This window comes from Wolffia australiana, chromosome 13 (genome assembly GCF_029677425.1).
Source record: "Wolffia australiana isolate 7733 chromosome 13, ASM2967742v1".
Lineage (NCBI taxonomy): Eukaryota > Viridiplantae > Streptophyta > Magnoliopsida > Alismatales > Araceae > Wolffia > Wolffia australiana.
Genome location: NC_135847.1, coordinates 6,754,864 through 6,899,042, shown reverse-complemented (window position 1 = coordinate 6,899,042; position 144,179 = coordinate 6,754,864). Strand labels below are relative to the sequence as shown.

The 144,179-nt window shown below is 40.7% G+C and overlaps 2 protein-coding genes and 4 long non-coding RNA genes across 17 annotated transcripts; 4 read left to right on the top strand and 2 right to left on the bottom strand.

Annotated features, from left to right (window-relative positions):
• The first annotated feature begins 26,630 nt into the window (after positions 1–26,630).
• On the top strand, positions 26,631–31,527 carry LOC144710821 (centromere protein X). Of its 10 annotated transcripts, none has more exons than XR_013583427.1 (8): positions 26,631–26,751; positions 26,924–26,955; positions 28,157–28,245; positions 28,334–28,417; positions 28,833–28,872; positions 29,331–29,510; positions 30,641–30,725; positions 30,821–31,527. XR_013583427.1 is itself a non-coding variant. In XM_078584625.1 (8 exons), the coding sequence occupies exons 3-7, from the start codon at positions 28,222–28,224 to the stop codon at positions 29,507–29,509; spliced, it is 306 nt and encodes a 101-aa protein (XP_078440751.1). In that variant the 5' UTR covers positions 26,631–26,751; positions 26,924–26,955; positions 28,157–28,221; the 3' UTR covers position 29,510; positions 30,641–31,527. The 10 variants fall into 10 exon arrangements, 9 of the variants coding, with proteins under 9 accessions (XP_078440751.1, XP_078440752.1, XP_078440753.1 ...); XM_078584625.1 differs by adding an exon at positions 29,277–29,330 and having other exon boundaries at positions 29,406–29,510; positions 30,641–31,527; XM_078584626.1 differs by lacking the exons at positions 30,641–30,725; positions 30,821–31,527 and adding exons at positions 29,277–29,330; positions 29,617–30,633 and having other exon boundaries at positions 29,406–29,510.
• A 1,377-nt stretch (positions 31,528–32,904) lies between these two features.
• Positions 32,905–38,721, top strand: LOC144710820 (protein-L-isoaspartate O-methyltransferase-like). Of its 2 annotated transcripts, none has more exons than XM_078584617.1 (4): positions 32,905–33,324; positions 35,671–35,941; positions 37,088–37,252; positions 38,277–38,721. In XM_078584617.1, exons 1-4 carry the CDS (start codon positions 33,085–33,087, stop codon positions 38,525–38,527), a joined length of 927 nt encoding a protein of 308 aa, XP_078440743.1. In that variant the 5' UTR covers positions 32,905–33,084; the 3' UTR covers positions 38,528–38,721. The 2 variants fall into 2 exon arrangements, with proteins under 2 accessions (XP_078440743.1, XP_078440744.1); XM_078584618.1 differs by lacking the exon at positions 32,905–33,324 and adding an exon at positions 34,008–34,084.
• A 26,763-nt stretch (positions 38,722–65,484) lies between these two features.
• On the bottom strand, positions 65,485–71,654 carry LOC144711093 (uncharacterized). Of its 2 annotated transcripts, XR_013583453.1 has the most exons (3): positions 70,739–71,512; positions 70,365–70,442; positions 65,485–65,534 (listed from the first exon to the last, which is right to left on the bottom strand). It is a non-coding gene; the product is annotated as an uncharacterized LOC144711093 (long non-coding RNA). The 2 variants fall into 2 exon arrangements; XR_013583452.1 differs by lacking the exon at positions 65,485–65,534 and having other exon boundaries at positions 70,281–70,442; positions 70,739–71,654.
• A 5,651-nt stretch (positions 71,655–77,305) lies between these two features.
• LOC144711196 (uncharacterized) lies at positions 77,306–78,476 on the top strand. Its single transcript, XR_013583492.1, has 2 exons — positions 77,306–77,774; positions 78,042–78,476. It is a non-coding gene; the product is annotated as an uncharacterized LOC144711196 (long non-coding RNA).
• Positions 78,477–85,330: 6,854 nt separating this feature from the next.
• Positions 85,331–89,770, top strand: LOC144711188 (uncharacterized). Its single transcript, XR_013583490.1, has 3 exons — positions 85,331–85,858; positions 85,991–86,601; positions 89,537–89,770. It is a non-coding gene; the product is annotated as an uncharacterized LOC144711188 (long non-coding RNA).
• Positions 89,771–115,217: 25,447 nt separating this feature from the next.
• LOC144711228 (uncharacterized) lies at positions 115,218–119,501 on the bottom strand. The gene is made up of 3 exons (XR_013583505.1): positions 119,214–119,501; positions 115,990–116,272; positions 115,218–115,599 (listed from the first exon to the last, which is right to left on the bottom strand). It is a non-coding gene; the product is annotated as an uncharacterized LOC144711228 (long non-coding RNA).
• Positions 119,502–144,179: the final 24,678 nt, after the last annotated feature.

The window sequence follows — 144,179 nt, the reverse complement described above, 5'->3', positions numbered from 1 at the left end:
CAGCAGAAAGCGCCCTCCCCTCGGGTTGACTATGCTGACTACTAGGCTAGTTTGAGACAACTACGCTGACCGCGTGGTTGGTCCCTGCTACACCGACTCCGCCCACTTGTGGATGTCAGGTTGGTGACTGACCAAGATCCAATGCACTCATGCTGTTGAGCCACCAAGTGCACCCTCGTCAGGGTTGACCTGCTGCCACCGTTCAAGGTCCATATGCACACACTCCCTCACTCATGGATGTGTTGACTGCACAAAATTGTAGTTGTCACATTAAGTTTGACTCTGCACACGCACGCTAGCTGCTCGGTCCGATTCTTCCTTGGCCGACCAAATCTACAGCCAGCTGACACGCCCGCCTCGACAGCGCTACTGCCACCCTCAGCCGTTGTCGCCGCCGCCGCCACATTGCATCGCCAGTCTTCCACCTCTTCCCCTCCCGCTCTCTCTCTCTCTCTTCCCCAGCCTCACAACCACCCCCACATGCGGCGCGCTGACCGCCTGCCCGCGTCGTGTGCGCGGCCACCCGCAAGCGCCGTGCACCGACCGCCTGTCCGCGCTGTGCATGCAGCCGCCTGCACACGCCGCATGCCGTCCGCCTGCCCGCACCGTGCACGCGGCCGCCCACGGACGCCCCCCGCCGACCACCTGCCCGCGCCGCGTACGCGGCCACCAGCACACGCCGCGTGCCGATCGCCTGTCTGCGCCGCGCACGCGGCCGCCCGCACATGCCGCACGCCAGCCACCAACGTCGTCGAGGCCGTCCAACGGTTCGTTGTCGATGCCATCCAACGCTTCGAGCCGCGCACGCTATGCGCGCTCAGGGTGCGCTCCCTGCACTCCGTGCACTCCGCACACTCTGCGCGCTCCACACTCTCAGCGCCCGCGCGTGTTGCTTTGCGCGCTACGTGCGCTCCGCGCACCCTACGCGTGCTTCACGCGCACGGGTATTCGCCCATGCCTGACTGTTCGACAACGACATCTACTCTCCACCAGGGCCGTTCAACGCCTGGAACGCCTAGAATCTTCCTCGTCTAGTGGGCCGCTCAACGCCCGGATTCGCCCAGCCTCGTCACGCTCGGAATTTCCCGCATCCTCTTCATGCACTACGGTGCCAAGGTATGCTTGAACTCTTTGGTGCCGAAAGTGTTCTCCATCTAGTGTTTTCTCGAGAAGTTTCCACCGCCGTCAGAATTAGATTTGGTTTGGATTTCCACTTCTTCTCTCTCTTTCTCGAGTGTTTCTTCGCGATGCGAATTCAGGTATTGATTTCAGTGCTTAGGCATCGTCGCGGTGGGGAAGACAATACTCCCGCCCTCGATAAGGGTCGTAGCTGCACCACCAGATTTTCATCGGTTGTAAAGTCCGAATCCGACCGTGTGATTTCTGTGGCTGTTTTATCCCTCGTCCTCCCTCTACCCCTAGTTTGGCCCGTCAACCCAATCGTCCATTCCTTCGTCGTCCACTCCCTAGTCGATCACTCCGTAGTCGTCCTACGTCAGATGATACCCACGAGACGACTAGGAACATGGGTATGAGGCCGACCTTTATGGCCGCCGAGACAACCAAGTTCGACACTATGACCGTGGGTACGAGGCTGACCGACCAGGCTGCCGAGATGACCACGTATGGCACTATGACCGTGGGTATGAGGCCGATCTTTCGGCCCGTCGAGATGGCCGCGTATGGCCCTTCGATTGGGGGTACGAGTCTGACCTACCGGCCCGCTGAGACGACTACGTCCGGCCTCATGACCGCCGGTACGAGGAACCCGACAAGGTTCCCCAAAACATGCCACGTGCGATGCAAGGCGTCCACACATTGTACGACGCTCATCCCTGACGTTGGGATGATGACGACCGCTAACTGATCCCACCTCGACAACACGCCTGCCTGCGTCACAAAGGCTACCCAGCGCCTGAGCGATGCCTAAATGACTATGAGCGCCAACAAGAGGAGCGTCACGCCTGGATCCAAAAGAGTGTTCGAGCCGACATTGCCATCTTTGAAGGGTCGAGTAAGCCAAAGGAGTTCATCAACTTGGAGTCCAACATGAACTCCTATTTTCGATGGTACCGCATGGATGATGATTTGTGCATCAAATATGTGGAGACGAGACTTAGTCAGGCCAAGATCTTTGGGGAGAACGAGCGAGTCACCGCCGAGTGAAGAGGATGGCCCATCACATTGTGGGCTGAGATGGCACAAAAGTTAAGGAGCAATTACGTGCCTCGATAATATCAGATGACACTATTCCTCATGTGGCTCGACCTTAGGCAAGGTCAACTTTGGGTGACGGAGTAAATTGAGGCCTTCAAGGAGTGCCGGATGTAGTGTCGATTTGTGGAGGACCCGCAAATCGTTATCGGTTTGTTTTCCCACAGGCTACGGTCGACCCTACGCAGCGAGGTGCTTAAATGCAACCCTATCAAGGTCGACGAAGCCTATCACATTGTGGAGAACATGGAGCATCTGAGCGACGAGGTTACCACCCACAGTACTCACATCGCTCCCTGAGTCATGCCCGCTTGAACTACCTTTTCCGTGACTTCTTGGGCTTCCCAGAACATCAGAGGGCAAGGAAGCACCCTCGTCACCTTAGTGGGGTCTGCCCCAGCTACTCCGGCTGTCACGAACGACACCCCATCCCGAAGTGCAACCGTAAACCAAGCACACATAACGTACTTTAAGTGACAAGGGAAAGGGCACAGAATCAGCCAATGCCCATCATCGGCACTCTTGATCGATGCAGGAGATGTTGATCCAGACTAGTTGGGTGATATGGAGCACCCACATGATGACCACTACCGTGTCGATGAGGAGTTTGCGCAAGAATATGAAGAACCCGATGGACAAGTCAGATACCTACGGATCACGGAGCCTCTTGTGACCTCATCACGCGTTCTATGACCCACTAGCCAACCGCTAACCAACATTGCCGTTGATCCACCCGACACTAGTGGAACGCGGCCACCACCCCTAGCTGCCCCACAACCTCAGCCTGCACTTGCATTGCAAAAACTCGAGCCGATGGTAGATGCAACCCTTCGCACCTCGATTTTCTCTACCTACATCAAGATAAACGACAAGGTGTGAAAGTTGATCATGGATAGTGGGAGTTGTATTAATGTCATCTCCAATACGATGGTCTCCCGATTAGGGTTGACGGCCATACTGCATCTGACTCCCTATGACATGTCGTGGATCGATGCTTCGTTCCTACCACTCAAGCGTCAATGCTGTGTCCCATTAAAGGTGAGCGCCTACAATGAGAGCGTCTTGTGCGACATTTTTCCTATGGAAATATAAAGCATCATCCTAGGTCATCCCTGGCTATATGACCATGATGTCACTCTAGCCGGAAAGATGAATACGTGTTTGTTCATGCTAGCCTACACCATGAAGCTGGCGAACAAGTCGGTCCTGACCAACCCCGTAGGATTAGTAGTCATTCGAGGCCCCTTGTTCCTTCGAAATTTGGGTTGCGAGAATGATGAGACATCGATGTGCCTCGCCGTCACCGTCAACATTCCTGTAGACGCACCCAAAGCCCCCCGACTGCCCAAGGTCGAAGCCCTTGTATCTGAATTCAGTGATGTTTCCCGTATGAGTTACCTGACAAACTACCACCAATGCATAACATCCAGCACATACCCCATTCAGGAGAGCCTAGTGCAACATTGCTGAACCTGCCCCATTACCGTATGGAGCTGTAGAAGTATGAGGAATTTCTACGACAAGTCCAGGAGGTCCTTGCAAATGGCATCATTCAGGAGAGCCTCAGTCCATGTGCGATCCTCGCATTCCTCGCCCCGAAGAAAGATGGCATGTGGCGTATGTGCTGCAATAGCCGTGTCATAAAAAAAAAAGCATTCAAATACCATTTTCCTATCCCCCGCACACAGGACCTCTTCGACATTATGGCAGGATCCACTATCTTCTTGAAGATAGATCTTCGTAGTGGGTACCATCAGGTTTGTGTTTGTCTCGGGGACGAGTGAAAGACCACCTTTAAGATAAATGATGGGTTATATGAGTGGAGTGTTACACCCTTCAGCCTCTCCAATGCACCGAGCACCTTCTAGCGGCTCATAAATGAGGTACTCTGTGCATTCATAGGGAAGTTTGTCGTCATCTACTTCGATGGCATTCTCATACATAGCCACACGCGAGACGAGCATCTTGGTCACCTTCAATAGGTTTGCACAGTCCTTAGGCGCGAACAGTTATACACTCATTCGAAGACCTATAGCATGCGTACCTCGGAAGTCGTCTTCCTCAGCTTCATCGTATCTGCCCATGGCATTGCCGCAGACCCAAAAAAGGTCAGAGCCATTACGTCGTGGCCTCAACTCGCTCAAGTCCATGACATACGCAGCTTCATCGAACTTGCCACCTTCTACCAGAATTTTATACAAAACTTTAGTTCTATCATGGCCCCCATCACCGACTGCCTCAAGGTGGAGCAGTTCATGTGGACATTGGAAGTAGATCGAGCTTTCCAGCTTCTGAAGCTCATGATGACCCAATCGCCCATCCTTCACCTACCTGACTTTGGGAAGGTCATCAAAGTTACCTGCGATGCTTCCGGTGTCAAAATCGGGGCTGTACTTATCTAGGAAGGGCACCCCATAGATGTCTTCAGCGAAAAGCTGAATGCCGCACGACTCCATTACTCGACCTATGATAAGGAGTTCTACGTGATCCTCCAGGCGCTAAAGCACTAGCGACACTATCTCCTCATGAAGGAGTTCGTACTCTTCTCAGATCACGAGGCACTCAAATACCTCCACTCCCAACAGAAATTGAGCAATCATCACGCAAGATGGATCGAGTATCTGCATGTTTTCACTTTTGTCATCAAGCACAAGAAGGGAAAGGACAATGTTGTCATTGACGCACTCAAGCGGCGAGCACACGTGCTAAAGGTGAGGAGGGTAAAGATCCTCGGGTTTGAGACCATTCGAAAGGATACGCCAGCTGCCCCGATTTGGGGCCCGTCGTCAAGAAGATCCTGTGAGGACCGTCGCGAGAGCTATGGGACTACCTCATCACCAAGGCCACTCTGTGACTTCCTTACGTGGGAATGTCACGTCAGAGGACTTAGCAGCCACTTCAGCCATGATAAGGCCATCGTTGTTGTAGAATATCATTTCTACGGGCCGAGTTGGAAGTGCGACGTTGGCAACATTGTCACCCATTGTTGTGTATGTGCCTTGGCCAAGCAGGTCAAGAAGAGCGCGGGGTTATACACCCCGTTACCGCTGCCCAAGCATCTATGGGACGATGTCAGCATGGACTTCATCCTAGGGTTACCTCGGACCACACGACGACACGACTCCATTATGGTTGTTGTTGATAGGTTTTCGTAGATGGCGCACTTCATGCCTTGCACAAAGACATCCAACGCCACGCAGGTCGCACATCTATTCTTCTGAGAGATTGTGCGCCTACATGACTTCCCACTTTGATCATCTTCGATCAAGATGTCCGCTTTGTGAGTTATTTCTTGAAGGCCTTGTGAAGTCTCCTTGGAATGAAACTTAAATTCTTGACGGCTTACCACTCTCAGACCAATGATCAAACGGAGGTGGTCAATCAAAGCTTAGGTAACCTACTCTGATCCCTAGTCGGCGAACACCTTGTGACATTGGATTTGATAATCCTCTACTCCTAGTTTGCTTACAACTCCTCGGTGAACCAAACCACTGGGTTGAGTCCCTTTGAGATCGCCTATGGCCAGGCTCATCGACGACCACTCGACTTAACACCCGTAGATCCTCATGTTAGACTATCCGAGGACGGCCTTGCAATTGCTCAGCATGTCTCTTCATTGCATACGCATATTCATGATAGAATCAGTAGTAAAAATGCATTGTACAAGCAGGCTGCTGACTTGCATCGCCAACCCCAAGTGTTTGATGTGGGAGACCGAGTGATGGTGAGACTCAAGCTGGAGGGATACTCTCCCGGGTTGGTTACTAAGCTACACACTCGTATCGCTGGCTCGTTCTTGATCCTCTAAAGAGTGGGCAACAATGCCTATGTCGTTGAAATCCCTCCTACGTTGGGATCAGCACCACGTTTAACATGGCAGACCTAGCTTCGTACCGAGCCCCTTCTTCCCCCTTTGACTCGATCTTTCTAGACCACTTTAGTGTGAGTGAGTTTGGCGTGACCACTCCCCTGATAATTTTGCCCGATTGGCATGACTATGTCAATTGTATAATGCAAGAGGTAATTAACTATGTAGGGGACGAGGTATAACGAAGGTTCTTGGTTCGTTGGCATGGATGTACAAGTGTGGTAGACACGTGGATTTGGGAGGCCGAGCTACGATGCCTCTGGCAGGATGTTCTTCAGAGGCTGTCATTTGCTTCCCCAAACTTGTTGGAACCGAGTTCCTCCAACCCCAAGAGAATTGATGGAGCGCGATGCCCCAAGTCCCCCAAAACAACTTTGGAGACATCGTCAGCATCATCAATGCCTTCGCCTGTTCACATTCAGCCCAACCAACACAGCAAGGCGACCATGAAGACGCCCGGGTTCAAATATCTTGGGTGAAAGCACATTTTTGATCGTCCGGTTTCAGTTTTGTTCCATTCATGTGTTTGTTCATCGCGTTGTATCGTCGCATGTCACGTCGTCTTCCTGTCCATGATCATCGAGTTGTGTTCACGTGTGTCATGCATCGTTTTGTACGTTGCACCATCATCTATTCCATGTCTTCCTTTACTTCTTTGAATTCCCCATATGCCATATGTTGTCTTTTATTCTATCTATATGGAACCCCCCCCTTAATTGACCTCCCTAGGGTCCATCTTGACTCCCCTATATAATGGAAGAAGAGTCTCCCTAGGAAGTGGAAGACGTTTTTTATCATATTGCATCGTTGTTCAGAATTTAGGTCTTGCCCACAAGAAGAAGAAGAGGGAGGTGAAGAGAGAGTGGGTTGGGGAAGAAAGAAAGCAACCAAAGAGGTTAAGAGGTTGGATTGCCTCCCCTCCCGTTGCTCCTCGGCAACCTGTCCAGATTTGCCGCCGGTGAATTAGGACTCATGCCCCCCGATCCCGACAACTAGCCGTGCCGTCGATCCTTGAGAAATCCTGACCGCGATCGCACTCGGTGATGCTTTGTCATGCAAAAGGTGAAGACCGCATCCACGCCCTGGTCAACCCATGGGAATATGCTGATTCAACTACCAACCATGGTTCACAAAATTCAGCACAGGGGTCCCCGCTGAAGGTTTCTCCTTGACGGATATTTCCCTTACAGGTCAGCCCCCATAGCTGACCTTGTGGGACGAGGCTTCTGCCATAAAAATGCGCCACGATGGTAAGAGCCCTCCCCTCGGGTTGACTGCGCTGCCTACTGGCTAGTTCAGGATAACTACTGACCGCGTGGTTCGCCCCTGCTACACCGACTCCGCCACTCATGGATGTCAGGTTGGTGACCGACCAGGATCCAATGCACTCACATTGTTGAGCCACCAAGTGCGCCCTCGTCAGGGTTGACCTGCTGCCATTGCTCAAGGTCCCTCGGCACACACTCCCTCACTCAAAAATGCATTGACTGCATGAAACTACCGCAGTCACATTAAGTTTGACTCTACGCACGCACGCCAGCTGATCGGTCTAATTCCTCCTTCGCCGACAGAATCTGCAGCCTATTGACACGCGCACCTCAACAGCGCTACCGCCTCACTAAGCCGGCGCTCAATTCACCAGATTTGGTCGTGCCCCGCTGAGTTGTGGCCTTTGCTTGCACCGTCCTGCTTACACACTCTTGAGGCGCTCCTCCTCTCTTCGTCTCCAATCTCCGCCAACTATTCCTATGCCCTACAGCCAATCGACCATGCTAATCCCCCTCCAGCTTATCTCTGCCTGCCACCCGCACCACCTACTACACTCGACAAAAATGTTGACAATGATCATCTCACCAATGAGGTACATCATCCTTTTGCTCGCTTTTCATATTAACTTTTGTAGTATACTTTCTATTGCACTCCACCACACTCGTTCTATAGATAGTTGAGAGAATATTGAGGAAACTAAAAAATTTTGAGTGTCTTTACCGGTACGGGTCGAGCTCATCCGTTACGTGCGAGCCCTACGCAGTAACTCCATTTGGCGTCGTAGCCACGATTGTCTCTCCGACGAGGATCAGGATACCACCATCACTGTCACCCGACATCCCCGTTGGAGCTTGGAATCCAGTGAATTTCCGCAAGTGTTGGCCTGCACGTATCTCTACGTAGGACACATCATCTCGCAATTACATCCCCATATGAACTTTACCCGTCGGACAACCTCTCTGATGACATTCAACAACTGTACTTAGGTGTCCGACTGTCGTTTCAGTATCAATCGGACGACATCCTAGACAACGTCCTGGATCACTAATTGCTTCAATAGAAACCCTCAAGAGGAAATTCTATACAATACCAGCTAAATGTTTTATATCCAAGGTATGTAAGTTTCGAATGTCCAATTAGGGACCAAATAAAGCTTCCCAAAATTATAAAATAAGTTTTGGCTAATTAGATTAAATTTTTTGTCTTCATTGAGAATAAATGTAATCCATGTGCATATACATAAAGAGTGGTGGGAGCACAACTACTTTCAGAATGCTTTATGTAGAGGATATTGTACTAATTCTGAATTATAGAAGATTGCTACCCACATAAATGAATGGGTTTCAATGGTCTTCTCCATTGAGGAATTTGGGAAAAGCAACCTACATACTAGGAATTTGGATATGTTAAGATATTTTAGAAAGTTTATTGAAATTCTCCAAATCTATGTACATATAAACCATCACCAAAATGTATTTTGGGTGGAAAACTCAAAGATAGACCAAATATTTTTGAAAATCATTGTGAATGATATAGGACTACTATGCTCCATCAAGGAATGAGTTTCAGTGATCTATTCTACGAAGGAATGTGGAAAAAACTCTAAGAGGTCTACCTTTCATCAGACATGAAGTTCATATCTATAAAGAGCATCTAGTCGTCCTAAAGATAGACCAAAGATGAAAATAATCCAATATGCACTTGGTCATCAAACCCATTACAGACATAATGATATGTAAAAGGCTTATACGGAATTTTACATTGGCTGACTATGTAGCATATCCATAGACGAAGCCACAAGCTCAGCATATTTGATCATCAATAAAAAGCCATATTAGCTCTCTAAGAGCAATTGCTTTCTGCTTAAGAGGACTTAAATATATATGGCATGCAAGCCAATCACATATTTCGTGTATTGTTTGATATTCATTGATACACTATGTTCATAATTAATTCCATGAATGTATATGATGCTTTAGTGAATTATGGCAATATCATAATTTCAGTGATCATTCATCTTTAAACATGTATTCTAAAAATTCATACTTGAAGGATACTCAAGAAGGACATCAAAATATCTAAAAAAGGATAACAATGTTAAGTCCTACTCATGTAATGAATATGGATGATGTCATACTCATTAGAGTGGATATAAGCAAGGATTTATAATGGGTGATCTTGAGAAGAGTTCACTAAGTTGTTTCGTATGAATCCCTTAATGCCATTATACCTAGAGTCAATCAGGTACATTCACGTCACGATTATGTAAGTATTCCTCAGACTTGAGACAACAAGGATGCCTTTTGGATGGATAGTTGTGTTTTAACAATGACCTACAAGTCTCTAATCATGACATTCCAAAACATCCCATCTCGAATGCATCACCAAGCAATGAAAGATGATTGTGTGGTCAAGATGGGAACTTCAGTACCCATGGAAGACAATGCACTTAAATCCCTAGCCACCATTAAAAAAAAATCACATAAAGTGTTCTCGAATGATAATCATTTTTATCTTCTAGGGAACAACAAGAAACTTGGCACCTCGCAGACTAGTGACATAACCAACTGATTGGGTTTAATTCATCTTTTAATAGTTAATCTATATGTGGTATACATAATTAATAAGGCTGGTCAAGAAAGGTTATTGGGCCATTCAACTATTTAACCATACTAATAAATGGGCCTTGAGGGCCACACACAAGATTTTGGAAGTTGGTGAATAAACTGAATGTTCTTGGAGTTTACATAAATTTCCTAGAGATAGAAACTTTTGTGAAATTTTATTTAGGGAATTTGGAAAAATTTAAACATGGAATATTAATAGAGGGGCCACCCTCATCTGATACTAATGCAATTCTGTTTGAGTGCCCTCCTCTTTCTTCTATTCTTCTTACGAGGTGTTACATTCAGCAAGACAAAATAGAGAGAATATTTGATTTTTGGAAGCACAGCTATAGGGAGAGAAGAGACGATTTTGTGGATAGGCCTCACAGATTGAATCCATTAAAAGTTAATGTCATTAGTTTTTTTTTTACATTTATGGTTTTTAGATCTGTCTTGAATTTAATTCCCTTCTATGCCATCAATCTCATATTGAGTTGATGTAGGCATAAAGAGGCCAACACCTAGATGGACCGAAATAAAGAAAGGATCAAATGAAGGAAGTAGAAGATAGGTAGATTAAAAAATGTTTCTCTATAGGATTGAGAAAATTCACCTTTTATATACCTAGATCCATAGTCTTTAAATATCCAAGGTAACAATGTAAGATACCAAAGCATATACCCTATTAATTTTGCCTAAACACTTCTTTGGTATCCTACCAACATTGACCTATTGTTAACGCACTTTATCTCACCATACCTCTACTTGTTAGAATTTCATATGTATAATATCTGAGTACAGTTCTTCACTATAATGTAGCTCAAATTGAGATTTTTGACATTCACATTCTATATTATCAAGTCATCAAACACAGAAGCCCAACTAGTTTTTGATATTTCCTTCCTATTTGTACTTACAACTTGAGGTTGAAATATATCTTTGTATAAAATTTTATTTTAAAATGTAAATATGAAAAATAACAGAAAAAAATTTGCTGGGATGCATGACAAAATTGTTTGTATCTATTTAAAATATGTGCATATCAGTATTTTTATATTTAGTTATTTTAGATAACGTATGGGAATGTCTAGCATTTATAAAATTTATATATTATCTAGGTTGATTTTATCATGAATTAGTAGTCTCATGTTATCAAACTTTGGCAAATCACCATTTCGTGTTTTACTTTAATTTTAAAATTGAAATTTTATAGACTTATTAACAAATTCTTATGAAAGCAATGTCTAAGTAAATTTGTAGATTACCCTTCATACTAGTGGATATGTAAAAATATTTCATATATAAAAGTAAAGGTGTAGATCAAATTTTGTAAAGTTGAGAACCTTAGTGGTTTGTTTGTGATTGTAGGAGAAATCATATTCTAAGCCCTAGAAAAATCATATACAGACTTTTTCCTATTTAAATCTCCCAGAGTCTAAACTATACATATTGTGATAGTATTTTGTACACATCAGTTAATTCGTACCAAATAAGGTACCATCTAAGCTCTAAAATGGAAAATATCATCATTCATAGTTAGAGGCACAAAAAATGAACACTTTGGAGTGCCAACCAGTCTGTGCTCAAACGACCATAATTTTCCACATGCAATTGTCATAACTCATTTTGTAAACATGAATCGTTCTGTTATGGATGGTAATACATTGTTTTCTGATCTGTGCACTGAATGATATCACAATCTGAACACTGAGTTATAAAAATACTCATATATTGGATTTAATGTTGTAATGTGATATTATTTCTACATTGATTTAACATCCAAAAATATTTTTCTTATTCCGAGATCTGATATTATTCTTCACAAATATTTTTTTATTACATGGTTCATGGTGAATACTGAACTGATAAATGTTATTTGGATTCCAAATAATTATATTCATTGGATTGACTAAAATAATCATTAGGATCTTAGGAAGTATTTATGTTCCTTGATTTAGTTAAGATTGTAGAATAGTAATATGATTAAGACTGGCTACATGTGCAGAAAAATGACATGAATTTCAGATAAATTGTGAGACCATAAATGAAGAAAGTTCAAGAATAGAATCTATATTGATTTCTCCCTTCTATAAACAAGGTAACATATTATGATATAGATGAGAACGCCTATGAGGGCTAAGGAAGTAGGTGAAAATCACTTGTCACACTGAGACCTGAAATTTAGAGGTGAAGGCAGAACTGATAGTGAAGAATGGATGAGTCAATGTCAAATCTATATCCGTGAAGATGAGATGAGTCAGAACAGGAGATGAGAAATTCAGGAAATGTGAGATGGAGTAATGAACATATGGTCAACTTTATTTGGGCACCAAGGGTAAGTGAAAATCCTTCTTTTCAGCGATGAGGCCGGAGGTACCTATTTTTTTAATTTAGGTGGTTGGTAAGTAAATATTGTACAAAAATACCAAGATACAACAATTGAGAGATGAGTTACTCCTCAAACATTGACCAAAAATTTATGTCACATCCTTATCATCTACCTCCTTACTCGGATCAGAGCACAGATAATACTTAAAACAAAACATAATCATATTATTCTTGCATAAAAATTCTCCTTCCCATCTATGTATTTGTTTAAAGTGCAAATAGAAAGTATCATGCATGAGATTGATTCATGTACTATTCTTAATTACGCATTATAGTTTTATAATAATATCTTTATAGAATTCTCTACCATGTATTCCTGAATAAGTAATTTATAAAGTTTCAAATGTCTATTTTAAAGGAAATATTTTGTTTATTTCAGGATTTTTTTGGGGTTAATATTTAGTTAAAAAGGGTTAGGTAGTCAACTCTATAGGCTTGTAGATCACGAGTTGGCCACAGGGTTGCAAGAGGGACCTAAGTGATGGCAGATAAGGTTAAAAAACTTTAGCTCAATTCAATTACTTCAATTTATTTTTATTGGATTCCTATTGATTGTAGGGTATGTGACCACAAGTTAGCGTATTGTGCCAGTCTCCGTTACTCAGGAGCAAGGGTACCACCATTTATTGAGAATTATATAAAGTCAGAAATGCAGCACAAATTGGTTCAGTTCATTGAGAAACCAGGTTATCTAGTGATAATCATTCATTCCATAATCACTTTCAATCTACTGTTTACCTTTGGAATCAACTATATAGAAGGTTTCACTCACAAATTTTACATTTTTGTCATTTGTAGCTCTTACCCTCTCAAAACATTTCACTCAACACTGGTCAAAATATTTAGTCACCTATTTTGATATGCTTTTTCAACTTGATTCACTGCACAAATGGTCAATACATCCTTCCATGTCAACTCTAAAATAATAAAATGAATAAAATTTAGTCAATCTCCTTGTGGATCAATCCCATGTCAACTTTGAGAAAAATACATCACCTATTCAATGAATTAAAAATTAATTTTTATTTTATTTAAAATTTAATAAAATAAATTAAAATTTTAAAATCCTCTATGTACGTTATATTAATATATTCATCGTTAATACATGCTAGTTTGAAAAGGTCTATCACTAAATACATTTTCCTTAATAATTGAACAAGTAAAATTCATGTATGAAATAATGCTTATTTTAGGTCTTATATAAATTTCCTAAAAATAATTAATTGATATGTTGTAAGAATGAGCAGCCATACAATAATTCAACATATCTTCATTTTAAATTAACTAATGAACCCTTTTTGGGTTTTCTTTATAATTCCATGATAATCTTGACCTGAAAAGCTAAAAAAAATGAATAATTAACTCCTCTCTTAGTATTACTTTGTTAAAGGAAAACAAATAAAATAATAAATATATGTAGAAGAATACAAACAAAGGAGTAAACTGCCTCTAAAGAAGATGCTCATGATAAAGGTCATTTCTATAGAGGAAGTGATGGAAATATATGTGGCCACAAGCCAATCACACATCCACATCTCGTTCCATGTTCATTGATACACCATATTCATTATAGTGCACGTATGATGCTTCTAATGGGATCATAATACAGAGATCCGTAGTCTTTAAGCATGTGTTCTATACATTCCTATTCAAAGGATACCAAAAATGACATCGAAGTATACGGATAGAATAGCACTATCTAGCCTCACTCATATGATGAGTATGGCTGGTCCTATACCCGTTAGTGCGGAGACACTATGAATATATAGTGGGTGCTCTTTAGTAGAAAGCATTCACTGAATTGATCCATTCAAATCCCTAAATGGTATTGTACTGAACTGTCAATCAGGTCGATTCACAGCATGGTTGTGTAAGTTGTCCTTAGACCTAAGACACCAAAGACGTCTTGTGGATGGCTAGTTGTATTTTGACTATGGCCAATGAGTCTCTAATCATGGGATTCTAAACAGTCTTAGTTTGGGTACATCAAGAAGTTCACGAAGATGATTGAGTGGTCAAGATGGGATCGTCCACCCTCGTTATAAGAGGTGGACTGCTCAAAAAAGATGATGCAATGAAGTCCATAGCCAAGACAGTGAAATATCAGAGAAGAGTTCTCTAATGATTTCTGAATGCATCAGTACTAACTCGGATGACCGATTAGGGTCTAACAGTTAACCATATTATAAGTCGTCCAAGGAGCGTCAAGTGGATGAGGGACTATACGTACTAGTTAACCGCTGACCAAGATGTTCCATGAGTGAGTCGATACACACTCCTTTGTATCTTCTAGAGCACGAGGTGTAGCTTGACACCCCATGTGTTAGAGAATCAACCTATCGATTGGGTTAAATCTATTTTACATTAAATAATCTATATGATGATACAACTAGTTAATTTGGAAGGCCATTAACGGCTATTGGGCCACTAGAGTAATTAACTAGACTGATACATAGGCCTAGAGGGTCACACGCAAATGGTCTTTTGGACATCGAAAGTTATACTTAAGTTTTGGGGGGTTTTATGAAAAAATATCCACTTAGTATAAATAGGGGATGGCCTTAAAAAAAATTCACCCAAGCCAGAATTGTTCGGGGGCCTTTCCCCTTCTTCTCCCTTCTCTTCACACCCCCTCTCCATGCCCGATGCAATCGGAACAGTGTAATGACGACTATGGAGGTAGAACGGGGCTCGTCAACAAGGAGGAGGAGATTCAACGTGTCGAGGATCGTGTGGATACATCTAGAGCTTGCCCATTTCGAGTAGCTCAAATCGGCTCACTACGGGATCCAATAAATCATGGATGTGATCCATGTAAAGGTACTTCATTGTATGATTTTATCGACGTCGTTGTGGTTCTGTTCAAGTCTTCTGCTATGAATCATTTTGATTTTTTCATCTGGATCTAGGCCTCTAGAACCCAACAGCCAGATCCATTCAAGTCTAAGACACCATGCATTAATCAAATGATACATAGTATGCACCTATTAAGTTACCTACACTTCTATTTCATGTTTGAGTTCATTGAAATAAATATATATTAATTATTATTGGTATGTGTTTTTTAATAAATAAGTGCTTGCAGGTATACAATGACTAATGAGATTATGATAAGATCATAATATAGCGATCATTTTTCTCTTGCCATGTTCGAAGAATATTCCTATTCAAAAGATACTCAAGATGGAAAAAAGTACCCTTATAAATAGAACTTTTTAATCCTACTCATATGATATGTTGATCTTTTGACAAAAAATGTAGAAACACTATGGAAGGATGTAGGGTTCTCTTTCAGGAAAGATTTCAGTGAATTCATCTGTATTAATCCCTTAATTGTAGTATGCCTAACTTTCATTCAGTATGTCAATGTTGTGTAAATGATCCGAAGACATGAAAAAATAATGAAATGTTGTGGATGTATGGATATGTTTTGACTACGACTTTAGTTTTGTTTAAATAAAACATGAAGTCCACACAAAGTTCGAGATAAAATGATTTGTCTTTGGAATAAGAGGATATTGACTTAAAGAAGAAAACACACTAAATCCCTTGCAGGGGTACTAAAGATATTGGAGAAGATGCTTTCCAATAATCTTTATTACACTTAAGTACTAAATGAAATGATGTATTTGTTCAGGTGATTAACCATACACTTAGTCATCAGGGATTATGGCATGGATAAAGGATTATTGATGGGGGCCCATTTTGTCGACGACACCAAGGGACACCAGCAACCACTTCAAGCCACTCGTGTTGATATCTGTGACCAGACTTTCAAGTACACGGTCTAACGACGGATTACGATCATTTATTTCATTGTATTTTCATGTCTTTTATATTCACTACAAATTGTGGATGGACCCTTCGTGTTTGGGCCTCATCCATTATGTGTTGTTTTCCTTAGTATTCGTTAAGGGAAGACCTCTCATCACGAGATGGTTTCTTCCCGTTCGGCTCAATTGGGCATATCCCCTACACTATATAAAGGGAGTTATGCCCAAGGAAAGTGTTTGGAGTTGATTTGAAAGTTGATTTTCTTCAATTGGCTCCTCCCCTCCTCCTTTTGGAGTTTTTATTGTTTTCTAGTCTATCGTAGATCGTGGGATTGCCCGCCATGATGTCCTGCCCACGTCGAGAGTCACACTGGAGGAACCATCATCGCCGTACCCTTGTAGCTGTTTCTTGGAGCTTGCATCAAGAACATGAGTTCTTGATCTGTTATTGTTAAAGAATTGCCAAGACCCCATTCTCTCGAGCTGTTCTTGGATCCGCCATCACCATCATTGCCGCCATCGTCTAGGCTGCCGTCACCGATACCGAACGCCGCCGTGACGCCTGTGCGCCCAAGTGCGCTCGCGCTGCTGCTGCCCTCTTTCTCTTGTGCGCCCGTGTGTACCGGCGCTGCCGCCAGCCTTCACCGTGCCCTGAGCACCCCGCACATCATGACGCCCTCGCTCGCATGCGCATCCTTGCTCAGCAATGTCGCTGAGATTTGACGATCTCACGCTCAAGTAGGTGTCCGCTTGCGCAGCTCTGCCCGCTTGTACTTGTCGCACCAGCATGCAGACCGCGCACATCACTGTGCCCATGCGCCATGTGCCAGCCCGCGTCCCATGCATGCCACCCGCCACACCTGCGACGCACGCTGCCTGCTAGCGCCCACGCGTGCACGCCGTGTCCGCCCTCACCCATGTGCTTCTGCCCCATGCTAGCACGCCACACATAGATCCCCGACTGGAAACCCTTCCATCCTTGCAAGGAAGATCTACTTTACATCCGATCATAACGATTACGTCCGTACGCCATCAGCCATGGATCAGTTCTGTCAACCACATTACTGCGAGTCTCCATGAATTCAATACAATACAAAGGTCTAGAGGTTCACACACATACGATCTATATAATTTGGGAATATACTCCAATTCTTAGAGATTTTATGAAAAATATGAGTGTAAAGTAAAGCACCCATTTTAAGTTGCTCAAGCAAACCAAGCTTCAACATCCCCTAGTGACTTTGAATCCATCTCCAAAACATCTCCCTTACTAGTGTGACTATAAAATGAAAATATTAGAAATATTTCAAGAGGTGTTAAAGAGATTCAAGGAGAATCCAATATTCAAGATATCACGAGGATATATCAAGAGACCAGAAACTTAAATGGCTTGAACAAACTCGTCCAATGAATCAACCTGAATTGGTATCTATTCTAATAAGTTGGAGTGATCGTCCATGATTTTATAGTTTCAATACAGTTTAATTTTTACATATTTCAGCTTCATAGTCATTTCAGATGGGAAAAGAAGACCAGGAAACCCTACCAATATTTCTGAAAATAATACCTTATTTTAGATTAAAATTTGTTCTGTATCTTTCTTTAGAGACTTTATATTATTCCTTAGTGATATTTAGAAATCTAAGTGTATCAACACCTCCTCATATTCTGCTTGATAAGCTACATCAGCAATCGAGGATGGACCTTTTCATCATTCTTGTGACACTAGAAGGGGAGGAATTGATTTGACATAATCTATTAGTTGAGCTGAACTTCATGTTCTAGGCTGCACAAAAGAGTTCATCAAGTCTTTGGTGTAACAGTTTCTGGCATCAGATACCATGTACATTTAATCCCTCATTGTTTTTCCAATCCTATGACTTAGGGTAAGATTAATTGTGAAACCTTAATCAATCATCCCAATCAGTATTGATACATTCAAGAACTCATCTTATGATGTTTCTACTTGATTTTTGCCTTTTTATGTCTACACACCAATTATATACATTTTTACTATAAAATGAGAAAATCCTAACTCATTTTCCTAAGCCTTATTTTTCTACATTTTTTTTTAAAGACTAACAACACTTGTCTCCTAAGAGCAATGTGGAGTTTCTCAGATCTTTTAGGATTTTAAACTGATATACATGACTTAGGTCAATTAAACAGTAATTTATATATGCAAATATGATAAAAAATAAAAGTGTATGGAATGACCTGGATCTTATGAGGAAAAGAAGCCAAGACCTAGACCCAAAAAGAGGCCGTATACAAAATAACATCATTTTTGGAGCCCATTAATTCCTTTTACATCTGGGTCAATAAAAAGAATAAATTCTGAACTAACCCCACCCTGAATTCAAATTCGGAGACTCTATTTCCTAATTTCACAATTAAGTATTTAGATCGATGTAAAAAAACATATAATCTTGACCTTAAAATCCGTGGAATAAAATTCAATGTCTAGGAGAGATACTGTTTTTATTTCAAATATATTTTCCTCTCTTGTTGTATTTCAAATAATCTTTGAATTATGCTCCTGACATTCTGTTTTTTTCGTTGGGTGCATCATTCTTACTGATTCCATTCATGTTCTTCAAGCATGTGTGAGAGAGTTCGAGTTGTTCAATATTCTAATGAATATTATGTGTCCATCACGCCAATCATACCACCATGTTTAGTTAGGTTCATTGAAAGAAATATTTATCCATTACTATTCCTGTGTGATGTTTATAACAAATTCTATGAGTACAGAAAACACCTAGTGAATTATGATGAGATCATAACACATTTATCACTGGTCAATAAACAAATGTTCTAAATATTCATACTCAATGGAGAGTCAATATGGAAATCCAAATATCTGGATCGAAGAACATTATCTGATGCTACTTATACAATAAGTACTGTTGATCCTATGGCCATTTATGTGGACACATTAAGGACACATTGCAGGTGGTCATTGGAGAAAAAATCATTAAATTGATCCATATGAATCCCTGAATGGTATTATACCTAAAAGTCAATGAGGTTGATTCATCTCACAAATGTATAAATGATCCATTGAGCTGAGACACCAAGGACATCCCATGGATTAATGACTATGTTTTGACTATGGCTTACAAGTTTCTAATCATAGGATTCAAATAAGTTTTAGCTCAAATGCAAAAACAAATACTCATAGGAGATTGAGTGGTCAAGACATGATTGTCTGCCCTCAATATAAAAAGAGATTGAATCAAGGAAGACGATGGTGATAAATCCTTTAGAAGGTGATATCTACGGAACCCCATCACACATCAGTACTAACCAAGTGACAGATTAAGGTTTGACGATTAACCACACCCTTAGTATGAGAATTTGCATGAGGTGTAGAGCACAGGAGACAAGGATTATAAATCCATCATAACTAATGAAAGATAATGCTTAATAAGAGGGTACAAACACTACTCTATATCTTCTAGAATACGAGGTGTAGTTTGGCACCCCATGGGCTATAAACTTAACCTATCGATTGGGTTAAATCAATCAAATATATAAGTTGTCATTATACCAGACACACCAAAGATATTATTTGAGAACACACATCAAGAGGTCACCGGAAGTTATTTAAAATTTCTTCCAATATTTAAATTTCCTCTCAATTTCTCTCTAGAAAATTGATTCAATAAATAAGATACCTTAGCTATAAAGAATTCCATATTCACAAACTACATCAAAAAATTCACATGTAGTAAAATTTAGAATGGTTTTTTCTTTGTTGCATGCCATGATCCTCTATAGTGCTCAATCGCCACCCCAGTTAACACATATGTGGAATCCAAACATTGAAGTACTGGCCAATAGTAGTTTAGTTCATTTTCATGTAAAATATATATAAATCAGTAATAAATGATAAATATTCTATTTATTTGGAATTATATTTACTATTATTCTAATTTTAAACTATATTCTAATCCAAAAAATCTAAAAATCCTGAAATATATTTTAAGTGTTTGTGTTATTAATTCCCCCTGTGGATTCGAACACAAGATTGTACTAAATAAATTGTTACCTAAATCAAAGGCTTAAAAGGATGGTTCCAAACTCGAACACTGTTTTATCATGTGCCCAAAGACTTCATTGCATCATATTCCTTGAGCTATCTCTTCATGAATAGATGATGGAATATCTATCTTCACTGCAGAATCATCTTCATGGAGTTTTTACTACATCCAAGAAAAGAATAATAGAAATTTAGTGTTTAGGGACTCACAGGCTATTGTCAAAACACATCCTACCATCTGCAAGATATCTATGATGTCTCCAGTATAATGACAACTTATAAAACGATTGACATTAACTGTAAAACTATTAAAGATTTCATATGAACCAATTAAGTGAATTCTTTCACTAAAAGAGTAGTCACTATCTCCCTTAGTGTCTCCACACAAGTAGTTATTAGGATCAATCATCCACAACATATCACCATGAGTAGATAGTGTTATTCTCCTCAAATATTTCTAAATCACTCTAGAATATGATACACATATAATTATTTATGATACATATTTCAAGATAATTTATCACCATATTGTGATCTCATTGTTATTCGCTTATCATTGCATGTTCTTGGAATTCATTATAAACATCACACATACATAAAAATTAATATACTTTATATTAAAATAAATTGAATGAGATGGAGAATGCGCGATTAGATTGCATGGAAGTTATAAATTCATTAGGTTTTTGACCTGTGGATGAAACCATTACCACATACAAATTTTTCTTTAATATAAAGTAGGAGGAGCTATTCATTTGCATAAAACTCACATTGTTTCTGGTTCTTTCTCAAACGTATGGATTTGACAACTTTAAGACCTTCTCTCTAATTTATTGTATAGACTCCATCCAAATTATACATTTATCTATACATAAATCTAAAGTAAACATTATACTAAATCAGGTTGAGATATCTAATGTTTTGATACATTGGAATCTGTCTCAGTAGGTGTTTATTGATTCACCACTAATTTATGTTTCCCAAAATATTTCCTCAATTGGGCATGTCCAATAGAACCCTCGTGCTTATTTTTCCAAGCTCAACTATATCAATTAATTAAAATGGATTTACACAAATTTTTATATGTAAAACACAGCATCAAAGGCCCATTAATTTCTTTTAGGCGTTATTTCTATGATGCCATCATTTGATGCAAGAAAGTTATATATCTTTATTTGATCACTTTGATTATTTATCTTATAAAATGAATAATTTTTATCCAAATGAGAAAAGATAAAAAAAATTAGCATAAACGCTTGCCCAAATTTTTTTGATTTTTAATTAAATTTAATTATTCAATAGATTACTTTATTAAAAAATAAAAAATCATAAACTTGGGAATTGGTTTATAATTCACATACTAGTGTTTCATTTAGTTTGAGCTAAATATTTTCTTGATTTAATTCTTTTCATTAATATTGTACATGTTCATTGTTGATAATATAAGTTTAGGGCACATTGATAATATTTTCGAGTATATCACAGAAGTGGTTAAAGACTATTTCGAGTATAATCACATTGATAATATTTATTTTATCTCAGATATTCACGCATCAATAATGTCATGGTGTGGAATTTAAACAAACCTTTGAACCACATAACATTGATTAAGAACCAGATTAAATTATAACATTAATTAGAGACATACAACTGAATTTTATGTAATCACATATTTCTTATTACAATGGAGTCAATTGTAATGTATTTTATGCAAATTCACATGCTAAAATGTAAACACAATCATTTAAGCTTTATTAATCTGACTGTATTAACTGTTAACTTAGAGTGCATAAAAAATGACTTTAATTAAATAATGTTATATTTAAATTTAAGAATAGTTTTAAAATATAATGTCAATGATTTTAGAAATAGTTTTAAAATAACTTTTAGAAATCATATCAATAATTTAGAGTAAACAGCTGAATACCAAATTTTGGATCTTATATTAGTTTCAGGTACACCTATAATTTGTGCATGATTCTTGGAACTTAACTGAGTTTTTTAATAAAACTGTTAAATTTGGTATTCAGCTGTTTATTCTAAATGATTGATATGATTTTGAAAAGTTATTTTATACGTTCAAGAATTTTCTTGGTGGCGCACACGACCATGCCCCATCATCAGCCATGACACCACCACCGCAGGAGCAGATGAAACGTTTCATGACATGTCACCATTGTCAATCTCGGACCGGGGATCAAAGTTTCATTTATTATTATTAGACTTGATTTCTTAAAGTCTTTTGTTATTTTCCCTTTCCTCCAAGGCCTATAAATAGGCCAATTCTGTAATGGATTATTGGTGATTTTTTGGAATTGAAAATTTTTCTTCTGAGAATTTCCCTAGTTTCATCTCTGCCGCCATCGCTGAGAGGAGGCTGTTCTCCCTACACCCTGTGCTGATCGTGAAACTTCCTCCACATCTGCGTGCTGACAAACCACCAGCATGTCCTTAGCAATCCAACGTTGTTCGCTTTACTGTCATGCACAACGGTATGTCCACACAGCCACCGCGCGCAATCGCTTGCCCATGCTGTCGTCACGTGCAGCCGCTGGCCCACGTGGTCGCCATGTGCATTCGCCCATCCACTGAGCTGTCGTGCGCAGATAGTGACCTGCGCAGCCACCGCTCGTCGTCCCTACCATTTAGGTTTCATGACGCTGCCCCGAACCCCGCAAGGGGGGTGACTGCCCCCTTGACCCCTCGCCAGCTGACCGTGCAGCTGGATATGCGTCCACCCTATCTAAATGAACATCATCTGCTCTCGCCATCGAACACTACGACAACTTCCTGCATCACCCCATTGCACTATGTCAGTGCTTAAGGTCCACTCTTCCCCTCTTTGGCAATCTGAATTATTTCCTCCAGTGTTTTCTCGTATGTTTTTCAACCACTGTCAGACTAAGTAGATAGGTTAGTGGAAGAGGTTTGCGTCTTCTCATAATCGACCGTTTGGGATATTGGATTTGGAGCTTTGTTTTCACTGCGTTGCTTGTAATACAGTCCTCCCACCCTCGACTGACGAAAGGGGCTACACCAGCATCATTTTCTCCATATTTAAATTTTTAAAATCGATCATGTTGATTTGTGGTCTGTTTTTTCCATCCTTAGTTTACCTGAGTCTATCCTACCCACGTCATTCTCACTCGTCCTGCATCATGTCAGAGTCAAAAATGAGATTTATAGGTGATTGACATTGGATCTTACAACATGGCATTAAATATTGCATAATATAATTAATATTCAAGGTATAACAAATATTGATAACTTAGTTATTTATTTATGCACATAAATGTTTTGTCAAACGAGATTTAAATATCATGGATACAAAAATGAACACACACTTACTCTATTTATCTATCCCAGGTGACACACCCAATAGATCTAAGCAGAAATGTATATTTTTTCTCATTTTAGCTGTTTTATTCTCTGAATTATCTATTGAATTTCATGAATTTAAATAATTTCAGGTTACAACTTTTTAGATATATTCTTCTAGTATTGTCTTTGTGCCTTTTGAAACTTTGGCTAATTAGCATTTTTGTGCTTTATGTTACTTTGAAAATGCTGGGAAGGCTGGAAGTTTGTCTAAGACTGAATAGTTTTTGATAGAAATGGAATCATTGTTATCGTCCAAGTGGGCTGATAAACCTAAAAATGATGTGTAAATACGTCGTTGATTGGGCTTTTAGATTTATGTAATAAAATTTATAAATACCCTTAATCACTATATACTGTGTATAGATCAAGCAAGGATTTGACCATAGGGAGGCAACAAGCAAGAATTTTTATTCAATTTTAAATAAATTAATTCAAGAATGAATTAATTTTGTAATTAATAAACCTTAATTATATTTAATTATGTCTTTAATTAATCAAAATTCAGTAAAAACTTAATTTTGATTTTTAATATATTCATTCAAAACACTGAAGATAGGATAATTTTAATTATAATATCAGATTAATTCTGATTACTAATTTCCCAATTATTATAAAATTTTATGACGATTTTTGTGAACTAAAATTGGGAATTAATAATCAAGAAGGGGGTTCTGAGATTGGACTTCAAGATGGACAAATTTTTTGATGAAATTTTATATTTAGGTTTTTTATATATTGAATTAAATTTCCAAGCAATAAATTTTGAAATCTAGAGAGAGAAAATAGACAAATTAACCTAGAGAGAGAAAATGAAGAATTCGGGGAAAAACTGAAATCCAACCCTACTTTAAAAATCTAAAAATGCAGAAATGTTCCAAATCTATTTAAAACTAAAGATTAAAATTGAGATCTCGAATCGAAATCAAATTGTAATGCTAATTTCATTCAAAACAACTTCTAGGGCATGTACATTTCGCCCATGCCAAGGCGTTTTAGAATCTCTCAAGAAGAAGTTCAAAATACAAATCAGAAACTTACAATTTTGAATGAAGAATCAAGATCTATCAACTTCCAAAGCAACTCCTGTGTCCTTCCTGGCCAAATCCTTGGGGAGAGCTTCAAAAAGTAATTTTTGCCTTTTTCCAGACCTCTATTGAAAGATCCAACCGTATGGATTGTAGAGGGGTAAAAGAAAAACATTCCCTCAATATTTCAGGTCAATCGGACGTCTAAATCTCAAGATATCATCGTTTTACTGAGGACTAATCTAGGTTGTTGGATTATTTAAAGAAAATAGATTTTTCTGATTGGATGATGCCTTTTTTCCTTGTTTTTGCCGCCCTCAGATCACATCCTGACACGTTTTTTTGTGCTTCAAAAGGGCATAATTATTGTGAAATGATTGCCTCGTTTGAATGGACAACAAAGCACCCTGTCGCCCTTTTAAAAAAAAAAAACAGAAAAGACAAAAGTTAGGTGAGCTTAACAAATTTTTTTAATACACGCATCGTCGATTTCCGCAGGCATTTAATGCATGCGGCAAATCGACGCCACATGTATTAAATAATGAACATCTTTCTATAGATATAAATGCATGTGTGGCGGTTACCGCGTGCAAAAAATGCACACGGCTAACCGACTACGTACGAGGTATCTATTTTAATAAATGCACGCAAAGATCAACTCAGCGTGCATTTATTGCACGGAAAAAACATACCTTTTCTTCTTGCCCTCTGCGCCATTACTTAAAAAAAAATCATTAGCTCATTATGGCATCGCGCATTGCGATGCCATAATGAGCAAATAATGCTCTCTCTCTCTTATTAGTATTAAAAAAATATACATCCACTTATTCGCCCAAATTTTGGGCAAATGATGTTGATGCCACGTGATATAAATATTAATATATTATAAAATGCCAAATAAATAAAATATGTATTATTTAAGTTCGTAAAATCATTTCTTGGCTAAATATTAGTCAGAAAATTGTAAAAAAATATGGAAAAATTCCATAAAAATTAGGAAAGCCATTACCAACTTTTAGCCAAGTATTTTAAGCCTTTAAAAAATAATTATTCAATGCAAAGAGGTCAAATACCATGTAAAAAATACTAAAAATTCAAAACAATAATAAAATCAAGGTGAAAGTTATTTATCTCCATTTATGTATGATAACACGAAAATATGGCCATTAAAACACATAAATATAATGTAATATTCATCGATTAAACATGATAATTTGCAATTTATCATGGGCATCTTGCTTGATGGAATTTCCTCCATGAAACGCGACAAGTGGGCCTTTTGTTCTCCTCCAAGTGGGTCTTTTGTTCACAAAACTATTCCACTATTTTAAGTTGAGATATACTTTATATGTAAACCCACTCCTTCCTTTTATTTGATCTACATCTACCCATTTCAATAATAAATATTGAGTTTCAATAATAAATATTTTAGCTTTTAGTTTTTATTGTGTTTCAACTATCTCATCCATTTCTAATTCGATCCGTTTGCCTCTTACTCTCTCACCCGCACTTATTATCTCTTTTCTCCACATCCTCTTCCCTTCTCTATCTCCTTTCATTCTCTTACTCTATCCTCATCTATCTATTTACCCTTAAGACTCTTTCCCTCTCCCTCCCCCTCTAATAAAAACCAGCTTGAGAAATGTAATTAACTTTCAAATGAAAACCAAGTGTATGGGGATCCATTGAGAGGTACATTTATGTTTTTAAGATTGACCTAATACTTGCAAGGCATTATTCCTTGTACAGAAATTCATGTCAAGATTTTGTTCCACAAGCAAAACTGTATGTTCATCTTGTACTAGTAACTTGGAGATCTTAATTTTTGTTCAAAACCAGGCATTAACTAGAATATGACTTGACTAAACTTTAGGTCTAAGTCCAGGTTTTTACCAAAATTGACCAAGATCTTTCCTACTCATGATCATCACAGAAAGAGCCACTTTGAAACATGGTGCATAAAATAGATTTCTAATTATTATGCACCTATCCTGAATGAGAAAGTTTCAGGCGTTTGACCCTTTTAATAAAATAAATGAATATGAACATGGGCAGAACCGATAAATTTCCCTTTCTCGGCCGCCAGAATTCATTCTTGTTCTACGACCGGCCATCTTCATCATCATCATCATCATCATCATCATCATCATCATGCCTAATTATTGCCTCGCATCTTCTTAAGGTAGCAATGGGCCTTCTTTGATTTATTTTATCTTTTGTTATTTTATACTTCGCGGGGCGTTAGCTCCATTTCTGTCATCTGTTGAGGCGATATTCACGCTCGCCGATATGGGTTCTTTCAATTATGATGCTTGATCAAGGTTTGTTTCTCGATTGATCTCTGTCACTTGCAGAAAATGTGAAGTTCATCAGACATTTCTAAAAGGTATTGCTTATAAGGATATTCTGGTTCTTTTACAATGTCCAAACATTGTTCTTACAACTAGCTTCCGTGAGTTTTGAAATTTGAATTCGATAAGAGTAAAATTTTCAAACATTTCTTCTTCTTCTTCTTCTTCTTCAGCCTGTTAATCTATCCTAGATTAAAGGTTGCTTCTTTCATTGTTTTCTGTTCTTTTTTCATCCAACCGGCCAACCTTTAACCTTATTTTGGGCTTTTGGCTTATTTTCGAACTCAGGGATGGGCGAAGTTTATCTTTTTCTCTGTCATACAAATCAGCTAATGCTCCGATCATGTCGGAATCCTTGTCTCTCACCTGTGTTGAGTTGGGGTTTCGCATCAGTGTTGACTGTGACTGTGGATGATGACAATATCGGTTGATGATGAATCATCATCGACATTGTCACCGTCGTCAATCGGTTGTTGATGAATCATTTTTCCCATCGCCTTCCTGTTTCAAAGAGCTGGCATTTTCAATGGGCATCGTTATGCATTGTTTCCAGACTAATATGTAATATTGAATCATGTTGTTATCATTATCATTGTCATGATCATTCATTGTTTGATGACTAATAGTCATTATCATCATCATTGTCATTTTTCCCATCGCCTTCCTGTTTCAAAGAGCTGACATTTACAATGGGCATCGTTATGCATTGTTTCCAAACTAATATGAAATATTGAATCATGTTGTTATCATTATCATTGTCATGATCATTGGTTGATGGCTAATAGTCGTTATCATCATCATTCTCATAGCCACTGTCATCATCCATCAGTCGATGATGAAGCACCATTGTCATCACCTTCCAGTTTCAAAGAGCTGTTGTTATTATCGTCATCATCATCCATTGTATCTGAGATTAGATGGAGCATTGAACCATGTCCTTGTCAGCATCATCACCTTCAACCTTTGTCTAATCCACAAAATGGATGATGATTTATCGGCGACGATGACAAAAATTAAGGATTATGATGACGATGTCGAATTTGTCATTGTATGGAAACCCTACTGCTTAACTGTCTCCGTGTATCATGAAATTTGTTTTTTGCCTGCCATTTGACGGATTAGGTGGAATAGCTCTGCCAATTTTCTGGAAATGCCTCATTTTTTTGTGATGTTATTTGTGGGATAAGTGACATGATTACATGCCCATGTTCGACTCATAATCTCTTAAACTGACAGGATAAATCCCCACAATTTAAAGCTATCCATTGGCAAGAGATCTCTCTCCTGGTCTATGTATTAAAATGGATGAGCTCTCTTTAGATCCTGTTAGTCTCTTCATTCTCTCCATCGTTTTCTTCTTTCTTTTAACCTTTGTAATCCTGCTTTTGGTTCTCATTCTATTCCTTGCTTCAGGAATTGATCCTCTCCATTTTCAAATTAGTTTGGAGCAAGAAATCAGCTGGCAGTACTGAGACAGTAGTGATCAATAATGATGAGGTATAATTTATCACCTCTCAACGATTTTTATTTGAAATAATATCCAACTTTTAGTTTAAAAACGCTCGGCAGCATAAGCCACCAAGTATGCGATATTCAGTGCGCAAAATATGTTGATCTGAATGCTGATTAGAGGACATAAACTATTTTCTGATGCGAGTTTAAACATCAAATTAATTTCCGACTTTATAATTCAACAACAACGAGTAATATTCCATAATCATTTGGCACGACTTTGTTTAGTAGATATCATTTTTTGGATTTTATTCCTCCACTATGGACTTGGTGAATAATTTTTGAAGTGACTTATACATCTTTTATCTAATTTTTTCTTTCAAAAAGGACATTTATTTCTTGCCATTTCTAGTGATGTTATTTATTACGAATTTGAATAAAGCCTTCATGTTTCTGACAGTTGGTGGCTGGAACATCAAAGAAAATCCGACAACTTACAGGTACTCCTGCTTCAAATAAAACCCCTGCTGAATCAAAATTTAGCCCACGAACTTAGTATTGAATAAAATGACTGTAGAGTGGCCTTTGGTAGCTGTAAGAGAAATTTCAAACCTCATTTTTCACGAGGATGAAGAGCTGAGATTTCTTCAGTTGATCAAAACTCCCGTCTCTGTTCAACTACCAAAATCTAAATCCTGAGTCTCTCTAGTAAGAATCATATCAAAATCTATCTTGATTAGTTGTCAATAAGATTTTAGATCCCTGTTTGAGGACCCTAGCCAGATGAGAAGACACAAATTATCCCTTGATACAGTCAGGATATGTATCGCTATCTTTCGCCTTTGTTCAGTTGCTGTTACAATGCACAAATTTTCATTGGACGAGATTATTTGGGTCTATGCAGCAAATCCAAATGCTCTGAAAGTAAGCAGTGAACTCATCCGTCTGTTCATCACAGGTTCTCCAGCATCCACTCTTATTTGGTCGACTTTTATTTCCATGTATTCGACTGAAGAGGATGTTCTGGTGACAGAGGCCATTCAGAGGGCAGCAGTGATCGCAGAAGCTGAAGGCTCTGCCAGAATCGAACCAACACATTTCGAGAGAGTGCTTCCCCAACTATTGCTAGATTTTTGAGGTAAATTCATCATTTCATCGATTTCTTTATCATATCATCATTATACTATTCATTGGTTATTATATTTTAAAAAAAACTATTTATTGGTTATTAAAACATCTGTCAGGATTTGGTAACAAGAGACATGAGAGAAGGATCAAGAGGTAGAGAGTTATGCCTGGTGTCGGATAAAAAGTCTTGCTCTAATCGATCTGATTAACAGGTGATCAGATCTTGAATTAGGGTTGTATGATTATTCTAAAATTATAGGTCAGTTTGCAATCGAGCATTCTTAATCAGTGGACTATCAATCAATATCGGTCCGTTGGACAGATAGGAATAATAAAAAAAAATAATGACAACAAACTCTCACCCTTTAACTTTCTCACACAAAGTGACGCACACACATACACAGACACCCACAAACTGATCTGCACACACGTGTCTGCCCACCCGAGTATGCGCACACATGCACACACAAGCTCACACGTGCACACACATGCTCACACATGCATGTGTGCTCACAGGCACGCAGATGTGCACACACACACGTAACCACATGCACACGTGGTCACACACAGACATTGACTTCACCACCACAATACACTGCAGATTTTGATTTGATGGAGGATCCGTCAGTGTTACTGCAGCACAACACTGCTGCACCAAAGCTTGTGATACGACCCCCGTTGTATCGAGGTCTCTTTCGTCATCCAACCCTATAATTCCTTTAAATAGGACAGCCTCCCTTGAGGAGGGCAGCCAAGAAGTATCAAGAAATGTGTCTGGGTCCCCGGGAATGTCCATCCTGCCATTATCTTCCCTCCAGCAACATCTACTCCATCAAACCTCCTTCAAGGCGATGTCTACTCCGTCTGCCTCATGTCGCCTAAGTCCACCTGGCATTCTCTGTCCTGGCGCCAACGACCAGCCCGGCATCTTCTCCCTTCCCTTTCCGTCCTCTCCCTGATACAAACTTGGTATCAGCAAGTTCCCTCAACTGGAGCAATTTAAGTTCTTGGAGCAATTAGCCCTCTTGATCAGATTCGATTGATGGGTTGATCATAATCAGGATGGTCTAATCGATCAGATCTGACCACCCAGATCTCGCCTGGTACTGTCTGATCAATCAAGAATTTTGATCATAACAGGTCCAATCTGATTCACGACCGCTAGTGGAGAGATAAAGGAAGGAGCTAGAAAAGGGAGACCAAGATCAACTACTAGATTTGTGGGGTAAGTTCATCTCCAAATTTCGATTCACAACCCCTAATCTTTGTCAAGTCATCATCTTATTTTGTCATTGTTGTTAAATATGCCCCATAATTCAGGATCTTACAGGAAATATGAATGAAAGTTCAGTAATTAAAGAGATAAGTAGTGGTCAAGAAAGGTGGGATCAAAATCAAGAAGGGAGTATTCAGGAAGATGGCAAGAGCTCAGAGAAGATGACATGCTTCACTTCGTCATTAAACCCACTATAGGCATTTTCGTCCTTTACTCCCTTTCCTGTCTTTCCCTTAAATGGTGTGGCCCTCCTCGTTGGAGAGCAGAGAAGATCATTTGGTTATTTTCGCTCCCTCGACGATGTCCTGCCCATCGTGAGTCGTGACACTAGCAGGGATGTCCACTCTGCATTAGCGCAACCCCTCTTCGGCGATGTCCACTCTGCCAAAACCCTCCCTCAGCAACATCCATCTTGCTGATCTGCCTCTTATTCTCGTTTCCGGATACGAACGACATCAGTTTGTGTCAGAAGTACAAGAATCATAATCAACTACAGAAAGGAAAGATACAATATGATCTCTCCCTAGGCATCACTAATTCTACGCTGGTCTTCGGATCATCACAATCTTGAGAGCGAGAAATTCCCCCTTTCTAGATCTCGGTCATGTTTATAGAAATGAAGGAAATAAAGGGCTATAAAGCGTGTTTTCATTCTTCTGAGACTTGTAATTTGTGTTAAATCTGACCATTTTCTTCATGTTTGCTGAGATGAACATGAAGAGAGAGGGCCGAGTTAGTGATGTTTATAAAACCCATTTGATAATTTTTATTTAATCGAATAACTTATCAAATTTACATTTAAATCATCCTAAAGTTGTTCCTAAAGATCCACTGACTGTTCTGGGTCACCTCATCTTCATGTGAGCAAGAGAGGGCCCCTTACCACCCACACCATGTCTTTCATGTGAGCAAGAGAGAAACGTCATCCATCCCCTATCATCCCATCCCACGTCATCGTTCCTGGCCCACAAATGTTATCTGTCTTCCATGTGAGCATGTGATAAACATCATCTATCCCTTCCATGATCGTTCTGTCCCACCCACGTCATCCATCATGTGAGGGAGAGAAGCGTCATCCTTCACATCCACACTCGTCCCATCCCATCAACGTCACCACGTCATCCATCCAGTCCACTATCATCATCTTCCACCCACGTCATCCATCCAGTCCACTATTGTCCTGCCCCACCCACTTCATCGGTCTTCCATGGGAGCGAGATATGAGCGTCATCCGTCTCATCCATGTCATCACGTCATCCATCTTCCATGTGAGCGAGATATGAGCGTCCTCCGTCTCATCCATGTCATCACGTCATCCATCTTTCATGTGAGTGAGAGAAGTGTCATCCATGCAGTCCACTATCGTCCAGTTCCATCCATGGCACCACGTCATCCATATTCAACGGTTGCAAGAGATAAACGTCATCCCCCAGTTTACTGTTGTCCCGTCCCATCCATGGCGCCACCTCACCCATCTTTTATGAAAGAGGGAGAGAGTCGTCATCCGTCCAGGCCTTGATAGTCCCGTCCCGTCCATGGCGCCACTTCATCCGTATTCGACGTTGGCAAGAGATAAACGTCATCCTCCCAGTCCATTGTCATCCCGTCCTCACCATTCTTCAATGAGAGCGGAAGAGAATCGTCATCCGTCCAGCCCATGATCGTCCCGTCCCATCAACGGCACCACGTCATCCGTATTTGACGTGGCATGGGATAAACGTCACCCCAGTCCACTGTCATCCCGTCCCGTCCATGGTGCCACCTCACCCATCTTTTATGATAGCGGGAGAGAGTCGTCATCTGTCCAGCCCATTATCTTCCCGTCCCGTCCACGGCGCCACCTCACCCATCGTTTATGAGGGCGGGGAGAGTCGTCATCCGTCCAGCCCATTATCTTCGCGTCCCGTCGACGGCACTACGTCACCCGTATTCAACGTGGGCGGTGGCGAGAGATCAACGTCATCCTGTGTCCACAGTCGCCCCTTCCCATCCGTCCCATATGAGCAGAAGATGATCGTCTTCCGTCCGTCCATTATCGTCCCGTCACATCTCGTCATCCTCCACCGACCCGGAAGCGGTGGGCCCCACAAAGATGGGTGCAAGACTTATCTGAATAGAGGTTCGGTTCGTTCTTGGAGACGTTCGAAGCTCGTCGTCGTTCTTCCACCTGTCGAGCGATCTTCAATCACAGCGAGACGAGTTCTAGAGAGAGATAGAGAGTTCTCACTTGATAGATTTTTCTACAGAGAGAGAGAGAGAGAGAGATAGAGATAGAGATAGAGATTAAGAGTTAGAGAGAGAGAGAGAGATGTCTTGTGCTCTCTGCTTGTGTGCGCCGCCGAGTGTCGTGAGAAGACGCGTTCTTCTTCTGGTTGCGGGCAGCATCTCGTTTTCTGCCGCTTTCTCGTCTAACTCTTTGCTGGGTTTTGGCGCCGTTGCTCCGGGCTGTCCTCCTTCTTCTTCTTCTTCTTTGTCTTCCGGTGGTGGGGTTGTTGTTGGGTGCAGTCAGTGGCGCTGGCCTGAGCTTGGTCCTTTCAGGAAGATGGAGGTGGGTCTCTTCCGTTTTATCTCTTTTTCTCTCTCTATGATCGTTGTGTTTGTTTCTCTGTCTTCGTTATATTTGTCCTTTCTTGACTTCTCTCTCTGTTATTCTTGGTCTTTTCAAGAAGATGGAGGTGGGTCTCTTCCGTTTTCTCTTTCTCTCTCTATATGATCGTTGTGTTTGTTCTCTGTCATCGTTATATTTGTACTTTCTTTACTTCTCTCTCTGTTACTCTTAGTCCTTTCCAGAAGATGGAGGTGGGTCTCTTCCGTTTTATCTCTTTCTCTCTCTATATGATCGTTGTGTTTGTTTCTCTGTCATCGGTATATTTGTACTTTCTTTACATCTCTCTCTGTTACTCTTAGTCTTTTCAAGAAGATGGAGGTGGGTCTCGTCCGTTTCTCTTTTTTTTTCTCTCTCTATGATCGTTGTGTTTGTTTCTCTATCATCGGTGTATTTGTCCTTTCTTTACTTCTCTCTCTGTCTCTCTTAGTCTTTTCAGGAAGATGGAGGTGGGTCTCTTCCCTTTTATCGCTTTCTATCTCTTTATGATCGTTGTGTTTGTTTCTCTATCATCGGGGTATTTGTCCTTTCTTTACTTCTCTCTCTGTCTCTCTTAGTCTTTTCAGGAAGATGGAGGTGGGTCTCTTCCCTTTTATCTCTTTCTCTCTCACTATGATCGCCGTGTTTGTTTCTCTATCTTCGTTATATTTGTCCTTTCGTTACTTCTCTCTCTGTCTCTCTTAATCCTTTCAGGAAGATGGAGGTGGGTCTTTTCCGTTTCTCTTTTTTTTTTTTCTCTCTCTCTCTCTCTATGATCGTTGTGTTTGTTTCTCTATCATCGGTATATTTGTCCTTTCTTTTCTTCTCTCTCTAAAGGAAGACGGAGGTGGGTCTCTTCCGTTTTATCTCTCTCTTTCTCTCTCTGTCTCTCAGTTTTTTTCGTTACCTCTCTCTCCCCCTGCAAATTTTTTCATTACCATCGCTATATTTTTCCTTCCTTTACATATTTCTCTGTCTCTCCTTTGATTCTCTATCCTCGCTAAATTCAACCCTTTCTTTCTTTTCCTCTGTCTCTCTCTCTCTCCTTTGTTTCTTTATCCTCATTTTATTCCTTTTTTTCTTTCTTTTCCTCTCTCTCTCTTCTTTGTTTTCATATCCTAAACGCGCTATATTCGTCCCTTTTTTTTCTATGCTCCTCTCTCTCTTCTTTGTTTCTGTATCCTCTCTATATTCTTTACTTTCTTTTTTATCCACTCTCTCTTCTCTTTGTTTCTCTATCTTCTTTATTTACTCCCTTTCTTATTCTCTCTCTTTCTCTTTGTTTCTCTATCCTCTCTCTCTCTCTTTGTTTCTCTATTCTCGCTATATAACTCCTTTTCTTTCAATACCCCTCTGTCTCCCTTGCTGCCCTTCTCTCTCTCTTTCTCTCTCCCCCTCTCATTGTCCACTTATATTTCTATCTTTTCTTCGTCTCTTTTTCTTTGATTTATTTGTTTATTCTTTTTTTCTTCAAAAACAATTTTGGTTTATTATATCTTTTTTTTATTTCTTCTCATTTCTTTCGGCTTTTCCATTTAAACTTAGCACGGAGGCGTGCTTTCAGTTTTCTATCAATTCGTTTTATCTTCTCATTTCTTGTACCATCTCAAGTTTTTAGCATTTGTGGAGAAAGTTTTCTTTCGGAGTTTGTTCGCAGAGGCAACAAAATTGAGTTTAAGTTGTGCAAGGTTGCGATAAGTGCAGGCTGTCTGATTTTCCTTTTGTTCACATTAATGTCAATCTCAACCCTGCACTCCAAAATTTATAAGCCTGGATTAAGTTTTTAAGACGAACAATGGTAATGTGATGGAACTGGACAATGCAATGCTTTGGTATTTTTTGGAAATTTGAAAGAAAATACAAGATGTTGTGGAAAGCTTCGAATTTTTCCTGTAATAGTTTATGGCGTCAAATTTATTTCTATGAAACATAAATATTCCTTGAACTTACATAAACTCATTATAAATATATTGAAGCGAAGAATATATTGTGGGATGCTTCTCAATTGTTTCTGTGAGGGAGACTTCATGGTTGAAATTTATTTAATTTATTTTGTATAATCTTGACAAAACAAGGAGTATATTGTGGAAAGCTTCACGACTGTATATGACAGAGACTTAATGGGTTGATCTATTGTATTTGCTTATCTTAATTCTTAAGTAATTAGTATTAAATTTTTAAAAAATGATAATACATATGGCAAAAAATGTTTCTCTGTGTTCCAAATTCTCCTTCAAGTTTCGTAAATTTGTATCTAACATGTATTGTTTGCTGTCCTTGAGACTGAATTTTTTATATGAATTTTATCAGCAACTGAGGGCTAGAGGATCAATCTCGAAGAACAAGGGGCTGATTGCACATCTGCAACAGTATGGGATAATCAAGTCGACGGAGGTTGCTGAGGTTATGGAAACTGTTGACAGAGGTTTGTTTGTACCAGATGGAACTGCTGCCTACATCGATACTCCGATGCCCATTGGGTATAATGCCACCATATCGGCGCCTCACATGCATGCCATGTGTCTGGAGCTGCTAAAACACCATTTGCAGCCTGGAATGAGAGCTCTGGATATCGGTTCAGGTTCATTGACTGCTCTTTTAATATGGTCTTGTTTTTTCTCTGAGATTATGTAATAAACCTGGGCATGCTCATTATTTTACATTCAATCAGCCTGTACAGACACCGTTCACCTGATCAGGGTTCCCTTGTCCCTTATTATGGTTATTTGTCATTCTCGCCAGTCGTCCGTGATGAAGATGATGAAATCTTCGTCATCATCGGCACCCTATCAGGGAACAACGTCGTGGACGACGAGGACGATGAAGAGTGGAGAAGGATGAATCGTCAAGCTCATTGTTACTTCTCTGCAATTGGGATGATGGTAATAAGATCATCAACGCTATTGTCAATCGAGACATGGACAATGGAGAGGATGATGATGATGGAATTACAAATCTGCTCCTCCATTATCCTTGTCATTGGTCCATGTCAGGATAATGACGGGAAAGATGAAGCAATCATCTTCTCTGTCAATTGTTCTTAAACAGGATAACGAGGATGAAATCATCATTGCCACAGGCCCTTGTGACAATGATGATGACTCTGGTGATTTTGTGGAAAAAATTCATCATCTTCCGTCAATTCCTCCCAATATAGATAAACTTAAAGTGCAAGTTATATCCTCTCTAGCCTGCTTATATGCTTGAATTCTCTTGTCCAAGTCGTGATTTCTCTTTTCTGCATACAAGTTTGCTTCTATTTATCAAAAGCAGAATAGGAAATTCTGTTAGATATATTGCTTAATCTAACTTTCGATTCAATCTCCCGATTAATAACTGGCAAACTTTATCTTCCATTGTTATCTACGGTGAGAAAATTTGAAAAAGTTGCTGGTTTTTTATTGTGGGCCAGATTTTTTGTGTTGGAGAACATATCTATACTACGTTCTTTATAAATGTGCACTTTTTTGGTTTATTTTATCAATGCACTTTCATTTATTGTAATTATCTGATAGATCAAGAATCTTGAACTCCGCTAATGATTATATCCATTTTACAAAATTTTAAGACGGCCCACTTGCCAATCCGTCCCTTGTCAATGCAGATTTCTCTTGCAATTTTATCCAAGTTATATTGCTAGGGAGAATAATTTCGATCATATAAGAATCTCCATTCCTCAGAAACCGATTGAATCATCCTTCATGCCATTTGGGGCAAAAATGTGCAGGAACTGGCTACTTGACCGCATGTTTTGCACTCATGGTTGGACCACAAGGCCGTTCTGTGGGCGTTGAGCACATCCCCAAACTTGTGACTTCTTCGATCGAGAATGTCAAAAGAAGTGCCGCTGCAGATCTCATGAAATCAGGCTGCCTTTCCTTACATGCTGCTGGTATATTCCTGCCCTGAATTCCTCATTTGCCATCGACACTTAATTTGGTGATATAACTTTCGTTTGTTCTCCAGTCAAGTGTGAGAGAAAAATATATTTGAAGTATAGTTCATTGTTATCTAAGTTTCCCTGCGAAAAATTTCCCTGCAAAGAAGATGCGCAATTACTGATGTGCAACTTAGAGTCTTCGTTATCTAAGTTGTGTTTGCCATCCGTGATGATGATGAGAGGACAGTGATGCAGTCACCATAGTTACTTGTCACTAGTCTGCGACCAGGATGTGGAGGATGATAACGACGGAGGCCCGAATCTCTTCCATCTTCTGATTCAAAGCTTCTAGTCTTTGGTCAATATGACAAGATGACAATGAATCATCATCATCATCCTCATCAAACAGTCTGAGAACGTTTGTAAAAGATGACCTTTGTCATCATCCTTACCACTTTTCTAAAACATCATCATTCTTACAGCTGGATCACTTGTGCGCAACAATGATGATGATGGGTTTGTAAGGGTTATGATCTCAATGAGGATCATGATTTAGGGATGATGACGACGATGCCAGCCATGGATGGTGAACGCTAACTTGAAGCACTTCATACCACCACGGGTGCACAAATTTTAAGTTTGCTTCGATAACATGGCCCAGTAAAAACTTCATTTATTTCTTTCTTTAAAAAAACTTCATGTAGTCGTGCAAACTTGCACGAGTATATTGGATTGGGTCCCATAGAGCTATTAAGCGCGTAGTAGTAAAATGAGCTTTGAAAGTTTTCTGCATAGAAAGAATCAAACCTTATGCCATTGGAATGCTGTGCATTAATGGAATTCGGTCTGGTAGATATCTCTTTGGTGTATAGCAGGAAAGGGCTTTGAAACTTTTCATTGTAGAAGGACCATAACTTTCACTTGTTTCTGTAAAATAGCTGAGATTCGGTCTGTTTTGCATACAGTAAAGGGAAGTAGGTAAGTAGGTAGTAAGGGGTCCTGAAAAGTTTCTAAGGATTCGAAATTTCTTTGGCAGATGGGCGCCTTGGATGGCCGGATGAGGGGCCTTATGATGCGATCCACGTCGGTGCTGCAGCTGGGCTCCTGCCTGAGCCGCTGATCCAGCAGCTGAAGCCTGGGGGCAGAATGGTAATTCCTGTTGGCAATATCTTTCAGGAGTTGAAGGTGGTGAACAAAAACATGGATGGCTCCATCAGTACCCGCGACGAGACCTCAGTTCGCTATGTGCCTTTGACATCCAAAGAGGAGCAGTTGGAAGGCTTTTGATGGCTTCGGTTTAAGTACTGCCGCTACTACTAGTACGGCTGCTAGCTGTGTATGATCTCTTCCTTGTTTTCTCTTGTTCATAAAGCTTGCGTCCTTTGTATATAAAGTTTCATCCAGCTGCAGCCGTAGCAAGAATAAGATGGACACACTTGTACATACTTGGGGTTTCTTTTGAGTGTTTTTTTGCCATGTGATATCAGAGATTGTGAGGACTTGGGAGGTACAACTTTTGGCCAAGTAAAAAATTAGAGGCCTCATTGTCTTAGTAAAATAAAGTGATAATTGATGATCTAGATAGGGAGGGCATGACTTGGGTGAATTTTTTGGTCGCACCAAAACCCTTGTGCGATGCAAAATTTTGCATGGCACATTGGACAAATGTGCACAAATGATTGAGAGAGAAAAAAGAGTGTGAGATATACATATAGAAATGCAACAAAAAAATGAGGGGAGAGAGGAGAGAGAGTGGCATAGAGAGAGGGAGTGAAGAGTGAGAGTGAGAAGAGAGAAAAAGAGAGGAGCAATAGAGAGAGAGAGAGAGTGATGTCAGACGTCGTCAGGGACATCGTCTGGTCAATACCGAGTATGATGGCTTGGTATCGATAATAGATGGTGGTATTGAACATCGATGGTGTTGTTGTGAGACGGATAAACACTAACGGGTCGATGTGACTACGATGCACTCAGTGAGTACCCTACATGTCGTACGTGTAGTTTTTGACTCGAGGGAGGCATCGAGCTCCAAGATTGGCGGCGGATTCTGCACCTGGGCGCACGACAATGATCAAGAATCCCATAGGTTGGCTCGAGGAGGAATCTACCCGATCATCTAGGGGGGGGGGGTGATTTCACGTCGCCAGATATGCAGGGAGGCTGAAATTTCAGTCCACGGCAAACATATTTTCCGGACCAGAAGATATCGTCGATTTTTCCTGGGTGGAAGGGGGGGGATTCAATCAAATTGGTCGTCCGCTCAGAAAAAAGGCGACGGCGGCTTCGGATCTACCAGGAAAGGAAGATATGGGTCCTCCTCGCCTGCCCAATTCCCTCCCTGTCTTCTCCTCTACACTCTCTTCTTCCTTCCTCTATGATCTTCTCTTGAGCGAGGAAGGGAGACCAGAACGAAACGACGCCTATTCTTCTCTTTGTTCTTACTGGTCTGAAGAACTAGGGCACCCCCCTCTTCCCTTGTAAAGGGGGAAGAGGTCAAATGGGCCGCCTTAAGTGGGTCAATAGGGGGAATGAAATTAGGTCCATTAGGGGCCATTATAGAACAGGCCCCCATTACACATAGAAGGGGAAAATTAAAAATTAAAAGAAAAAGGGGAAAGGACTAGAGGCCCCTTCCCATGGCGATGAAAGTGCAGGCAAGGGACGCGTCACGGTGCGACGAAAACTGGACGAGTATGAAGAAAACACAAAATATGACTAAAAGAAAAATGATGAAATCAAACTATGATAATCGAGCAGTTTCACTGGGCTGTTGACAGTAGTGGCGGGCGGCGCGGACGACGTCGTCGATGATTCTTGATGGTGTGCGCCATTAAAGAGAGTTGAGATAGAGAGAGATGGATAAGTTGATGTAAAAAATATGTGGTCGGCAAACCAATCTCACATTTAATATCTTGTTCCATGTTCATTATTAAAACATATTAACTGTAGTGCACATGTGATACTTATAATTTGTTCATGAATATATAATCACATATGTTGCATTATGATGAGATAATAATACAGAGATCAAAAGTCTTTAAGCATGTGTTCTTATTGTTATTATTTAGAGGATACTCGAGAAGGTTATCAAAGTATTCGGATAGAAAATCACTATCTAGCATCACTCATATTATGAGTAGGGCTAGTCCCAGATCCATTACAATGGTTACAATAAGTATAGATAATGGGTGTTGTTTAACAAAAATATTTCACCGATTGGATCTGTATTAATCCCTAAGTGATTTTATAATAAAATATCCATCAGGTTAATTGACATCACGGTTGTGTAAGTGGTCCTTGGATGTGAAACATCAAAGACATTTGATCATAGATTCTAAATAGCCTTAGATTCAATGCATAAAGAATTTCACAAATATGATTGAGTGGTTCAGATAGGATCGTCTACCCTCACATATAAGAGAAGAAAACTATATGAAAATGATGCGATGAAGTCCTTAGCCAAGGTAGTAAAATATCAGAGAATAGTTCTACGATAATTTCGAATACATCAGTACTGACTCAGATGACCCAATAGGATTTAATAGTTGACCATACGCTAAGTTATCCTAGGAACGTCAAGTTGATGGATGACTATATATTCATGGTAACTGATGACGAATATGCTCCTTAAGTGACTCGATACACACTCCTTTGTATCTTCTAGAGTATGAGGTATAGCTTGCCACCCCACAGGTTGGATACTCAACTTATTGATTGGGTTAAATTGATAAGATATTAATTTATCAAAATGATGACATAATTAATTAATTTGGAAGGCCAACAAAAGTTATTAGACAACTGGAGTCGTTAACTAGACTGATACACAAGCCTAGAGGGTCATGAAGAAATGGTATTTTGGACATCTAAATATAGACTTAAGTTTTTGGAAATTTTTATGAAAAATACCCACTTAGTATAAATAGGGGAATGCCATAAATGAAATTCACCCATGTCAGGCTTGTTTGGGGACCTTCCTCTTCTTCTCCCTTCTCCTTAGACAAAATTCCCTTCTCTCCAATTCCAATGTGATCATTACATCCTAACAATGGCGACGGAGGTTGGACAGAGCTCACCAAGGAGCATGAGGAAATTTGAGGTGCCGAGGATTGCGTGGACACATCTAGAGGTTGCACACATGAACAACTTCACACAACTCACATCAAGATTAAATGAAGCACGGATGCAATTTGTGAGAAGGTTATTCGTTTCATGTCTTCTGTGAATTTTTCTGCGTCTTCATCTAGATCTAGGCCCTAGAACCCAACACGAGCAAGAGATGATAAAAAGAGGGTCGATAGAGAAGAGCCATAGAAATAGAAATAGATGAATGAGACTACACGATGAATATAAAGCTATTGGGAGAAGATATAGATACATAGAGAGTGAGGGAGAGAGAGATAGAGGAACATAGAGGCAGAGAGATAGAGAGATAGGGAGACAGCGAGACATAGAGTCACTGATAAATAAAGACAGATAGACATAGAGATAGAGAGACATAGAGACATAGAGACATAGAGACATAGAGTCAGAGAGACATAAAGGCAGAGAGACCTAGAGATAGAGAGACAGAGACACATAGAGTCAACGAGACATAAAGATAGAGAGATAGAGAGTCATAGAGTCATAGAGTTACAGAGTCAGAGAGTTAGAGAGACAGAGAGACAAAAAAACAAAGAGACAGAGAGAGAGGAGCAATAGAGTAAAGAGCAATAAAGAGAGAGATGTAATGAAAGCTATTGAGAGAAGAAGAGAGAAATAGAGCAAGACAGATATAGAGAGAGATAGAGATGGAGAGGGAGATAGAGAGAGAATATTGAGAGAGGGAAAGAAAGCTATTGGGAGAAGAAATGGAGAGAGGAGCAAGAGAGAAGGAGAAAGCTTTTGGGAGAAGAGAGAGAGAGAGCACAAGAGAGAGAGAGGAGTGAGAGTGGGAAAAAAGATTATTGGGAGAAGAGAGAGAGGGAGAGGAAGAAAACTATATGGATAAGTGAGAGGGAGAAAACTTTAGGAAGACGAGAGAGGCAGAGAAGTGAGGGAGAGGGAGAAAGCTATTGGGAGAACAGAGGGATAGAGGAGCAAGAGAGAGAGAGAGGAGTGAAGAGAGGGAGAAAGCTTTAGAGAGAAGTGAGAGAGAGGGAGCACGAGAGAGAGAGGAGTGAAGAGAGGGAGAAAGCTTTAGGGAGAAGAGAGAGAGTACCAGAGACAGGAGTGAAGAGAGGGATACAAATATAGGGAGGCGAGAGAGAGGAATGCGAGCGGGAAAAAAAGCTTTTTGGGAGAAGATATAGAGGGAGAGGGAGAAAACAATAAGGATAATAGAGAGGTAGAAAGCTATAGCAAGAAGAGAGAGATAAGTGAGAGACAGGGAGAAAGCTAGAGGGAGAAGAGAGATAAAGATAAGCAAGAGAGGAGAAAGCTATTGGATGAAAACAGAGGAGAGGGAGAGAGAGACAAAGAGAGAAAGATAGAGAGAGAGCCAGGGGGAGAAGAGCAAATGAGATAGAGAGTCAGGCAGAGAAGAGCAAGAGAGAAAGATAAAAATAATCAATCTAGAGAGCAAGGAGGAGAAAAGTGAGTGAATGAAGAATGACTGATAGAAAGAGTGGGAGAGGAGAAAGTGAATTAAATAGAAGAGAGCGAGACATCATGCAAAAAAGACAAAAAATGATTGCCAGAGAGAGGGAGAGGAAGTAGGGAGAGAGTGAGCAAGACAAGAATGATTGAGAGAGAGAGAGGGAGAGAAGTGTGAGTTCAAAGGAGAGATTGACATTTCAAAGGAAGAGATCGAATTGTATACTTTTTAAAAAAGATGGATAGGACCTCACATTCTCACTGCACGTCTCTCTGTGGTGTGTAGTAAAATTTCTGGTGACTGCCAGATATGTAGTTTGAAACTCAGACCAGACTGCACATCACACCAAAATTGCATTGGTCGCAGGAAAGGGCCTTTCCTAGAGCTGGCATAGAATCTATGAACGGAAGAAAGAAAGGCATGCAAGTGGATCCACCAGGCAGCCCAGTCCACTAATGAAGCTACTTAAACCCTCTTCTGTGCCCCATCTGGGCAGAACCCAAGTTGTAGGTCACCCAAACCATATCTCTGTCTATGGTTCGACATTTAGGACCGAAGACCGTGATAAGCCTAAAATTGGTTAGTCAAATTTGAGTAATAGTGTCATTAGGATTAGGTGTATGCAATAATTTTATAATGTTTCCCTTAATCAAAATTAGAAAGAATAGGATGTCAAAGGGGTCGACCCACACGGAGGCACTTTCTCAAGGAATTTTCATTATATTTTTTTGTTTGAATTAATTTTGAGAATGAACTATGTACTTAGTGAGCCCTTTTATGATTAATTTGGTTTTATAACTACTGAAAGATATTTAGATTCTTTCTATTGGTATTTAAGTTTTCGGTCAGAGTACTGGAGAGATTAATTTTCTGACCCATATATCAAAGAGTTTTTATGTTTTTAATTGAGTTATTAAGGAAAACAATCGGATTCAAAATTGGACTTCAAGATGGACGGATTTTCGATTGAAACTTTAGATTTAGGAAGAATAGATAAGGAATTAAATTGTGCCACAATCGATTTCCAAATCTAGAGAGAGAAAATAGGTGATATAACCGAAAGAGAGAAGGTGGAGGAAAGTTGGGGAAAGAGAGTTGTAGGTGAAATTTGAGTTTGATCTATGGGTCTAAGCTATCAGATGAGATGCGAAACAGTTTAGAAATGAAGATATACACTCAGATATCGACTTATAACAAAATGCAATGTTAATCACAATTTAAATAACCTCCCAGGGCATGCACATTGCCCATGCCTTGGCATTTTGAAAACGTTCAAGAATATTTTCAAAACGTGAAGAAGAAACTTTCAATTTCAATCCCCGAATCAAGAAATGTCGACTTCAAAAGAAGCTCCTATGTCCTTGCTGGTCAAAACTAGTTGGGAGGGCTTCCTCGGTGATTTTCCCATTTCTCCTGGCCTCTATTTAATAGTCTAACCGCTGGGATCTTGATATTGAAAAGACAAACCTACCCTCAAAATTTAGGCTACAATCGGACGGTTGGATCACATGATATTGTCAATTTAATCTCACTTAATCTCAGCCTTCAGATTCATTTTTAACTCTCCTCCACGCCGGCCCCACCCAGGTGAGAATGGCACCGTTTGATTTGCTAGGTACTTTTTTCTTGTTATCTCCACCATCAGATCACGTGCCGCCACGTTTGTGCACACTATAAACAACACAATCAATGCCCCTTAATGAGACAGAGAGAATATACCTTTTAAGTGACTGAGGGTGGTGCCACGTTGCCCGATCTGCGTCCGTGCTGCCTTGATTTTAGTTATTTAATGCGTGCTCATTACGAATTCTCACGTGCATTTATTGCAGAAAAGACAGAAAATTCTCATCAAGCCACCCGCACCACGTATTCTCAAAAAAAATTGTTTGGATAATTATGGCATCGCAAATCACAATACCATATTTATCTGATGATGAATGATTGGCTGCTCCAATCATTCGCCCAACATTGGGCGAGCTGTTATTCTACGTGGCGGGTGTAGTAAAATCCCTAAAATGTATTATTAAATGCCAAATAAAATCAAGAGATGTATTCTATTAACTCAAAAAAATATTTCTTTGCTGAATACTGGTCAGAAAATTATAATAAAAATATGGGAAAATTCTAGAAGAATTAGCAAATGCCTTAACAGCTATTAGCCAAGTATTTTATGCCCTACAAAAATTAATCTTTCAATACACTAAGGTCAGGATGTCATGTAAAAATAGTTAAAAAATACAAACAAATCATAAGAACATAGTGCAAGCTATTTATGTCCATATAATTATGATTTCATGCAAATATGGACATTAGAGAACATATATTTATGTAATATGCATCAATTTTGTAAGCTAACTTGCAAGTATTCAGACCGGTTTGACCAGACCAAACTGGGACCATAGGTCCTCCATTTGAGGGAGGACCGAAATTGGAAGTATATTACTTGATAGCGTTTCAAGATTTTTCATAAAATTCTAGAAATATGAAATCCAACTTGATGGAGAAGTTCCTATTGAGCTCAATGTAGATGCCATATATTTGACTTTTGTGGGCTCCAACTTAATGTAGAGGATATTTAACATTACTATGAACATAAATTTTCTACTTTGATTTTGACATTGACTTGTCAACCTTACCAGACCGGGACCAGTCCAGAGCAGACAGGGACTGGATAAGAACATACTGGGACTGGACCGAAGTTTAGGTAAGGTATAGGTCTTTGGTAAAAGCCTGGACTGCCCAGGGACCATCAAAACCTATTTCCCTCAGTTGTAATTCTCTCTGTTTTGATCTACGGGTTGATCTGGTTTTTCTTAAGAGCAATGACTTGTCGTTGACAATCCTTCATCATTTGATATCTGTTCTAGTCCTCTCAACCTTGGGAGCCTAATACCAACATGTATCCACATAGACTTCCCAAGAGATACTCCAATGAAATAGAGCAGAAGATAGTCTTGGATTTAGAACAAAAATAGAACAAGAAGTAGAGAATTAAGATGAAGATTGAAAGAGGAACGAAGATCCTGTCCCCCTTTCCGGCCTCCAAAGACTCCCATTCCCAGACCTTAGCTGAAGCTGCCCTTTGTATAACAGAATCTTGAAAGATGTCTCTTCCCCGCCTCTTATCTGATTCAGTTATTTATAGGATCTCCCGACTTATTTGGCTCTCTTATTAGTACAACGCCGACATATATTAGAAAGCAACTTATATGAACCTATCTTTATCTTTCCCTCTATCATTGCACTCTATTCTTTTAAGACGGGCACAGTTTGAATCAAGAAGATTTCTAATTTTTAATTGAAATGTTATCAATAACCTCCAATCAGGGGCATTCAAAAAGGTTATGATCTCTCCAGGTTAAGCACTACCTGATGTGTCTGCTCTACATCAGTTTCCTTTTTTCTTTTTTGCATAAAGATTTCCTTCTTTGTAAAAATTTTTTAATCTAACAACAGTCACGACAAGAATCAGATGGAGAAAATTGTATATGCTTTGGGTTTCTTTAGGGCTACAAACTGTGAACCCTGACCAATACCATCTCAGATAAAAAATTTGGAGGAATACCTTTTGGAAAAGTATTAAATGTCAAGCCTCACTGTCTTTGTCAAATTGCGTGACTAGATTTATTAGGCATAGCAAGAAAGATATGGATAAACGTGTATACACATGGGCTTCTGCTTTTTTTAGATGTTTTGGGCTTTTAAGACCATACACTTAGAAATCTAACCAAATACAGGTAAAAAACTTAGGAGGCATAAATTCTGGCTATATATGGCATAAACAAGCTGATGGCGAGGACGCCAACACTTTAGCATCGAACGCGTCACCACGGTCAACCGGAGTCAACACACCCGCTATGGACCACGGTCAACCGGAGTCAACCGAAGTCAACATGCCACAACCGTCGACAAGCACGTCTCCACCCACGCACATCCCTACGCGCGTCATGACACGATGCCAGAGGCAGATCCACAACTGCCCTTTGGCGTGACACGGCGCACGTCTTTATTTTCTCGTCTTTATTTTCTCGTCATTTTCTCTTTCCTCCAAGGCCTATATATAGGCCATTGTTTTCAAGAAACATTAGGCAATCATAATTCAAGAATCGAGTTTTTGTTTAACTCTTCTTGGAGGATTGCCCAGCCTCCCCTATCTTCCACCTTCCAAACCCTAGTCGCCGTCGCCGCCGCCGCTGGTGCCACTGCCGCCACTGCCGCGGCCTTGCGACGTCGGCCTCCCCTCTCCTCTCTCTTTCTCTTCTCTATCTCTTTCTCTCCAAGGGGGCCACCCAGACTGCCTGCGCGCCACCCGCTACCTGGTGCCGCCCCGCGCTGCCCGCACGCCGCCTGCGCGCCGCCTGCGCGCCGCGCGCCGCCCGTGCCGCCATCGCGCTTCGCGCCGCCGTGCCGCCTGCGCCGCCGCGCGCCGCGCCGCCCGCGCGTTGCCTGCGCGCCGTCTGCGCGCCGCTCGCGCATTGTCCACGCGCCGCCCTCGCCTGCCCTGACAGCCTTCGCCAGGGCCGCCCGAGACCGCACTCCGGCTGCCCCTGTCCGGACGTCGTCAGCGCTTCAAGCCGCGCGCGCTGCGCGCGCTCAGGTGCGCTCCACCGTGCTCCGCGCACTCCGCGCGCGCGCCGGCGCTCTGCGAGCCTCGTCCTCATCTTGTGGGCTGCTGAACGCCCGGATTCACCCAGCCTCGTCACGTTTAGAATTGCCCGCAACCTCTTCACGCACTGCGGTGCTGAGGTACGCCTGAACTCTTTGGTGTTGACGTGTTCTCCGTCCAGTGTTTTCTCGAGAAGTTTCCACCGCCGTCGGAATCTGAATTGGCTTCGATTCTCTGCTTCTTCAACCTACCTCTCAAGATTTCCTCGCGATGCGAATTCGACGTATTGATTTCGGTGCTTAGGCATCGTCGCGGTGGGGGAAGACAGTACTCCCACCCTCGATAAGGGTCGGAGCTGCACCACCAGATTTTGATCGGTTTTAAAGTCCGGATCCGACCGTGAATTTCTGTGGATTGTTTTATCCCTCACGCCTATCCTACCCCTAGTCTTGTCGTCCCGCCCTTCCTCGCCTACCCCGTAGTCGTCCTACGTCAAATTGGTATCAGAGCCTAACCTGTTAGCCTAGTCGTTTCCGCCATCGTAGACGTCTACATTCATCATCATCTATCAGTTCCTTGCATGCATTTGCGTTCCGGCAAACGAGTCGCCGCTCCGATGACAGACCAACCCCAAGACGGTCGTGAGGTGTCTGTCCCTATCCACGAGTTGTCGTCATCCGTACCACCGACCTCTTCTCGAGGAGACATCGATCGTGTATTAGATGTTGTCAAGAACGGTTTTCGTGATGTCAATACACGAATTACCAATATGGACAATCGTCTAACTAGTTCGATCGATGCGGTGAGCGAACGGACTTATCAACTCGAAAATAGAGGTTTGGATCGACATCGCCGTGATCGCGAGAACCACTTTCCCCCAGATCCTAGATCTCGAGATCGTGATAGGAATCATCGCGACATTGATGATCCTATACGACCCAAAGATAGATCCGGAAGCCGAAATCAGAATCGTCTCGAGCGAGACGATCCGATTCCTCTGGATATTCGTACTCCGGTTCATGATAGAAATCGTCGCGACGATTACTCTCCGCCCGAACCTAGGATCCCAGGTTAGGATCGGAATCGTCCTCCACGGAACGATCCCTATCCACCTGTGGATAGAGCCCCGGTGAATGATGCAAATCGCCCACTACGGGACGACTACCGTCCACCGGAGGAGAGGATCCCGGAGCGCGATAGGAATCATCCCCCTCGGAATGATCCTTATCCGCCCGATGATAGATATCATGGATGGAACGGGAATCATCCAGACAGGAACGATCCTTTTCCACCTGAGGATGTGGTTCCCCATCGCGATCACCGCCGTGTGGATCACGACAACCAATGGCAGCAGATTCAGCGTAGCGTCAAAGTCGATGTTCCATACTACGAGGGATCTAGGGACCCTAAAGAGTATCTTGATTGGGAGTCTAAATTGAATAGTTATTTCAAGTGGTACAATATGCTAGAGTGGCAGAAGGTCCAGTACGCCGAGATGAGATTAGGTGGACAAGCCAAGATCTTTTGGGAAAATCTTGAATTTTCGATTTATAACCGTCGTGAGGCACCCATAGATACTTGGCCCCAAATGAAGGACAAACTACGTGAAAAATACGTCCCACTTGCCTATCTTGACAACCTTCTTGACCAATGGCACAAACTGCAGCAGGGTAGGCGCCCCGTCTCCGAGTATATCACTCAATTTGAGGAATTCTATATGAGGTGTCGAGTTGAAGAGAATCCTCGAGTCGTTATTTCTCGTTTTAGGACTGGTCTTAACCCTTATCTAGAGACGGAATTGCTTGTCCGTAAGGCCACGACTCTCGAGCAGGCCTATCAGATTGTAGAGGACCTAGAACTTTGTCAGAACTTATACCATACTCCCGTGTACAATCGCCCTGCTCTTACGGATTGGTCGCACTTATCTAACCCTTCTTATTCCAATCGTGCGACCAGCGTAATCCTCCCTTAGCTCTCCCGGCACCACCACCACCCGTTCCTACCCCTACTTGTACTCCCACCGAACATCGTCCACCCGCTCCGAATCAGTCATCAACTACGCTGAATACTCGTCCCTCACCCTCCCTAGAGTCCACCGCTAGGTCTCCTCCTCAACCCAATTCTGCACAACTCGGTCCTTCCGGCTTGACTTGTTTTAAATGCCAAGGTCGAGGTCATAGAGCTTCCCAATGCCCTTCACGAGCCTTGCACATAGGACAGGAGCCCCTCGATAGTGACCCTACCTTTGATGAGCCACCTATAGATGAGGAGGAGTTTAGAGTTGAGAGCTATGTTGTCGATGAATTTGTGCATGATGACAGATTAGTGAGTTTTATTGGTATCACAGACTGTCCCCCGTCTCTTCCTCGTCACGACCCATCTACGTCAGTTAGGGGCATTATCCGTTGCAACCTTATTCAGCCTACCACCGATAATTCTGCATTGAGGACATCCATATTTTACACATATTTTAAAATTGGTGATAAGATGTGTAAAACGATCGTAGATAGTGGTAGCTGTATTAACGTCGTCTCCGATGTTATGACATCACGTTTGGGATTACCTTTGATTGATCACCCTCACCCCTATTTCGTGTCTTGGATCGATGCTACCTCCATCCCTGTGAAGAACCAATGCCGTCTCCCCTTGAAGGTTCAATCCTAGGAAGAGGAGATATTATGTGATGTACTACTACCCATGAAGGTGGGCAGCATTATCCTCGGCCGCCCTTGGTTGTATGATAATGATGTACACCTCTATGGTCGGAGCAATACCTGTTCTTTTATCCATCAGGGCAAGAAAATCACGTGGCATCCCTACACTCATTGTCCGCAGAGAGCCTAACCGAAATCTCCATCCGTAGGCTTATGTGTTGTTACTGGATCCCAATTTCAGAAAGAACTCGATAGTGAAATGACTATGTGCTTGGCCATGATACCCGATCATTCATCCGAGGATTCTTCCACCCCACCCCCCGAGATTTCTCAGCTACTAGAGGAATTCGCTAGTGTTTTCCCCAATGATTTGCCCAATGACCTACCTCCGAAGCGTGATATCCAGCACGCTATTGATTTCATTCCGGGGTCATCATTACCCAACCTCCCTCACTATCGGATGGACCCTACGCAGTACAAGGAATTACAGCGCCAAGTCCAAGAACTCTTGGACAAGGGGTTCATCCAAGAGAGCCTTAGCCCGTGTGCCGTTCCTGCACTGCTCGCTCCCAAGAAGGATGGGAGTTGGCGTATGTGCATTGATAGTAGAGCTATAAATAAGATCACGGTCAAGTATAGGTTTCCTATTCCCCGCATCGACGATATGTTTGATATGATGGCAAGTTTGACAGTTTTCTCCAAAATTGATCTTAAGAGCGGTTATCACCAAGTTCATATCCGACCCGGAGACGAATGGAAAACCGCCTTTAAGATCAAGGACGGACTATATGAGTGGAAGGTCTTGCCCTTTGGATTATCAAATGCATGCCCATGATGTTCGTAGTTTTCACGGCCTAGCAACTTTCTATCGACTATTCATATCCAACTTTAGCACCATCATGGCACCCTTGACTGAATGTGATGGCGCGTCACCACCGGTCGTCATCGAGCCAGCAGCAGAGGAGCAGCAGGACGTCCCCGACTCAGCACCCGAGGAGCCGGCACTACCCAGCTCACCACCGAGACGAGTCCAGCCACCACGACGAGCCGCCGCAGCAACACGGGATCCCGCATTCTGTTACTCGGCATGACGCGGACGCCGACCACCGGAGCACACCGTTACAGTCAGTTACTTTATCTTATAGTTTTTCCCTTTATTCGTATTATCGTGTAGCGGGGGAAGGGCCCATATGAGGAACCCTTTTCCCCCCCCTTTTTATGTTGGGCCTGACAAGCCCGTTTCCTATTTTTCTTGCTTATTTTCCTTCCTTTTCTTTTGTGTTATTGGACTTAAGGAAGGGCCCATCTTCACCCATATATAAGGGGAAGAGGTGGGCGCTTCCCTCACCCTTTGACCTAATTTTGAAGAATTGCACTTTGAGAAAGAAGGGTCAGGCCGTGGAGAAGAAGAGAAGAAAGAAGAAGAAGAGAAGAAGAAGAAGAAGGAGGAAGAAGAGGAGGAGGAAGGAGAGAAAGAGAGGGGAGAAGAGAGTGGTCCTGCAGACCGCCGCCGCTTTCGCTCACGCTGCAGCCGGTGCCGGGTTCCACGCCGCCGCCGCTCTCACTGCGCCGCTGCACCCGCTCGCCGCGCGCCGCCGCGCGGGCTGCGCGTGCTGCGCCGCCGCCGCGCGCGCCGCCAGCTCGGCCACCCCCGAGGCCACTGGGTCTCCCGACCACCGTTATCCGGCGTCTCCCCACGCCCTGGTGAGTCGCCGCTGCTCCGAGCCCCTCCGGCCGCCGTTCCAGCTCGCCGCGTGCCACCGCGCCACCTGCGCGCGCTGCCGCGCAGCCGCGCCGCCGCGCGCGCCGCCTGCTCGGCCGCCCTAGAGGGTTTTGGGCCACCCCGGCCACCGTTGGTTGGCGTCTCTCGACGCTCTGGTGAGCCTCGGCTGCTCCGTGTTCCTCCGACCGCCGTCCAGCCTACCCGAGCCACCGCAACTGCGGTCGGTCCCCACGGTCGGTTCTGGCCCCGCTCCTCCCAGCCACCAAAGCGGTTCTAGGAGCGTCTCCCTACTCGGCCAGGACCCGCCCCAGCCGTCCCTCGACCGACCTCCGGCGCCGGCCCGTTGTCATCTCCGGCTGCGCAGTCGTATAGCGTCCTTCCGGTACAGCACGTTGGTGCTACACCGCCGGCCCTCCCTGCCCAGTGCTCTCGAGATCGGACGCACAACAGCCCGCCGGCCCCTTCCGTGGATTCTCCAACGTGAATCACTCGACGCCGCGCGTCGAAGGTACCCTGCTACGCTAGCTTCTTCACGTCATTTATTTCCTTCAGTATTCTTTCGTATTGCCTCCACCGCGCTCGGGTTAGATAGGTGAGCGTGAGACAGGTTGAGAAAACGACGAAAGCAAAATGAGCGTCTTACCCGTCCGGTACGAGTCGGGACGTCCCGACGCGTGTGAGCATCCTGGTGGGAGTTATCCCATTCGACGGCGTGCGCGCCCCCGACCCACCTCGGACGACTTGGAAGACCGGTCCAGCCCCACTTGGCGACTCTGTCCCTGCTCCGGGTTGGCATTTCATCGCTAGTCGGCGCATTGCACGTACCATATTAGGGTCATCATTCTCGTTATCGTCACATATTCATATCTGATCTCGCATATCCATCGGTTGACGTCGCGGACGTGAACCGATTAGTTAGTGTTACGACACCGAGTTCCTACCCTCGGTGACAGTCGGACGCCGTTGAGACGACGTCCGGCATCAGAATGCCTTAAGGGAAATTATTTTGAATGGACGGTAGAAGCTCGGAAATGTTTTGAGGAGATCAAACTTAGAATGACTCAGGCCCGTATTCTTCGCTTACCTGATTTTGATAAAGTATTCGAGGTTGCCTGTGATGCTTCAGGGTTAGGAATAGGAGGAGTTCTGAGTCAAGAAAATCCTCTATTGCCTTCTTTAGTGAGAAATTGAATGACGCTAAGCTCAAATATTCTACCTACGACAAAGAATTTTATGCGATCGTCCAATCTTTACGTCATTGGCGTCATTTCCTGCTCTCTAAGGAATTTGTCCTCTACTCAGATCATGAAGCCTTGAAATATCTCCATTCCCAGCAGAAATTAAACTCTAGGCATATTAAATGGGTCGAATTCATTCAGTCTTATACCTTTGTCCTTAAACACAAGAGAGGAGTTGAGAACCGAGTCGCCGATGCTTTGAGTAGAAGGGTCCACTTGTTGAATGTTATGAAAGTTGAGGTTATCGGATTTGATCAGATGAAGGACCTATATCCAGATTGCCTGGATTTTGCTCCCATTCTTCAAAGCTTAGGCAAATATCCAAATCCTGATAATCAAAATTATATCGTGGAGAATGGATTCTTATTTTACGATCGTCGCCTATGCATCCCACGTTCATCTCTTAGGGATTTCCTCGTATGGGAAACACATGCCGGAGGCCTTAGTGGTCATTTTGGGAGAGATAAAACCATAGCTATGGTTGAGCATCGATTCTTTTGGCCCTCCCTAAAGCGAGACGTAGCAAGTATAGTTTCTCAATGTCGTGTATGTGCTCTCGCTAAGCAGGTAAAGCAGAACACCGGCCTCTACACCCCACTACCAGTCCCTCAAAAACCCTGGGAGGATGTGAGCATCGACTTTGTGCTAGGGCTTCCGAGGACGAACAAACGCCATGATTCCATCATGGTGGTTGTAGATCGTTTTTCGAAGATGGCTCATTTCATCCCTTGCTTTAAAACTTCGGATGCGTCTCATGTCGCCCAATTATTTTTCAATGAAGTAGTGCATCTCTACGGTCTTCCAAAAAGCATAGTGTCGGATAGAGATGTCCGATTCACTAGCTACTTTTGGAAGACCCTTTGGCATCTTTTGGGGACAAAGCTTAAGTTTTCCACGGCTTTTCACCCCCAAACTGATGGACAGACCGAGGTCGTAAATAGGAGCCTCAGCAACCTATTACGGTCATTGGTGGGAGACAACCTCAAGTCTTGGGATTCTGTCATTCCGCGTGCTGAATTTGCTTACAACGCGTCAGTCAACCGTACTACCGGTATGAGTCCATTTGAGATTGTGCGTGGTAATCTCCCTCGTACCCCTACCGACCTTATACCTATGTTGCCGCATGCTAGAGTCTCAGATGACGGTCGTGAATTTGCGCATCATATTAGAAGTCTGCATGAGGAAATCCGTTCACGCATTATAAATAGTAATGCCTCATATAAACAATCCGCAGATTTGCCCCGTCGTTTTCGTGAATTTAAAGAAGGTGAAATGGTGATGGTGCGGATTAGGCCGGAAAGATTTTCTTCCAAACGGGCTACTAAGCTTCATGCTTGTAGTGCCGGGCGGTTTCCGATCCTCAAACGAGTTGGGGAAAATGCCTATGCCGTTGACATACCCTCCTCGTGGGGAATAAGCACTACTTTCAATATCTCGGATTTAGTCGCGTTTAAAGCACCACCTCCTTCGTCTAATAGCCACGTTCTACCCTCGGACTTGCTGGTGAGCGAGTTTGACTTGTCCACTCCCCCATCACTACCCTCTGACTGGCATGAAATCATCGAGGAAATACTGGACGAAGTAATCACCTTCACCAAAGGTGGAACGGTGCGGAAGTTTCTTGTTCGTTGGCAGGGCAAGGCATCGATGGACGACACGTGGATTACGAAGGAAGACCTGGGTCGCCTGCGCCCTGACCTGCTGACCCCACTAGAGCTTTCAGATGTCTACTCAACGGAGTCGAGTTCTCCGCACCCCGGGGGAATTGATGGCGAGGACGCCAACACTTCAGCATCGAACGCGTCACCACGGTCAACCGGAGTCAACACGCCCGCTATGGACCACGGTCAACCGGAGTCAACCGAAGTCAACATGCCACAACCGTCGACAAGCACGTCTCCACCCACGCACGTCCCTACGCGCGTCATGACACGACGCCAGAGGCAGATCCACAACTGCCCTTTGGCGTGACACGGCGCACGTCTTTATTTTCTCGTCATTTTCTCTTTCCTCCAAGGCCTATATATAGGCCATTGTTTTCAAGAAACATTAGGCAATCATAATTCAAGAATCGAGTTTTTGTTTAACTCTTCTTGGAGGATTGCCCAGCCTCCCCTATCTTCCACCTTCCAAACCCTAGTCGCCGTCGCCGCCGCCGCCGCCGCTGGTGCCACTGCCGCCACTGCCGCCACTACCGCGGCCTTGCGACGTCGGCCTCCCCTCTCCTCTCTCTCTCTCTTCTCTCTCTCTTTCTCTCCAAGGGGGCCACCCAGACTGCCTGCGCGCCACCCGCCGCCTGCGGCGCCGCGCGCGCCGCCGTGCCGCCCGAAGCCGCCGCGATGCCGCCATCGCGCGCTCGCGCTGCCTGCGCTCTGCCCGCGCACCATCTGCGCACCGCCCGCGCGCAGTGCGCGCGCCACCCTCGCCTGCCCTGACAGCCTTTGCCAGGGCCGCCCTAGACCGCACTCCGGCTGCCCCTGTCCGGACGCCGTCGGCGCTTCAAGCCGCGGCTCGGGTGCGCTCCGCCGCGCTCCGCGCACTCTACGCGCGCGCCGGTGCTCCACGCGCTTCGCGCTCAGCGGCCGCGCGCGCTGCTTTGCGCGCTCTGTGCGCTCTACGCACCCTTCGCGCGCTTCGCGCGCACGGGTGTTCGCCCACGCTTGACGTTGCGCCCAGGACAACCGCACTTAACCAGGGCCGTTCAACGCCCGGAACGTCCAGCCTCATCCTCGTCCAGTGGGCCATTCAACGCCCAGATTCGCCCAGCCTCGTCACGTTCAGAATTGCCCGCAACCTCTTCACCCACTTCGGTGCTGAGGTACGCCTGAACTCTTTGGTGTCGACATGTTCTCCGTCAAGTGTTTTCTCGAGAAGTTTCCACGGCCGTCGGAATCTGAATTGGTTTCGATTCTCTACTTCTTCAACCTACCTCTCGAGATTTCCTCGAGACGCGAATTCGACGTATTGATTTCGGTGCTTAGGCATGGTCGCGGTGGGGGAAGACAGTACTCCCGCCCTCGATAAGGGTCAGAGCTGCACCACCAGATTTTGATCGGTTTTAAAGTCCGGATCCGACCGTGAATTTCTGTGGATTTTTTTATCCCTCACGCCTATCCTACCCCTAGTCTTGTCGTCCCGCCCTTCCTCGCCTACCCCGTAGTCGTCCTACGTCACAAGCCATGCAACCTTAGTATTGTATGAAGATGAAGGACTGAGAGGGGGCAGAGGAGCAGGGATTGGAGGAGAAATTCCCATGTATGTTAACAGTGTTAATATCTACATCTTTTATTGTAGCCAATTGAGAAGGACGCTGATGGAGTGCATTTAAAGAGGCTACAACCGGCATTGCCTTCAGGTGCCACTTCACCAATGAAAACACCATGCTGCTGCTGTGTGACATGACATGGTTGAGTTGTGTCCCAAGGGCGCTGATAGGTGCTCGGGGCTCAAGGTGAAAATGATGCTTAAAGAAGGAAGCCAATAGCCACACACAGCTCAATCTGAAATGATGCTTTAACACTGCCACTCAAAACTATGGTGGGGGACACATTGATTTTGGAACAAAGCCAATAAAAATGTTGCATGGACAGAGGTTCACTTAAAATTTCGGGAAGCTGATCACATGTAAAAATAAAGGAACCATGAAAAGAGCCAGCGGTGACAAATGAAAAGATATGTGACAAATGACAAATGAAAAGAGCCAATAAAAACAAATGAAAAGAAATTTTAATATGTTTAGTATAAGCATGAAGCTCAAGATTTTTAGAAAGATATGTGGCACCTAAATTATCACACCACAGAATAGTAGTACCTGGGTGAAGTTGTAGTTTGGTAAGTAGGGATTCAATGCAAATAGGTTCAGTAGTGTCATGAGCCACAGATCTGTATTCCATCTTTGCATTGGATAGCAAGAATAAGGGTTGTTTCTTCAAAGACCAAGCAACAAAGTTTGGCCCAACAAAGATGAGATAGCCATGCATAGACTGATAAGTCCAAATTTAGGGGTTTTATGTCGTTGTTTTGATTCAGACTTTAGCAAAAATATTAATGAACACTTACCATTTAAATACTCTATAATTAATATAGGGAAAGTAAGGGGTCGATCCACAGAGCAGCAGAAATTTGATTTCAAATTTTTTTCTCAAGCTTGGGTTGAAGACAATGATTTTAAAAGTGAAAAATAAAATTTCTGGGATTTTTCTAGATTTTTAGGTAATTTATATATTTTCCTATGATTCAAGTTAAAGCCACAAACAAAGAAAAACACAAAAAATAATACTTTTACACTAATTTTCCTATCTTTTCTTACCAAAATAAATCCAAACTAAACATTTTTAGAATTTAATTTACATCAAAAACCACTAGACATATTAAAAAGGAGAGTTAGAGATTTGTTAAGAAATTTTTTAGATGTTAAAATGACTGTAAATTGATTAATATGAATTTTCTAGGGTTTCCCTAATTTTTTAGTGCAGAATAGTTTTTTTCTATTTTTCTGATTTTATGGATTTTTTAATAATATTGAAATACTGAAAATATATTACTTACCTGCTCTGAAGATCGCAGCGGCAACGGAGCGGCGGCGGCAAAGGGGCAGCGGCGACGGCGGCGGTGGCGAGAGCGGTAGTGGCGGTGGCGGTGGCGGCGGCGGCAGCAGCGGCGGAGCAGTGGCGGTGGCCGTGGCGGTGGCGGTGGCAGTGGCTGACTAGTTGGGCCAGCGAGCCTGGTGTGGTCCGTATAGGGCTGGCCTTAATGGGTTAGCCCACTAAGGCTCAGCCCAGTTTGGCTAAGCGGGGACTTAGCCAAATGGGCTTAAAGCCTATTGGGCTTAACCAAATGGTTAGGACTTAGCCGATTTGGCAAAGTCCTGCACAAGGCTACCCTATGCCCTGAGGTCGTGTGTGCTGCCCGTGTGCAGATTGGTGGACAGAGGGCTGTCCCTGCTGCACAAGCACCGCACAGCACCCCACAACAGCGCACGGTTGCGGCTAGAAGAGGAAAAAATTGATTTTTGAAATGATAAGAAGTGATGTTTAAATACAACTTTTGTTGGGATTCGAAGTGGGGTGATAAGCCTAAAAATGCACGTAAATATGTCGTTGATTTGGCGTTTAGACTTAAACAATAAAATTTATAATTTCCCTTAATCGCTAAATATAGAATATAGAGCAAGCAAGGGGTCGAACCACAGGGAGGCAACAAATAAGAATTTTTATCCAATTTCAATGAATTAATTCAAAAATGAATGAATTTTGCAATTAATAAATTTTAATTATGCTTAATAATGTTTTTAATTAATCAAAATCAAGTAAGACTTAATTTTGATTTTAAATATTTCGTTCAGAAAGCTCAAGATAGGAATATTTCAATTTTAAGATCAGATTAATTCAGATTATTAATTTCCCAATTATCATAAAATTTTAAGACAATTTTTATGAATTAAAATTGGGAATCAAGTAATCAAGAAAGGGATTTTTAAATTGGACTTCAAGATGGATGAATTTTTGAATCAAATTTTATTTTTAGGTTTTTTATTTATTAAATTAAATTCCTAAACAATAAAAATTAAAATCTAGAGTGAGAAACTAGACAAATTGATCTAGAGAGAGAAAGTGAAGAATTTGGGGAAAAGATGAAATCCGACTCTAAATTAAAAATCTAATGAAGCAGAAATGTTCTAAATTGATGTAGAAAGATAGAAATAAAAAATTCTAAATGGTATTTTAGGATATGCATGAAGGTCTAGAGAGAGAGAAAGAACAAATTCTAGAGAGGAAAGGGCCGAAATGAGGAGATAGAGAGAGAAAATGAAGAGAGAGTGTAGCAGGAGTTTGAGATAGAATTTGAAGGTGCAATGTAGAACGTTTTTTATGAAAATTGTAGGAAGTAACTAGGGATATATATGGTGGTCTAGAGAGAGAAAAAACCTATTCTAGAGAGAGAAAGTAGAGAAAATGAGTGTTTTGAGTGGGAAAATGATGGATTTAAAGGGTAAATGGATGGGAAACGATGGAGAAAGTAGAAATCTAAGATCCTAAAGCCTCAATGCAAGTTTACTGAGCCCTAAATGCTTACTCTCATCTATGGATCCTTATATTTTTCCAGGATCAGGCATTTTTCAGTGCAAACAAGAGATGGGATTAAGAGAAAACTTCAATGAACTTACATTAACCAGATTGAACAACCTGGATTCTGAAAAATGCCTTGTCGTGCTGGCCAGACACTTGCTAAAACACATCCAGAATGAGGGGAAATGAGGGAGAAAAAAGTTTATTTGTACATTGGGAGAATTACTAAAATACCATTTTGGGTATTTTCTATTATCTTTTCCGGCCATTTTGCCTCTTTTTCTCCATTGGTTGGGAGCTTTGCCTTGTAATCTTTAGCATCTTTCTTTATAAGGCTTTTGAGAGCCCAATGAACAGGTCAGGTAGTGGCGCATCTTCCTCAGATTTCTCTTTTGAAGGTCCACAACTCCACTTGATACTTTCAAGCCTCTTTGTAGAATCACTAAGCTCACATAAATTCTCAAACTCTTTAAGAATTAGCATCTTCTCATTCCTGTAAATTTCTGCACATGTGAAACTATGGAATACTCATCAGTACTATAATTGCTTAACTTCAAAGAAGTCAAGGAGTTTATACAAAAATAACCATAGTGTGCAAAAAGTATAATTTATAGCTAGCGCATAAATATTTAGTTAATTATAGTGATAACATGATAAATTCTAAATTAATAATACCAAAAGCATCTAAAATCTATGAAAATATACATGCTTTTATCATGTTATCATAGACCATCAATCAGATGACTCACCAACCCAATCAAAGTCACTGAAAACATTTATGAACATGTCTAGAGACTGTGAAAATTAAAAAGGATGATATTGGGTACCTTTAACTTTAAGGTACTGTACCAAGTGCTTAACAGCAGCACAACGAGTGGATTGAGGCATGCCTCATTGAACAGAAAATATTGCAAACTCCAGACAATAAGACGGAAAAGAGTGGAATCAGGTTTCTCCAAGTTTTGAGGAGGAGAAACTGCAAATAGACTACATGGTGTGCTGGTGGGTTTGCAGTTAACCTTCTTAAATTCTTGCAGAATACAAGATAGATATTTTGATTGAGAAATTTCAATACCTTATCTAGCATTAAGAATCTGAATCCCAAGGAAATATTTTTTAGTGCCTAGATGTTACAAGGCCAAAGCATTCTTTATGGCTTGAATTGTTCCTGAAACATCACAAGCATGAGAGCCAAGAACAAAAATATCATCAACATAGGAAAGTAAGAATACATGAGATTGTAAAGTGTTATTTTTTGAACCTTGAAATCCTAAGTGGAAAGAATATGTGAATAGTTTTTGATACCAAATAAGAAGAACTTTGGGAAGGCCATTAAAGAATTTTTTAAGTAAACACGCATGTTTAGGGAACAAAGGATTCTCTAAACCCAGAGGCGGATACATATAAATATATAGTTTCAGTAAGATGTGTATGAGGGAAATAAATAGAAATATCTAACTGTTAAATGTGCCTGTTATATAAAAAAGCAATATATAATAGAAGTATGACAGTGGTTACCTTGACCAGTGGACTAAATGTATCATGATAGCCAACACTAAGTGCTTGAATAACGCCTTGAGCAACAAGTCTGACCTTGAAATGCTCAAGCGAGACATCAACATTGAGTTTATGCATAAATACCCATTTGGAGCACACAGTATTGGCCTCTTCTGGATGTTATGTGAGTACCCTTTTTCCATTGTGAAGAAGAGCATCAATTTCTTCAGCCATGGCTTTTTTCCAAGCCAGAATACATAGATCCTGAAAGATAGTTTCAGTTTCAGTGAGAGAAGATATGTTCTGTGACTCATGTACCTCAGTATTAAGTGCATCAGCAGAGAGGAGGAGAGTTATTCATCGAGGATTTAATGTAGGGATATTTAAAGCATCATACAAACTGCGAGGTCTTAAAGGAGATGTAGAAGAATCTAGAACTTCATGAGAGGGAGACATAGCAGTATTATGTTGAGAAATGAGTGGCATTGCAGAACGTGGAGACAGTCATTACAAGGAAGAAGGTATATTGTCATGAGACGAGGAGGTAGAATCCCTTGTTGACGAGGGACTTTAGGAACATGATATCGAACATACTTTAATAGGAGGATACCCAGGTGAGGATGATCCTAATAATCCATCAGGAGATGGAGATGGGAGGTGATAATTGAGAAGGTAAAGTTGATTTCATCAAAGATCACATCCCTAGAGATATTGAGTCAATAAGTGGATAAACATAGACGATGATAACCTTTATGGAAATAAATATCTCCAATAAAAACACTACCTTTATTATTAAAATTAGATGGGAAGCAAAGGAAACCAAAAACCTTAAGAAAGTGATAATCTGATGGTTCAGAATATAGAATCTTGAAATGTGAAATATTACTAAGAACATAAACAAATAATGTCGTCAAGGAGGTATTTTGCTGTTGGCACTGCATCATACCAAAGCTTCATCGTCACTCATGTTTGATACAACATCTGTAAAGTTATGTAAAAAAATGGTGGTGCTTCCATTCAGCTGTCCTATTTTGCTCTGGTGTGTGTGGGCAAGAGACATGATTTTTAACAGCACAGGTTTGTAAGTGTTTATGAAAAGGTTGATCCTCCCCTCCCCAGTCAGATTAAAAAATCTTGATTTTGGTTGTGGATTGTCATTCCACTAGTTGTTGGAAGGAAAGAAAGGTGGACAGAACATGACTCTTGGCCTTGAGAGGACAAAGCCAAGTGTACTTCCTGTATTCATCAATATACATGACAAAATAAGTGAAGCCAAATTATGACCTAACAGTAACCGGCCCAAATAGATCAGAGTGAATAATTTGGAGCAATTTTACTAACGCCTTTTAGAATCAAAAGGAAACTTATGAGTCTTAGCCAAATAACAAGCTGGAAAAACAAAATATTTAAAATTTGAGATGCCACAGATTAGATGACTAGTATTCACCCAAAAATGCCCTAACTTGTCCTGGTTGAATGTAATAGAGGCTGTTACGGACTGTTCCTGTGAGCCGGGTCTCCCTCGTTGTTTGATCCTTTATAAAAAAATACCCTACATGGTTAAAATGGTGAAAGTTAATGAAAACATCCTAAATGTTTGGTCATAGGTTATAAAGAACTATTTATCTTCTCTTTGTGATCATTCTACATCATCAACTATGACTAAGAAATTTTAAGCTGGAGAAAATCTAGTATGATTTAAAGGTTGTGATTTAGTACAAAATTTATTTCTGTTTCTAAGGATTTGGATTTTCGTTTTCTCATTCAGTTTTTATCAGGTTTCTTATGTGTTTTTCAATTAGTCATTTTCTTGATAATCTTTACTCTATCTCTCTCCCACCGTAGTCTATGATCATTCTGGTTTCTTTTTGGTACAAATCCCTTATTCAATACAGTATAAAATAAAAGGTTGTTCTAACAAATTTTGGGTGATTAGTGTAATTAGTCATTTTTAAAATACAACCTACTTTTGATATAGCTAGCGTCACTTTTCAAATGGTAATGTAGATGATTTACATGGGTATGTGATACCATGATAAGTGTATATTTTTCATACGTTTTATATGATTTTATTCTCTTAAATATTGAGTTTTTTGTGTCATAAATATTAAAAATATTCATTTATCAGTTTAATTTTTTATAATGGATACTTTTGAGTGACCCTGCTTGGTTTCTTTCATTTTAATGAGTTTAATTACTGATGACTACTTTATAGTTTTTTGTTAATAAATACATGAATACAAAAAAAGACAACTATCAATAAGATGAAACACTTTTTTAAGCTATTTTGTTGTACAAATTGGTTGAAAATGTCAGCCAAGATGCTGAGTATTAAAGGAACTATTTGAGGACAATGAACCATGATCTTGTTGGGTTTGGTGCCTTGGTTAGTCCATGGAAATACGTTTCCATGGATGCGGAAGGCACGCCTACTTCCTTCCAAGTAGGTAGCTCCGAGACTGCTTCAGTCGCCACTTACTACGAAACCTCCTGCGGTGGGGCATGGCATCATATAAGAGACTTTACCCAAGAAATGGGTACATAAAATGGATAGATAGAAACATGGGAATAGATCTGATATGAATACGGCCTACCCATTTAATTTTTTTTCCTTTCTCAAATTTCATACCTATACACAATTTCAAGTTTTGATTGATATTTGCAGAGTTGATCATCCCTCTCAAAAGTGTGTCAATCGATTCATAATCGATCTTTAAAATCAAACATTGAATGTACCTTTTGGGGAACTCATTTCACCCTTGACTTTGCCGCTTGGAGTTTGTTCTGAAGCCATTCACCCGTCTGGCCTCTAGAAGTATCCATGGAATCACTCGGTGCTTGGATTTCCACCTCTTCTTTTCCAACTCTCCTTGGAGACTATCTCCTTGGTTGAGTAGTGATGTAGAGAATGAAGAAAGGGAGGGGCTCTCAAATCGGGCTTGCTTGGGTACTTAAAACGAGAGCCCTTTCCCTCTTTATATTTCACTTTAGGTTTTTCTCTATATCCACCAATGCACTTATGACCCTCGAGGCCAATGTATCATTGTAGTTAATAACTTTAGTAGCCCAATAACATTTATTGACCAACCTTATTAATTAACTATATCAACATATAGATTAACTAAATAAGGATCAATGTACCCCAATTGATAGGTTAAGTTTCTTGCCTATGGGGTGCCAAGCTACACCTCCTGCTCTAGAAGATACCGAGTAGTCTTGAACTCTCTCATGGAACCTTTACCTTCATTGCTTACCATATATGTATAATCAATCATCCGCGCAAGACTTTCGGACGACTTATGGTATGGTTAATCTGTCCTTTGATTCGTACTAATGCGTAACGGGGATCATTGGAGAATGCCTTCTCCAATATCCTCACTACGCTGGCCAGGGATTTTTCTGCATCATCTTCCTTAAGCCAATCTCCTCTTATACTGAGGACGGATGATCCCGTCTTGACTACTCATTCATTTTCGTAAGCTTCTTACTACATCTGAGGTATGACATATTTGAATCCCATGATTAGAGGCTCATAAGTCTTAGTCAAAATGTAGTCGCCCACTCACGAGATATCCTTGGTTTGTCAGGTCAGTGGATCACTTATATAACCGTTACATGATTCAACCTGATTGACGTTTAGGTATAATACCATTTAGGGATTCGTACGGACCAATTCAGTGAATGCTTTCTCCAAAGAGCACCCATTATCTGTCCTTAGTGGCGCCACACTAATAACCTTAGGTTCAGCTATACTTATTGTATAAGTAGGATCAGGTAGTGCTATTCTATCTAGATAATTTGATGTCCATCTCATCTATCCATTGAATAGGAATATTTAGAATACATGTTTAAAGACTAGTGATCATTGCATTATGATCTCATCAAAATTCACTAATTCATTGCACGTATTCATGGAATTCATTATAAACATCACACGTCATAATAATGAATTTAAATATTTTATTCAATGAACCTAAATAAACATGGTAGTGTGATTAGCTTGACGGCCACATAATATCCATCATATCTACCATCCCATTTATCCATACAATACTTTGTGAAAGAGGAAAGGTGATGTTTAAAAGGAGAAGATTTCAACCAATGAGAAAAAGATAAAAAATGCAACAAAAAAGATAATAGAAAATCACAAGTGATATTTTAGTAATTATCCCATATATCGAAATACTCTTTTTCTCATAATTTTTACTTTTATGGACAAGCTATAGGAAAGCATTCTAGAAGGTCCAAGTCGTGAAAAGACGCTTAATGTAAAATGTTTGAAGTTTTCATGCAATCTATTTTCTAGCTTACATTGAAAAAAATCCTCATCATTGGCAATAAAATAACTCAGACATAAACAGGAAGCCATTAAGGCTCAAAATACATGCATTAAGGCTATTGGATATTAGCTCTCCATGTTCCTACTTTTTCCTATATATTTTCCTCTTATTCCTCTATTTGCTCTCTCTAAATACCTGAGTTGGTTTTTTTTCTGTAAGTTATCCCTAAAATATAATTTGAGATATTTTATGTAGTATTTCCTGTTATAGTGTTCTATGCACAATAGAAGATCTCAGAACATAAACATAATGAACTCAGAGTATGTTAGAAAATTTTGGAATTTTAAAGAATTTTTTCCGAATTGCGAAATGAGATTCAGGTAATGTGACTCTTATACTATTGCTGGAGTGACTTCAGATGCCTTCATAATGAGAATGCTCCCTCATAGAGTAAAAAATAAGTCAAGATGTCTTCTCAAAACAGTGGGGAAAAAAAGCATTCAGAATGAAAGTGATATGGAGAAATGTCACTTTCATTCTTTTAGTTAAGCACATGAAAGGGAAAAAAGGATCATAATTGAAAATGACATCATCATGGTCTTCCTTTTTTTGGAGAGCATTTTCTTTATGGCAGGTTGGATGATGATTTTTGATGACTGCATTGATGAAACTAATGCCACGTCACTGACCGAATTAAAACAACAAACTAATTGCTGAATCATTATGGCACCGCAAATCATGATGTTATAATAACTTCTTTTCCAATGAGCATGAAGGAAAACCCAAAATATATATTAGACACATTTAATAAATCTAAAAATAAATTTCTGAGATACGTAAATATATTCTTTAAAAATTAATTGTCAGAATAATCTGAGAATGTACAACAAAATACGTTTAAATTTAAAAATGGCTATAGTAATAATAGAAAAAATGATCTTGTAAAATTAATATTTAAGTCAATCTTAAAAAATTCAGAATAGTTTAAATTTAAATACTTAAAATAACAAAAAAATCATAAAATCACAGTAAAGAACATTTTATGAAAGTAATGGGACTCTAAGGGGTATTTGCATGTAATATTTGTAATGTTTTAATGCTAATTAGCACACCATCAAGAGATAGGTTGGACAATGCCAATAGTAATACTTGAACAGACAAGACAATTGATAAATTCAGTAGTATTATTAAAGAGTCGGTATATAGCTGTGAATATTATAGAATCATAATGGAAGAATTTAAGGGGAAAATGTGGAATGATTGATGTTTGCTCACTAGAACCTAATATGTGTAATCATAAGTAATAAAATGATTTATGCAAGGGGTTGAAGTCTGTGGAGGGGCTAACCATGAATATGATCAAAATTATAAATTCCTCTTCTACCATTATCTCACCTTCTATTGTGTGTTAGCATCCTTCTTCTGTTTGCTCCATCTGTGATAGCTTTGACCAGACTTATGACATTTCTCCTACACTTGATTTGGATGAATGCGAGGATTACATGCAGCAAAAGACCCAACAGAATCGCAACATCATTTCTAAAATCATGAAATGAAGCATCTCTACACGGATCACATCCGTGATTTATCAAATCCTTGAGCGAGATGAGTCGAGCTACTCATGTGTGCAGCCTCCAGATATCTATGCCATCCTAGGCACATCAAATCTCCTCCTTCACCTTGACGAGCTTTGTTCACTCTCTATCCTCCTTATGATGCCGTCCCGATTGCATCGGGAATGGACAGACGATGTGGGAAAAAGGGAGAAGAAGGAAAAGGTCCCTGAATAATTCTTGCATGGGTGAATTTTGTTCAGGGCCTTCTCCTATTTATACTAAATTGGTATTTTTAATAAAACCCCCAAAACTTAAGTATATCTTCTGACATCCGAAGACTATTTGTGCATGACCCTTGAGACCCATGTGTTAGTCTACTTAATGACTACAGCACCCCAATAAATTGGCCTTCTAAATCAATCAATAGGTCGAGTCTCTAACATGTGGAGTGCCAAGCTATACCTCATTCTCTAGAAGATACAAAGGAGTGTAATTTGACTCACTCATCGAACGTGTTTATCATCAGTTATCGTGTAGGTATAATCTCATCCACTTGATAATCCTAAGCTGACTTAGGTTGTGGTCAACTGTTAAACCCTAATCAGTCATCCGAGTTAGTACTGATGGATTCAAAAATCATCAGATAACTCTACTCTAATATTTCATTGCCTTTGCCAAGGGCTTCATCACATCGTCTTCCATGAGCAGTCATCTCTTATGCCGCGGTTGGATAATTCCTTCTTGACCATTTATTTATCTTCATGAACTTCTTGATGCACCCGAACTAAAACTGTTTATAATCCGATGATTAGTGACTCATATGTCTTAGTCAAAGTACAATTGTCCGTCCATAATATGAATCAACCTGATTCATATGGTGTCTCAGGTCTAAGGACCACTTACACAATCGTGAGATGAATCACCTGATGGAAATATATGTGGCCGGCAAGCCAATCATACATTCCACATCTCATTCCATATTCATTAATAGAAGATATTCATTATAGTGCACGTGTGATGCTCATAATGAAGTCCATGAATCTAGGGCTGCACATTTGAGTAGCTCGTCTCGGTTCACTCCAGGATCCAAGAAATCACGGACGCGATCCGTGCAAAGGTACTTCGTTTAATGGTTTAAATGATGCCATTCGACTTCACAAAAGTCTTCCGCTGTAGATCGTTTCCATTTGTTCATCCAGATCTAGGACTCTAGAACCCAATATCACCTTGATTGATAGTTTGGTAATATACCATTCAGGGAGTGGTTCAGATCAATTAGTGAACTCTTTCCACTAAAGAGCACCCACTATCTATCCTTAGTGTTTCCACACTTATAGCTACGGGAACATGCATACTCAACATATGAGTGAGGCAAGATAGTGCTATTTTATCCATATACTTTAATATCCTTTAATAGTATCCTTCGAAGAGGAATATTTAGAACACGTGCTTAAAGACTTATCATCTCAGTATTATGATCTCAGTATAATTCATAAAGTCTGATCATATATTAATGGACTTCATTAGAAGCATCACACACGGACTATGATGTAACACGGCCGTCGTAATAGACGCTTTGTGTTACATCGGGAGGATAATAACTGCATGTGATGTCAATGTCCTGGGATAATGCAAATGAGTTTAAGAAAATTTAATGAAAAGAATGTCAGTCGATGGATGATATGAGTCGCACCTCAATTGGATGACACGTGAAGGGTTTGTCATAATGAAGCTCCCAATGATCCACGTGATTGGCTCGAAGGAATCAATGTGACGGGTGACGTTTGTCATCCAATAATGTCCACATCATCGACGTGAACGAGCAGATCTGATACCGACAAAAAAAATCTCTAACACAATGATGGAGTCAAAATGTGTTTTTAATAATTAATGGAATCTCTTGTAGCAGAGGAGCAATATAAGTCAGGCACTGAAGAAGGTAATGTTACTGTAAGAGGGAGAGAGGAAAATGACCTCCGAGCCTAGGAATAGGGTGTCAATAGAAGGACGGTCGAATGTGGAAACAAACATCTAGATCATGGTATAGACTTCTGATAAGCCGAAAATAGGGGTAAATTTTATGCAATTTTAAACCCTTGTCGTCGTCAATTTTAGCTTATACAAAAAAATTTATAAAAACTCTACTTAAGATGTCTAGTGATAAGTACAAGTATCGTCAAAGGGAAGCTTGTAAAGAATCCAATTGATGTTCTTCTCGAATAACTTGAACCTAATTTGGGTTAATTGAATCTTCAACAGAGATCAAACTACCCTAATTAGAGGAGAAATTCAGGAAGGGAGGTTGGAGAGATGAGAGGGATAGAAGAATAAGGGGCTCTAAATTGGCTTCTTTGATCCAAAGAAAAGGGTCAAAGGGGTCCATTAGAGAGGTTGAGAGGAGAAAAATTTTATTTGTTTTGGTTGTTTCTGTAGGTTTGATAATTCAAAAATAACTACTCTATTGGATCATAAAATGGGAAATTTAATGGTGGCTACGACGTCAATGCACCATCATCGGATGTGCCGCCACCGTAATTGAGACGTCCCCCATCATGACGCATCATCAACGTCAACTGGAGAACCGCCATGATGGCGACCACATCAACGCACCGACGACGGACGTGCCTCCATTAACACATGAAATATCCCGTGTCATGACACGTCGCCAATGACAACTGCAGAACCACCTGTAATGTGACAAATCAACAAGTCACCTCGTCTTTGAAGGTCATTTTATTTCTTATTTTCTCTTTCCTCCAAGGCCTATGTGTAGGCCAATGTTACAAGAAACACTTGGTGAATCATTTTTCAAGAATTAAAGTTTTCCTTCCTCTTGAAGAATTTTCCCTAATTCTCCTCCGTTCCGATCCGTCGTCACTGCTGCTTGTCGGTGCTGCCACCCACGCAGGCCACCGCCGCCCGCGCCGGCCGTCGCCGGGGCCCTTGGCTGCCACCATGCGCTCCGCGCCCTCGGCCACCCGCGCCCACACCCTCAGCCGCCCACGCCCTTGGTAGCCACCCTGTGCTCCAGCCGCCCATGCCCGCCATGCCCTCGGCCGCCCGCGCCCTTGGTGACCGCCCTGCGCCCCGGCTGCCCTAGCCGGCAACGCACCTGGCTGCCCACAGCCCTGGCCGCCCGCGCCCACCAAGCCTTGACCGCCTGTTCTTGCCACACCCTCAGCCGCCCGCGTGCGCCCTCCATGCCCCCAGCCACCCTTGCAGCCACTTGCTGCCATGCATACCGTTTAGTGGCTGCAAGGGTGACATCCTATGGAAACGCACGTCAATCGCTAGCTCCAACGACGCGTCAAGAATCTCTCGCATCGCCACGACGCACTACTATAGTGTCGAGGTACTCTCTGCACTCTTTGGTGATCATGTTCTTCATCAAGTATTCTTTGATTGTTTATCCACCGCCGTCGGATTTGATTTGGATTTTGAATCTTTAGGCAACTAGTTTAATAGACCTTTGAACCTTCTAGTGATCGCCGTCTGGATTTATTAAACATGTTGCTTTGTTTTCACCGCAACAGTTGAAGACAGTACTCGCGCCCTTGACGAGGAAAGGGGCTGCACCACCATTATTTTCATCGGATTTAAATTCTCATACTCGATTGTGTGATTTGTGGTCTGTTTTATCCTGGCCCTCCACTAGTTGTCCTAGTACCCAGCTCCCATCGTCATCCTGCATCCTGTCTCCCCTAGTCATCCTGCATCATTTAATCTCCTAGAAATTGAAGTTTTTTATAGTTTTTTTAATGTGCACTTGGAATAGCTAGGTAAATCTCTCAATCCTAGTAAGGGTTTGTACATGCCGCTCAAACCAAGCGATTTACAATTGCAGACTAGAATAGAGAAGAGCAATCAAGAAATTAAAGTAACATCATCCAAAATACAACAAAAAATCAAATACAAAGAAGGAAAAAGTACCAAATAGGTTGATCCAAGCTGGAGCCCCTCCCTGTCTTGCAGTTGTGATAGAGCACCATCAAGAATGAGCTCCCCCTGCTAATTTATTGCAATAAAACCCTATAAGTTCATGAAAATAATTATTTCATTCTCAAATAGATCCCTAAAAGTTCATAAAATTAATTCAAAATTAGGAAAAAATCAGAAAAATCACATGAAAACATTAATTTCATGTAAAGATATGATAACAACCCTTTTTAATCTCGTTAAATGCATAAAATTGTGTAAAATTGCTTTAAATAAAGACTGAATTTAGGGTGTTATCATCTTAGCAACGGTCTGTGAATTTATCAGGATATGCAAGCCGAATTCTGTAGATTTTGGTGAGAAAGTACAATTTAGGTGTGCTGATGTTGCCAGAAGAGAGAGCCTAACAGAGGCTGGAGATTTCCTTAGGCGGTGATGGGGCACCATCCAAACAAGTTGATCAGATAACAACCTGGAGGATGGCATTTGAAGATTCTGAGTTTCACGGAGGACGACCAAGAATTCTATGCAGGATGAGGTTTGACTGCGATGTCCGTGAGGGACCTATCAGATTGGGGAGAGAAATTCCTGATCCATGTCGTTCTCCTGATTTCTCCTCTTTTGAGCGTGAAATATTCACGTTCAGCCTCAACGGATGCAGCTTGGATGCGAAATCAATGAAGTAGTACCAAATTAAGACCCTCAACAGTCGCCGAGGATCGCCCGAATGAGAAGATTCCAAAATTAGCGGCTGTGAGCAGAATGGAGGGTGACCGATTAAATTTCCAGAGGAAATAATTCAACATGGTAGAATGGATGTAGAAGAGCACGATCAGAAGAGGATGAATCACACGCAACTACACCGTTCTCCGTCAATCATAGATGAGATTCCGGTCAGCGGCCGTTCTTCGACCGGTTGGGCTAGAGGGCGGTCGTCATCCCCTCCGTGGTGTATGAATGATGAAAGTCACCCGTGTCCCCGTTGCTTGGCGAGTCAGCAAGATGACGAGATAAATCTTCAACAATCTCTGCCTCTTCTCCTTCTACAAGAGGAAAGAAAACTCCAAGCAACACGATGTTCTTCTTCTTCTTCTTCAAAAAAAAAAAGAACTGCTACTAACACACGAACAAGATCTGGAATTTCAACAGAGGGAAAGTGGTAGTTGTGGGTGGCCCTATTGGGCCCCCCCTTGAAGGGAAAGCCTATTGGGGAAGAATAAGCCCATCATGGTTTTCTCCCCCCTAAAGAGGACAATTAAGCACAATTAAATAAAAGAAAACACATGCAGGAGGCCGACACTCATGCAGGAGGGGCCTCTCGACAATTCAAAGACAATGAAAGGAAGAAAAGAACATAAAGACATATGACACGAAGCAAGACAACGACGCCGCTTCTCATTTGTGTATTTTATGTTATTTTCATATTTACGTTATTTTTGTATTTATATTATGTTCATTTATGTGTTTTTTATATTTATTATTCGTGTCTTTATCTGATTTGCGTATTTAGTTTATTCTTTGTATATGTTATTTGCATATTTATGTTACTTGTATGTTTATGTTATTTCTATAGTTATGTTTATTTTCATATTTATGTATTTTTTGTATATGATATTTCTGTATCTATGTTGTTTTTGTATTCATGTAGTTTTTGTAAATGTTATTTGCATATGTATATTATTTGCCTATAGATGTTTTATATTTGATCCGTATTTAATATTTCTAGTAAAGATGAGCGGCACAGTTTGCACGTGGTATCCATTCTTGCATAAGCGACCAAGGTTCACATCCGACTGTCAACAAAGTATGTTAATATTTTTTCCCTTAAGATATTCGATCCGGTTTTTGGTTGGTTTTCTTGTGACCGAACCCGGTACCAAACGTTTGGTAAACCCGATATTCCCAAACCGACGGTATCGGTTCTGTCCGGTTTTACAGAATTTGGGTCAAAAATGGCAATCCTATGCTTGATTGGCTTTCGGGCCACATATATTTCCCTCGAGGAGAAGATTATATAATTATCTGAAATCATTTGTTCCATTATTTAATCCATATCCTAGGAAGAAAATGAATGTGGAGCTCCATTATTTAAATGTGATATAGGAAGAATTTTTAATAAATCCCTTTTGGACACAAGGTGAGTGTGAATATTACGACCAAAGGTATTTATGATAAATTTAAGTTCGGGGAAGTAAAACCAAATTTTATAGAATTTCATATGGCAGAAAGATTAATAGACAACAACATGCGAAGCCAGAAAGTACTAGGTGGCCGCCACCCCCAGGAGAGACTGATCTTGCTTGCGAGAGATGTGAGGCTAGTATCAAATGAGTGAAGCGAGATTACCTTAGGAGTATAGTATCATGCCTAGCGACAACTACACTCCCTTTTCATCTACATAGTCGTACAAACCAATGAGGGAGGAACCCCACATTCCTTAAAAGGTAGAAGCTCAAAATGTCATTTAGTGTTTTATCTCAGCTTGTGATTGATGCACTAACCTCTTCCAACACTCGTTTCTTTGACCTACAGGATCTATATATATATATATAATTCGGCATAATACCTAGATGTTGCTAAGGGACTAGCAACGTCTAAGTAGGGGGGTATATGATAACACCCTGCATTCAGTCTTTATTTCATGCTATTAGCACAATTTTATGCATTTAACGAGCTTAAAATGGGGTTGTTATCATAGATATACACAAATTTAATGTTCCCAAGTGATTTCTGATTTTTACCTAATTTCCTGTTAATTTTATGAATTTTCTGAGGTTTATTTGAGCTTGAAATAATTATTTTTGAACGAAAATGGCGGGTTTAAAATTTTAATTTTGAGCATAATTATTATGCGAATGAAATACTGAATTGTCTAGAATTTTGTGGAATTTTATGGAATTTTCTAGGATTTATTTAAGATTTAATTTGATTTTTAAGATTTATTTAATTGAGAAATGAATTTTTTGAAGGGGAAAAGGATATATGTATAAGGAGGAAATGAGTCTTAAAACAATTTTTACTCTCCCAAGGGCTTTTCGTAAATTTTAGTTGCAAATATGCCCTCGAAAACAGCTCTTGGTCGTGTATGCAGGCGTAAAGTTATTATTTAAACAGTTACAGGGTTTTATTGCAATTCCTTAGTTTTTTTTAGAGGAGAGAGAATGCGCAAGGGGCATATACACAATTATTTGTGAGTGGCGTCAGCTGGCAATTTTGTATTTTAAAAAAGGTCTTTTGCGCAAAATATCCAATTGATTGTTTTCGGGAGTCGACGTGGCCTCATTTCAGCCGTCGGATGCAAATCTGACGGTGCTTAATGACAGGGCGCCATGGGAGGGGGTACGTGGCGCAACGAGATCAAGCCCGCCATTTGAAGTTTAAATTCGTCAGCCAATGAGATAATGACACATCATTGCGTGTTTAAAAAGAAAATTAATAAATAAATGTATCTAAATCCATTGGCTAAAATTGGTTTAAATTCATTTATTAATAACTTTTGATCCTGAAGTCTGATTAAGATGATTTTTTTTATGGATTTGCTCATCTTGATCCCCTCTTTCTATCTGTATTTCAGATCAAGCCAACATTGATAGATAAAATTTAATTACTAAATGGGGGTAAAATGGTGATTTTTACCATGTAACCTAAGTATAAAAGCTAAATTTCGAGAGGGGAAGCTCATTCTTGATGGTGCTCTATCACAGCTGCGAGCATGGATCAACTTGTTTGGTACTTTTTCCTTCATTGTATTTGAATTTTTTGGTGTATTTTGGATGTTATTAGTTGAATCTCTTAATCGTTCTTCTTAATTTCTGTCTGAACTTCTAAATCTCTTGGCTTGAGCGGCATGTACAACCCTGACTAGGATTGAGAGGAGTAATTGAGAGATTTAACTGGTTATTCAAGTGCATTTCAAGAAAACTATATAAAACAACATAAAAGGGTTAACTTTCTAAGAGACTGAATTTCCCATTCCAATATTCAGTAGAGTAGTTTTTTTTTCCTGAATTATCAAATCTATAGAGTCAACCAAAAAAAGTCAAAATTTTCTTCTCAATCTCTCCAATTGAACTCTTTGATCCTTTCAATTGGATCGATTAATTCAAATTAAAGCCCCTTATTTCTTCTACTCATCTCATCTCTTCTACCCCCCTTTCTACATTTCTCCTATAATTAGGGTAATTTGATCTCTGTTGAAGATTAAATTAACCCAAATTAGGTTTAAATTATTCATGAAGAACATCAAATTGATTCCTTACTAGCTTCCCTTGGACGATACTCGTATTTACCACAACAGATTCTAAGTAGAGTTTTTATAAATTTTATTGTATAAGCTAAAATTGACAACGACAAGGGTTTAAAATTACATAAAATTCACCCCTATTTTTAACTTATAAGGGATAATTGAACTCAAGGCTTGGCCAAGAAAAAGTAAAAATTCAAATCTCTAAGCTTCTAAAATTTCTGGAAAACTTTGACAATGATGTTAGTGTATGTGACTGTTAGAAAAAATAATTTCTTGCATTTACCTTAGAATCCTGGAATTTATCTCTCAGCCTGTCTGTTTCTATCTCTATCAGTCACTCAATTTGTGCCTCGCTTTTTCTCTCATTGTCTTATGCAGAGTGAGAGAGAATTGGAGAAAGAGTCAGAAAGAGAGAGAGAACTAGAAAGACATAAATGCAGAAAACATGGAGATAGATAAATTGTTAGATTCATAGAGAGAGTGGCACGGAGAAAGAGAGATAAAGACATATAGAGGGATTGGTAGATAGATAGATAGATAGATGGACCGATAGACGGACAGATAGATAGATAGACAGATAGACAGATAAACAGATAGATAGACAGATAAAGAGAGAGACACAGAGAACACCACAGAGATATATAAAGAGAAAAATATAAAGAAAAAGACAGAGACAGACAAAGAGCAGTGGACAAAGAGAGAGAGAAAAAGACAAATAGAGAGAGATAGAGACACATAGAGAGAGAGAGAGACAAAAAGAAGGAGACAGTTTGAGAGACAAAGGCACAGAGGGTGAAAGAGAAAGACAGAAAGAAGAAGAGATAGAGAGAGACGAGGAGAGAGAGATACAGAGACAGAGAGAGAGAGAGAGAAAGACAGAGAGAAGGAGAGAAGAAGATATGCAGAGAGTCAGAGAGGAGAGAGAAAGATACAGAGACAGAGAGAGAGTAAGACAGAGAGAAGGAGAGAAAGAGAGATAGAGAGACAGAGAGAAGAGAGAGAGATACAGAGACTGAGAGAGAGCGAGATAGAGAGAAGAAGAGAAAGAGAGCGAGACAGAAAGGAGAGAAAGAGACAGAGAGAGAAAGAAATACACAGACGGAGAGAGAGCGAGACAGAGAGAAGGAGAGAGAGAGAAAGAGCCAGAGAGGAGAGAGAGAGATACAGAGACAGAGAGAGAGCAAGACCGAGAAGGAGGGAAGAAGAGAGAGAGACAGAGAGGAGAGAGAGAGATACAGAGACAGAGAGAGAGCAAGACAGAGAGAAGGGGAGAGAGAGAGAGAAAAAGAGAGGAGAGAGAGAGATACAGAGACGGAGAGAGAGCGAGACGGAGAGGAGAGAGAGAGAGAGAGAGAGAGAGAGAGAGAGAGAGAGAGAGAGAGAGAGAGAGAGAGAGACAGAAACAAAGAGAGAGAGAGACAGAGAGATAGAGGGAGAGAGGGAGAAAGATAGACAGACAGGGAGAAGGAGAGAAAGAAAGAGAGAGACGCAGAGAAATGGGGAGTGAGAGAGAACAAGAGAGAGACTACCGACCCACTTATATTATGAAAGAGATTCATAGAAAGGGAAACAGAAAGTGAAAACTTACTACAACCAGCTCGGCGGAAACGAACGGATAGCAATGCGTCGAAACGGTCGCCGGCGGCGGAACGTTATCTCCACCGCGAGGAATTCTCGCCGCAACTGTGAGAGCCGCCTCTAGAGAGGGAGAGAGAGAGAGAGAGAGAGAGAGAGAGAGAGAGAGAGAGAGAGAGAGAGAGAGAGAGAGAGAGAGAGAGAGAGAGAGTAAGACAGAGAGAAGGCGACCGAGAGAGAGTGAGACAGAGAGAAGACGACCGAGAGAGAGTCAGAAAGAGAGAGACAGAGACCGCGAAAGAGAGAAAGAGAGAGAGTCAGAAAGAGAGAGACATAGAGAGGGAGCGACCGAGAGAGAGTGTCGGAAAAATAAAGAGAGAAAGAGAGAAATAGAGCAAGAGAGAATGAGAGCAAGAGAAAAACAGAGAGAGAGAGAGAGAGAGAGAGAGAGAATATGCCGATAGCCATGCGTTGAACCGGTTGCCGACGTCGGAACGATATCCCCCCGTGCAAGATTCTAATGGAAGGAGTGAGGGAGGAGAGAGAGAGGCAGAAAGAACGGAAGCGAGAAAGAGAAAGAAAGAGAGAGAAGTACGACGTGAAAAAGCATTTTTCCTCCAACAAACTTCCTCTAAAAAGTTTCGCCGACAAGGATGTCGGCTTGGCATTTAAAACTCCACCAGTACGCCAATAATACGATACTCTCTTTCTTATTCAAATGAGAACGGTGGTTGAATTTTATGAGTAATGCACTAATGTTGCCACAGTCGGCCGTGAAATGGCCACCGGGACATTTTATAAAAAATAAAATATTTTACGGCCTGGAAGGAAGACAAGTACTTCGATTGATCTGTGCGATGGAGATGCCTCTTCTACTAAAGATATGGAGAGGAGAAATGATAATTTTATACTCCGCATAAGATTGTCCTCAACGTCATCCGCTGTGTATTCTACATCCTGTACCAGCTAGTGGCGATATAAAAAAAATCATCAAAGTGAAAGGGGAGATGAATCTGGAAAAATCATGCGCACTTAAAAATGAGGTTGAGAAGCGGGGCTGTATTCAGCGGTGGGGGGGCGGCTTCGGTTTATTTGCCGACATTGATTATTAGGTGCCTCGCTTATGAAGATTGCAGGTATGTTCTGCCACTCCCTTGTCTATAAATAGCCTCAAGTGAGGCGTAGCGGTGAAAGAGCAGCCTGGGAAAAATGGCTAGAGGCTAGTCGGTGAGAGGAAAAGCTTAGCCAAAAAAGGAGAACAAAAATGTAGACATGAAGCGTAGAAGGTTTGACATGCAGAGACAGAGAGATCCATAGATTGGTAGATAGAATAATGGATAGATAGATAGAGGAAGGACGCTGAAAGGCGAAAGGAGATGGGCAAAAAGTACATTATGCTCATTTGTTGGGCAAGGCACCTGGCCCGAAGCGGCAGAGAGTGGAGTGCAGCCAAGGATGACTTGCCGGCGTGATCTGTCGAAGTTATTCTTCTGGCGACTATTGTGCCGGCAGGTTGTCCTTGGCTACATTTTGCTCTCTTCCTCACATGCGAGGGTCTTGCATCTGACAGAAGGCATCAGAAGGTTCTTTCCTGTCGTTTATGTTGTCTATTTCCGTGCTAATCTAGGCGCCTGATAGATAAATGAACCTATATTTGCATACATTTTAGATGTTTTTAGTACTATTAATTTATAATTTATCATATTATTGTTTGAATTAACCAAATATTTATGCATTAGCTAATAATTCCAACTTTTGCATATTATGATTATTTTTCACTAACTTCATTGACTTCTATGAAGTCAATCAGTTTTATTTCTGATGAGTATTTTATAGTTCCAAATGTGCAGAAATTTACAGGAATTAGAAGATATCATTATGAGAAAAATTGAAGGATTTTGGGAGCTTAGTGATTATCAAAATGGGCTGCAAATGATGAAACAGAATTGTGGGATTTTAAAGGAGAGACCAGAGGGGCTTGGACCACGACCTGACCTACATATTGGGCCTGCAAACACATTACAAAAGAAACAAACTGGAAATTACAAGGCAAAGCTCTCAACCCATGGAGAAAAAGAGGCAAAATGGCAAGAAAAGAGAATAGATAATGCCCAAAGGGGTATTTTAGTAATTCCCACAATGTATAAATAGACTTTTTCTCCCTCATTTTCCCTCATTCTGGACGTGCTCTAGCAAGTAGCTGGCCAGCAGGACAAGGCATTTTTCAGAATCCAGGTTGTTCAACCTGCTTAATGTAAGTTTATTGAAGTTTTCTCTTAATCTCGTCTCTTGTTTGCATTGAAAAACGCCTGATCCTGGCGAAATATAAGGATCCATACTTGAGAGGAAGCATTGAGGGCTCAGTAAACTTGCATTGAGGATTTAGGATCTTAGATTTCTACCTTCTCCATCATTTTCCATCCATTTACCCTTAAAATCCATCACTTTCTCACTCTAAACACTAATTTTCTCAACTTTATCTCTCTAAAATAGGTTTTTTCTCTCACTAGACCTTCATCTATATCCATAGTTACTCCCCTAAAATTTTCATAAAAAACCTTCTTCATTTGCTCATCCAAATTCTATCTCAAACTCCTTCTACACTCTCTCTTAATTTTCTCTCTCTATCTCCTCATTTCGGCCCTTTCTCTCTCTATAATCTGTTATTTCTCTCTCTAGACGTCCATCCATATCCACAGTTCAGCACCACAAAATGTCAAAAAAAATCTCCTTCATCTACACCTTCAAATTCCCTCTCAAACTCTCTCTACACTATCTCTTCATTTTCTCTCTCTATCTCTTCATTTTCTCTCTCTATCCTCTTATTTCGACCTTTTATCTATCTAGAAACATTTGTCTCTCACTATAAAATTTCTCCCTTTATCTCTCTAGATCCTCCTGCATTCCCTACTTCGAATCCCAAAAAAATTGCATTGAAATATCATTTCTTATCCTCTCAAAGCACTTATTTTTTGTCCTCTAGCCGCCATCGTGCGGTGCCGTGTGGCGCCGTGCAGTGCCTGTGCGGCAGAGACCGCCCTCTGCCCGCCGGTCCGTGCACAGCCAGCGCACAAGACTGCAGGGCACAGGGTTGTCCTGTGCAGGACTTAGCCAAATTCGGCTAGGTCCTGGCCATTGGGTTAAGCCCAATAAGCTTAAGCCCAATTTGGCTAAGTCTTGACTTAGCCAAATTGGGCTAACCTTAGTGGGCTGACCCACTAAGGAGGCCAGCCCTCTACGGGCCAATCCAGGCCCGCTGGCCCATTCTGCCGCCGCCGCTGCTCCACCGCTGCCGCTGCCGCCGCCGCCGCCGCCGCTCTGCCGCCGCTCTGCCGCTGCCGATCAGCCGCCGCTCTGCCGCCGCCGCCGCTCCGCCGCCGCCGCTCCGGCGATCGGCGGAGTAGGTAAATTTCACATTTTCATATTTAAAATTAATTAAAAAATCGGAAAAAATTGTTTTCTACGTTAAAAAATCCGAAAAAATTTGAAAAAAATTCTAGAAAATTAATATAAGCTATTTAAAGTCATTTTAACACCTAAAACATTTCAAAAAAATCTCTATTTCTCATTTTTAATGCTAATAGTTGTGTTTCTTATGTGAATTAATCCCAGAAAATTCTACAAATATTTATTTCTGATTAATTTGCTAAGATAAAATATAAAAATTAGTTTAGAAATTTGAATTTTGTGTTTCTACTTGTACTTTTGCTTAATTAGAAACATAGGGAATTCTGAAAATTACCAAAAAATCTAGAAACATCTCTTAATCTAAAAAAAAATATAGTATTTTTCACGTTTAAAATCATTTTCTTCATCCCAAGCTTGAGAAAGAATTCTGAAATTAAATTTCTGCCTCTCCGTGGATCGACCCCTTACTTGCCCTATATTAATTATAGAGTATTTAAGTGGAAATTTTCATAAATATTGTTGGCTAAGTCTGAATCAAAACAACGGCATAAAACCCATTAAATTTGGACTTATCAGCGCCCTCTAAGCATGTAGCATCCGGCCGCGTCTATTAGTTGATTATTACTCTTCTAACGTAGTTCTTTATCAAGTCAAATACGTAATGATCAACGCGGCCAGCCTCGGCCGTTTCTACATCATCTGATAGCTATAAGATTTTCCCAACCATGTGCAAAGATCGGTATCCTTTGACGCGGTATTTTTGGATTGGTTGAAGCATCTTACGTGTTATAAATGTTTTGGTTACCATTCGCGCGGCAACTTTGGATTCGGTGCCACGTCTTATGTGTTATAAATCTTTCTTGGTATCCATTCATGGGGTATTTTTTAGTCGGTGCACCTTTTTATGAGTGGTAAATGTTTTTTGATATACATTCACGTTGGCATTTTAAGATTCGGTGCGGTGTCTTACGTGTTATAATTTTTTTGCTATCCATTGATGGGTTACTACTTTGATTCATTGCAGCGTCTTGCATCAACGCAAGAAAAAGGGATTCAAAAGTACAAAATATCTCAGTTAGTCGACGTCAGAAAAAGCTGCGTTCACTGTAGTCAAAACCTAGAACTTTTACATACTGCGTAAATCTTACAGTGAATTTGGTGCGAGCGTTCTCATCTTTTCTGTTTTTGTGGCTCTTGTTTTGCCTTCTGCCTGATCTCTCGCCAACTAGCTTGATGAGATATTATGAATCTTAAGTCAACTTGGTAGAACCCGGAAAAAAAAAAGCCAGGAGCGCGGTATATAAGGGAGAGGTGATCACAACGCGATTCAAATATTTGCCAACCATTCATCTCAGCATTAATAAATCCCAACTTAAAGTTAGCGGGAGGAGCGGTAGGTAAGGCACTTGAGGCAACGAGATACAATTATGCTTTCTTCCAGAACGAAAATCACCGGTTTCTTCATTCTTCCAATAATCTCGTTCTACCCTTCTTCTTCTTTCGTCGGACATCTTGTTCGAGGCCACTAATTGCGTGTTGGAGCCGCGAATCTTGCTACCAAACGATAGGCAGGTTGAATAGGATGCAAGTTTTGGCAGTGCCAAAACTAAGCTATCGGTTATCTTTCAATTTCCAGCGGCTCCCTTTCAATTGATGACCTCGTTTTTTAGCTTCTTAAGAAAGTCAATCTCTGGGGAAACTAAGAAATGGCCTGGTAGTTGGTGTGCGGTCCTCTCCTTCTGTCTTGAGCCTTCTTTTAGGGATCCATCTCTTTCCCTTTTTCCACAGATTGATTCTGTGGGACACCAATGAGTTTTGGATACCGACCCAGTGTCCGTGATGATCAGGCTAAGACGATTCTGTGGGTCACACGCAACTATTGACTAAGATGAGCCATCCCCTTATACGTCGATAAATACGACGGAAAATCGTTTGGTGAGTGGAGTTGTCCAAATCAATGGCCTCGCCTGTGATATTTGAGAAATGGTGTTTGGGATACATAAATGATATCATTTTATGGTTGTTCAGTTCTATTTGTATGTATTTATAAGCAAGTTGTCGCATACTGAATCATTTTGCTATACTTATCATGATTATTCATCCTCTGCTATATATGCAGTTTTCACTGTAAATTATTGTGGCAGTCGAATAACGCGTTCGATAATTAATTAAAGTCGATTACTCCAATTTTATGTTTCCTTGGTAAGGTTTTTTAGTGTTGAGTATCTTAAATTAAAGGGTTATTACTATGAAACACCAATAAGACGATGCCAAGTTGCGTCTTCTTTTTTTTTTGGTCAGCGATGGTCAACTGCTGACGTGGCTTCCACCGTGGTAGCCAGGTGGACTTCACGGTGACATCCACATCTCCGGCCGCCGCCGCCGCCCGTCTCCGGCCGCCGCCGCCCCCGTCCGTCTCCCGCTGCTGCCGCCGCCTCCGCGCATCTGTATCTCTCTCTCTATCTCTCTCTCTCTCTATCTCTCTATCTATCTATCTCACTCTCTCTATCTATCTATCTGTCCATCTCTCTTTCTATCTCTCTCTATCTCTCTCTCTCTCTATCTCTCTATCTATCTATCTCACTCTCTCTATCTATCTATCTGTCCATCTCTCTTTCTATCTCTCTCTCTCTCTATCTCTCTCTCTCTGTATCTATCTCTCCATGTTACATGTTACATGTACCATACATATCTCTCTCTCTCTCTCTCTCTCTCTCTCTCTCTCTCTCTCTCTCTCTCTCTCTCTCTCTCACACACACACACTCCAGCAGCCGTAGACGGGCGGCGGCGGCAGCTGGAGACGGACGGAGGCGGTGGCCGCGGCAGCCGGAGACACGCGGCGGCGGCGGCAGCCGGAGACGGGCGGTGGTGGCGGCCGGAGACAGGCGGTGGCGGTGGCCGGAGATGTGGATGCCACCGTGGAGTCCACCTGGCTACCACGGTGGAAGCCACATCAGCATTTGACCATGGCTGACAAAAAAAATAAGAAGATGCCACTTGGTGTCTTCTTATTGGTGCGTGCTATTTTTTGAACATGTCAGAAAGTTTATGCTGCCTGGCTGACAAATTTGAAAGTTCATGCTGTTTCATAGTAATAACCCTAAATTAAAGTAACATTTTGAAAGTACGTGAAGTTATGGACCATTGACAGCCTACCGCTGCAACCAGTGAGGCGGTGATTTTTTAGCTATCCTTTGACATCACTTGAGGCTTCTGTTAGGATAAACTTACCAGTTATCGGTTGAGGATTCGCAGACTTATTTTACCGACTTCGTTTTCCGACGTTTTTACCTACTTAAGTTCTTTAGTTTGTGTTTTTGTTTGTCGGTGCAAACCGTCATAAGTAGGCAAGAAGATGTAATGGAATCCTTACCCTCCCACCTATCTTTTTTTTGTACAATGAGATGTTGTTTTATATCTGTTCCTGTTGATCCTATCTATCTCGACGAGTCCACGAAATCTTCTCAACTCTCGTGTGTTGTGTTTTATTTAAGAAACCTCCAGCAGTAACATGATGAAGTACATGAAGAAATGCACCACTGACAGCCTACCCCTACGACCAGTGAGTAGGTGACTTCTGAGTTATCCGTTGACATCGCTTAAGGCCTCTCAGATATGATCAATCACAAGGCAAAGTTTTCGAATAGTTTTTTTCCCTCTTAGACCATTAAGTCGCATCAACCCAGGATTTGCAAGATTAGGTGTTACGGACTTTTATCCAATAAAAAAAGTCAACAGCATATTGTATGGAAATCAAGCAAGCGACAACTGACAACTCCAGTACGTGTCTCTTTCCATGGTAATCTTGGTCCCCCGCACGCATCCAGGACTCCGCCGCGTCTTTTAATTGGTATCCTTGTAAAGTTATTCTTTATCATATCAAGTACGTAATGGCCAACGCGGCGCAACGTCGACCGTTCTGCATCATCTCAAAACTGGAAGATCAATCTAGCAATCTGCTCTGACTGGTAGCCTTTCATGCGGCACCTTTGAATTGGGTGAAGCGGCTTACGTGCGATATGTTTATTTGCATCCGTCCCCGCCGCACTTATAAATTGGTTGCAACTTCTTATGCGTTATAACTTTTTTCGTAACCATTCGCACGCCACTAATGGAAACGGTGCAGCGACTTACGAGCAATATATATATTTTTGGGTTCATACATGGGGGCATTTTTGGATTCGGTGCAGCGTCTTACGCATGATATGGGTTTTTCTGTAACCATTGACGTTGGCATTATTGGATTCAGGGGAGTCTTACGTGTGATACAATTTTTTTCGTATAGATTAACGGAGTACTTTTGGATTCACTGCGGCGTCCTGTATCTTTTTCAGTGAACGCAGAAAAAGCGATTCAGATAGGAAAGATCTCGATGACTCGATGTTATAAAACCCTGCATTCGTTCTTATCAACCCAGAGGTTTTACATCCTGCGTAATTCGTTCTAGAAAGGTACAGTCGGCGTTCTCACTTTTCTGTTTTCCTGGTTCTTCTTTTGCTTTCCTCGTGCTCTCCTCTCCAACTGATTTAATGAGACCATAGGAATGTTAATTCCAACAATATGGTATAAAAGGGAAAAGAATCCAACAATATGGTATCAAAAGGGAAACTGATCCCGACGCGATTTCAACATCTAACACGAAAAAAGAATAAGTGATTGTCCCGAAGTAAAATTTCAACTGGCTGGTGGTTACCCTGGCCATCTTAATCTTCGTGCGCTTGTACTCCGTTATTCTCGTCTTCATCAAGGGGTTAATAACACCCACGTCAAGGTTAACGGGTTAAGGCAGAGAAGGCACATGGCGGAGGACTTATCCCCAATGAAATATAACGATATTTTCTTCAAGAACGAAAGTCACCGTCTTCTTCTTTCTTAGAACAATACTGTCCTACTCATTCTTCTTTCGTCAGACATCAGGTTCAGCGACACTAATTGCGTGTGGAAGCCGCAACGATAGGTAGGTTGAATAAGATGCCAGTTTTAGCGTAGAGTCAAGATAAAGCTATGGGTTATCTGTCTATTTCCCGGGGCTCCAATTCAACCTATAACCCTTCTTTTAGAATCTTAAGAGTGTCAATCTCGGGGGAATCTAAGAAATAACCCGGTGGTCGGTATGCGTTCCTCTTCCTGTCTTTGGCCATCTTTCAGCTACCCATCTCTTTCACATTTTCCGCAGATTCATTCTGTGGGAGAGCGAAGGGATTTCGGATACTGACCCACTTGCCGTGATGATCACACTAAGATGATTCTGTGGGTCACACGCAACCGCTTACTAATATGAGCCGTCCACTTATACTCCCATAAATGCGGAGAGGGGTTGGATAAGTTGAATTGCCCAAATCTGTCACCTCCTTAATGATATTTAATAGCAGGCTTGTTGTATTTGTACTTATTTATAACTATGCTGTCGCTTACTGATTCATTTTGCTACAGTAATGCTGAAAATCTATCGGTGGATATATGTGCAGTATTCTCCGTAAATTATTATGGTTGTGGAATAATGCTTTTGATAATTTATTAAAGTCGACTAATCCCACTGTTAAAAGTGAGCTTCACTTTGGCGGTTATTCTGATTTTTCCGCTCTAGGCAGAGCATCACCAACAAACGAAATAGCAATCGATTATATGCAGAGAAGAGGAGAAAGAGACGAATCTCTCCTCCTTATTCTCTCCTCTTTTCTATTCTTCTTCTATTTCATCCCTTCAGATCGCTATAAATACTGCTGCGTTTTGGAACATTAACACCTCTACTTTTGGAATACATTTCTCTTTTGTTCTTGGCATCTCTCTCGCTACCTGGCTATTTTCTTCGACTGTTCGTCAGTCCCACGTCGTTGTTCTAGTACAACACTTGGTCTTCTCATCTCCTTTTCAATCTCTTATCTCAATTGATTGGTATCAGAGCAAGGAGGTTGGAAGATCAATGGCGTTCGCTAGGTGGAGGTCCATCTGCTTGACACGAAGACAAACTTCACCTTATGGCAGCTGAAAATGAAGGCTGTTCTTACTCAGCTTGACTTTGAGGATGCTCTCTCTCCGTCAATGTCTGCTTAATGGACGGAGGATCCGAATAAGGGGGTGAATCGAAAGGGCTGAACCCAAATCGAACTTCATCTTTGAAATGACATTCTTCGTGGCCTTCAAAAGGAGACTTAAGTTCATAAGCCATGGTTAAGGCCAGAGGAGATATGCGTGGCCTTGACAGTCACCCTATGAAACATCGCCTGACAACGACTGTTTGGTCTACGTATGATGGAAGGTACTTCTCTGGAATCACATTTAGCCGCTTTTAAAGATGTTATGGCATAACTTGAAGCTCTTGAGGCAAATACGCTTATTCCAGATGATATACGTTCACTACTTCTTATGCCCCTGCCGCCATCTTTTTCAGGCTTCCGGGATATTTTATTTTATGGATTAAAGCGGTTATCCCTCGAGACCATTTATGAAGACCTCTCATATAAGCAGAGAAGGAGCGAGCACTCTGAACCACCTATATCATGATATGCTGAAGGTCTTATTATTCGAGTTCGTGACACTGAGAAAAGGACGCCAATGTCAAGGGGTCGATCAAGATCCCCATATCCTGATAAAATATGCAACTACTGCAAGAAGAAGGGCCATATTCAATCATAATGTTACAAGCTCTGAAACACGATGAGAAGAGAAGCCTCGAATTCAGTTCAACTGTCTACTTTTGAAAGCCCTTCTGCAAACATTACCCTACTCCATTATTATGATGAAATTCTTGCTGTTGCAGAATCGGAGTTATATTCGCTAGGAAATGGGTTCTTGATTCAGCATGTAACTTCCACATGTTCGATCAGGAGGTGAACATCTAGTAACAAAGCGCAGTAAGACGGCAGGTTTTCTTTGTTTGCAGAACCGAATGTTCAGCATGAAATGCATTCAGGTGCGACGAGCAGAAGGGGCTAACAGAATAAAGAACGGAGGCGCGAGTTTACAAGCAGGAGGGGAACGAAGAAGCGACGGAGTGACAAGGTTATGTTTTTTTTTTAATATGAAACGATGAATCGTTGATGAATCGTTCCTGACTTCATAACATTGATTCATTTACTTCGTAACCTGAATTGACTTCGTAACCTAAAGACTTTCCCTTCTGCTCATAAACTCGACCCTCAGAATATCAGCACTTCTTCTCCCGCTGGTAAACTCGTCCCTGGGAACCTTCCCTACGTGCCTTGCAGAACCTAGTTCTACACTCAAATCTGCTAGTTTTTCTAAGGCGCGACTTTAGGAGCGATTTATGAGCAGAAGCAGAAGCGAGTAAGGTTCTGCAAGAAAGTTGGATCGGGTGGAGGTGGTCTGGTGATAAACTCTCAAGTTTTATCCACTGCGCGTTGCGCGCCTTCTTTCTATGGGCAAACAGCCTAGTTGCAGAAGTGAGAGCTGTGGTTTACAGTCTACTTGTGTTGCTTGATGCAATTCAAGTTAGCAAAGCGGTTGAGACTGATTCGTGTGTTCTAGTCAAGAGCTTTCATTGAAGTACATCAGCAGGTGTTAGAATCATAAGTAGATGAGTTTTGGCTGGTACAACCACCCTATTGTCTGCTTCTAATAAACGTGATTGGCCCAATTCTGGATCATCTTCTGGAATCATATCACTGTCAAAAGTGAGTGACTGTTCATCAGAACTGTTATTGTCCGAATACTCATAAGGTTGGGTCGACGCCCGCCTCACCCCAAACTTTACTTGCAAGTTTCCCCACAAAAGCTCTCCACGCCTACTCTTATAAAGAGCACTATTCTTCTTTAGTTAGGTGGTCATCTCCTCTCTCTCAGAGATCGCAAGACCCCGGCGAAGGTTACGAAGTAAGGGTCACATGCGTGAAAGCGGGAGCGGCCCTACCTACTTAGTTGAACTAGAACCGAAAAAGTGCTGTTTCAACACACATGAGACATGCGGAAGGTATGGGACAGTTCACCATACCTTCTATGTAATCTATCTGATGTTAGCGTTGTTTTGATAAGAAAGAACTCAGCCTGCGAAGTTCAAGTTTTGGAATGTTTCTGTGTACATGTTTGACGGCAAAATCTTTACCCATACTAAGGTTAGATATGTCATTGAATTGAGGGGAATCCTATTATCTCTCTTCACATTGGACTCTTAAGTGTGGAAATTCATTTGAAAAGAAGGTACTCAAGGTCTGGTGGTATTATAAGGTCACCGAAAAAAGGCAAACTTATATGTCATTAAAGAAAGAACACTTATGGGCAATGCTGCTGTGATTGACTCATCAAAATTCACACCAGATACAACTAAATTATGGCATATGTGGCTAGGACATATGAGCAAGCAAGGAGTGTCAGAATTAAGTAGACGTGGCGTACTTGATGGAATAAAGACAAACAGTTCGCAATTTTGTGAGCATTGCCTTTACGGCAAACATGTTCCATTTGGCTTGCTAGTAGGTCATCATAAGTCTAATAGAATTCTTGATTATATACATTTGGACATTTTGGGAGCATCAAGCATACTATCACACGGATGAGCCTCTTATATGTTAACTTTTACTGATGGCTACTCCAAAAAGGTGTAGGCTTACTTTCTGAAGAATCGATCTTTGGCATTCCAGTATTTTAACGAACGAAAAATCATGGTAGACACCAAACTTGTTGGTCTATAAAAATTTATGAACTGGCAATGGGATAGAATTCTGTTCAAATCAATTTCAGGATTTTTGCAAAGCTAAGGGCATCTTAAAATGCCTCATAGTCTGGCACACCCCACGGCAGAATGGAATAGCAGAACGAATGAATTGAACAATTCATGAAAATTTTGGTCCAGCTCACCTGGTGACTATTCTCTACTCAGACTTTTGGCTGCCTCGCCGTGCTCAGATCAACAATCATAAGCTTAAGCCTCATTCCATCAACTACATCGTCCTTGGTTTTAGGGCTTAGGGTTTAAGGGTATAAACATTTTCATCCAGATGATAGGAAATTATACATAGTTGCGATGTTGTCTTTGATGAGGCAGCAATTATGTAGTCTCCTAGTCAGCTCAAAAAAATACCAATCTTTTATATGCAGCTGACCAAATGGTATGTAACGCAAGTGTGAAGCCAACCTCAAGACATAATGAAGATTAAGCTTTAAGGGTATTTTTAACACAATGCTTTGATGTGTATTTTGATGAATGTTCAAAGTGATGCAAGCCTCAATATGGGTTTTAATCAACGCACAATAGGCCCTCAGTCAAGTAGTTGACTGATTGTATGTGAAGATAAAATAAAGGTTACTTAGTTTGACCATACACTGAGCAAGTCAAACCGTGTATTTAGGACTTATAATTTTATGACATGAAGATAAAGATAGGTTTTACTATTTTTCAGGTACGTGCGTGAATTTTTCTTCATTTGATTTGTTGAATAAAATGGTCAAAATCTTAATTACTACCTTCAAGTATTTAAAGCTGAATTTATTGATGATTTAATGAAAATTAATTACATCAAGATACTATTATCCAATGATGATATCTTTATTTAGATGTTTTCGTAAAAATATCTAAAAGTTTAACATTATTTTAAATCTCTAGTCCTTGGGTTAACAGCTAGTTTTTGCTCTTAACTCTTGAAAGGTATTTTGATTTGATGGCAAAATTGTAAATATAAAAAATTGAAATTAAAATGATTATTATTTTATATTTTTTAGTCATAATCAATGAATATGACTGTTGGACTTTTCACAGATTAACATTATGCCCTTTCAGATTTCCAAATCCATATTTGCAATTTTGAGCCCTAATTACAAACCCCCTTCTCCTTGCCCTTTGAAAATCGCAGTCTAAAAGCTAAAGCGATCTCTCAAGTCCTAGAGCAATTTTCAAGCAGTTTCTGAGCATTCTTTGCAGAGATCATTTGTTGTTAACATCAATCCAAGTGTATAGAACTTAGAATCGTGGTTTTTGGTGCAGGGTATTTCAAGATTCAAAGAAAAGAGGGCTGGGATCCGAACTTCGCACATCCTCGACCCTATGATAAATTTATAATTTTTAGACTATTTTTTTATACTGATTTTGACCTTTTTCTAAACATATGAATTTTTTCTAATACAAAACCAATTTAATCACATCATTGGGTTGAGTTTGGAAAGAGTTACTGGGGTTTGAAGTTGGACACGGAGGAATCGAGCAGTAAACAAAGGACGTTGAAAGATTGATCCCTGGAGATTTCTCTGATTTGTTTTTGAATACTTTGTATGAGATAACAGTTGTGCAAAATTGTGTTACGAAACCATTGCACATAGAATCATTGCATTGGGTGCAGGATTGAAAAAAATATTGGACTTTTAAGCATCAAAGGTCAAATGCAAATCGAGAATTTTATCCGAAGAAAAATGTGGACAAGAAAAGGACTAAAGAATGAACGACCAAAAACAAGGAGGTATTACTAAAGGGAAGTCATAGTTATATTTATGAATCTTTATCTCTGAATTAAAAAATTTTGACATAAAAGTTTTCTTGTTGAAATACTTAAAATTGATCATTGTCTTGAATACTATTTTGAGGAGCCACGAATAATAAAGGCTTCCACGGATTTCTGAATACAAAACCTTTAATAAAGCCTTTATACCTGAGTGATCACAAAGCCTTTATTTCTGAATAATAAAGGCTTCTACGGATTTCAAGAGCTATATTCAGAAATCCGTGGAAGCTTTTATCCTTGTAGTTCTTGAAATCCGTGGAAGCCTTTATTATTCAGAAATAAAGGCTTTGTATTCAGAAATAAAGGCTTTGTGATTGTATACTGATTCACCAAAAAAAATAAGGATGAGATGATGTAGTTCTTGAAATCCGTGGAAGCCTTTACTAAGTGTTGTTGAGGAGAATACATTATTCAGAAATATGCTGTTATTGGTAGATCTTTGTGATCACTCAGGTTAAGGCTTTGGGGGCCATAATAAGAAGGCTTGGGGGGGCTAAGTTAAAGTAGATTAAGCAACATCATTCCGTGGAAGCCTTTGAGAGTTGAGGACAACAAACTTCATCGAATTTTTCTTTTTCTTGGTATCCTTGTTCAACTCTATTTCCAGGTGATTTGCTTGGGGGGCATTCACACAAACTTGGTTAGGGCTCATTATCACCTCGGGACGGATAACCCCGAACAGCATTAAGGATTAGCCTAAGCTGTCTAAAAAAATAACTTTGTCTCCCATTTCCTCTACCTCATTTCTTAAGTATAAAAATCCTAGGCTAATTAAAATAAAAATAAAATATAAATAGAGAACCTAATTCACCCCCCCCCCTCCCCATTTTATGTTATTCCTCGGCCGCCTAAACTAACACTTTCCCATTAGGTTCAACATGCTGCTCCAACCAATGACTTATATTCTTCAGCTGCCAAAGGTACATAAACTGAAAATGAAAACTATTCTATTGCAAGAGATCAGCCTCAAAGGAAGATAAAGCCTCCATGGAGATATCCACACGCTGATTGTGTTGCTTATGACTTGGCCACCACAAAAGAAACTTATGACCTTGATCAACCAACCATTTTTGAAGGTGCAACACGATCTAATGGTTCATCCAAGTGGATATTAGCAATGGATGAAAAAATGGAATAACTGAGAAAATCATACATTGGACTTGGTTGAACTCCCAAAGGACAAGAAACTTATTTTCTGCAAAAGTGTTTATAAACATGATTTAAATCTCTGCAATTGACTATATGGATACATTCACCTAATGGTGAAACATTCTTCTATACGTTCCATTATTGGTCTTCCTCCTCCCAGTGATTCTGAATTAGAACAGGTTGATGTAAAGACAGCTTTCCTCAAAGGAGAACTTAAATTGAAAGGTTCTATCGACATCAGAAATGAGATGGTAGTCTGTAAACTCAGCAAGCCTTTGTATGGCCTGAAAAAATCACCTTGACAGTCGTATAAGAGGTTCATTTCCTTAATATCTTCTTTGGATTTCAGTCGAATTCAATAAGTTATTTAAAAGAAATCCTGTTAAAAAGCGTAACAAGTAAATACATTTGTATTTAGTTTAAAAGAAATCAGGGATCATTCATATCGTCTTCTATATGTTCAATGACATCCTGTTAGAAGCCAAGAACATTCAAGATATACCACAAATTAGCATCAGCTTAGCAAAGAATTTGAAATGAAAGACTTTGGAGCAGCAACAAAAATATTGAGAATGGAAATAAGGAGGAATCAATATGCAAGATCTATATTCTGAAGTCATAATGAATATATAGATAAGATACTTAGGATTTTTAGTTTGGATAAAGCAAAACTAGAAAGAACCTGCCTTTCTGGCCACTTCAGAGTTTCTGTTTCACCTTTTCCAAGCACTAAAAAAGAGATTGAAGGCATATCAAAGATTCCATACTCATCTGATGTTGACTCCTTGATGCATCCTACGATTTGCAGTTGAGTAGAACTGGCGCAGGTATAACGAGTCGTTACATGGAAAGTGATGTCGGGCGGCGTCTAGGACATCATCCGGTTGACACCGAGTATGATGGCTCGGTGCCGATAAATGATGATGGCATCAAACGTCAACAATGTCGTCATTCGACGGATGAACTCTAACGGGTTGATGTAACTACGATGCGAAGATGAGTACCCTACGTGTCATACATGCAGGCTCTGACTCGAGGGGGCGCCAAGCTCCAAGCTTGGACAGGGTCACCGAGTGACGGCGATGGTGGCCTCTCGAACCTCGTCAGAACGACCAAGGCGTCTACGGCCGAATAAAATCTTTCTGTAGGGCTCGCACGTAACGGACAGTCTCATCCGTACTGGTAAGACATTCAAGTATCGTTTGTAGTTTTCTCTCAATTTGCCTCTCTCGCACGAGCACGGTGGAGTCAAGACAAAAGTAAACTGCAAGCGGTAAATAAACGAGCGACGGGAGAGGACGGCATACCTCGTCGGCATGGCTCAAGGTGCAGAGTTTGTCAACAGTCGGCGGCGATTTGGAGCGGGTGGAGCGGAGAGACGTCGGAGAGCAGACGGTGGCTCGACGAGCAAACGAGGATGTTAGAGCTATAGGTAAAGGTTGGAGGAAGAGGAATCACGGTCGAGGCCGCGATGAATCGGCTCAAGCGTAATGCTGAATTCTGGGCGCACCCCTATGGGGGAACTGGCGCAGGCAAATTCAGCCAAGCGACGCGAGCTGCGGCTCGACACATCCACAACACGCAAGATGACCCCCCCTCTCCCCCGACCCCGGGTGGCGGTCGAAAGTGGGCAGCAGAGTGGGGTCCTAGACCAGATCCTGATCGATTAGTTCGGTTGAATGACAGTGTGGGCTTCGATCAGTTTGAATGAATACCTGCCCAAAAGGTAGGTCAACTCTTGTCTCGACCGGTTCAGTCGATGCCTGTAGAGCTTCAATCAGCTCGGTCAAATACCCGCCAAAAAGGCAGGTCGTCTCTTCTCTCAATCAGTTCAGTCGACTCTTCTCTTGGCCAGTCGGTCGACATCTGTAAAGCTTCGATCAATTTGGTTGATCCGTCGGACGTGTTAGGCTCAGTGTGGCCTGGCCAGTTGTATGGCCCTTTGGGTCTGGCAAGACCCCTTGGGAATGTCTGTCGCTCAGCAAATCACTCCAATAGACCCCCACAGCGGAGCGACAATCAGTAATTTTGATCAACGTCGTTTGCGGCGGACGGAGCGGCCGATATGACTGTGCGGGGTGAGTTTGGTCACCTCATCGGCAGCTTTCGCCAGAATCAGCGAATCATCCACCGATGCGACGGCAATTGACCATTTATGGCGTTGTTGGCGACCGCGGGTGTTCTTCCCTACAGTGGAGTGCCCAGGTCTGAAAGGAGGTTTCGACCGTGGGAATTGGCCGCCCAAGAAGGGCGGTGGCTCTCACGATCAGAACAAAATTGCGGGGTAGGGGAAAGCGTTCCCGACCCCCAATTGCCACCGTTTCTTTCCTTTTGCTTCCTCTTCTTCCTTCCTCTGTGTTCTTCTCTTGAGCGAGGAAGGAAGACCAAGATAGAAAAACACGATATTCACTTTCTTTCTTCTTCCTGGTCTAGAGGAACTAGGGTTCCCCCCTCTTCCCATATAACGGGGAAGAGGTCAATGGGCCCTCCCCCTTAGTGGGTCAACAAAACACAAAGAGGAATCCATTAGGGGCCCTCATAGAATGGGCCCTCATTACACATAGAAGGGGGAGGAAATTAAAATAAAAGACAGAAAAGGGGAAGGGGAAGGCCCCTTTCCACGACGATGAAAATGCGGGCACGGCATCTCGCAGTGCAATGAAAACAGGATGGCGAATATGGAAAACACAAGACACGACTAGGAAAATGACAAAAATCAAAATGGGATAATTGAGCGATTTCACCCGATCTTCGACGACGGTGGCAGGCGGTGCGGACGACATTGTCGACGATCTTCGATGGCATGCGCCATCAGAAAGTATTTGAAAGGAACATTGAAAGGCTGTCCGATGGATCTTTAAATTTCTAGAAGGAACCTTAGAGGTATCTCTTAAATATCAGAAATGCCTCTAACACAGTTAATGGGTATGTTGATTCTGATATTTCTGGAGATCTTAATAAATGGAGATCTCTTACTTGATATTTATTTAATTCTGGTGATACTGCTATATCATGGAAAGCTTCACTCCAATTTACCACAGCCATGTCAATAACTGAGCCAAAAGACGTGGTTATGACAGAAGTAGTGAAACAGGGAATTTGGCTCAAAGGCTTCTTTGGGGAAATATATGATAATTAGTAGATAACTTATATTTGAATAGCTAAAGTGCAATCTATCTCTCAAAGGACCATATTTCCATGAATGCATAAAACATATCAATGTTCCTTATCACTATACAGGTGACATATTCAAAAGAGGAGCTCCAAGTATCAAGAGGATAAGTACCCATGAGAACCATGATGATATGTTCACCAAACCACGGCCCAAAAAAAATTCAGTCTCTGTCAGCAGCTCATAGGAGTTTATCAGGATTAATCTCAAGAACATCCACATTGATAAGCCTAAAATTGGTGTGAACAAAAGCAAGTTTAAATGCATCGTTTGGATTTAAGCTTATGATGTGGATGCCACACAACTTAAAAACAAATCTTTTCAAATGCCAAATAAATTCTACAATGTATTCTTTTAATTATAAAAAAATATTTCTTGGCTATAGAATTGTCCAAAAATTATTAATAAGACAGAAAATTCCAAAAAGAATAATAAGAGCATTAACAACCTCTAACAAAGTTTTTTATGCGCCACAAAAAATAAATCTTCAATGCATCGAGGTCAAATATTGGGTAGAAAATACTAAAAAGTTAAAAACAATCATGAAAATATAGTGCAAGCCATCTATGTCTATTTAATTATGATACCATGCAAATATGGCAAGTAAAACACATATGTGTATGTAATATTCATCAATTTAACATTATAATTTGCAAGTTATCCTAAACCTTTGGTCACGGGAAATTTGTTAAAAGTGACCTTCACGTGGGCGGTTATTTTGATCTTTCCAGTAGGATGACTTAGGGTATGGTCAACTATCAAACCTGAATCAGTCATCCGAGTTAGTACTGATGTGTTCGAAAATCATCGTAAAAAAATATTCTCTGATATCTCACTATCTTGGCTAAGGACTTCATCACATCATCTTCCTTGAGCTGTCACCTCTTAAACTAATGGTGGACGACCTAATATTGACCACTCAATCGTCTTTGTGAACTTCTTGATGCACCCGAACTAAGATTATTTAGAATCGCATGATTAAGGACACGTAGGTGATAGTCAAAGTACAACTTTCCATCCACAATATGTCTTTGGTGTTTCAGGTCTAAGGACCACTTACACAACCGTGACGTGAGTTAACTTGATTGCCATTTCTGTATAATACCATTTAGGGATTCATACAAATCAATTCACTGAACTCTTTCAACTAAAGAGTTCCCACTATCTATACTTAGCGTCTCCACACTCATGACGAGGGAACCAACCATACTAGTATTATGATTGAGTCTAAATAGTGATAATTCTATTCGGATACTTGGATGTTCTTCTCGAGTATCCTTGGAATATGAATATTTAGAACACATGCGCAATGACTAGTGATCTCCGTATTACAATCACATCATAATTCACAAAGTCAGATCATGTGTTCATGGATTTCATTATAAGCATCACATGTGTATTATAATGAATATGTTCTTTTAATGAATATGGAACGAGATGTGGAATGTGTGATTGGCTTCAGCCACATATATTTCCATCAAATTTTACTTATAATCTGGTCTGTTACAATGTGGGCTTTAGGCTAGGCTGGTGGGAAGGCTGACCAATTTATTATTTCTTTCTTTCTTAAAGTCTCACTCTGTTGGACCATTATCCATTTCTTTATCTCCTCGTCCTAGCCCATGCTAAACTGAGAAAATAGGGAAATGTGATGGAGGACCATGCAGAAGAGCAAGTCCAGTCTCATCAAGAGCCACGTCGTGGAGCCCGAGCCGATGTGAAGAGCCCAAGTTTTTGCTACCAGGTTTGAGGGAACGGCCTTCATGACATTTCATTTTGTGCTTGTGTCTTCTTTTGATTTTATGGAGGCCAATCCCGTGTAGGGGCCCCATTTTGCATCATTTTGGTTTCACCTCGTTCGTCCCTTTTGGCTATCGAGAGGCCCTCTCCTGCGCATGTATGGCCAGTCCCATAGCCATTAGTGTAGGGACACTAAGGATAGATAGTGGGTGCTCTTTAGTGGAAGAGTTCACTGAATTGCTCCGTGATAATCCCTTAATGGTATTATTCGGAAATATCAATCAGGTATATTCACATCACGGTTGTGTAAGTGATCCTTAGACCTGAGACACCAAAGACGTCTTGTGGACGGACCTTTGTATTTTGGATATGGCTAACGAGTCTCTAATCATGGGATTCTAAACAGACTTAGTTCGGGTACATCAAGAAGTTCACGAAGACGTTTGAGTGGTCAAGATGGGATCATCCTCCCTCGGTGTAAGAGGTGATAGCTCAAGGAAGATGATGGGATGAAGTCCTTGGCCAAGGTAGTGAAATATCGGAGAAGATTTCTCTGATGATTTTTAAATGCATCAGTACTAACTTGAATGACCGATTAGGGTTTGATAGTTGACCATACCCTAAGTCATCCTAGGAGCGTCCAGTGGATGAGGGTTTATACTTGCACAATAACCGATGACGAACATATTCCATGAGTGAGTCGATACACACTCCTTTGTATCTTCTAGAAAACTAGGTGTAGCTTGGCACCCCACGTGTTGGAGACTCGATCTATCGATTGGGTTAAATCGATCAGATATAAATTAATCTATATGATGATATATTTAATTAATTTAGAAGGCCAATAAAGGTTATTGGGCTGTTAAAGTTGTTAAGTAGACTGATACATGGGCCTAGAGGGTCACACGCAAATGGTCTTTTGGACGTCGGAAGATATACTTAAGTTTTGGGGGTTTTTATGAAACATACCCACTTATTATAAATAGGGAAGGCCATGAACAAATTCACTCCAGGCTGAATTGTTCATGGGACTTTCTCCTTGTTCTCCCTTCTCCCCACACCCCCTCTCCATGCCCGATGTGATCGGAACGGCATAACAATGACAGTGGAGGTAAAACGGAGCACATCAAGGAGAAGGAGGAGATCCGAGATGCTGAGGATCGCGTGGATACATCTAGAGGCTGCACATTTGAGTAGCTCAACTCGGCTCTGTCCAGGATCGGAGAACTCACAGATGTGATCCATGTAAAGGTACCTCGATTCATGGTTTGATCGATGTCGTTCGATTCACAAATGTCCTCCACTACGTATCGTTTTGATTTGTTCATCCCGATCTAGGCCTCTAGAACCCAACAATAGTGTCATTAAAACAGTCAAAATAATCTAGATTTTTTTAAAACCCTTCATCCTCAAGTCTAAGTCTTCCAATTTTAAAAACATATCTCAAATTTTAATTTCTTTATTTTTTAATCTTCAAATTTTATTCTTTTGATTTTAAAAACAATCAATCTCAATATTATTTTGTTTTAACTCTTTTTACCTTCAAATGTGTTTTATCTAAAAATACTATTCTGCTTTTCAATTCTTTCATCTTCAAAGCTGGTTTTTTTTGGTTTTCTAATGTGTTCTATACAATTGTATCTTGTTTTTTATTTGTTTCATGTTTAAATCAAATTTCTGCCTTAAAACAAGCTGTCTTACAACAATCTGTCTTAATATTATTATTTTTAATTTTTATTATTTTTGAATCGTGCATGCCTGATTTGAAAAATATTATCTTTCCTTATTTTGTTATTCAATTCTTTTATCTTCAAATCTCATATTTATAATCAAAACTTTTTATATCGAACGATTATATCCATCTTTAATTATTTTGTTTTTAAGTATTATTTCTCAGTTTTTTAAAAATCATACATAAATATTAATTTAATTTTCAGTTATTTTATCTTGAAATCTGTTTGTTGTGATTTCAAAAGAATTATATCTTGAAATCTCCACCTATGACTTAAAATCATTCTCTCCAGATATTATTCATTTTCATGTTCTTTTATCCTTAAATTTCTACTCCTAATTCAATTTATTTTTTTCGAATCTGTATTAGTTGTAAAAAATATTTTATTACTGATTTCAAACTTAATTTATTTATAAAATTCTATTTCTGATATCCAACCTTCGATTTAAGCCCCTAGGAATTCTTATATTTCATTTCTAATTTCATATTTTAGTTAAATTTCTTGTATCTTTAAATATTAGATGTATTCTTTTTTAATGTCACTCAAGCATTGACTTTTTTGAAATTTTAAAATTAGTGGTCTAGACTCATAAATCTTACTCGAGTAATAGATCGTTAGTTTAATATTCTAGAAATTATAGTTAGAATTTGGCAATCATCAGTTTGAATTTTAATCACATATAAATCGAATTTTGTTGTGAGTACATATCTATATAAATTTATATTTTTCAATATGTTAATTTCTCTAGATAAATAAGTTTCCAGGTTCTATTGAGATCATTATTCAGAAGATGAACTATACGGTGTCACATGTGATATTGCATTTATCCATCATATAGAAACATGAAGGATCATCATTCTCTGGATCATATGCAAATATTTGGGATCATCTTTACAATCTAGAAATCAAGGGCAGATAAAGAATAAGACAAAGTCATCAGTGAGAAAATCAATTTCATATCCAAAAAGTCAAAGTCAACTTCATACAGTCAAAGTCAACTTCATACAGTCAAATTCAACTTTAGAAAGACAAAGTTTACTATTCACGAATGATTTAACTAATATTGATTGATTTATATTTTCTGTGGGAATCATTTAAAGTTGAGTTTAAAGTTTTTAAAGTTTTTTATTTCATAATGCATGTCTTTCAATTAGTTGGCTTTGGGTAATTCTTCGTTACTAGTGAGCAGTTGAAATGCATTAACATTGGCAATAATGCTTTTTTTTTTTCATTTTTCATGTACTATGGACATACGATACAAGTCATTTTATTTGATTTACATTTACTCATTTCTTTGTGAATTAGAAATTCCATTTGTTCTTATTAACCTTTACAAAGAATAGAAAGGAAGAGTTTATGGGGTTTCCTGTTTTAGAAGTAAAGTGTCGGTCAATATCTTTATCATCCTAGCTTAGGTGGGCACACACATATATTGTCCACCATCCCCATTTTCTCAACACCCATTTAGTATATTACACTAGTTCGTATGTTATTGGGACTAAACTATCTAAGTATTACTTATATATCCATTATACTTTACCTAAGCTTACACATTATTTTAGCAATTTACCATCAGCTTGTTTCTTCACCCATAGATAGGAGACTCACCCCTAGTATTCATTGACACACATTTGATATGATTTGCTTATATAGTGTGAGAAGTGATGGAGGACCATTCAGAAGATCAAGCCCAAGCTCATCAACAGCCGTGTCGTGGAGCCCGAGCCGATGTGAAGGACCCAAATTTTGGATATCAGGTTTGATGACAGCTTCTTAGTCTTGTGTTATTTTTTTGCACGAGTCATCTTTTGTTTCCACTGACCTTATGGTGGCCCCTCCCCACGTGTGTACTGGCCTCCTCCACGTCCATCGTTCTGTGTTTTGTTTTTTTGTTTTTGATCAAATCTTTAGGGGACAACTTTTGTTTTGACCCCTCCCCTAAGGTTGGCCATAAGGGCAACCACACCCCTCCCCCCTTACTATATAAGGGGAAGGGTGATAGCATGCTCAGTTTGGAGATCCTTTGGAAAAAAAACAAACCCTTGTTGTTGTACATTGGGGTCTCCCTCTTCCCCTTCCCTAGAGAAGTGGAATTTTATTTTTGTAGGACACTCATGAAGTAGAAGCTCTTGATCCTTGCCACCGATGAGCCACCACTGATCCGGTGGCCTACTGCTGACAGTTTGTGTCGCCAGAGTTTGATCCCCTTTACACCTAAGCCACATGCTACCACCGACTTCCACCCGTGGAATGCGAGAAACTACTGCCCTGATCCTTCGGCTGGCCCTAGATTGTACCACCGGTTCTCAACTAATGTCCACCCGAGTCTCAAACTCGCACCGTCAAAGCCTTGTCACACCTCCAGAATCGGCTACGCCACAACCAGCAATTGCACGAGCCCGTACGTCCAATCTCAAGTCCGCTACTGCGTTGGCCACGGATATCCTCATTCACTACGGTGTCACTTAGATCTTCCTCCCAGCACGTCGCACGGAACTGCCAACCTATGTGTGCTTTGCTCGCGATCCCTCGACTTTATCCGTGCCCCCCTTCAGTTCCCCAGTGCCTACAACTCCTCGGCACCTGCTGTCGTGCACAGCTGATTGCACTCACTGCCCTACTACGTGTGGTCTCGCACCGTGCTGTCATCCCCTGTGTGCGGTCATCCATGGTGCTTCCTGCCACAACCGTTGGTTGTTGTGCGTGCCCCGTGCATGTTGCCGCACGTGCATGCGCGGCCGCCCGCTGCACTACTCGCCCCAGCTGCTACTTCGGTGTGCGCACCTGCGGTGATCGCCCATGCCCACGGTCCTTGTCACATGGAGTAAAGGATAGCTGCGCTCTACCCAGCATGGTAGTCACACTGCACATCAACCTTCCGCGGCGCTGACTACAGTCACCGCCACACCAGCGCACGGTCATCTGTAGCGTCATCCACATATGCTCCCCTCTCTCGCCTTAGAAGTGCCTTGCCTATCTGCGATGTTTGTGATTCACCCGAACATCCAGACTCAAGCCCGCAGGCCACCTCTCCTTCCCTCCCCCCATGACAGTATTATCACATTTTTTAGTGTCGTCTTTGTCTGATCTGCTACCGAGAGCTTTTTTTCTTCGAATCGTAGGAATAGCCATACAAATTGTGTTAGGGATTTTATTCTTTGGTGTCCAACCTGGCTTGCTCTCGATGGCCATCTGGACGCTCACAGGTAGTGATTGTCCCCCACTCCGTTAGCCTTTGATCGGATCACTCGGGTCATTGGGAGCTTGCCCATTGCCAAGATCCCTCGTGTTGACTATCTGAGATGTCGTATTGGGTTAGTGGACTTCAGTTGTACTTCTCGTTGGTTTTCTTCCTCATGACGTATCATCTTACTGCTTGCATCACCTTTTCTGATCCTCTCCCTGTGGTATGACACGGGCTGTTTAATCCCGGCACTACGTGTTACCTCAAGAAGACTACATATTTCCTATTTTAAGTTGGGAATCAAGTCAGTATGAAACCCAAACATAAAGTACATGCCATCCACGAGAGAGTCATCTTGCTTGTGAGAGGTGTGAGGCCCACCATTTGAATGAGAGAAATAAGGAAACAACAGTCAGTAAGAAATTAGCTTCATTCATTATGGCCACCAGCTCTTCCTAAACCAAGAGGATTATTCGCACACATTCTTAGAATGTCTTTAAGATTATTAATACTAAATGTGAATGATATTTTAGTACCTAATGCAATATATTCTTTTCTTTCAAGGTAAATGTATAACATAAGGAGAGGATAATAAACATTGATATGGGACTAGAAAACATTAAGTTGGGGGGAGGGAGGGCATTTGATAATTACCAATACCAAGGTAATCGAACAATATAACAATAGAATCAAATATTTAAATAATTAATTTCAAATAAATAATCATAAATCATTTTGGCTTTTATTTACATTTCTTGTGTAAATTTAGGAGCATGAATGGGAAATATACGATGAATAAGATGTAACATAATTAATTAAATACATGCACAGTAGAAGAAAAAAGAAAGGATAAGAATGCCGGCAAGGTAGCTTGTTGAGTTTCTTTCGTAATCTCATAGTATCTTGCATTAGGAGAAAGGTTATAAATTCACATTACAAACCCAACTCATAATATGCAAATGAAGATCAAAGAAAGACTTGTAATAAATAATGTGGTGGGGGACCATCCAGAAGACCAGGCAACATTTTGTGAGCAGCCGCGGCGTGAAGCTTGAGCCGGCGCCCAGAATCCGAGCTTTAAGTATACGGCCTAACGACAAGCCTCTGTGGTTCATTTATTTTCCTTTTTTTCTTTTTTTCATGAATTGGTATGAGGGCCATCATGTTTTGGGCCCCCATTCTTATCATCTTTTCGTTTATGTATCCTTGTACAACTAAACTGATCTTCCAATACGAATATTTCCAAGCTCATAAAGGTAGGCCTTATTCACTAATTTCTTTCTCTTATTATAAGAAACAAAACCATCATTAGTCATTAGTCATAATTCAGTGTATCCAGATTGAGTGAATGATGAGCCCAAACCAAGTTTTTGTGAATGACCCCTGAGGAAATTCCTTGTGAGTAGACCATAAAGGATACCATAAAAATGTTTTACAATCAATAATTATAGCCTGAGAACCAAACAAATAAAGATGTATTCATTAAATTGTATATTTTTTGACTCTGCCATTACCTAGAGACCCGCTCTACATTTTGAGTGGCTTAGTAGGGTTCATCACAGCTACAGATAGTTCAAGGATCTCAAGCAGGCTTCAAGGAAGTTTGAGGTTGAATGTGAGTGTGCCTACATGGAGGAATATGAGCTTGGTAGAATACCCAAGTCAGGGGGTAGTAATCAATGGCCCTGTCCTTTGCTTAACTAAATAAGGCCAATCAGGTTCTTCCTAAACTTTTTTCTTAAGGAATTATTTCATTTTAATTTAGTTGATAAAATCTATAAATTTGAATTGGCATTTTAATTTAAGATTGTTAAGATAGTAACATTGAGGAATTTCGTAAACAAACTAGCATTAATCTGGAATTTGATGCTATTGTTTTATTTCCTTTTAATTTTACATTCACACATACCATAAAATATGTAAAAATATAAATATACCACCATTATTTATCTATTAAAACAATCCATTTCTTCTTTCTTTTACATAATGGAAACCCCCATTGTCTTCAGTTTTTTCATCATCCCAATATTTCAAAATTAAAATTTCCTTTTCTTTAATATACTACAATCTATATCCTTAGCATAATTCCATAAATAGAGACTCTATTCACATGTACGCACTACCTCTAAAAAAATAATATAAGAATATTTTATCTCCTAAAATATTATCGAATATCCATCATCATTAAACTATCTTAACCCTTACATTTGACCCACATACCTCAATATGATTATTAATATATCTTTAACAGTATGACCATCATTATCTTATTTAGTCCAGATTACCATATAAGTAATAATTATTTTTTTTCCTATTATCATATTGTCCCATTATTCTCCCTCTTTCTAACACATTCATTAGATCTATCCCATATAGAAGGTCTTTGGGTATATAGTTTCATTCATCAGTAACATCGAGACCAAGTTAAAGAAATTAAAAAATGATTAGATAGAAGCAAGTTCATATTGCAACAAAAATAATAATTTGGACAATGCTATTTAGTTTCAACATTTTCTTTGTAATTAACCCACGCTCTCTCACTATCTTATTTAGTTTATATTAATCACGGATCCTCATGACAACTATAGAATGACTTAAGGTATGGTAAACTTTTTAATCATACCCGGTGATCCATGTTAGGACAAGTACATTGGAAAATAAAAAAAAATCCTTGTCTAGTATTTTCATTACCTTTTTCAAGGGCAGACAATCCCTTAGTAATGACATGATAACCATTCCAAGTCTTCATTTCGTATCTTAGAAAAAATTTTTAGGAATCTCATGATTAGGGACTCGTATGTCATAAGTGAAAACTCAAATTTAATGCATTAACTCATACATCAATTAAGGCTAGTTAGGGATCATTATATGCATACTGCTTTTCTATTAGGGTGTAATCATCTTATGTACTAATTTTTGCATTGTGTAATACTTACTTTCTATATTTGGAATTTGGATCATTTACATGTTAATATTTGAGTTATTAAAATAAGTTGAAAAAGGGAAAATAAAAATGAGAAAAAATATAATTAACATTAAAAATATATGTTTGGCATAGCTAGGGACTAACTAGCCAGTGTAGCAGGCACCCAAGCAAGTAGCGACCAAGGAATGGTAGCATCCTGAGAAAGCAACGTGCTGGATAACAGTTAGAATGTACAGAGAGGGTTAGTGTGCAGATAGAAAGCCCTAGAGCCTATATATATAGGTTCAGAATTTGTATAGCAGCAACATTTGTCAATTTTCCCATATGGGATTGACATTTTGATGTAACTTGTTGTGTCGGGATCGAGCGGCTCACGTAACACTGCAGGGAAACAGCAAGGATGCATGATGCAATGATGTTTATAATGCATTCGTACGAAAGTTAACGCGAAGAATGATGAGAAGCCAATTGATAAGGGACGCAAGCACGGGTAACGAAATGAGGGGTCAGACAGGGGCAATGATGGCGCGGCGCAGCCCGAGCCCCCAAAAACGTCTTCGGAGACGTCACCATCATCATCAACATCACCGCGAGCTCGCGTTCAGCCCACCCGACAAGCCAAGGCAACGGTACATATGCTCGGATTCAAGTATCCCAGGTAACGGGCTCATTATCCTTTTCGTGTTTCTTTACTTTCCGTTGTCTTTATCTCTCATTCCCTGTCTTTTATTCTCGTCTTACTCGTTGTAGCGAGGGGAATCCAACCTATAAGGAATTCCCCTCCACCACCATTCAAGGGAAAGACAATTCCCTCCCCCTCTCCTTTTCCCCTCATCCTTTTCTTTTCTTCCCTTTGGTTTTTCTTTCTCCCCTTTCTTTTATTTCCTTTTGGGTTAGGCCTGTTATGTTAAGGCACATCTAACTCCCCCTGTAAAAGGGACAGGATGGTGCCCTAAACACTTCACCTCTCGATAATTTTGACTAAGTAGTTTTTTGAGAACATTCTGTTAGAACGAAGAGGTCGCCGCTCTCGATCGGGAAGAGGAGAAGGAAGAATAAGAAGAGAAGAGGAAGAAGAAGGAGAGAAGAGGTGAGGGAAGATTAAAAAGGAAGGAGAGGAATGGAGACGGAGGAAAGCATTGCGCCATCGCACGCTCACTACTGTTAATGGCGCGCACGAGCCTCACCACAGCCACCCGCCGTTGTCGCGCCCACCAGCCCGTGCCCGAACGCCGCTGGCCTCGCGCATCGCCGCCACCCCATCCAGCCGCTGTTGCCTACTCATCCTACGCCCCAACTCAGCCCCCTTCCATGTGCAACGCCAACGACCGTGACTCCGACGTCGAGTGAGCGTTGAACAGCCTCCCCGCGCACTCGGTCTTGCAGACGTCTCCAATCGCCGGACGTCTCATGCGCACTGAGATCGCCCCACGCAACACCCATGGCCGTTATCTGCCACCGTCGCCCGTGCGCACCGGTGCAGTCACTCGCCTGCGACGTTCAACCGCTGCTCGTGCCTCGCGCCTGCCGCCGTCTTTTTCATACTCCCTTGCACCCGTGATTCACCAGCGCTCGACTGGACACCCCACAGTGCGTCTCGGCACCCGACGCCCGCTTAACAGTGCGTGGAACTTGGGCGCTCCGCACCCGCCCCGCCACTCGGTGTGCAGCATACCTGCGCTTGATGTGAGGTCTCCCGCGCCCAGCTGTCGTCGTTGACGCGCTTGACAGCCAGGCCATCACAGCGCTTGAGCCCGGTACCATCGTCGCCACCATGCGGACAATGCACTTCTTGTTCTCACATATTCCCCGCTCCGTCGAGCACTCACCACTGACACCCGCACTGCCTCGCTAGGACGAACGCATGAAATCAGGACGGTGGACTACGGACCCGGATGAGGTACGTCCCCTCAGCCCCGTCTCTTATTTCTTTCGGTGCATGATCTTATTGCCTCCACCGTGCTCAGGTTAGACGTAGGTGAGCGGGACAGGATGAGTGAGAACTCGCGTATTTTGTGTGTCTTACCTGTTTGGTACGAGTCGGGCTTGCCCGTCCCGTGTGAGAAAAATCCGGCGGGAGAATATCCCGTTCGGTGTCGTAGCGTCCTTGACCCCCTCAGACGAGGTTCAAGAGGCCTACCATCCACCACTGGGCGACTCCATCGACTTCCCGGGAGTAGGAATTCATTTCTTGTCGGCGCTAGCACGTACCATATGTAGACTCAGCCTGCATTTCATCATAGATCCCTCCAATAGGGTTCACTATCGGACGACGATCTCCGTTCGACACCGAGTTCACCCGCTCGGTGACGACCAGACGATGCCCCAACGACGTCCAGCATCAGGCAAGTTCTAGATGACTGAAGCGGTCAGATCGAACGCTAACAGAGTGGGGGACTTTCACGGTCCGTGCGCGTCCACACCAGTCACCGAAAGCAAGGCTGACATGATACTAACAAGAAAGCTCCTTATGCAAGTATGATGGCTGGTCCTACAATAGGTATATAACTCTCAGGGCTGTTGTAGATGACATTGGAGAACATAATCAAGGAATAAGTGGGGTTAGGAGTATCGACCTGTTGGTTTGGGGCTTGACAACCGAAACCGTTCACGAATGTCATCGTGGTCGACGTCAGCAGCTTGGACCGACCTTGACTTCTAATGGGAGGGGCACGTGGGAGCAGCCCAAAGGGGCCAGTGGGATGACACTTCAGCAGGGAGCGCACGACAAGTGCTGCGGCATTGCAGTCCAGTCACATGGCGAGGAAGTACCCACGGTTGACCGCAACCAGTGCAACTACTCACGAGAGCAATGGATCGAGGGGCGTCAGTGGAGGTCATGAACGGGTCGAAGGAGGCAGCTTGTGTTGGAACCTAGCTCTCTCACTTCAGCAACTCACACAGAAGGGAAGGACAAGCACTCACTCTCCTGATCTCACAAAGAGAAAAAAGGTTTTTAGCCCTCACTCTCTTGATCTCACACAGAGAAACAAGATGCAAGAACACTTTGAGAGAGAAAGGAACCTTGATGCACACAGCATACTAAAACAATGGAGCACCTACATATTTATAGGCACTCCCCCATAACTACCTATGGATCTAAGCTCACCATGGCCACACACCTGTCCATGTACTTGGTCTTCCAAGAAACCCAGTCTTCTGCTCTCCTTGAACTCAGCTCCTGCCTCCACATCACCCTATACCATGCTGACTTGTTCTTTGTTGACTTATTCAAAACACCAACTCCTAAATTAATTAAGTCAAGATTAACTCTCAAACAGATTGACCAGTAGAGATTGGCGTCAACCATGTAAGAGCCGAACGAAGACCCATGGGTGACAATGGATGGGTCGGACATCGTTACAGACAATGGATGGGTCGGACGCGGCCAAGAGGACAGCAGCCAATCAGTTGCACTACGCGCGGGAGGACGAGTGCATGCAGTGTAACCCGAAAGAGCGTAGGGACTCCGGGATAATCAGCAGTGGGAGACGAAGCCACATGGGGTCACGAACAGTCTCTAGGAGGTAGCGCGCCCGTCACCAACGATGTTGGCAGGTCTGGAGTGGTGTAGGCAGCGGATCCGTTCAGACATTCGTTCAATAGTCTCTAAAGAAAACGTGAACCCTCTCCTTATACAGTAAAAAAAGAGGGGGGGTGTTTATGGGAGCCCTAATGGGCCCCATTAGTAGAAGAAGCCAACATGGGCTTCCTCCCTAAAGGGTCCTTTAGGAGGAGAAGCTCAACATGGCTTCCCCCCATAAAGGTGTGAACGAAACAAGACAAACATACAAAGACACACACATGAGTGAGGCTAGATAGTGTTATTCTATCTGGATACTTCGATGTCCTTCTTGCATATCCTTCTAGTAGGAATGTTTAGAACACATGCTAAAATACTAGCAAACTCTCATATTACGATCTCATCATAATTCACTAAGTCCGATCATGTATTCATTGACTTCATTATAAGCATCACACATGCACTATAGTGAATATGTTATATTAATGAACATGAAATGAGATGTGGAATGTGTGATTGGCTTGCCGGCCACATATATTTCCATCAACTATGTGGGCTGGCACAATGACACAATGAAGGAAGAATCAGAATGACATGCAGAGGTGAGAGACACAAAAAAGTGCTCTGTGAATTTTTACTAATGTTGTTTTGTTTCTCAATCCCCAGATATTCCTGAACTAGTTGGCACGAGGAATACCCTATTTTATCGTATTCTCTTCATTCTTAAGTTTGATGCTCCCAAGGGCAAAACCATTAAATAACCATAATTCAGTTCTTTTTTAATACGTAAAAATTGGAGGATACGAGTAGTGTTCAGATAATTTGGCTTTGACTTCAATGTATGCCTTGTCAATCTGTAAGTAGCTGCACGCAAAAGAAAATATCTTTCTTGTGTGATTTTGGCTACAAGTTAACAATCATATATATATACATATATATATATATATATATATATGTGTGTGTGTGTGTAGATATATCTATTTATCTAGATAAATGTTTTAAAAAAACACATGCATATGAGAAATTTCTAAAATGTTGAATTTCATTTTAATTCACATGGTTATAAATATATTAATTCTAGCTCATATATAAATATATATGCAGATATATGTTATCACTATCAATTTATAATTATTTCATTCCTTATATTTTTTATATACTTAATTCATCTTGTTATTCCCCTTATTATATTTTTGCCTAACCTTGATGTGTGCAATGACCTCATGAATTATGATTAGAGGAAAGAGTATAACCACATATTCTAAATATTCCTATTTCATAAATGATAAGTCCAAATTTAGGGGTTTAATGTCAATGTTTTAATCCAGAATTAACCAATAATAGTTATGCAAATTTTCACTTAAATACTCTATATTTAATATAGGACAAGTAACGGGTCAATCCACATAGATCCAGAAATTTAATTTAGGAGTTTTTTTAAGCTTCTAACAAAAAAATGAAATTAAAAGTGACAAGTAGAATTTTTGATATTTTTTAAAAATTTTAGTTAGTTAATATAATTTTCTATCATTTCAATGAAGCAGAAATACAAAGAAAACACCAAAAAAGTTATACTAATTTTAGTTTGCACAAGAAATAGTAAATAAATATTTTCAGTTTTTTCTAGAATTAAATTCACAATTAAAATGAGAGTTAGATATTTTCTTAATTTTTTTTGAAATGCTGGAATAACTAGAAATGAATTATATTAATTTAAGATAACTTTTATGATTTTTTTACAATTTTTAAAATGTAGAAAATAGTTTTTAGGGATTTTTCCTATTTTTCGGATTTTTAAATCCAAAAAATAATTATTTTACCATTTCCAGTGATCGACGATGGCGGCAACGGGCAGCAAAGCAGGCAGCGGCTTTTCTACTCCGGGCCTTTGGGTTAGCTGGCCCGATTCAGCTCTGAGTAGGGCGGGCTCATCAGTTTGGCCCAATTAGGCTTGGCCCAAATCAGTCAGGACTTGTCCTGTTTTGGCTATGTCCTGACAGAGGGCACCCTTCTGCTTGGCGGATGCGCGTGCTCTCCACCCACGGACTGGTAGGTGGAAGGGCATCCCTACTGCACACGCACTGCATGGCAGTGCACAAGTTGTGGGGGGGGGCAGGTGTGCAGGAGAAGAAATCTGATTTTTTAAAAGCTCACATGATGAATTTTTTGTACAACTGTTTTGGGAAATCAAGTATAGATTTTATGGAATGTCGAGAGAGAGAGAGAGAAGAAAGGATCTATAGAGAGAAAATGGTTGCAATGAGGAGATAGAAAGAGAAAGTGAATAAATGGTGTAAAAAGAGTTTGAATTGGAATTTGAAGGTCATAATGGTTGACATTGTTTATGAAATTTTGGGGTAACAAATTAGAGATATGGATAAAGCTCTAGACTGAAAGAGTCAATTCTAGGGAGAGAAAGTACAAAAAATAGATTTTGAGTGACAAAGTGATGGATTTATAAGGGAAATGGATAAATAATAATGAGAGGATTTAAAGGACCACCTCCATTTAAAGGATCAACGCATATCTCTGCGGTATTCTAACTTATGGATCACACCTCTGAACTCCGCTTCCACGTGCCACGCTCGCAGCATACTAGGACGCCCAGGTCCTGTCACCTGGTTACGTCCCTACCCTCCCCCACTTTTCAGTATTATTACACCTTTCAGTGCCAATTTTTTACTACTCCACTGCCCGAGAGATTTATACGTGTCGTAGATTTAGCCATCGTATATGTGATAGGGAATTTTCTTAATGGAGTCAGGCCAGTGTCGTTTGCGGCGATAGACTTGGACACGCTCAGGCGACTGCCATCCCCCACTTCATCGGCCTTCGAGCCAACCATCGGGGTCATTTTGAACTCACCCGTGAAACAACTCCTCGTGTCATCTATCTGTCCCAATGCCCCAAATCTGTCATTTTATTTCGTACTTTCTCGTTGGATTTATCACTATCGCATCTCTAATTCCATTGCATCCCATGTTCTCGTTCATTCCAAGTGGCGTGAGACGATTCGCCTAATTCTGGCATGTTGTGTTACATCATATTGGTATAAGAGCTGATCATGCTAACCTCTACGCTTAGCATCGTTGGTCGCACTTATTCTCATTTCCGCACTTTAAACTGCATGCATCGCATATTTCAAAATGCATTGCAAGTGCATACATATATATCTCGTCATTGCATCATTCTAGATAGAGAACCCTAGATTACAACTTATCTGGCTATAGGATGGTCCAAATGCGTGGCCAATTACGATCCGCCGTAGATGGTATACGTCATGAGGAGGATCACAACTACGATCCCGATATCCCAGACCTTCCACTAGAAGATCATGTTCTTGCACTCCCTCAAGCAACTTTTCCTGACCTCGGCGAGGCCGAGACATCTACTCATGCCAATAAGGAATCCCCCCTGAGGTCCCCTACTCGCCCTAGTAGGCCGCTTATGAGCGCCCCCCCATCCCGATCTGATGATTGAGGATAGGCTGTATTACCATCAGCACCTACACAAGCAGCAGGTCCCCACCTCACTCCAACACACGTGGATGATTTCGTTCAACGTCGCGGGAAGGCGCCAGCCAAAGATAGCTCACAGTCGCGACCACTCCTCAACGTGCCACCTTGATAGTTTGAGCAGCCAAAGATAGTTTGAGCACCTTGATATCAGCCATATCAGATGCCATGGGGATAACTGCCATGATGACAACCACCGACCAGCCTGTACCACCCACTGACGCAACGAAGTTTGATATTACTACCAAGACTGGCCATAGTACTACCCTGAATCAAGGTTCCCACCATGCGAGGAGGCATCTGCCACTGTCAGCTATCACCAAGAGGACCCCATCATGACTATCAGGGCCGACCTTACAAGGCGGCTCTTGTTCTCGACCCATGACACTTACATCCCGCTATATGCGTGGGGCCATCCATTGGCACATGATGAGTCGAACTACTCGCCTCAGGCGACTCTGGCCCCGTACGGGCCAGCACCAACTCATGCGCCACCATACGGTCCACAAGATTACTATGGGACTCCTCGCGCACCACTGACACCACCTCCATCGACTTTCGTGCTGACCCCAACCTATGTGTTGGTGCCGACCTACGTGCCTCATGATCATACACCATCCCAGCAGCACCCCCTGCACCACCAGTTGTGACTGCAACCTTCACAATATACGTGATGTCGACCTAGTACGACCTGTCTACTTAGTTGGTGTTGCCTACGCCAAGACCTGTAGACATGCTACCTAGACCATATGCACCATAGGATTACAACCCTACTCCTCGGGTCCCGGATCAGCACCAACACCGGAGCCTAGAGACCCATTTGAGCCCCAAATCATCTAGAGACATCAGCCAACCCCCAATCCATTGTCACTACGATAATGACGATAGAGACCATAGATGAGAGGCACACTGAGACATGATTCAGACGAGTGTCTGAATTGAGGTTCCCCTCTACGAGGGCATGCAGAATCTGAAGGATTATACAGACTGGAAGTGTGACCTAGAGAGTTACTTCTAGTGTTACGGTATGGACGACAACCTATGTGTCTAATACACCAAGGCGAAACTTGGAGGTCATGCCAAGATATTCTAGAAGAACTAGAAGGATGCCGCAAGACGACAAGGAGATCCAACAATCACTTGGGAAAAGATGTCAAGAAAGCTTATGGATAAGTATATGCCTCAGCTCTATATGAAACGATTCCTCCTAAAGTGGATGGATCTCAAGCAAGGCAGGCGTAAGGTAGGCGATTACATCAAGGATTTCAAGGAGTACCACATGCGCTGCTGCTTCGTTGATACCCCACAGGTTCAGATCGCACTTTTTGTGCATAGTCTCCATCCCGAATTAGGAGCTTAAGTATTGTAACAGAATCCAATGATAGTGGACCAGGCCTACAATTTAGTAGAGAGCAACGAGTTCTCCTTTAAGGACATGAGTTCGGCAACGACCCTGACTTCTCGTACCCTATCCGCCGCCACGACTACAAGTACCAGATCATCCCTGGCCATGGTGGATGAAAGGGGTTCCCACTACCCCTAGGAGCATCAGCCCTCCATCAACAATGGTCACAGTGGTCCCTGCCGCATCATCCATCGTCTCGACAGCTCATGCCCCAAACATGAACTGCGAGCAGCTATAGTGCTTCAAGTGCAAGGGATACGGGCACCGATGGTCCGATTGCCCCTCCCTTCTTTATATGGACTTCAACGGGAATCCAATCGACCCACCACGAGAGGAGGGTATCGAGGTTGACGTCTACCCTGGTGAGTGCTCCGAGGATGAGATCTATGAGGACCCATTAGGATACGTACATATTACTCCCGTTGGTCCTACACCCGTCTCATTCATAGTGAACCTCACAATTCAGCAAGGCGATGCCTACCCTAACATCCCTTGAGTTCAGCGATCCACTCCGACTAGAGCACCGGCTAGGACCACGACGATCCCAATCTCGCCTCCTCAAACGCTACAGCCACGGCCGGCTACGGCAACCCTGGCAATCGCCTCATCACAAACTCCTACCCCTGTGGTCATACTACCACCTCATCACAAACGCCTCATCACAAGCTGATAGAAAACATGCTCATTCATGTATGGAGGATGCCGATTGATATGGTATCCAGTGGTATGAGCACCTACTCAGATAGTGCTGACCGTCCCAACATCGGCTCCCCAGCCAAAAGAACCATTGATCGCCAACTGGTGCATATTTCAACAAGAGCTTGACCAGGAGCGCTAACACTTGCCCGTTTGTTTTGCTCTCAACCGAGATGTTCCCTCAGAGGAACTGCCACGAGCATCCGATGTGCCTAACGTGCTTGAGCTGACAGAGCTCATGGCCGATTTTGGGACTGTCTTCCTTGAAGAGCTCCCCGAAAAGCTCCCACCCATGCGTAGCATCTAGCACGCCATTGACCTCATTCCCAAAGGTACGCTTCTGAACTTAGCACATTATCAGATGGACCCAATAAAATACAAGGAGTTGTATCGACAGGTGAAGGAACTCTTGGCCAAACGCCTTATACGAGAGAGCCTCAGCCTATGTGTCATCCCCGCATTACTTGTGCCGAAGAAAGACGGGACAAGACATATGTGTTACGACTCTCATGCCATCGACAAGATTATGGTGAAATATCATTTTCCCATTCCTTGATTTCAAGACTTATTCAATCAAATGGCTGGCGCAACCATATTCTCAAAGATCGACTTGCGTAGTGGATACTACCAGGTCCCCATCCAACTAGGAGATGAGTGGAAGATGGCCTTCAAGATCAAGGATAGCCTGTTCAAATGGAATGTCATGCCATTTGTGCTCCCCAATGCCCCGAGTACATTCTAATGATTGATGAACAAAATCCTATGCCCGTTCATCGGCAGACTTGTCATCGTCTACTTTGACGATATACTCATCTTTAGTGGTTCTCGCATAGACTACCTACAACACCTATGAGAGGTGTGTACAGCATTGCAACGTGAGAAGCTCTAAGCTCATCCGAAGAAGTGCAGTTTCTTCATCGCCAAGGTCTCCTTCCTAGGTTTCATTATATCCGCTCAAGGAGTCTCTGCCGATCTGGCCAAGGTTGAGGCCATCATGTTGTGGCCTAATGACAGATGAAAATTCCGTAGTTAAATGTTAATTTGTCATTGTAAAATTAATTTGCCTACAATCAAATAAATTTTTAATAAAGTATAGAAACTTACTCCAGTGTATAGCGTGAGTAAGGTCGTCTCCACAGTGACTGGCCTTCAGGTATTTATTCAATAATTGAGTTGATAATTAATAAGATATATTAATGATATACTAAAGGTAATAAGAAGAATTAAGTAATTAGTAAGTAGAGAAAATACTAGTTCAACAAGTTAAAAAGAGAAGATAAAATATCTAAGATTATATATATATGTATTGGAGATACTAAGAATAATAAAGAATTGAAGAGGAAAGATATTATATTTAAGAAGGATAATAAGATAGATAAGAATTTAGTAAGAATGAGTAGTTTAATAAGAGTAAAGATTAAGTATAAGTAGAAGAAGATAGATAAATATATTAAGAGAGAATGAGAGGGTTAGGGTAGTATCTATATATACTAAGAAGATAGGTGAAAACGGAGTATTAAGTAATAATTTAACTATATTATACTATGTATAAGTATAGAGAGATGTTAAGATGGAATATACGGATTACTAGAGGCAATGAGGAACTAGATATGTATATAATCACCTCTAGTTGAGGAGAATACCTTATATATTTCTAATATTTATTATATATAAAGTATAGATATCATAATAAGTTATTTTAATTATTCTTATAGTCAAAAATACGGAGTAAAGGAACAGTTGTGTCGAACGCCCTTAAGGTGTTCGGTAGAATGCCCTATAGAATATCAAAACAGGACAGTTTTTTATCTTTTTATACTTTCTATCATTTTTAAAGAGTTTATATAATCGATTTTGATAATCAGTGGGTCAATTTAGTAAAACACCCGAGAGGTGTTTGACCAAATGTCCGATAGAAGATGAAGATGTAAGAGATGTATAATATACTTCGTTATATTATGATTTTTATAAGTATCTTATATAGGTGTTGTAGATGAAATTGAAGGTGAGGGGTATTTCTGTCGAACGCACGTGAGGTGTTTGACAGAATGCCCAATAGAGGTCGGGTAAGAGGTATGTATTTATAGTGTAAGTTTTATAAAGTTTAGATAGTGGAACTTAGGTAAATTGAGCAAATAATCATCGAATACGTGAAGTGTTCCATGAAATGTCAAAAATAGTTCTCGCTATGAAATTCAACAAAAACACGAGTAACTAAGTTGATTGAACTTAAAATTAACTGTATAGAATGATGGAAAACATGAAAATTAGCCAAGGAAACACATCAACTAACCTGAATCCCCAGGATTTGAAAAGATGGAGTGGCGGTGCTGATCGTCATAGCCGAGCTTCGGTTTAGGGATCCCCTTTCTCTTCTCCTCTGTGCGGGTGCGAATCTAGGCTGCTTTAAAGCTTCTTCAGCTCCCGCCTTGCAGTCTGCAACTACCTGTGCTGTCATGACGCCGCAGGTTGCTTCCAAACAAGGAAGGGATCTCCGCCGTCCTACAGACTTAAGGTCAAAAGATCACTCAAGTTGGGAGTTCTAGACCCCTTTGAATGGCCTGGGAAAAGAATAAAACATGTTAAATAAACAGGATAAGATCTCACCGTCCAATCTTCTTAAAGAAGATTGAAAAGATGAATCATATCCATCTATAAAGATACCCAAAAAGACATAGGCTTCAGGCCAGGCTGGCTCGAAGCCCAGTCTCCTTTTTTCTTATGTTTCTTCAGATTACCGCGCATCGGGTCACGATCGCTTGGTCACCTTGTGGCCCGGCCCACACGGCGATAAAATAGACTATGGGCTTTAAGTCCCATATCAAAAAATTTTAATTAACGAAGCGTTAAATAAAATTTGGAGTGTATTACCAACTGAATCAAAACACCAAAGCCATACCTTTCATGCGCACAACTTGACTTCTGTGGGCCTCTCTACGGGCATGTTCTCCTTGTAGTCAGCTGGGCATGCCTGACAGCTGCTGCCCCATGCCGGTTGTGGGCTGGCTTGAGCCTTGCTCTTGCTAGCCTTTGCTGGCTTGGGCACTAAGTGCCTGGTTGGCTCCTTAGCCGACCCAATAAACCCTTTGTTTTATATATTTATATATTTTCTCTATTTCTTTATTCTTCATAAATTTCTCTATTTATTTATTCTCTTCATTTCTCCAATATCATTTTCTTCCCTGCAATAGCATACATACTAAATAGAGCATAGGAAATTAAAAAGGTCTTACTAACAAATATTTTAAGTTGTAAAACATGCATAAAAATGATATTAAAGTGCATTATTTTATCATTTGCTCCCTTTAGTGCATGAAATGTCAAATTCATATAAAATTTGAAAAAATATTCATGAAATGATCCCAAAATGACTTTAGAATATGTATAATTACATTACACATTTTGGGTTTGTCATCTAAGCCCAAGGACGTTCATGATGTACGGAGGTTCATTTGCTTGGAGGCTTTCTACCAGAGATTTGTTCCAGGATTCAGCAGCGTTACTGCTCCATTCACAGATCTCATCATACTCGACAACTTCAAGTAGATGAAGGTGGCTGATAAGGCCTTTGAGGAAACCAAGTGCCGCATGACAGAGGCTCCCGTGCTACGACTGCCTGACTTCAACAAGGTGTTTGAAGTCGCTTGTGATGCCTCATGCATAGGTATTGGTGGCATCCGTACATAGGACAAACACCTCGTTGAATACTTCAGTGAGAAGCTAAACAACACGAGGCAAGGCAACGATAATTATGATCATGAATTGTACACCCTGGTGCAATCCCTCCACCATTGGCGGCACTATCTCCTACCCAAGGAGCTCATGCTCTTCTCAGATCATAATGCCCTACAGCACTTGCACGACCAGAAGAAGGTTAGCAACCAGCACACTCGATGGATCGCATATCTACACAACTACACATTCATCATTCGACACAAGAAAGGAAAAGATAACGTCGTCGTAGATGCTCTTAGCCAGAGACAAGTTGTCCTCAACCTGATGAGGACCCAAGTTTTAGGATTTGATCAACTCCCACAGGATTACACCGACTGTCCCGACTTCGGGAAGATTACAAGTGCTATTGGTGAAGGCCCAAAGGACAAATAGCAAGACTATTGCCTCTCCGACGGCTACCTTTTCCACAAGGAGAGGTTTTGCATACTTCGCACCTCACTACGAGATTTCTTTATCTAGGAAATGTACGCAGGTGGTCTGAGCAGACATATTGGTGCCAACAAGACCATCCTCTCTTTAGAGTACCAGTTCTACTAGCTCTCATTCAAGAGAGATGTCAGGAAGATCATCTCCCACTACTTCACCAAGGCCAAGATGACAAAGCAGAATACAGGGCTCTATACGCCCCTACCCGTGTTAACACGTTCGTGGGACAACGTCAGCATCGATTTTGTGCTTGGTCTACCAAAGACTGCCCGATGGCAGGTTTTCCAAGATGGCTCACTTTATTCCCTGTTCGAAGACATCGGACACCTAGCGAGTAGCACGACTATTTTTGACAAGATTGTCCGCTTGTATGGAGTACCACAATCGATCTTGTCAAACCACGATGTATGTTTCACTAGTTATTTCTGGAAGACCTTATAGGTTCTCTTGGGAATTAAGCTCAAATTCTCTATGGACGGGCAGACAGAGGTAGTGAACCGTAGTTTAGGAAATCTGCTCGATTCCATCGTGGGGGATAACCTCACCACGTGGGATTATGTCATCCTCATGCGAAGTTTGCTTTCAATTCCTCCGTGAATCACACCACCAGCCACACGCCATTCGAGATTGTATATGGCCAGGTACCTCGTAGGCCCCTAGACCTCATTCTAGTAGAACCGCATTCCAGAGTGTCCGAAGATGACATTGCATTTGCACAACATATAAGGGACATGTATCATGACATTCATACTTATGGCGTCATGCAAAATGAGATGTACAAGGTCGCCGCTGATGCGAGTCATAGGTCAGATAGCTACACTGAAGGAGATCAAGTCATGGTCATGTTGAGGCCCGAGAGATATTCTCCTAGGGTCACTATGAAGCTTCATGCTCATAGTGTTGGACCTTTCTCGATAGTCTGTATGGTCGGCGAGAACGCCTACGTTGGGCGTATCCCATTAGATTGGAAAATCTGTCCCACCTGCAACGTTAGTGATCTGATCTGATACCATCCTATGCCACCCATTGTTGAGTCTCACAGCCCCTCGAGCCTTAGTAGTGATGTGAGCGAGAGACCCCATCTACCCCCTCCCGTACTGTCACCAGAGAGGCGTGAGTATGTTGAGTGATAAGCTCAAAAATTACGTTTATATATGTCGTTATTTAGGGGTTTTCCGAACTTAATCACTAAAATTTATATGTCCCTTAATGCGCAAGTAAGGGGTCGAACCCTAGGGAGGCGGTGGTGATATTCAAATTTCTGTCTAATTAGGGTTTTAGAATTTGACACCCAAATGAAATGATGTTTAACTATTTATTTAAATGCAAATACTTGTAATTAGGAACTAAAATTATATCTTTTTTGAAATTAAATGATTTTGTTAATTCTCTGTTATTAATTAACAGAGATTCAAAAGTCACTTAATCTTATCTTTTTATTTGATTTAAAGTCTTTGATTGTTTTGGTTATATAATTTTTTTTTCTTTTTAATGAATTTCAGATCTATTTCTAAAATAGGTTTAACTCTAATTTAGTGTATTTCTTTAATTCGTTTTGTTTATCAGGTGCTTTACTATTTTTAAAGAATAAAAAGAACTAATACTTATGCTATTATTAAGAGCATTTTTATATATTTTTATTTTATCCCATTTGATTCTAAATTGTAAATATGTCCTAAAACAGCAAATCGTGAATACGATTCACGATTTGCTTATTCAAGAAGAACGGAATCGTGAATCTAATTCACGATTTATGCGATTCAAGCAACAGGTAGGGTTCGAATCAGAAATTTTATACGCAATTACTACTAAATGATTTTAGACCGAACTAAAATTCAGTAGCTGAATGACTAAAATCGGAACAGATAAAAAAACGACGGCGAGCATAAACTGAGTGCAAATTTCAGAAAACTAAGTATGAAGTAAGGTGCAAAAATCAAACACGGATAAACCTAGAGGTACCAGAAAGAGCAGAGAATCGATCCAGGCGAGCTTCGAGCAACGAACGCCGAATATTTTCCTCCGATTTTGGCTTGAAATTCCGGAAATTTGTGGCGACGAATCTGCGAATTTCGTCCACGAATCGAGCTTCAAACTCTTCTTGGGTGATCCTTGAGATTTCAAGGAGGGTAGGGTATCCTTCCTTGAGCTTTGAAAATCAAGAACGAGTCAGAAAATTCGTTTTCTGGTCTTTTATCGCCGCGGAATCGGAAGAACAGCTCTTCCGATTCCGTTAGCATTTTCATCATTTTTGCGTTGTACGCTGAGCGTACAACGCGACGCGATTGGCTCTTAAAGCCTTCGCGTATCTTTCACTCGTCCGCGACACGCACGAAATCACGTGCGTGCGTGTCGCGCACCAAAGGCGCTAATGGGCATTCTGATTCGCCGACGCCCCGCTACGTGCGGTGCGTTATTCCGTGCATTCAGCGGGTGTTAAAAGAAGAAATTAGTACTCAAACTGGCTCACTGAGGGCCGGTTTTAATAAAAAAAGATTTATTTATATTTTTTATTAAAAGAACACATACATTAAATTGTAAAAATCATTTCTAAATGCATGATAAAAACTAATTATTCATTTATAAAAGACTTTAATTTTTACGTTCTTTTTATTTATAGAACTAGGTCAATTACAATCATTTAAATTGTTCCAATCATCATTTTAAATCATTTAAATGTGTAAATTGACCTAAATATTGATTAAAGTTATTATTTAACTTGAAATTCAAGAAGTTTATTATTTTAACCTAGAATCATGATAACATGCTTGAAAACTAATGTTCTATGCATGAAAATCCCAAAAATATGATGAAATGTGCTCTTATTTTAGCTTCTATTCGGATGTTATCATTGAGTCAGTACTAGAGGAGGTAATTAACGCTACAGGGGAGCCGATGGATGGGAAGTTTCTTGTGCATTGGCAGGGTCGACTGCCATCCGAAGACACCTGGATTTTAGAGGCAGATCTCCTTCGATTACACCCAGAGCTCGTCTAGCCCCTCAAAGACATCGTTGGCTCTAACTTGTCGTAGCCAAGTTCTTCCCACCTCGGGAGGACCATCCGCTGAGCATGCCCAGACTCATCTGCAGCCACCATGCGGAGCCCAAGCCGACGTGAAGAACCTAAGTTTTTGCTACAAGGTTCGAATATCGCATTCGCGTCATTTATCTTGTTTTCGGTTTGTTTTTACATTTTTTTTGGAGGTCCTTCATGTGTATGGTCCTCCTTTTTGCATCATTATGTTTTATTTCATCACCTCTTTGACTATAGGGAGGCCTCCTGTGTGTGTAAGGGCCTCCCCCATGTGAGTTTTTGGTTTCTCTATGTATTTTTGGTTTACATCTTTGGGGGGGAAGACCATACATGTCTTCTTCCCCTTGAAGGACCCTTTATGGGGAAAGCCCAGTAGGCTTCTTCCCCTAAAGGATGCCCATTAGGGCACTCGTAATTCCCCCCATCCTTTTCTTTCACTATAAAGAGAGGGAGAGGCCCTCGACTAAGGGATAGACCTGTTATTAAGAAGAAAATAAAATCGTGTTATTTTCCCTCTAGGTTCCCTACCTTCCTCTTCCTAGGGTTAGTTTTCTCTGTACGTAGGTTGCATCCACATGGGTTATTCTGACTGCTGCCCCCACCATGATTGCCCCCAGCATCTTCACTTGCCCGCCAAATCCCCTTGTCGGCGAGGACTGGTCTTCTTCCGTTGTTTGGGGTGCATGGGTTTTGATGATACCTCAAGGCGTCAACCAATACGATCGACTACTCTGACGTCCGGTCATGTACTATCGTGCGCCTCACTGCTAAGAAGGTGCTACCGGCAATCCTGGGTTCGCTGCATTGCTGACATCTCGCCTGTTGTGACTCTATCAAGTCATCAACTGACCATGACCAACGTTCATTGTTGCACGTCACTGTTGCACCTGCTATCCTTTGCATTGACCATGACCAACATTGTCAGCCCATGGAGGGTACGACGTAGAAGAGCCCTCTATCAAGTCATCAACTAAACCAGGCCTCTATCAAGTCATCGTCGTCGTCATCACCGTCGTCGCCGCCGCCGCCACCGCCGCCGCTGCCGCCGCAGTCGTCATCACCGCCGCGCGCAGCCGCGCGGTCTGCCGCGCCGACCGCCGCGCCGCGTGCCATCGCGCGCGCGTGTGCCTCCGCGACGCGCGGTCGCGCGGCGCTGCGCGCGCCGTCGCGGCGCCTCAAGCAGCGCAGCGCGCGCGCTGGAGTTCGCGCCCGACCCGCGTCCCGCTTCATAACGTCAACCAGGGCGGACAACGCCGGGCGCCCGTTCCAGTATCACGCCGCGCCGTGCGCCACGAGCAGAATTACCTGCAGCCTCTACACGCACTACGGTGCTGAGGTATACCTGAACCCTGTGGTGTCGACGTGTTCTCCGCTCAGTATTTTCTCGGGAAGTTTCCACCGCCGTCAGAATTAGACTTGGATTTCCTCTTCTTCTCTCCTTTTCTCGAGTGTTTCTTCGCGACGTGAATTCGAGGTATTGATTTCGGTGCTTAGGCATCGTCGCGGTTGGGGAAGACAGTACTCCCGCCCTCGATAAGGGTCGGAGCTGCACCACCAGATTTCATCGGTTTTAAGTCCGAGAATCGACCGTGATTTCTGTGGATTGTTTTATCCCTTACCCATTCCTACCCATAGCCTCGTCATCCGCCCTAAATCGTCCATCCCATAGTCGTCCTACGTCAATTAGTATTCAACTCAATTAATGTCTCATCTTTGTTGTAACACAAGCTGACCGATCCTGACGCTCTTCATGTTACATCAGTATGAGGTGTATCTTTGCGTACCACATCATGGAAGCTCAACCAATTAATTGCGTTAAATTCACCCTTTATTAATTAACCTATATGTCGGTATAGTTAAGTAATGAGAGGCTGGTCAAAAAATGTTTTTGGACCATTAAAGATATTCGCTATGATATATCGGTCTAGACAGTCATACCATTAGACTAATTTTTTAAAGATATGCCTTTTAATATGGATTTTAGGTGCCCATAACACCCAAATCTGGGTGTCCCACCATCATATTTTTCTATTTAATCCAGTCATTCTACAAGCACTCGTTGATGGTAATAAGATTGGCAATGTCTTCATGAAGAGTTAGTAAAATAGGGATAGGATATTAACAACCTAGTAGTTACATTAATACTTCTAGAGATCATGGAAGTGACTGGCTTCACGAATTTCTCCGAGGAAGAGTGTCAATGGTAAAAAAAATTCCCCACGAGGTACTCTAGTGTAATATTTTTATAAAATCAACTTTTTCGTTGATTCATTTTCCTCTGCATTGAATATGTTTTTGATGCACCAAAGCCATAGCCCCATAACCTAACGGTTTATAAATTGATTCATGAAATGGAATATGAAGCTATCTACCATTTTAAATAAGTATCCATGCATCAATTGCTGAATTGAATTTTCCAACCAAAGTGAGACTGATACACCATACTCATATGTAATCCCACACTGTTTCATATTGTACTTGCTAACTCATATTGTACTTGCTAAGTCAATCCAGTAAAATCATCACTGTTTCATAGCCCTGGATTGAGAAGTGTCGTTCAATGAAATCTATTCTAATATCTTTTCAAATATAGAGTGGAAATGGTAGGAGGAGTTGTATTCTGGATATCACCATGGCGAAGGCTTTCTTAACTCATGAATGGTTAACATACTCTTTAGTTGCCTTAGGAATTGGAAATCATTTCTCCTCCATGTTGTCGTCATGTGACTGCAGTGATGAAAAAAAACAACAATCATGGTAAATGTCATTTAAAATACTAACAAATGGGGTCAATGGATTACTGAATGATGGTACCTTACTGAGATGAAACGTTTTTCACTTTTCATACCATCAGATCTATAAATATAACATAATAGTGAAGATGAATATGAGACAACATAATTCAAGAAGACCTACCCTAGGTCCTCATTTTGCTAGGACCACGATGCATTGGGGTATCCTCAGTCACCCAAGACACCAAAACACCGTTGATAGAGACTTGCCTCACCACTTCTCTTTTCGCCATCCTCAGTCACCCAATATACCAAAAAGCTGTTGATGAATCCTCACTCACACTCTCTTTCGATCCATCTACTCAAGAAATAACCAAGTTCATTATCCATTTTTAAATTGATTGACCATAAATCTGTTAATTGACCATACCCTAAGTCGTCTATGGGGTGCCAAGCGGGTGAGGAAATGTTGATAGACTGGTTCCAGGAGTAAGTTGATACACACTCCTTTGTACCTCTGATAAGCCAAAAACAGGGGTAAATCTTATGCAATTTTAAACCCTTGTCATCGTCAATTTTAGCTTATACAATAAAATTCATAAAAACTCTACTTAAGATGTGTAGTGATAAGTACGATTGTCGTCCAAGGGAAGCTAGTAAGGAATCCAATTGATATTCTTCTTAAATAATTTGAACCTAATTGGGGTTATTTTAATCTTCAACAGAGATTAAATCACCCTAATTAGATGAGAAATTTGGAAAGGGGGGTAGAATAGATGAGAGAAGTAGAAGAAATAAGGGGCTCTAAATCGAATTAATTGATCCAATGGAAAGGATCAAAGAAGTCAATTAGAGAGATTAAGAAGAATATTTAGATGTGTTTTGGTTGATTCTGTAGATTTGATAATTCAGGAACAACTACTCTATTGAATAATGGAATGGGAAATTCAATCTCCTAGAAAGTTGACCCTTTTTATGTTTTTTATAGTTTTCTTGAAATGCACTTGAATAGCCAGGTAAATCTCTCAATTTCTCCTCTCAATCCTAGTCAGGGCTTGTACATGCTGCTCAAGCCAAGCGATTTAAAAGTTCAGACAGAAATTAAGAAGAACGATTACGAGATTCAACTAACAACATCCAAAATACACCAAAAAAGTCAAATACAATGAAGGAAAAAGTACCAAATAGGTTGATCCAAGCTGGAGCTCCTCTCTATCTTGCAGCTGTGATAGAGCACCATCAAGAATGAGCTCCTCCTCTTGAAATTTAGCTTTTATACTTAGGTTACATGGTAAAAATTACCATTTTACCCCCATTTAGTAATTAATGTTTATCTATCAATGTAGGCTGGATCTGAATGATCCAACATACAGATAGAAGAGGGGATCAAGACGAACAGATCCCTAAAAAAATCATCTCAATCGGACTTCAGGATCAAAAGTTATTAATAAATCAATTTTAAACCAATTTGATCCATTGGATTTAAATTGATTTATTTATTCATTTCGTTTTTTAACACGCCATGACGTGTCGCTCTCTCATTGGCTAGCGCATTTTGAATTCTCCTTTTTGCAGAAAAGTCCTTAAAAAGCCTGGAATTGCTGCTAGACGCCGCCCAAAAGTAATTGTGTATATGCCCCTTGCGCACTCTCTCTCCTTTGGTTTCTCCTAAAAATATTAAAAAATATATTAAATAATTGCAATAAAACCCCATAACATTTTAAATCATATCTTTACGCCTAAAACCACGACCTAGAGCTGTTTTGAGGGTATCATTGCAACAAAACCTTACAAAAAGGCCCTTCAAAGTTCGAAAATAATGTTAATACTCTTTTTTTTCTTATAAATATATCTTTTTTTCTTAAAAAAATGTATTTCTTCTTCAAATAAATCTCATAAAAATCCTAAAAAATCCTAGAAAATTCTAGAAAATTCCATGAGATTATAGAAATTTCAGTATTTCATCCCCATAATAATTAAGCTTGAAATTAAATTTTAAACCTGCCATTTTCATTTAAAAATAATTATTTCAAGCTCAAATAAATTTCAGAAATTCATAAAATTAACAGAAAATTAGGGAAAATCAGAAATCACTTGGAAACATTAAATTTATGTAAATATATGATAACAACCCCATTTTAAGCTCTTTAAATGCATAAAATTGTGCTAATAGCATGAAATAAAGACCGAATTTAGGGTGTTATCAACCTCCTATAGCGTCAGGTGTATCTTGGCACCCCTCAAGTTGGACCTATCGCATGGGTTAAATCAATCCAACATTAATTGCATTATATGACATGGTTATTTAACTTGGAAGCTCAATAAAGGTTATTGTGTCATTGGATTCATGACCATAATTGATATATGGGTCTAGAGGGTCACCCCCTAATGGTTTTTTAGATGATATGCTTAAAGTTAAGCACTTTTTATGAAAGATACCCACTTTGTATAAATACGGGGAAGCCCCGAGGGAAATTCAACTATTCCATAAATTAATTAGGGTTCTTCCCCTTCATCCCCCTTCTCCCCATAGCTCCTCTCCATTTCTGATGTGATCTTGAAGACATAATGATGATGGCAGAGCGTGAACAGAGTTCATCGCAATAAAGGAGAAGTAATGTGACATGGACTGCATGGATACATCAAGAGGTTCTAATCATTAGCAGCTCCACACATCTCACTCTTGAATCTAAGAAATCAAAAATGTGGTGCATGCCCATGTGATTCATGTTGCTTTAGTCTTCTATTATGAACTACTCTAGTTTTTCATCCAGATCAAGGCCCTAGACTCCAACAAATTTAATATTCGATTGACTATAAATCAATTAACTAATAATAATAAAATTATGTTTGAAGCCTTTAACTTTTAATGTTCAAAATATGTGACATAAGAGTCTTATGATTGACTTATATTTATCCAATCCCTCAAATATCTCATGTGATATTTTCTATGAATGACATGTAACATACATCCTTCAACCTCTTTTTTCCTACAATTAGGGACTTATCAGTACCTATTTGTAGGTACCCTCTTATACTCTACTCTAAAACCAAAATACATATCATTTGAATGAATCTGTATTTTCATTCCATACTCATGATGTGAATAAAACATTTAGATCCATACTTTATATTTTCGAAATTAATATCTCCATGACATCTTCTAGTATGATTGACATGATATTATTAATTTAAACAAACCAAGAACATTGTTTTGAAAAATAAAGATCCACGGGATTGTTTTTGGCTACTGAGTATTCAGTTTTTGAAACTGATCAATAAAGGATAATCCTTTACCTGATTAATAACTGTAAGAATAATTCTAACTATTATCATATGTTGATTTCTCATCAAAACTATTATTTTTAGTTACCTTTAAATAATGTGTTACTTTGTTTCTTATTAATCATCCCCTTTCGTGAACTGGATATTTCTACTGAAGGGCTATAACCTGTTCCTTATAGTATTTATGATCCACGTACATTCATCAACATGTTTAACCCATTTTTAATTTCTAATTTTTTTTCATAATTACTATTTAGAAAATAATTTAATTCCATAAAATCTATTTTATTTTAGCGACAATTTTCTAATTTTTTAATAAGATTACTGTTCTCGGTTATTAAGTAAGATTAGTAAGAGGTATGAAGTAGAAAGAAGAGAGAAAAGAAGTGCTATAAATATAGGATAAATAAGAAAATATTTATTGAGATGCAGATTGGGTTAATGGAAAAATACTTAAATATATATATATCCTAAGAGTTTAAGCTTTAAGAGCAAGTTTGGTAATTTTATAATACAATCAATTAACTAGCTAGATTGGAAGAGAGGATAAGAGATAATAAAGGGGCTAGTAAAGATAATGTGGTAGTGTATATGATTTAAAGTTGCCTATAGGTGTAGATGATGACTTATATATGTATATTTTTTATTATCGGGTAAATATATATATATTACATTTTTATACTTTTTTATGGCTGAAATTCAAGAGAAACAAGGGTAATTCTGTCAACACCCAAAGGTGTTCCACAGACTGCCTAACTGAGACCGAAACAAGACCGTATTTTTTATATTTTGACTTATAATACATTTATGAGTTAAAATAGGAAGCAACTTACATAAATTGATTGATATCTCCGATTGCATCCTAGGTGCTTTGATGAGATGCCAAAACAACAACTATTCACAGAAATCTAATGAAATGAATATTCTCTTCTATTAATACTGAATTAATCAAATCAGTAGGGTAGATCAAATGGTTTTCTACCAGATTTGAGCAGAAATCCGACTTGAATCGATGAGCAAGGGTGGCAGTGCCTATCGCCACTCCCTAACCTCAATGTGCAACCCCTTGGTTCTTCTCCTCTGTTCTGACATGAATCTTCATCTCCTTGGGCTCTCTTTGGAGCCGTCCTTAGTGGCTGGAGTCGTCGGAGCAGTGTCACTCTCCTCCTCTTGCTCTCGCCACTATCGGAAGGGCCCTCTGCCGCTATCTATTCTCTGGATCAGAAGATGCTGTTAGAGATGTCCAAATCTCTCTTTAAATGGTCGGGACACATTCTCTTGATGCCTCAAGGTTCAGGTTCGATCCAAAGGCTCTCCTGGGGCTGTTAGATCAACATGTGGCCCCCTTGTTGCTGGCCTCCTCTAGCCGGCTAACAAGGATGGCAGCTGGGGAGCAGAGAAAGACAGTATTGCTCCCCAACCATTAGATCTCCCCTTATAAAGATTCAACAATGGGGATTAAACCACATGCATGGGCACATTCTCAATCAGTGTTACCCCTTTGGCCACGTCAGCTGCGTTTTACAGATTGAAAGTATTTAAAAGTCATGTATATTAAATCTCATTGTCTGAAATTCTTTAAGAAGATTCAATGGTTGAAATTAGAATAAAATATTTAAGAAACCCCGCTATAACTCAGGCTTCGGGCCAAGTGGCTCGAGGCCCATTCAATATCTATTCTATAGTTCTTAAGGTAGTGGCCCGTTGGGATGCGATCAATCTTATCCTTATCAAACTGGCCCAGTGCGTAGCTGAAAGAGGTTGTCAGCTAGAGTCCCATATCGATAATTTTTAGGAAACATTTTTCTATAGAAATTCTGCATAATATTATAGAATGAAAATAAAAGACTTCCCTCTCTCAGGCGTGCATGGGCTTCTCCATGGGTTTTCTAGCCTTGTTTTAGGCCTTTGTGGGGCCTTTATGGGTCCTTTATAGGCCTTTATGGGTCCTATCTTCTTTTGGGCTTGGTGTGCGGCAGCACTCACCGTCTGCTAGCCGGCCTGAGCATTGTGCGCATGCTGATGTAACACGATGTGATAGGATGGATGGCTCAGGCTACATCACAAGGGACAAACATAAAGAGATACAAAGAGAATGATGTAGTCATTTATATATCAAGGAAAGGGTACACCTAGATGCCGCCGACTAAGACGGTAGGACCCGTTTGACAACAAAGGGTCTATGTTGGGTTCTGTAGGCCTAGATCTGGATGAAGGCAAAGATTCCACGTAGTAGGAGACACGTAACAGAATCAAAGAGCATGGACAAAGTCATTAAAAGGAAGTAACTTTGCATGGATCGCATCCATGATTTCTTGGATCTAAGAGCGAGACAAGTCAAGTTGCTCAAGTGTGCAGCCTCTAGACGTATCCACGAGGCCTCAGCATGTCAGATCTCCTCCTTCTCATTGACAAGCCCCGTTTTACCTCCATCATCGTCATTATTACATCTTGATCGCATCATGAGTGGCGAGGGGTTGCGAGAAGAAGGGAGAAGAAGGGGAAAGGCCCTTGAACAATTCTGGTCTATGTGAATTTTTTTCAGAGCCTTCCCCTATTTATAATAAGCGGGTATTTTTCATAAACACTCCCAAAACTTAAGTATGTTTTTTGACATCCAAAAGACTATTTGCATGTGACCCTCCAGGCCCATGTATCAGTCTAGTTAATGACTCCAGTGGCCTAATAACCTTTATTGGGCATCCAAATTAATTAACTATATCAACATATAGATTAATTAATATCTGATCAATTTAACCCAATCAACAGTTCGAGTCTCCAACACGTGGGTTGCCAAGCTACACCTTGTGTTCTAGTAGATACAAAGGAGTGTGTATCAACTCACTCATGGAACCTGTTCATCATCGGTTATCATGCATGTAGAGTCCCTCATCCACTTGATGCTCCTTGGATGACTTAGGGTATGGCCAACTGTCAAACCCTAATCGGTCATGCTAGTTAGTACTGATGCATTCAAAAATCATAAGAGAACTCTTCTCCGATATTTCACTGCCTTGGCCAAGGACTTCATCGCATCGTCTTCCTTGAGTTGTCACCTCTTATGGCGAGGGTCGGCGATCCCATCTTGACCACTCAATTGTCTTCATGAGCTTCTTGATGTACCCAAACTAGGACCATTTAGAATCCCATGATTAGTGACTCGTTGGCCATACTCCTGATTAGTGAATCATCCTGATTGACAGTGAGGTATAATATCATTCAGGGATTTGTACGGATCTATTCATTCAAGGCTTTCGACTAAAGACCACCCATTATCTATCCTTAGAGTCTCCACACTAATAGCTCCATGACCAAGCATACTAATCGCATGATTAATGCTAGATAGTTCTATTATATCCGAATACTTTGATGTCCTTCTCGTCCATCCTTCAAATAGGAATGTTTAGAAGACATGCTTAAAGACTAGTGATCTCTGATTATGATCTCATCATAATACCCTTAATCCAATCATTTATTTTTAGACTTCATTGTAAGCATCACACGTGCACTATAATGAATATGTTCTATTAATGAACATGGAACGAGATTCGGAATGTGTGATTAGCTTGCCAGCCACATATATTTCCATCAGTCTAGTGGTCAAATAAAATCTCAATGACCCGACAGATCTGCTCGAACATGAAAAAGTGGGGTGTCAATCATTGCCCAAGAGTGTCCAAAGCCGTTATCGGTAACGAACCCAATCTAATGCAACCCGTACCGCCGGAATCGATGGCGCACGTTGCAACACAGGATGGAGATGAACAAGCACGTTTGTAAAGACAATGAGAAGTATGGCAATAACCGAAATAAGGCGACGCTCTGGAAGAGTTTCCTTACGTGTCACGTACGATCCGACGCCCAATGACCCGATAGATCAATCGAAGGACACCGTAGGAGCGGGTATCCTCGATCCAACTATCTATCCCCGAAAATAGTGATGGACAGGATAACGACAATAGGTAGCTACCCAAGACCCAATGTGCGAGAAACGGAGAAGGGTGTGGTTCAACAGTGGAGCACGAGAGGAAATATTGCAAGAGGTAATAATACGCAGTAGAGGGGTTAGCGTCATGACCTGCAGACTTAGGTCCGATAGTCGCGGTGGTCGCAGCCGAGTCATAATTGGCGTGGCGGTCCGATAAGGAGAGGCAGAGAACGAGCAGAGTTGATTGGTCGGCGACGTAAGGAGGACGAGGGGTCGGGACAACGGCGTCGTCTGGGTCAGCTCCGAGGGCTCGGTGGTGAGCACCCTGAGTGGGCTCGGCCTTCCAGCGGAGCGCCGAAGGGGCGCACGATCACGGGCTGGAGCAGGGATGGCAGTTCACCCGTGCCCTGAGCGTGCTCGACCCTCCCCTGGAGAGCGCCGATAGTGTGGACCCAACTGATCGCGGGCCGGGGCAAGGTCGCCATCCTCGGGGAGGACGGTCAGGCGTCGGAGGTCGGGTCGCAGGCAGCGTCCGGCAGCGCAGGTCGGGGCGGGTCCGATTCCCCGCAGGAGGGACACCCGCTAGAGGCGGCGGACGTGTGAGGTAGCCACGGCCGATCGACGGCGGCGGGCACCCTGGTGGCCGCCTGCTGATGAGCGGCGGCGCTCGGAGCGGGCACGAGGGCGCAAGGCGCTTGCGGGGAGTCTGGCGGCGGTGCCTGAAGAAAGACGAACGGGCAGCGGTGATGGCACCCGAGCTGGGCGTCAGCGGTGGCTGCGGGGCGCAGGAGTCGTTGACCACGATGGCGGAGGAAGGGGGTCTCGGCGGTGGTGGTCGATTGGCTCTAGCGGTCTCTCTGCCAAGAGACGGTAGGGAGGGCGACGGCAACAACGCGGCGGCGGTGCAATCCGGCGTAGTAGATTCGTCTTCCGAACGACGGCGGCTGGCGGCGGCGACGAGGCGGCGGGGGGTTCCCCCTTCTCCCTCAAGGGATCCCTCCCTCCTCTTGGAGGGGTCTCTCCTTCTAACAATCTGCAAAACACAATTCAAACTTCTCTAATCTCCTCTAGGGCATCTCTTCTCCTTCTATAGTGGGAGAGAGAAAACCCTAGGGGTCGACCCAAAATTAGGGAAAAACCCCTAATCGAGCCGTAAAATGCAGTTTGAAATACGACGGAAGGGGCAAAACACAGAGGTCCTCCCCAAATAAAACACAACGAGAAAGTTCAGGAAAACGCGAGGGAAAAATAAATTAGGGGAAGCCTTCTCGACACGCCGAGTATTTGAACTCCGGGTCCTTCTCGTCAGCTCGAGCTTCACGACATGGTTGCTGACGTGTCACCGCGGGTTGACCTGGTGCTTTAGCTTGCGGATGGTCCCCCATCACAATCCAACACCTAAGAACAAAATTCTTGACTCTCGTGTTGGTAACTAGCCCTGCGACACTATGTTCAAGGAAAGGTGCAACGAAGAGGGCACTAAAGAAGATAATGATACTGAAAATAAGGGGAAATAGAATCTAGGGTGGTCATAGCTGCCGTTGGAAAGGTATCTGAGAACAGTCCTGGAGCGGCCACGGGCAATGCGGTCAAGGGACTGGTGGTGGGGGTGGAGCCAATGGTCTCTATAGTAGGGGACTGAATGATCGCGGGTGCGATCGCGCATGCGAAGGAGGCTGCAAGCGTCCTAAGTCAGCAAATAGCAGTAATTGCAAGCCGTCAGACTTAGGTGACTCATGCACGGGAAAAGGCAGAGGGTAACCATTGCTGTGAAGGGAGGCCACACCAGTGATGATGGCATGGCTCAAATTGAGGGCCGCACAGGGTGGGCCACCATCCATGAACTGGACGGCCATAGTAATTGGCCGAACAGTTGTGATTACTCATGAGGAGGGCGACCAAGGGTTGACGGCTGCATTTAAAGGGGAGGATGGAGTTGTTACGAAGGTAGTTCAATCAGGATTGTAGAAGAGATGAAAGACCATTCAAGGGCATCCGACGGAAGGCAATTTACCACCGAACTGATCAAGGTGGCATCCCTGATCGTTTTGCGATGGCAAAAGGGAAGAAGGATGTTGTTGGCAGGTGAATCGTCATGGGCCGCTGGGAGCTAACAAAGGTGCTCCCAATCACGGGGCCTGGTGACAAGGACGTGGCCGGCCGTGGGTGCGACGTTCATTGTGGCTGCTAGGTGGATGGCCACTTGAAGAAGAGAACAACGGCGGTTGCGGTAGTGTTGTATCTGCCGAGTTGGAGCGCCCGGCTGAAACAACCAGGAGGAAATCAAGCTGTCGTTCGAGGGGGGAACCGGCAAGAACCAAAGACTACGGTTGGGGCGACGGCTAGACGGCAACAGAGTTGATGTCGATCGACTTTGCAGCGGCAGAGTGGCTGATCCAGAGATGGAGCCAAAAGGGCAGCGCGGCAACGTGGGCCGACACGTTAGCAGCAGGCTTGTGTCGGGCCTTGGTGACATGGCATGGAGAATGCTAAGACTTTTACGAAGAGGAATATATGACGGCGGCATCAGCAATAGATATTCTACCACTAGCGGCAATGTCTTCACAGCAGTGAACCTAGCAGAAGCGGATCATCTGGCTTCGTTGATCTCGTCCTCTATTATAGGAAAACTATAAGATAGTCTCCACCAAGGAGAAGGTAGGATTCGTAAGGGAGAAAGAACAACTCAATTTCTAGAATGGAACTCCAAATGGCCTTAGGGATATACCATCCCTTAGATAGGTAAGGGGGTGATAAGCATGAATTTGTCGTTGCATGCATGTATAAAAATGTCAGATTTAGATAGTAATTCATCAAAAAATCATGAACTTATACTAATTCTAAGGTGAAATACTGCATTTATGTGAATTCGCATCCTAACCCTAAAATGCATCATTGTTGTGATTATGTGCTTATTCTACAAGACTAACCCCACTTGACACCCCCAAGGTTAAGTGGTTGCCATCTCACGCTTTTCATGAGTATTGGAATGCTAGAGAACAGGAAATGACGCGTGGAACGAATGCAAGGATACGTGCGACAAGCAACACCAAATAAATATAATAATTGACTACAGTGCACCACCAAATCAGGTTTGCGATTAATTAAGGATCATCCTTTCATATCTGGATGATTCATGACTTTAGGTAGTCGTATTGGTCAGTTTTCGTTCATTAAAGGTATTAAAAACGATAAATAAGTCTCCAAGGATAGGCTTTGGACAAAATATACGAAAGACCTAAATCTATCAAGGGTTTCAAATTTTGGATGATTTAAATAGATAAAGGATTAAATTCCTGATCCAATGAAAAAAATTTGAGGTCAAACAGAGTTAAAATGAGAAAGTTACAGTGAGTTTAGTAAGTAGGGGGTTTTCTGTAAATTTCCATATAAAGCGGGTGAAAATCGGTGCCACGAAAACCTACACTTGATCCTTAAATTCTTTTGATATACATATCCGTTTGTGCTGAAATTTTAAATGTAGCTTCCTAATGATCATATCTAGCAATTGGTATAAGTTTGGCACGAGTTTGAGTTCCATATAATTTATAAATATTAAATTGACCAAACTACCCCTTAAACCCTAAAACCCCTACAAATACTATTTTCTTTCTCTCTCATTGTGCTTTTTTTTGTTCTCCTCTTAACATCAGGCTACTAGAAGGAACCAGAGCGAGGTCAAGGCCCACTCCTAGCATTGTTTGATGCTCAAGAGTGTTGTGGGAGTGCATTCAAGTGGAGGAGCATCGTCGTAGCAGGCCTTGCATCACCCGGTCAAGGACCGACATCAACAACGGGTTTGTGTGTGGTGGTTTGGACATTTTCCCTACTTGTAAGCCTTCCATGTATAGTTAGAGGTGTTAAACCTATTTTTTAAAGGAATTTATCATATCTTTTCATAGAAAAATCTCGATCGCTCCATTCCCTTCTTCTCCACGTTCTTTCTCTAGAGTGTCTGTTCTAATTCCTCAAATCACCTTAAACCAACTTCATTGATCATTACTATAGTTATATCTATATTAAAATTCTGCTCCATAATCTACTTCACTTTCGTTTCAGTCATTTCCTCTCAGTTTTCTTCCTAAATCACCTCTCTAACACTATAGGTATCTCTACTCTCTCCCATCCAACAAACAATCTAATCTCATACCCAAGCTCCTTGAGGTTCGACCCTTACTTAATTCCTATACTAAGTGACGAAAAATCTAAATTTAGTGTATGAAACTCAGTTCACAACAACGATCATTACTACCCTAAGTCGAGTTCATCAGGGGGGTTGCCCTAATAGGCCAACTTAGGGGAAATGTCCAAACAAAGACATTCCCCTAATGGTTCGGATAACTCCAAAAAGTATAGGAAAGACGACATGGGGTCCATAAAAATCCATAAAAACATAATGCAAAAGTAAACGAACAATTGGGACCGGTCGTCAAGGCGTATACATGAAACAAGGGTTCTTCGCGTCGGATCGGGCTCCACGAAGTAACTGCTGGCTAGCTGGCAGTTGGCTTGAGCGCCACCAGCTCGTATTTACTTGACCACTCAAAAGCTTTTTAATTCATTTATTTATTTTTATTGAATCTAAATAAAGTATTAGGCCATATTAATTTTCAAATTTTTTTTTCAATGGGATAAAAAAATGGCTTTCAAGCACTATATCAGATTTTGGTGAGAAAAGTGATCATATTGAAGATTTTTAAGAAATAATGCATGGAGGGAAATTTTCCAGTAAAATAAAGACATAATTAATAAAATGGTGCATATAGTAATTCTAAAATGTGTATATATTTACTAATCAAAATCCCTTTATCAGATACCCACAAATTCTTGAATCATTTCTCCCTTTTTGTCAAAATAATTGGAGGGATCCCTCCCCCTCCTTGTTTACTGGTCTCGGTCAACGGCCTGTTGACCGGATCTCTGCTTTCTCCTTCTTTGGTATTTCCAGGAATAGAACTTATCAATACTCTCTCCTTGAAGACTCAGCTTGTCCTCAACCTAGAATTCTGGGAATGTCTTGCGTATTTGATGGACTTGTTCCCATGAAGCGTCCATAGCTGGGAGGTTTGTCCATTTGACCAATATCTCTGTTCCATAAGGTGTGTGATGCACCTTTAGAATGTCTTCAGGAAATACCTGCCATTCATAATCCTCAGTTAGACAAGAGGGTAAAGGTTGGACATTCTGATGATGAGGATAAGACCATATAGAATGAAATCCCTAGCAAAGAGGATGTGTGAGAAGCTTAGCCCAAAATTTTTTGGCCCTTACAAGATCCTTCAGAAGATTGGACCAGTCACTTACAGATTAGATTTACCCCCTACATCTTCATTGCATCCAGTTTTCCATGCTTCCCTACTAAAAAAGGCACTATTAGTAAACTTCCCACATGAGTATCCCTTACTTGAGATGAAATATATTTACTTTGTTTTTAATAAATTCTACTGAATTATTATAATATTTAAAAACATTTTAGGATTTGTACAGAAAGAAATAAACAACAATATAACTGAAACCATTGGCCACAACTTCTGTGGCAAAATTTGCAGGTGGATGTGCTGGCTGGTGCATAATTTGCACTAAGTAGTCAGCCACCAAGCAATAGAATAATACAAACAGTGTAACTGTTCCTATAGGATAACTTTTTAGTTAAGTTTAATGCAATTGAAAGCTTGAAGTCTAATTTATCCACTTGAATAGTTATATCGATAAAAAGGCAAGAAAAGTAAAATCAAACATTCAGCAGAATACACAAACCTTGTTTTCACATCCTCAAGGGCAAACTAGTGTTTTTTCTCCAACAATATTGATCACACTTGAATCTGCTCTCTAACACTATTGTAGAAAAATATTGTATCACAGAAATCCTATGTCATATGCCTCCAGTAACAAGTTGGGAGCTGAAATCCAAGATGGGATGTAAAGAGATGAGAGAAGAGTTCAAATAGAAGTGTCCTAACTAGTCTAGACAATGGATTTAATTCAACGGTTTTGGAGGGTTCAAATTACTTGATTTCTGGCCTAGATCTTTGTACCTTAAATTTTAGATTTGAAAATAGACCATTCCCATTGAAGAATTGGCTTATTGTATACTGAACCTCCTTTTATGTAGAATTTGATTTTAGTTTCTCATTTACTCCTTTTTTGTATTCCAAACTTGGCATTGTGCTTACACAGTCACATATTTTGATTAAAACTCCATGAAGCTGTCAGAAATCCACTTGACTCTAAGAACTCAAGTGGGTTTGGTCTAAAAAATCAACAAAATACATATCAATTAGGCTTACGAAAATACACCATAAATTTTTCATTTTATCCTTAAGGGCAAATAATTCTAGTGTAAACCTAAAATATGTAGTAAAAGTGAAGTATAAAAGCATATTTTATTGCACAAATTTAATAGTGTCTTGATGTTCCTTTATGGGTTACTCTAAATTTATCCCATATTTCTTTTGTTGTATTATAATTCAAAACATGGTGAAGGAAATTTGAGTTGATTGAAGAAGAGATAAAATTATTTGCATTTCCATTATTCTTGAGATCTTCACATAATTTCTCAAGAAGTGACTTATTCACCATAATTTTTCCGACTGAATACTTCTTTCCCATGAAATCTGCTTTCATCGTAAGGTATATTCATATTCTATCTACTTATGAATGGATTCACTCAAAGATATATCTTGCCAGCTACAATTCTTCCACATAGTCTAGTAGCCATTGAATAATAAATCATTTTTCTAAATATAAAATACTTAATATGCTCATAATTTCAAGTGTTGCAAATAATTTCATACCTATGCATTATAAATGTGTTATGTTATTCATAAAGTGCCATTAATATTCAAAATTTTATGCTAAACCCTTATTTGCACAATATGGGAAGTTGTCAAAAAATACTCCTTGACTTCATATAATTGTAGATGTCTTATTTTTAAAAATTACTTTTTAGTCTCATTATTTTAGGATTACAGGAATTAAATAAACTAACCATCCATGTTCTGGATCATTCTATGGGATCCACGAAGCCAAAAAGAAGTGAGTTTTGAATTTTTACTCCAAGGAATAGTTAGAGGGGTTTAAGCCAACATGTCTACTAACCCCTGAACTTCCCTTGTAAAGGGGGAACATAACACAAAGCCCCAGGAGGTGTCAACCAATAATAAATTATGAAAACAGGGCAAATGGAGATGCTTGGAAAATATAGAAGGAAATTTTAGTTGCAATATTTATAAACTTTCTCATGTTCACCTTATCTTTGTCATGGATGTGCTGTAGAAGAGGATAGCCAACTCTAAAAGGCCTTGTATAAGATCCATGTTTATGAACCTGACTAATGCAAGTGTTTCAAGTGAGTTCTCTTTTCCTAACCTCTCCCTAAAATAGAAAATATGTGATATTATAACAATATATGTACTCATGGTTAGGTAGAGCCATTGAGGGGCTTGGTAGTGTTGGTTCATATGGCTAAGTTTAAACTTCTGAGGAGGGTGCATTAGGTATTTTAAAAAAAAATTAGTTTTTTCATTTAATTCCTGAGGATCGTTTTCCTATATAGTGAAATGGAGAGGAAGGATTGGCATAGTGATTTGTATACAGGTTAGGGCTACCCCCTTAGTCCTGTCACAAGGACACCCTTACCCAGATTTCATTAAAAACACATCACAAGTACAAAGCCCTCAACCAAATGCTCAGAAGTAGAGTTATCTAAGTAAACCGTAATAAAAGAAAAATTGCTGAAGAACATACCCCTTCTCGGCCCCGCCCCCTTTATCTTGCTGGATAAACATCTCTTCCACATCCTCTTCTTTAGACCACTCAGGTCTCTTCAATTGGCCCCTTAGCTGAAGATTGATGGTCAGTCATGAATCTTTATTTTGGAATTTGATGAATTTACAATACTAAGTTGACTTTGGCTTGGGCCAGTTATTATGAAGTATCTAATAATACTAGAGAAATAATATACACAAATGAAATCATAAAATTTAATAATTTTCAAATTGAATATATTAAAGTTTGCAAGGAGAAGATTGAAGCATGAACTATAGAGACTTCAAATTTTCATTATAATAGGTATCTTTCTTTTCTTGCCCTCGGAGGTAATAGTCGTTACATTGAGAAGGCAGGAACATTTTTGGCATAAGAACAGGGGATTTGAAATGAGAAGAAAAGGAGAAAGGGGTGTTGCTCGACTCTTAGGTTTTCGGTGATTCAATTGAGAAAATGTTTGTGAGTCAAGAAAAACAAACCAAACCAATTGATCTGTTGTAGAGAAAAAGAACCACATTGGGCACCTTGAGACCAAGAAGGATACTGTTCGCAATTGGTTCTTGAGATTAAGATTACCCAGAAAGACTTCGGTTGGTCTATTTGGTTGTTTTCTTTTGTGTTTGTTGTTGATTGCAGGAACAGCTAAGGAATCCGGTACTGGAAGGCAGAATAGTCTTCTTAAACAACGATCCACTTCCTGGTAAAAAGTCAGTGAATATTTTTAGAATTCAGGCAGGAAGAATCAGACTTTACATTGAATCAGTCATACATCTTTTTTAATTCAACATTCATCAAGGTAATTAAACTCTGAAGGGAAGTTCATCCAAGTTTTTATCTTATTCTCACTTGAGCTTACAATATTCTGATCGACTCGGTCTGGTCTAAATTCATCGGAGTAGGTCAATGGGCTGAAAATAGTTTGATCTATATCATTGGATTTCAAACTCGACTTATAAATTTCATTTGAAGTTGAAAGTCTTCTGATCGATTCAGTCTGTTTTTAAATCTTCTGAGTTATTCAATCTGAGCTGAAATTATTTTGATTGATTTCATCTCATTTTAAAATTGTCTGCATTTCTTCACTGGAGTTGAAAGTCTTTTGGTCAATTTCACCTGGTTTTGGAGTAGTCAAAATAAAAGTATTTGAGTTGAGGTTAATTACTGAAATTAATCCTCTTCCTAAAGTGACTCATGAAGTACAACATTGATGTCATTAGAAGGTTGCGTCAATCTAGGGTGTTCTTGATCTGGCAAATTGAGTTGAATTAGTATCCAAAACCAAACTGAATCAAATAATTAAAGTTAAAAATAGATCATATGCATCTTAATTGAATCTACAAATCTGCTGGTTGTTATTTGAATGTCATTAAACTTGTATCAATATTGCTTCGTTGCCTTTTAATTGAGCTTGAATTACTCGTGACCAAATCATATAGGGTTATTATGTGATAGTTTCAGAGAGTTCCCTCTTTGTGCGTTGGAAACAGATTAGCAGTGCAGGTAAGAAAAGACCAGAGTGCTCAATGTAAGAAGGAGAAAGACAAGTGAAGAATTTGCACAAATTCCTCTAGGTTTGAGTTCAAGTTTCTTTATTGACTATCGATAGAGAATTGATTTTCTACTAGGCATATAAAAGTGACATTTTACAGAATTACAAACAGGATTTTGCCAAAATTTTCAGTGATTAAGCCAAGCTCTTGAGGATATCTAAAGAATCATATTTGAGTACCAAAGAGGACTTCACATTAGTTGTTTTAATTCAAAGGTGATACTTGTGGTAGATTGCTCACTAACAATGATCACTACTATTTGATATAACCAAGTTGATAGTTGCTGAAATATCTGTTGATTATTATTATCAGAATGTATGCAATAGTTTCTTGTGTTAAAACCATAACGATTATCTTCCAGACTATATTGTTCAAGCCAAACACATAGATAAGTTTATTTCAAGGAGCAGGCAAGTTGGGCCAATCAAGAGGACCTGGGTGGTCTAACCTAGAAAGAGTTGAGAGGATGAGTGAATCTGCAAAGACTAAGGTGGCCCAAGGCTGCTTACCATTTCAATTCTTAGATAGGTGATATCTTTGTATCCCTATTACAAGGATGATTTATCTTGGGGGGCTAAAAACTTTGTTAGAGATTGATCATAAAGTCTGTCTGGATATCTCGGGATAGGAGTAAGGGAATAGCCCTAACCTGTATAAAAATATCGAGCATCATCTTCCTCCTGCTCATCAAACTAAGGTATTGTCAACGATATACAGTATCATAACTAATATAATTAAAGAGATTATAAACAAGAAAAGAAAGACAACCTAATTCAACCTTCCCCTCGTAGGTTATTCCCTAGCAATCTAAACCAACATTAGCTGTCTTGAATGAGTTTACCTCAACCTTGAGTCAATCACTTAGACTGCACAAGTGACTTCCTTAGCCTAGTCTAGAAAACTCTCACAATATCTTTAGACCTCTCAAGATTATACAATCAAACAAATCAATACCCATCAAATAGAAATAATTAAAGATGACAAACTTTTTAGATTTTTGTCTTTTGTCATCAATCAACTATTTACCTAGATTTTATTTTTTGACTTTTGATTTTCACACTAACTAATCGACATCTTTACAGATAGTCTGCTATATCACCTTCGCAATAAATCCTCTTCTAATACTTTCAACAATGACCTTGATGATTTAGCTCAATTCCTTCAAATTATAAAGATCAAGCTTCCATCGGCCACTAAGTGTACATTTCAGGTTTTCCCAAAAAAACCCCTCTTGATTCAGTCTGTTTAATACTCAAACTCAATCCATCCAGTATTCTCTTTGTGATCAATATTAATCTAATAAAATTTGAGTAACTTTACATTAAGTATCAAAACAAACTATTGATCAAGAATCTTCCTTCTGTCTATGATCCGTTTTATGGACAGTCTCACTTGCTGAAAGATACACTTTAAAGTCTCTTCGATATTTAAATTCTTTCACTGAAATAATTCTTTCTCCTCGTTCACTTCAAGTTGTTTTAGATAAATTAATCAATATTCTCCTAATAGATATATATATATATAGAGCAGATGAATTATATCTCAAAATTTTCATGATTTTTTATAGAGTCTCTCCAACTTTGAGTTTTTGAATCAGAACTACTTCATCATACAATTAATATTTTATTTCTTTATTGACATTAAATTCTTATAATAATATGAATGACTTAATTATTTCAAGTTATGATATAATAGGGTAATTAACATATTCATTAAATTGGAAATTCTCAAAAATACCTCATTTTTATATGCATAATACAGAACATCTGGGTATTTCCATCTGGTTTATAAAAATATGGAGTAACATAAAAGTTAATGGTATGTAAAAATACAATATTATTTCCTAGTTTATGGACTTCTATGAAGATATAAAAGCGTATTAATTACTCATTTAAAATATTCAAGTAAAGAATATGCAATAATAAACTTGGTATTTCATCCATGTACAAAGATGCCAACATAACACATCAGATATTGAAAAATACAGATTTATAAGGATTTACGCCGATCTATTTCATTGATCCTCACTCCCACTATACTTGTATGAAACTTTATAGGAATATAATGTCTAGGCCCAAGGGTATGAAAAAAAATGTCCTTCAAAGAAATCAAAATGACATAGGCTTTATAATATGGAGATGTAGATTTCTTGATTTTACAAAAAGGGTTTCCAAAGCTTTGTAATCAGTTGAATACTTTACTGAAGCCACCAATGCCTTCACCAGATTTTCCTTCTCCAATGAATTCTGTTTAACCCTGATTTTCCTTCTTAAAAAGATTAATGACATAATTAAACCCTGATTTTCAAGTTATCAAAGTCCGGCAGGTTGTGCGGTGATGCTCCTTGGGTTGAATGATGTACAATTCAAAATTTTCTACCCCACGACACCCCAGCACCAAATAAAAAAGCAATCATTTCAAAAAGGTTGATATACAGTTTGTGCAGATATCCTCGATTAGAACAGTCGGGACTGTGCCCCCTTTTTTTAGTTCACCACCCAACACTACCATTTAAAAATCCAGTTCTTATCGTTTTAGAATTTAAATATTAAAAAATATTAAATATCTAAAATTTTACTGTAATCGTAACAAAAAATAGAATGGTAACTGTTTAGGTAGGATGCATGTGGTCCAATAACTAAAGATTTCCATCTTTTAGTAATGTGGTATTCTTGTCAACAGACATAGACATTGTCTTTCTCACTCCTACACTCGCACCTAAAGTCAAACCTTGGTAATAAGAAACGTTATTAAATTATTTATCATTTATTTCATAAACAAATCCCTAATACTTTTGTGTCTGGAGTGAGGTGCAGGTTTACTAGGGATAAATTTACCTGGTGGGAGGAACGAGACTTCTATTCAATGTTTCACTAGGAAGCTTCCAAATGGGTTGGGTGGGGAAAAAAATGAAACCTACAACTTCTGGTGAGATAAACCAGAAATCTGTTTGGCAATGAGAATTGTTTTGTTAACCACAGCTTAATTTATCTGGGATGTTAATAAAAAAATTAGGAACAATGCCTTTTGCTGGGGGTTGTCCATTATTCTGAATTCAATATTTAATATTGTCATCAAATTATTTTTTTGTAGAACCTTGATATGGCATTCCATGATACATTTTTCATCAGATTTTATCAAAAATATTTTAAGGTACAAAATTATTGATTGCATAACGTAACATCAGAATCTATTCTTGCGCACAAACTCTGAGTATTTGAGGGAATGCTATAACTAGAAGTATGAGTCAATTATAGGTTTTTCCTTCCTCCTATCCCACTCGTAAACTTGCACCTTAATAAACTAAGGCTTCAGGTCATGAAGAAACAAAAAGCAGATGATATTTACTATATAACCCGAAAGAATATTCTGAAATAAATAAATCAATAGATACTATAAAATAAAACTTACATTCTTTAAAAATAAATATGTTGAACTTGGTCTTTTTGGCTGGAATTAACTGCTGTAAGTGTAACAACCGCTAAACCATTGTTGTTCCAAACCCAGTCTTCTAATAGATTACTTCTATAATCTTCTATATTCAGCCACTTTACTGGATAAGTTGGTCTATTTCCACAGCACTGTTTCAATTTTTCTGCTTCCATCAAATCAACTATTTAGATTCCCACAATGGTTTCACATGATCAACCAGTATGAATATAAACAAAATGTCAAATCGAACTACAAGCTAGAGCCCATTTGAATTACGTTTGGTCTCTGGCAGCTACCATTCCTAAGATTGTAGAAAGAAAGCTGATAAATTTGAAGATATTTTCCATTGTAGCAGGATTTCTGTCAGAAAATTTTTGGATGGTTACTAAAGGAGAACATTGAGATGTTTACTTTAGTGCCATTGTAATTTGAATTTTTTTAATCATTTTTTTACTTTTGACACTTTCATTTCTACAAGGACAGGTAATTTAAAATGACCAGAATGTTTTATTTATAAAGATGGAGAATAAATTGATAATATGATAAAATGAAACTAAGAGGTTTTAGTTATATAATAATAAAGATAGTGATAAAGAAGGCGATAGAGTTATGAGGAGAAATATTTCTAAGTCGTAATTTTCTCAATGTAGTGATTAAGATGAGTTAGTAATGCAGAATACTAAGTTTAGTAAACAAAAAGTTATATTAATAGGATTACTATTTTTAAGAGAGGAAATAAGTTCTATAATTATAATTAAAATGGAGGTAGATGATAAGTATTTAGAGAATAAACAATTATGGTGTAAGCATAAAGATAGATATTTAGATATTTGGATATTTTTAATAATATGTGAGAGAACAAGAATAAAAAAGAGAGAATAGCTGATAAATGTAATAATAAGGACATGAATACTTTATTGTGCATATTAATGGAAGACAAAGGAAGTATTGAACTAGTGGAGAGTGAATATGTTAGATTATATATTTAAGCAGAGACTTATTTTTATTTGTAATAAATTTTTTTAAGTGAAAATAAGGATGAAATACAATATTCTTAGATTAGCAGAATGGTTCTAATAATCATTTCAATTAAATTTGAACTTCGACTAAGTCCAAATTCAAAAATGAATTCTAACTATAAATTAAAACTATGAATCATCAAGAAGATGATTCTTGCGTCCAAATCACCTTGATCTCTT

Bases quoted from the DNA above. Each gene is read 5' to 3' on its own strand.
- LOC144710820 (XM_078584617.1), top strand. From the start codon at position 33,085: ATGTCTTGTGCTCTCTGCTTGTGTGCGCCGCCGAGTGTCGTGAGAAGA. The intron at 33,325-35,670 runs GTGGGTCTCTTC...GAATTTTATCAG, and splicing joins GTCCTTTCAGGAAGATGGAG to CAACTGAGGGCTAGAGGATC. The intron at 37,253-38,276 runs GTATATTCCTGC...TTTCTTTGGCAG, and splicing joins CCTTTCCTTACATGCTGCTG to ATGGGCGCCTTGGATGGCCG.
- LOC144710821 (XM_078584620.1), top strand. From the start codon at position 28,222: ATGGATGAGCTCTCTTTAGATCCT. The intron at 28,418-28,832 runs GTATAATTTATC...TGTTTCTGACAG, and splicing joins TAGTGATCAATAATGATGAG to TTGGTGGCTGGAACATCAAA. The intron at 28,873-29,330 runs GTACTCCTGCTT...TGTTCATCACAG, and splicing joins GAAAATCCGACAACTTACAG to GTTCTCCAGCATCCACTCTT.